At 40.1% G+C, this 144179-nt stretch overlaps 1 protein-coding gene and 1 long non-coding RNA gene across 4 annotated transcripts in view; one reads left to right on the top strand and one right to left on the bottom strand.

The window, feature by feature from the left end:
- Positions 1-43797, top strand: part of LOC139755030 (zwei Ig domain protein zig-8-like) — a 756153-nt gene extending 712356 nt beyond the window's left edge. For all 3 annotated transcript variants that reach the window (XM_071672988.1, XM_071672987.1, XM_071672986.1), the window contains 6 exons: positions 6446-6523; positions 23338-23470; positions 27031-27090; positions 30268-30440; positions 35465-35594; positions 41310-43797. In XM_071672988.1, the coding sequence (XP_071529089.1) occupies positions 6446-6523; positions 23338-23470; positions 27031-27090; positions 30268-30440; positions 35465-35594; positions 41310-41431 (696 nt within the window). In that variant the 3' untranslated portion in view covers positions 41432-43797. The remainder of the gene's footprint in view (positions 1-6445; positions 6524-23337; positions 23471-27030; positions 27091-30267; positions 30441-35464; positions 35595-41309) is intronic.
- Positions 43798-80410: 36613 nt separating this feature from the next.
- Positions 80411-131109, bottom strand: LOC139755031 (uncharacterized). Its single transcript, XR_011714019.1, has 2 exons — positions 130453-131109; positions 80411-80685 (listed from the first exon to the last, which is right to left on the bottom strand). It is a non-coding gene; the product is annotated as an uncharacterized lncRNA (long non-coding RNA).
- Between the last annotated feature and the right edge of the window lie 13070 nt (positions 131110-144179).

Below are 144179 nucleotides of genomic sequence, written 5' to 3'. Positions count from 1 at the left end.
TATATTAAGCCTTTTCTTTATGCTTCATTTAAGGCTTGGACTCAATGAGAACTTTTGTCCTTGAGTGAGTCTCCGACATTAAAGAAAAAAGAATACAAAAAGCACCCGCGGCCATGAACAAGATCGTAAAAATGAAAAAAGGGAGGGACATAAAAGATTCGGAAGGGAGTTAATGGAGGAGGGTAAGACCAATAGCAGGAAAATTTCCGAGAGAGTAAAGGAAGCCAGTGGGAAAGATGATCCCAACAATGCCACCACCATTATCCGTGACGTTAACGGGCGACCACTTACGGAGGCAGCGAAACAGAAGAAAGGGATGAAGATTGCACATCGAGCGGCATCTCAACCCACTCGGTATAGACCAGAACATGGTACCTTAAGTGGACATCATGAAACAGAATTTTACGAGCTAGCTGTACCTGGAGAATGAAGAGAGCCTGGCATACAGGCTAATAAGCACCACAAGAGAAGTAGAATCGCCTCAGTGTGCCATTTTGACAAGAAGGAAAATAAGCAGGATTACACATCATGCAAGCACTGATACAAGAATTTCAGGAAGTCATTACAAAGATGTGTGCGGAACAAGAATGATTACTATATATAAAAACTTGGATTTGATGTAAGTCACGAAACACTGTATTCTTTAACATTTCACAACATGAGCCTCCTCAAAAAGAATGACAGGAAAATTCAAAAGCAAGCTCTGCGTATACACCAGAGGTCGTGCAGGTGCCAGTCAAGTACCACTGCCCCTTGATTGGCCTTCCGAACCATCCCTTCTCCCCATTGGCGTCTGCCACAATGCCTGCTGCCCTGGCGAACCTGAAGAATCCCTCCTGGTGATTTGTCGACTTCTGAGAAATTATAAAACAATGACAGTTAATTTTCTCTTCCGTTTTCTCAAATCATTGTTTATAATCTTGCCGGCTCGGGAGATGCCCCATATTAGTCTAAGTGAAACATGATCGAGATGGACGTTGTGTGAGCTCGTACATTCCTCATGTGCCCATTAATGTGTGTGTGCAAGTCACAACTTCGATTCCCCGAAATACCGACCATCACATCCGCCACACGGTCCTTGGCAGATAACTCCACTCATTTTTTTTCTCTTTGTTTTCTTCATTGCATGGCGATTTCTCCTATTCTTGTCAATAAACGCAGAGGACCAGAGAGGAAAGAGACTGGAATTATCCACCAAGTCTCGTGTAACGGATATGAGGGTCGGTATTTCGGAGAATAAGGCCGTCACCTGCACACGCATATTAATGAGCGCTGGAGGAATGATTGTAGGAGCTCACAGACCGTCCAACTCAATCGTAGTTCATATACGCGAACGAATATGGGCATCTCCCGAAATGGTAGGAAGCAAAGATTATTTCTATGTTACACAATGGTCTGGGGAAGAGGGAGGGAAAATCATCTATGGTAGCGTACATCTTTTCTTAAAAATCTACAATCTACCGGGGAGTATTCTTCAGGTTAACCAGGCCAGCAGAGACAAAGAATTTGACAGACGCCGAGGGGGAGGGAACTTACGACTATCAACCAATCAGGGAGATGTGATTCTTCGGACAGCCAGTCAGGAAGCGGATGTACTCGGTGGGGATCCCGACGACCTCTGAATTATATAGAAAGCTTTTTTTTCATTCTTTTTTTGTTATGAACTGAAAAGGATAAAGAATATAGAGTTCCGTGCTGGGCATTGTGTTTCATCACTCCAAACTTAATAAATACTAATTTTTTATTTTTTTTTATTATACTTTGTCGCTGTCTCCCGCGTTTGCGAGGTAGCGCAAGGAAACAGACGAAAGAAATGGCCCCAACCCCCCCCCATACACATGTATATACATACGTCCACACACGCAAATATACATACCTACACAGCTTTCCATGGTTTACCCCAGACGCTTCACATGCCTTGATTCAATCCACTGACAGCACGTCAACCCCGGTATACCACATCGCTCCAATTCACTCTATTCCTTGCCCTCCTTTCACCCTCCTGCATGCTCAGGCCCCGATCACACAAAATCTTTTTCACTCCATCTTTCCACCTCCAATTTGGTCTCCCTCTTCTCCTTGTTCCCTCCACCTCCGACACATATATCCTCTTGGTCAATCTTTCCTCACTCATCCTCTCCATGTGCCCAAACCACTTCAAAACACCCTCTTCTGCTCTCTCAACCACGCTCTTTTTATTTCCACACATCTCTCTTACCCTTACGTTACTTACTTGATCAAACCACCTCACACCACACATTGTCCTCAAACATCTCATTTCCAGCACATCCATCCTCCTGCGCACAACTCTATCCATAGCCCACGCCTCGCAACCATACAACATTATTGGAACCACTATTCCTTCAAACATACCCATTTTTGCTTTCCGAGATAATGTTCTCGACTTCCACACATTCTTCAAGGCCCCCAGGATTGTCGCCCCCTCCCCCACCCTATGATCCACTTCCGCTTCCATGGTTCCATCCGCTGCCAGATCCACTCCCAGATATCTAAAACACTTTACTTCCTCCAGTTTTGCTCTCTCTCTCTCTCTCTCTCTCTCTCTCTCTCTCTCTATATATATATATATATATATATATATATATATATATATATATATATATATATATAGAGGATGTGTGGATCAGGTGTTTGCTTTGAAGAATGTATGTGAGAAATACTTAGAAAAGCAAATGGATTTGTATGTAGCATTTATGGATCTGGAGAAGGCATATGATAGAGTTGATAGAGATGCTCTGTGGAAGGTATTAAGAATATATGGTGTGGGAGGCAAGTTGTTAGAAGCAGTGAAAAGTTTTTATCGAGGATGTAAGGCATGTGTACGTGTAGGAAGAGAGGAAAGTGATTGGTTCTCAGTGAATGTAGGTTTGCGGCAGGGGTGTGTGATGTCTCCATGGTTGTTTAATTTGTTTATGGATGGGGTTGTTAGGGAGGTAAATGCAAGAGTTTTGGAAAGAGGGGCAAGTATGAAGTCTGTTGGGGATGAGAGAGCTTGGGAAGTGAGTCAGTTGTTGTTCGCTGATGATACAGCGCTGGTGGCTGATTCATGTGAGAAACTGCAGAAGCTGGTGACTGAGTTTGGTAAAGTGTGTGGAAGAAGAAAGTTAAGAGTAAATGTGAATAAGAGCAAGGTTATTAGGTACAGTAGGGTTGAGGGTCAAGTCAATTGGGAGGCGAGTTTGAATGGAGAAAAACTGGAGGAAGTGAAGTGTTTTAGATATCTGGGAGTGGATCTGTCAGCGGATGGAACCATGGAAGCGGAAGTGGATCATAGGGTGGGGGAGGGGGCGAAAATTTTGGGAGCCTTGAAAAATGTGTGGAAGTCGAGAACATTATCTCGGAAAGCAAAAATGGGTATGTTTGAAGGAATAGTGGTTCCAACAATGTTGTATGGTTGCGAGGCGTGGGCTATGGATAGAGTTGTGCGCAGGAGGATGGATGTGCTGGAAATGAGATGTTTGAGGACAATGTGTGGTGTGAGGTGGTTTGATCGAGTAAGTAACGTAAGGGTAAGAGAGATGTGTGGAAATAAAAAGAGCGTGGTTGAGAGAGCAGAAGAGGGTGTTTTGAAATGGTTTGGGCACATGGAGAGAATGAGTGAGGAAAGATTGACCAAGAGGATATATGTGTCGGAGGTGGAGGGAACGAGGAGAAGAGGGAGACCAAATTGGAGGTGGAAAGATGGAGTGAAAAAGATTTTGTGTGATCGGGGCCTGAACATGCAGGAGGGTGAAAGGAGGGCAAGGAATAGAGTGAATTGGAGCGATGTGGTATACAGGGGTTGACGTGCTGTCAGTGGATTGAATCAAGGCATGTGAAGCGTCTGGGGTAAACCATGGAAAGCTGTGTAGGTATGTATATTTGCGTGTGTGGACGTGTGTATGTACATGTGTATGGGGGGGGGGGGGGGGTTGGGCCATTTCTTTCGTCTGTTTCCTTGCGCTACCTCGCAAACGCGGGAGACAGCGACAAAGTAAAAAAAAAAAAAAAATATATATATATATATATATATATATATATATATATATATATATATATATATATATATGGCGAATAGTTTGAAAGAAAGAAAGAAAAGATATATATATATATATATATATATATATATATATATATATATATATATATATATATATATATATATATATATATATATATATATATATATATATATGATACAGCGCTGGTGGCTGATTCATGTGAGAAACTGCAGAAGCTGGTGACTGAGTTTGGTAAAGTGTGTGAAAGAAGAAAGTTAAGAGTAAATGTGAATAAGAGCAAGGTTATTAGGTACAGTAGGGTTGAGGGTCAAGTCAATTGGGAGGTGAGTTTGAATGGAGAAAAACTGGAGGAAGTGAAGTGTTTTAGATATCTGGGAGTGGATCTGGCAGCGGATGGAACCATGGAAGCGGAAGTGGATCATAGGGTGGGGGAGGGGGCGAAAATTCTGGGAGCCTTGAAGAATGTGTGGAAGTCGAGAACATTATCTCGGAAAGCAAAAATGGGTATGTTTGAAGGAATAGTGGTTCCAACAATGTTGTATGGTTGCGAGGCGTGGGCTATGGATAGAGTTGTGCGCAGGAGGATGGATGTGCTGGAAATGAGATGTTTGAGGACAATGTGTGGTGTGAGGTGGTTTGATCGAGTAAGTAACGTAAGGGTGAGAGAGATGTGTGGAAATAAAAAGAGCGTGGTTGAGAGAGCAGAAGAGGGTGTTTTGAAATGGTTTGGGCACATGGAGAGAATGAGTGAGGAAAGATTGACCAAGAGGATATATGTGTCGGAGGTGGAGGGAACGAGGAGAAGAGGGAGACCAAATTGGAGGTGGAAAGATGGAGTGAAAAAGATTTTGTGTGATCGGGGCCTGAACATGCAGGAGGGTGAAAGGAGGGCAAGGAATAGAGTGAATTGGAGCGATGTGGTATACCGGGGTTGACGTGCTGTCAGTGGATTGAATCAAGGCATGTGAAGCGTCTGGGGTAAACCATGGAAAGCTGTGTAGGTATGTATATTTGCGTGTGTGGACGTATGTATATACATGTGTATGGGGGGGGGGGGTGGTTGGGCCATTTCTTTCGTCTGTTTCCTTGCGCTACCTCGCAAACGCGGGAGACAGCGACAAAGCAAAAAAAAAGATATATATATATATATATATATATATATATTCGGTCCAGACGAACGACAGTACATGTGTTTTATATGGCTCTATATTTTCCACGCCACATACCATGATGCAAATTTAGGCCCTGAGTAGCTAAAGCATCTCTCGCTCCAGTTTTCCATCTCGTCCTGTACTCGGCATGCCTCCTTTCCTTATTCCTTCTACCTTTGATATATATTCCCTCTTAGTCAACCTTTTCTCACTCATCTTCTCCCTATGTTCAGACTATTTCAGCTGTCTCGACCATACTATTCGTACTACCACACTATCTTTTCTTACTTGATCAGTCTGCCTTACGGGCACCACACACTATCATCGAGCTCTCCATTATCCGTCTGCTGTACCTTTTCATGTAGGACTCACGCCTTACACGTAGAGATAAAAGAAAAGGGCAAACTTCTCGGAAGATAAGAAAATGTTTGGAATGAGGTGAATAATGTCAGGAGGACAAGGGAGCAAATGGGAGTATCAGTGCAGGGCAGATAGGAAAGGTGTAACAGGCAAAGAGGTGTTGAAGAGGAGATGGAGTGAATAATTTACAGAAATGCTGAATATGTTAGATGGTAGGATGCCATGTGTGGGGTGTCTGGGACATGGAGATATGCGAAGCGCGGGAGTCGTAGCCAGTGGTTTGGAGAAAAGAGAAGAGGCGGTGAAAGCCTTACGCAAGATGAAATGTAGGAAAGCGGCTGAAGTGGATGGAGGTGCAGCTGACCTTCTTTATAAAGGGGATGACGGTAGTTAATTTGCATCGATTAGGCCTACCCATCTGTACTCTTATGCGATAAGAGAAACGCCTCAGTGTCCCTTTTAATGTATCTTTTTTTTATAGTTTTACCAAGAGGTGCGTTGCAGGTATTGTCAAGGGATGTTCATTATTATCATTCATACAGGTGTGACTTTACAGTATAGTTATACGTCTAGATAAGACTTGCTTGTGCGTTGACAGTTTTATTATATTTGCAGATGTTATCTCCAGGTGCATTTACAGTGCTATTACCTCTGCAGCTATCATCATCAACTGTGTTGACTATGTGATTGTATGTGCACGTTCTGACCATGTGGTTATGCAGGTTAATGGAACTGAAATTAGAAGAGTATTTGTACCCTGGGGGAAAAAAATAAAAGAAAGGAGTGAACGGAAGAATGTAAAAAATCAGGAACTGAATACTAGGGAGGGGAGAGTAGATGGACTGGCGACCCACCTGTCTGAAAGAGCAGTACAGAAGTGTCAGGCGGGATGACTGTATCTCTATATTGCAGGTGACGTGGATGAGGCAGCGAGACCTCCATATTCTGACGGCTGGCATCTTTACCTACTCCGCCGACGAACGTTTCAGGGTAAGTACAAGACGTGGGTTATTGACGACTGCTTGATGTCGTAATGTAATTGCATGGCTGCAGCTGGTCGACTGGCTGTTTGACAGATAGATTGCATAGTTAATTGCCGGTTTGGCAAACTTAATGGTTATCAAACTGACTTTCAGGAAGTTCCTCTGCATACACGCATCTTAAGAGAGCGTTAGGATTATTCATTTAGTATGAGACTGTTCAAGCTTGTCAAGTGGCTCTCCTTTTCGTAAGCTGTTTTCGCAGGAAATCTATGACATCTTTTATTAGTAAGTAATCCAAAAGAACATCTACACAGTCGTCATGATCCTGCGAAAGGCAGTGTTACTAGAAAGATATTCAAAGTCTTTCTTTCTAATATTTATAGATTTATTGCAGATGGTATTCATCATATGTATTCAGTGAATCATTGGATAATATTCCGATAAAAGATGTTAGATAGATCCAGCTTTCTCTGTGTGGGCGATGGCAATGGATGGTTCTGGTCTGATTGACAACCAGGAAATGCTACCAACCCACGCTGTCAGAATTTTTAATCCCTCATCTCCAACAGCTGTGTTGATTTTTTCAGTCTATGTATTTCATGTACATTTTTATTCTCCGTCTCTCTGTCTGCCTCTCTCTCGCTGTCTGTCTCTCTCTGGATCTCTGGTAATCCCCTTCGCCCGCCCTCTTCAAACGCCCAGACACACAATGCAAGTGTGGGCGTGTAATTACCTATTAGCACTGGACGGGGTAAGTCCTACGCTCATGAGGCTTCATCTCTTGAATTTCTCGAGTGTCGTGTAACTTTTCGAACCTCAGTATGCACTCCAATCACAACCCAGGTTATTCAATTCTTCCACTACTCTTACTCGACAAAACTGTTTCTTTACATCCTTTCTAACAGGCTCCTGCTTAATTTCATGTTATGGCCTATGTTGTTTTATCCTTGCATCTTCTGACGAATTCATCGCTGTCTTCGTCTTTGTCACTTTAATAGCTTGAAGGTCGTGTTCAAGTTTTCCTGAACCTTAACCCTCTTTATAACAGTACCAACTTTGTTGCCCTTCTCTTGAGCCTGTCTATTAGTTCATTGGGCTACTTTAAGCGCGTGTATGAAATTCGAGAAAAATACTATAGTTTTCGCTTCCCGAAAAGTACTTTATCTATATACCTAAGTGGTTTTCCGATCTTTGATATTTACTAGCAGACAGTTGGTCTCCCTTAACCTTATCCACTAATGGGACTCTGGCAATAAGTTTGAGGTGATGTCAACTCCCACGTCTCTCTCACAAATAGATTCCTGCAGCTCACTTTCTTCTAGATGGTATTCATGTTGAGGGCTTTTTTTCACTTCGTTCCGTCGTCATTACTTTCCTCAGGCTGAAAAGTCAATGCCCATGTATCAGACCAACTTTGGTGTCTGTTGAAGGCCCCTTGCAAGTTAATCCATATATTTTACCACTTTTCACTTCCTTCACGACCTTAGCATCATCTACAAACATATTCACTGGTGTTCCAATCCTTCTGGCTAGTTATTCACGTAGATCAAGAGGTGCAGTAATCCTATGAGAGGACCCTGAGACGCGCCACAGGTCACCACCTCGAGCCATTTCGAGTAGGCTCCCCTGATATACATCCTTTGTTCCCTTCCACTGATATGATCTATCCGTCGCAGTGGTTTTCTCCTCGATCTTGCCTGACTATCCGGCTAAGATTAGTCTACTTTGTGGCATTCTGTCAGTCGAGATAAAGACGATCTACCTAGCCTTCTGTCAAAACAGAGCTCACTTTCCCGTAGAATCCTATTTATTATGCATAACCTCCTTTCCCTTGAATCATGTTGTCTCTCAGTTCCCTGGTTTTTCCTCTGCTGTGAAACATCCATTTTCATTTTTATCATCTTTCCCAATACCTTGCAGACCACGCTCGTTACAGGGGCTGGTCCCTAGTTCGGCATCTTTTTGTCTCCTCTTATGATTAGGTGTGTGTGTGTGTGTGTGTGTGTGTGTGTGATTGCTATCTGTAATTACCATTTGTGTGTTATAGAAAAATTTTACACTTGTGTTGCCCTATCTTAACCCCGCATTCATTAATACGCCTTTACCCCATGTATTTAAGCACACACACACACACACACACACACACACACACACACACACACACACACAGCCTGAGGCAGGTACCCATTTATCGACCAGCCCCGTATGATGGATGAACCCCTGGGTTGGGTGTGAGCTGAGTGCCTCGACAAGGATTGGAGCCCATGTGGATTCGATCCCGGCCTGGCCCATGCTGACTCATGGCGGTAACGCAAACCACCTCGCCATGACACTGACAGCCTTATTGATATGGGCAGTTGATAAGCCTAAACCTTAATTACCCAGTCTAACGGGCTACCGAGGTGTTGCAGGTTAACATTGCTGACAACAGTTCAACGCAATCGGGGTCAAATCCTGGGAACGACAATCGGCCCACAGCCCTCGGGGTTGGTCGAATTTAATTACTTAACTTTCTCTTTCCACAAAGCATATCCAACCCTATCGTTTGCTTTCTCTGAATCCACAAAAGTCACATAACAATTCTTGTTTCTTAAGATGGTTTTCACACAAATTCTTCATAGCAAATTCTAATTTACACACAAACTCTTTCCCACCCTTTAAGCCACATTGTTCCTCCCCATTTGGATTCTCTGTGCAAGTCACCTTGCTCTCCCATATAACTTAACAGGTAACGCTCAAAAACTTCTCGCCGTAATTCGAGCATTCACCGTGAGCCATACGTACTTTGAAAATCCTAACTAAGCGATCAGCAAGACAATCGCATCCTTTGCTTAGGAATTTTAACTACAATACTATCCACTCCAGCCACCTTGCTCCATTTCATTTTCTACAAGTCTTTCATTAAACCACTTCCCATGACTCTCTCACTTCGCATACTCTCTTATCCAAATACCTAACGTCTGCCAACCTGTCATTAATGATGTTCAAGAAGCCTTCAAAATGCTTGTTCCATTTCTTCTTTCCGTCATTTCTATTACCACTTCCCTTGTCACCGATGTTCCCATTGAATCTCTTGTTTTTTCCTTACACCAACATCCTTCCAAAACATTTTGTTATGCTTCATGAAGTTTCCTGATTCTCGCTCATCCCAACTTTGATTTGCCTTATTTTTTAGTCCCTACACCTTCCTCTTGACCTTCTGCCGCTTACTCTTGCACATCTAATTGTTTGCATTCCTTCCCTGCAAATAATACCCATGCAAGTCTTTTTTCTCTTTCTCACCACCAACCTAGTATCGTTATTCCACCACTCACTACACTCTCTCGTATGCACACCACTCTGCTTGCCATACGCTTCTTTCGCATACGTAAGCAGTGCATCCATACATACCTCCTATTCCTCAGCCACTCCCCTAGCATAATCTTTTGCCCTTCTGTACCAAACTCTCCTGCTATCTCTTCTCATAAGTCTCTTTTCCAAGCTGACTCACCTTCACCTCCCTCTTTACACCCATATAATTTCCTCTTTTCCTAAAGCTTGTTAATCATCAGATATCCCGCTGGCTTCCCTTCTTAGTACTTTCGCATCCAAGATTCTCTCCTTTCCACGCTTATCAGTTTTTAGTACTACATGAATTAATGCCCGCTTCCCATCACCCTTTCTCACCTACGTATATTCATGCATGTCCCTTATATTTTTTAACCAGGTATTCCTTATCACCAATTCTTTTTCAGCACACAACTCCACATCCTGATAACCATAACCATTCACAGGAATGGGTACCCCATACCCCTCAGTAACCCCCTCTACTACCAGTTTCGTAGTTTTCATGCGAGAGTAAAGACATCTTTGACGAGGCGGAATCATTGGGAAAATGGATTCTTGAAAATACTTTTCACCTCAAAAGGAGTCCACATATCCCTGCTATTGGAAGTAGCGCAACCTTGGACTGCAGGAGTTCCTGGAAAGAGGTATTGGTAACACTAAAAATCTTTTTTAGAAATTGCTTCTGCAATAATTATAGATAAAATAAACGTTTATTTGCAATCAACTGCTCGCCAATTTTTTTGAGCAGTTCCTTTCTGAAGGATGTTGGGGCTGAAGGCTGCACCACTTCCAGTAGCAGGGAAATATAGACTCCTTCGGAGTGAGAAGTTCTTTGAAGAGACTGTACTCTCAAAGACATAGCCTCCCCAAACGTGACTTTTTATTCGCGGTTGACCCTCGACCAGGTGAAGTCCTGTAACACCAATATATATATATATATATAAATATATATATATATATATATATATATATATATATATATATATATATATATATATATATATATATATATGGGTATGTTTAAAGGAATAGTGGTTCCAAAAATGTTATATGGTTGCGAGGCGTGGGCTATAGATAGAGTTGTGCGGAGGAGGGTGGATGTGCTGGTGGAAATGAGATGTTTGAGGACAATATGTGGTGTGAGGTGGTTTGATCGAGTAAGTAATAATAGGGTAAGAGAGATGTGTGGTTGAGAGAACAGAAGAGGGTGTTTTGAAATGGTTTGGTCGCATGGAGAGAATGAGTGAGGAAAGATTGACCAAGAGGATATATGTGTCAGAGGTGGAGGGAACGAGAAGTGGGAGACCAAATTGGAGGTGGAAAGATGGAGTGAAAAAGATTCTTTTTGATCGGGACCTGAACATGCAGGAGAGTGAAAGGCGTGCAAGGAATAGAGTGAATTGGAACGATGTGGTATACCGGGGTCGACGTGCTGTCAATGGATTGAACCAGGGCGTGTGAAACGTATGGGGTAAACCATGGAAAGTTTTGTGGGGCCTGGATGTGGAAAGGGAGCTGTTGTTTCGGTGCATTATACATGACAGCTAGAGACTGAGTGTGAACGAATATGGCCATTGTTGTCTTTTCCTAGCGCTACCTCGCGCACATGTGGGGGGAGGGGTTGCTATTTCGTGTGTGGCGGGGTGGTGATGGGAATGAATGAAGGCAGACAGTATGAGTTATGTACATGTACATATATGTATATGTCTGTGTGTGTATATATGTGTATACGTTGAGATGTATAGGTATGTATATTTGCGTGTGTAGACGTGCATATACATGTGTATATGAGTGGGTTGGGCCATTCTTTCGTCCGTTTCCTTGCGCTACTTCGCTAACGCGAGAGACAGCGACAAAGTAAAATAAAGTAAATGAAATAAATAAATATATATATATATATATATATATATATATTATCCCTGGGGATAGGGGATTAAGAATACTTCCCACGTATTCCCTGCGTGTCGTAGAAGGCGACTAAAAGGGGAGGGAGTGGGGGGCTGGAAATCCTCCCCTCTCGTTTTTTTTTTTTTTTTTCTTTTTTTTAATTTTCCAAAAGAAGGAACAGAGGGGGCCAGGTGAGGATATTCCAAAAAAGGCCCAGTCCTCTGTTCTTAACGCTACCTCGCTATCGCGGGAAATAGCGAATAGTATGAAAAAAAAAAAAAAAAAAAAATATATATATATATATATATATATATATATATATATATATATATATATATATTTCATACTATTCGCCATTTCCCGCGATAGCGAGGTAGCGTTAAGAACAGAGGACTGGGCCTTTGTGGGAATATCCTCACCTGGCCCTCTTCTCTGTTTCTTCTTTTGGAGAATTAAAAAAAAAAACGAGAGGGGAGGATTTCCAGCCCCCCGCTCCCTTCCCTTTTAGTCGCCTTCTACGACACGCAGGGAATATATATATATATATATATATATATATATATATATATATATATATGTGTGTGTGTGTGTGTGTGTGTGTGTGTGTGTTTCCATGCTTAATAGCAGTTTCCTGTTTCAGCAAGGTAGCGCTAGGGAACAAACGAAGAAAGATACATCCACTCACATACACTTATATACATATACGCACATACAAGTACGTATACAAATGCATATATAAACATATACCTGCACATAAGTGTATACACATGTACATTTTCATACTGGCTCGCCTTCAACCATTCCCGGTACCACACTGCCCCACAGGAAACAGCATCGCCAACCCCTGCCACAGCTATAGACGAAGAAAGACCATACCCGCTCACATCCATACACAAGCTGACATGTGTAATGCACCAAAACCACAGCTCCCTATCCACATCCAGGCTCCACAGACCTTTTCATGGTTTACCCGGGACGTTTTTACATGCCCTAGTTCAATCCATTGACGGCACGTTGACCCCAGTATACCACATCCTTCCAATTCGCTCTATTCTTTGTACACCTTTCACCTTCGTGCATGTTCAGTCCCCAATCGCTCAAAATCTTTTTCACTCCGTTTCTCCTTGTTCCCTCCACTTCTGGCACATATGTCATCTATTTCAACATTTTCTCACTCATTCTTTCAATAAGTCCAGACCATCTGAAACACCCTTTTCTGCTGTCTCAACCACTTTATTACCACACATCACTCATTACTTACTCGATCAAACCATCTAGCACCAAATATTGTCCTCAAACATTTCATTTCCAACACATCCACCCTTCTCCGCACAACCTTCTTATAGTCCATGCCTCGCAACCATATAGCATTGTTGAAACTACTATTCCTTCAAACATACCAATCTTTTGTTTTCCGAGATAACCTTCTCTCTTTCCACACATTCTTCATCGCTCCCAGAACCTTCGCCCCTCCCCTACCCTATGACTCATTTCCACTTCCGTGATTCCGTTCGCTTCCAAGTCCACTCCCAGATATCTAAAACACTTCACTTCCTCCAAGTTTCTCCATTCAAACGTACATCCCAACTAATTTGTTCCTCAACCCTGTTGAACTTAACAACCTTGCTTTTATTCATATTTACCCTCGATTTTCTCCTTTCACACCAATAATATATATATGTATATGTCTGTGTGTGTTTGGATAGGGGAGAAAGAATACTTCCCACGTATTCCTTCCGTGTCATAGAAGGCGACTAAAAGGGGAGGGAGCGGGTGGCTGGAAATCCTGCCCTTTGTTTTTTTGTTTTTTTTTCAAAAAGAGGAACAGAGAAGGGGGTCAGGTGAGGATGTTCCCTCAAAAGCCCAGTCCTCTGCTATTAACGCTACCTCGCTAACGCGGGAAATGGCAGAAAATATGAATATACTGTTGGGGATGAGAGAGCTTGGGAAGTGAGTCAGTTGTTGTTCGCTGATGATACAGCGCTGGTGGCTGATTCATGTGAGAAACTGCAGAAGCTGGTGACTGAGTTTGGTAAAGTGTGTGGAAGAAGAAAGTTAAGAGTAAATGTGAATAAGAGCAAGGTTATTAGGTACAGTAGGGTTGAGGGTCAAGTCAATTGGGAGGTGAGTTTGAATGGAGAAAAACTGGAGGAAGTGAAGTGTTTTAGATATCTGGGAGTGGATCTGGCAGCGGATGGAACCATGGAAGCGGAAGTGGATCATAGGGTGGGGGAGGGGGCGAAAATTCTGGGAGCCTTGAAGAATGTGTGGAAGTCGAGAGCATTATCTCGGAAAGCAAAAATGGGTATGTTTGAAGGAATAGTGGTTCCAACAATGTTGTATGGTTGCGAGGCGTGGGCTATGGATAGAGTTGTGCGCAGGAGGATGAATGTGCTGGAAATGAGATGTTTGAGGACAATGTGTGGTGTGAGGTGGTTTGATCGAGTAAGTAACCTAAGGGTAAGAGAGATGTGTGGAAATAAAAAAGAGCGTGGTTGAGAGAGCAGAAGAGGGTGTTTTGAAATGGTTTGGGCACATGGAGAGAATGAGTGAGGAAAGATTGACCAAGAGGCTATATATGTCGGAGGTGGAGGGAACGAGGAGAAGAGGGAGACCAAATTGGAGGTGGAAAGATGGAGTGAAAAAGATTTTGTGTGATCGGGGCCTGAACATGCAGGAGGGTGAAAAGAGGGCAAGGAATAGAGTGGGTTGGAGCGGTGTGATATGCCGGCGTTGACGTGCTGTCAGTGGATTAAATCAGGGCATGTGAGGCGTCTGGGGTAAACCATGGAAAGCTGTGGAGGTATGTATATTTGCGTGTGTGGACGTATGTATATACATGTGTATGGGGGTGGGTTGAGCCATTTCTTTCGTCTGTTTCCTTGCGCTACCTCGCAAACGCGGGAGACAGCGACAAAGCAAAAAAAAAAAAAAATATATGTATATATATATATATATATATATATATAATATATATATATATATATATATATATATATATATATATATATATATATATATATATATATATATAATACTTCCCACGTATTCCCTGCGTGTCGTAGAGGGCGACTAAAAGGGGAGGGAGCGGGGCCCTGGAAATCCTCCCCTCTCGTTTTTTTTTTTTTTTTATTTCTAATTTTCCAAAAGAAGGAACAGAGGGGGCCAGGTGAGGATATTCCAAAAAAGGCCCAGTCTTCTGTTCTTAACGCTACCTCGCTAACGCGGGAAATGGCGAATAGTTTAAAAGAAAGAAAAAAAAAAAAAAATATATATATATATATATATATATATATATATGTATATATATATATATATATATATATATATATATATATATATATATATATATATATATATATATATATATCCTTTTATGTGTATATTCTGAACATTAGTGCGACAATTTTGTTCTTCTAAGAATTTCATGTGAATCATTTTATAATAGGATTTTACTTGTGCCTTACGTGAAATAGGAAGTTAAACCCTGAAAAATACTTCTCAGTCAGTGCTTAGGTACATATCGAAGAAAAATCTAATCTTCTTAAACTGTTTCTTACATATTTGGACACTGTAACGCATATGTACGATACTGTATTTCCTACACCCAGAAATTTATGCTGATCTTTATTAAACTCTTAAAACTAACGACAAGTTTTGCGCATAATATTTGTAAAGCGGGTGTTGGTGTATATCCTTTTACAGTAGTACAATGGACACTTCTCAAAAAGTTATGTTGTTTTCGAAGCAGCTTTGAAGGTATTTCCATTTCATACGGAACTGAAGGTCGAAGGTAGAGGGGTATTGGAGCGCATTTCTTAGGACATTTCAAATCTCGGTTTTAGAAACGATAAAGATAAATTTTCAAACATTCTCATTCTGGGATGTTTCTGCCAACATGTTGCATGAGGCGGCGGGTCAGGAAAGAGTGCCGCCCCTAAGGGAAATGAGAGGAAGTTGTTGGACTTGTTTCGTTAATCAACCCGCCAAGTTTGGTCGGCGAGCCCGACTGAGATGTCTTAAACATGACATGTTGGGCGGGAGTTTTGAAAGTTGTGTTCGTCGATAACATTCCAAGCATAGGCTTGGTATGATTTATGGAGTTCATGCTCAGTATTTAAGCGAAGTTTTTTGTTCATTGAATCGAACAAAAGTTTGATTCAGAATCACAATTTGTGTAGTACTTCAGAAGGAACGACAGGCATTATTATGTACAGTAATTTATCAGTGTTAGAGATTCGTGTATTTTGTAGGTTTCCATAAAAACCAGCAAAAGCCAATAGCTACACGGTTTATTATTTAGTAAACGTCTAATATTCCTACATTCTTTCCAGTATTAACATCTTTCATATAATCATTTACAAACTTAGGTCGGCTTTTTATGTCACATACTTAATATCTTGTTACAATTAGTGACAATAGCGTTATCCATGATAACAAAAAGTTCGAGTTAGAAGTGTCATCTAAAATGGCAATGGCATCACACATTTGAAATTAACGAACGTTTATAATACATCGCCCATTTAGATGTTTTGATATTATACCAATTTATCAAAACTAAATGTTAGAAAGAACAAATAAAGTCGTCATTCTGAAAACGGGTAGCTGCCATTGAGATTCTGGAAGACTTTGTAGCTGTAAGACTAACCGGGGTGTTTAAACCTCAAATTAGTGTTACTCTTGGAGGTTAAGTGAAGATAAAGGCCAACACAATAGCCGCATGAAAAAACATCTGCGATGGTAATTTTGTCAATATCCGTTCAAGCTCTTTTGATGATTCACCAGGAGAAGATAGAATAAAGTACAGCGATTTCTTATGAAGACATGAATTGTCATCTTTATTTCCGCTCTCGTAATGGAGCTCAGACATCTTTGAATGGTGGCAAGAAGCTGAAGACTCAAAGTTACGATTTCCGTAGACGTATTTTAATCCTGATGGAATTCCTTCTCGATGAAGGGAAGTGGGTCAGATCCGGTCTCATGAGATGGCGTGTTGCCTTGTCGTGCAGTTAAGTGAAGTGCCTCCCGTGTGTCGGGATCGCTGCAGCCGAATTCGTCATTATCTACACATTCTCATTATCCCAAGTGAGATTGACTGTATATATATGATGCTGCGGCAGCTGGTTGGCAATAATGTACGTTGAGTAGATTCATTTTTTGTATGTTCGAAGGCTCCAGTCACGGACATAAGTCCACTTCAAGGCCAGGATTTAATTGAAATATAAGAGAGAATTATGAAACTGAGAAACAAAAGACAAGGGAAAGTATTTACCAATCTTTGAGAAAGTGAAACACCTGTCTTTTGAAATGTACCAGGTCATAGTTATTGGTTAAGACATGATGAGGTAGAGAGTGCAAAAGCTTCGACGTGTAGGGAAAGAAGCAGGTATCAAAATGGCCCACCGTTAAACTACCGATGGCAACTATATCATTCTGCGGCTTGTTAACTATGTCTAGAGTTTCATTTCTTATATCTTTTTTTCTTTGTCCTTACCGATGAAATAGTCATTCTTGTTTAGTATTACCTTCGCTGGATTTGTACTTTTGATTTGTTTTCATTTCCGAGTGATCATTGGTATTCTTTGAACGTGTCGTCGAAACATTCTTAAGGTACCAAAAAAAATTGCTTGAATCGACGGAAAGAGAGGGAGAGAGAGAGAGAGAGAGAGAGAGAGAGAGAGAGAGAGAGAGAGAGAGAGAGAGAGAGAGAGAGAGAGAGTCATTCGTGTACACAACACTAACCAGACCAAAGACAGAAAATTTATGTCCCACAAGACGCTTATCGCCTGGAACTCTGCTTCCGGGTGTGTAGCCCAGTGTGGGCTAGGGTAGGAGGAAGGCTTTCCTCACTGTGCGTATTTGGGTAAAAGAAAGTTTTATGCTTTTCAGCGGTGTGGAGTTTCTAGTTGCTTTCCCCATTAGTCCATAAGAAGAGCGTGTATATCTCACGATATATGGGAAGTGTGGGGATGAATGGTGAAGTGTGGGGATGATTGCTTTATGGTTAGCTATCACACTATTTTTAATAGAATATGGATCTCTATTTTTTGTCCTCTCTTCTTTGCCCCTTTTCCTTATATATATATATATATATATATATATATATATATATATATATATATATATATTATATATATATATTCGTTCAGAGCCTGGCATCGATGAGGACTTATCTCCAAGACTGGAGCTTTTTGCATTAAAAAAAAAGATACCTTCGGGTTGTGGATTATGTAACATTACCAGTTCATTGACCTGTCATTTATTGATCACCATGACAACCGTCCACAGAAATAACTTTGATGGATTTATTAATCAATTCACAAACCCAAGGACACCTTCTGTGTTGGTTCCTGCAGCTTCAAGGCTGCGCGATAACGATGAGTCAGAAAATGATGAGCTCTTTTCGAGTGAAATGAATGTTCCTCAACGAGTCTACAATCCTGATGGATAATTTGACTATGACGGAAGGCTCGCCTAAGGCGACTCTTCGTTCATCGAATAAGCCACGCGCACGCAGGATACGGTTAGATTACTCTGAGGGAGAGAAACTACATACGAAAACCTTGAATAAGTGGGTTGGTCGAGCGCGGACAAGTCCTGGTGAAAATTTAATCTGCTTAGCGAATGCGGTGCACTAGAACCCAATCACCGTATTGGCCCAAACACTGAACGTGTTTCCTATTATCAGGGTCGGGTATTAAACTGCTTGCCTTTTTCCCTCCTCGCTGATGGAGTTTATTTGAATATCTTTAACGAGTGGAGTTGGACATAGTCAGTCGTCTGTCCGTTAATCTGGATTTGAAGTAGACAGGAGACTCGATTCTTATTGACAATAATCACCTTATGAAATATTACATGTCGGGTACATTTTATTTTAATGTTTCAAGAAAGTGACTACAACCTTATAGTTCTGACCCTGCAAGTTGTGTGTGTGTGTGTGTGTATGACTACTATTTATGTGTTACGGAGAAAGAGTTTTACTCGCGTGTTGTACCATCACTTAACCATGTATATATGTGACATGTCTCTACTCCTATGAGTGTGTGAATATCATATATATATATATATATATATATATATATATATATATATATATATATATATATATATATATATATATATATATTCACTTATTTATTTTATTATACTTTGTCCCTGTCTCCCGCGTTAGCAAAGTAGCGCAAGGATATAGACGAAAGAATGGCCCAACCCACCCACGTACACATGTATATACATGCACGTCCACACACGCATATATATATATATTTCATACTGCACATATTTCATACTGTCTGCCCTTATTCATTTCCGTCGTCACCCCGCCACACATGAAATGACAACCCCCTCCCCCCCGCATGTGCGCGAGGTGGCGCTAGGAAAAGATAACAAAGGCCACATTCCTTCACACTCAGTCTCTAGCTGTCATGTATAATGCACTGAAACCACAGCTCCCTTCCCACATCCAGGCCCCACACAACTTTCCATGGTTTACCCCAGAGGTTTCACATGCCTTAGTTCAATCCACTTACAGCACGTCGACCCCTGTATACCACATCGTTCCAGTTCACTCTATTTCTTGGACGACATTCACCCTCTTGCATGTTCAGGCCCCGATCGCTCAAAATCTTTTTCACTCCATCCTTCCACCTCCAATTTGGTCTTCCACTTCTCCTCGTTCCCTCACCTCTGACACATATATCCGCTTTGTCAATCTTTCCTCACTCATTCTCTCCATGTGACCAAACCATTTCAAAACACCATCTTCTGCTCTCTCAACCACACTCCTTTTATTACCACACATCTCTCTTACCCTTTCATTACTTACTCGATCAAACCACCTCACACCACATATTGTCCTCAAACATCTCATTTCCAGCAAATCCACCCTCCTCTGCACAACTCTATCTATAGCCCACGCCTCGCAACCATATAACATTGTTGGAACCACTATTCCTTCAAACATACCCATCTTTGCTTGCCGAGACAATGTTCTCGACTTCCACAAATTCTACAACGCTCCCAGAACTTTCGCCCCCTCCCTCATCCTATGATTCACCTCCGCTTCCATGGTTCCATCCGCTGCCAAATCCACTCCCAGATATCTAAAACACTTCACTTCCTCCAGTTTTTCTCCATTCAAACTTACCTCCCAATTGACTTGTACCTCAACCCTACTGTACCTAATAACCTTGCTCTTATTTACATTTACTCTCAGCTTTCTTCTTTCACACACCTCACCAAACTCGATCACCAGCTTCTGCAGTTTCTCACCCGAATCAGCCACCAGCGCTGTATCATCAGCGAACAAGAGACTCACTTCCCAAGCTCTCTCATCCACAACAGACTGCATACTTGGCCCTCTTTCCAAAACTCTTGCATTCTCCTCCCTAACAACCCTATCCATAAACAAATTAAACACCCATGGAGACATCACGCACCCCTGCCGCAAACCAGCATTCACTGAGAACCAATCACTTTCCTCTCTTCCTACACGTACACATGCCTTACATCCTCGATAAAAACTCTTCACTGCTAACAACTTGCCTCCCACACCATATTTTCTTAACACCTTCCACAGAGCATCTTTATCAACTCTGTCATATGCCTTCTCCAGATCCATAAATGCTAAATACAAATCCATTTGCTTTTCTAAGTATTTCTCACGTGCATTCTTCAAAGCAAACACTTGATCCACACATCCTCTACCGCTTCTGAAACCACACTGCTCTTCCTCAATCTGATGCTCTTCACCGTCTCAATTAATACCCTCCCATATAATTTCTCAGGAATACTCAACAAACTTATATCTCTGTAATTTGAGCACTCAACTTTATCCCCTTTGCCTTTGTACAATGGCACTATGCAACCATTCCACCAATCCTCAGGCACCTCACCATGAGTGGTACATACATTAGATAACCTTACCGTCAATAATACAGTCACCCCCTTTTTTAATAAATTCCACTGCAATACCATCCAAACCCGCTGCCTTGCCGGCTTTCATCTTCCGCAGAGCTTTTACTACCTCTTCTCTGTTTACCAAATCATTCTATCTAACCCTCTCACTTTGCATACCACCTCGATCAAAACACCCTATATCTGCCACTGTATCATCAAACACATTCAAAGGACGTAAGAGGAGTGGGGGAGGAATGAAATGTATTTAGGAAAGCAGTGATGGCTTGCGCAAAAGATGCTTGTGGCATGAGAAGCGTGGGAGATGGACAGATTAGAAAGGGTAGTGAGTGGTGGGATGAAGAAGTAAGGTTGTTAGTGAAAGAGAAGAGAGAGGCATTTGGACGATTTTTGCAGGGAAATGATGCAAATGACTGGATGTATAAAATAATGAGGCAGGAGGTCAAAAGAAAGGTGCAAGAGGTGAAAAAGAGGGTAAATGAGAGTCGGGGTGAGAGAGTATCATTAAATTTTAGGGAGGATAAAAAGATGTTCTGGAAGGAGGTAAATAAAGTGCGTAAGACAAGGGAACAAATGGGAACATCAGTGAAAGGGGCTAATGGGGAGGTGATAAGTAATGGTGATGTGAGGAGATGGAGTATATATATATATATATATATATATATATATATATATATATATATATATATATATATCCTACTAACGAGTACCAGCGACCAGATATTTCTATAAAGCAGGGCTTAAGAAAGAGAGAATACTATTCCGTCCACCTACCTACTCACGACTGTATAGCACCCCATGTTTTACTCATCAAATTTCATGCTTTCTCTTGGCCACCATTCCTCCTCATAATGTCAGTTCGAGGTTGATGGGAGACTTACTTCAGTCCGGAGTCTGATCTTCTTACTTGTCCTCGTAGTGCATTAGTTAATCTCTTAAGTTTTTTTTACCAGATGTTTGTCCATTTTTGTTCAATATTTCTTTCAGTATGTTTCCCAAGAATTACTTCCAATTCTGTAATCCTGAATCTTCCTAACTGATATTATCTCAGATTTCGTATGGTTTTCTTTTTCCTTTTCTTTAGGAATATTTTACCCCGTATATCTGTCTTTCTCATCTTCCTAACCAGCAAAATTCAAGGGTTTTTCAGCCTTTCGTCAATTGATTTAGATCAGTATTGCATATACAGTGTTTCTACTTTCATTCCAATTTGTTTATATCCATCTGCTTAACTGGTTGATCATCAAACACGGCAGTATTACTTTTTGCTTCCTATATTGAGCATCAATGAGCTTTCTTTCTCGTTTTGAAATTTCTCGTTGTCGTACCGCAATATAACACACTATCATATTAGTGTGTTCCTTGAATTCAAGTGTTTTATCTATGGTAACTCCTATGACTGACATTTTTTCGTTCCATGTATTTTTCTGTGGAGCTTTCGTTGGAAGGCATTCATACAACATAACCTACTTAAGAGATTTTTCCCCAGTGAAGTCCATTAGCTTGTCCTCCGCCCATTTTTTTGTAATATCAAGGTGTCTTTGTAGTTTTCTTGGTTTCCCTCCTAGCCCAATTTTTTTTATATACTTTAGTATCATCAATAAAACGTTTCGCTGTATTCTCCCTTACATCTTGTCTACTGCAAGTAATATTGTCTATATATATATATATATATATATATATATATATATATATATATATATATATATATATATATATATGGCAGTTTCCTACTATTCCTTGTGATACATCAGGAAGATCTTCGTAGATTTGGCTCTATTTGCAAACTCTTTCTAATTTCTCTTGGGCAAACACTTGTTTATCTACTTTCCTAGCTTTCTTTAATGATTTGTCTCGTCCTTTTCTTCAATATCATTCTATAATGAACTCTTTCAAACGATTTGCAAAATATAGGAAAAAACAATGGAGAGAGAGAGAGAGAGAGAGAGAGAGAGAGAGAGAGAGGCCACATAAAGGCCAGATAGAGAAAGTAATAGCAACATATGCCAGTGGGAGGCCAATCCTTCTGGATAGTCATTTACATGTACCAAGAGGAGCAGTGCTCCCAGAATAGACCCCTGCAACACGCCACTGGTGACCTCGACTCATTCTGGATGAGCTCTCTTGACATGCGTCCTTTGTTTGTAATAACCCACATAGTGAATTTGCTACCAGTGAGAGGAAGGGCGCTAATCTAAGGCATACTCCTATGACGTATAGTTTCCTGTGTGACTCTGCTGCCAGCGAGAGGGCTCAGGTGGTAGTGTACTGGCCCCAGCTAACTCGAGGAATATTTCCTCTCCTCCCCTTGCAGCAACCCTTTTGGTGTTTGGCTTTTGACAGCAGCCACCCAGGGTGGTACTACCATCCTGACTGAGGAGCGTTACAGTGGTGCTTGGAACCATATTACAACGTCCATGCTAGGACTGCTGGTCTTACTTATTATCTCATCAAATCGGGACCATTGATTAGTCCTGCCAACTTCTCCTTACAAGCAACTTACAGCAGAGAGAGAGAGAGAACCTGAGTTGGTCCTTAGGACCAACTTCCTTCCTAATTCTCATCTTGTACTTTTCCATCTTGATCACATTCGCAAAGGCCTCCACCAGACACCTTTCAAATTTCTTCACCTCCCACAACTCATCCCTCCAGAGTCTACTCTCAACTATGTCACGTGATCGTCCCCCACAGGTGGTGCATCCAGACAGCTCGAAAGACTGGACGCTGGAGATAAAGTTCGCCACTGCGCGGGACTCTGGCATGTACGAGTGTCACGTCAACTCCGACCCCAAGATCAGCCGGCAGGTGGCCTTGCTCGTCAGAGGTATGTTGTCTCTTTCTCCTGCCCAAACCCTCCTCACCTCTATTTCACCTTCTATCCCACTCTGTTACTCTGTCTCTCACTTCCTTTTCATTTTTCCTTTTACAGATTTCTTAGGGCCGTTTTTCAAGTTTATGTCTTGCCTCCTGATTATAATCTTTTGTCACGTCGGGTTTCATCTTTGACCAAACAGAATACATCAATGAAGTCGGTTGCTGAAAGCTGTAAGCTCAGACTTACAATCTTGGTAGTCTGATCAGAGTCAGGTTACCCGTGCACAACTGCAGACACTCACAATAAATAGTAAAAGTTTTCCTGTTATTGTCAACGATGGCTGAAGGGCGAGGGAGGATGTAAGTATTCATTGGTGAACCAGTCTGATGTAATGTCTCAGAGTTTTAGAGAGAATGTAATGTCATCCTGCATCATTACTAACTGAATTCATAGACGATAATGAAACTAAGTAGTTAGATTAAAATACATTTCTGATTGTAAGAAAAAAAGTTGCCGTTAGATAATTCTGGTTCTTGGAATGTTATTCTTTTCCTGCGGTTTACTTCAACTAACAATTTTTTTTACAAGCGCATTAGCGACTCCTCAGTTGGCATACAAAAGTGAAAAACGTCCATATGTTCCATGCATATTGTTACACATTACACTATCCTGGGAAGGTGTTTAATAGGGTCAAATATTGATAAACCCCTTGATCAAGTGATACGATGCTAAAGAATAGCCTAAAGACTTGGTTATATGCCTTTGAGCATAGCAGGCGATATGCAAGTGAGTTTAATGTTCCCAGACGAAGCATGGAAGTTTCTACATCAACCCGCAGGCAACACATACAACATAGATTTGCCATGGTGACCGTATGATACACTGTAATGGTCTTTGTTTCGTCAGTCTTGTGCTTGAAATTGAGAATCATAAGCAAACAAATGGGATGGAGAAAGTCCCAGTTCATTGTCACGATTCCAGTAGAGAGCTGATAATTTGACAATAATGGTAGTTCAGTTATAATAAAGGGAATATATCATCATATAGACATAATATTAAATAGAATATCATATACAGTTACTGTGTTAGAACACATACAACGCAACCAGTAACCATTTTGAAAATTTCATTAAATTTTATTCTCCAGCCCGAACAATAATCCTCTCCGAATTAATGGTTCGACCCTTTTATTGAATTTGTATATGTAGTTAACACATCAATTTCACTTCTGAATTAGCTTCCAGGCTTAAATTTTCCAGTGGCTGTTCTCATGTAATGGCCAGTTCATCGTCAAGTACATACTTTCATTCTACCTTTTTCTATACTGACCCTCGCATAGTGAGACTCTTGTTAAAGTTGTAGTGGCACAAGTGTACTTACAAACCACTGCTGGGCTGGGAACAATATCCTGGACCAAATGAAATTAAAAAAAAAAAGGTTGTATCACTTTATTCCTCATGATAGACTTTGGCCGGGAGTCAAACAACCTTCTGAAATGAAGGAACTTCATTTGATAACATATCGCAGTGATCCACCTGTCGCATACCCGGTGTGTAATGACTTCAGCTTCACATATTCGCACAATGAGATACGCTCGCATAACCCAGTCACAGAAGGGCCACATACCTACTGAGAGTCTTCGTTGTTTCAGAATTATTCTTAAAACCTGAAAGTCTTAAAAAGATCTTTTGGTTAGTGATAAGGATGTACTTCAACGGTGACGACTTCAACGACCTTGGCAGGTGATAATCATGCCCAACTAACCAACCAGTTACGCATATTTGACCCAGTTGTATACGCTCTTGCCTCCGAAGACTGGAGAAGAGCCAAAGTTCAGCGTTTAATGTAACAGATAGCCATATTGTGCCAAACTTTCTTGTAATACGACCAACCTACGAAGCATTCTCAGTAAAGGAGAACTTCCTGAACTTTGTCTATAACCACACAAACAAAATCAAAATAATGTTGCTTCCGAAATATAGATCTTTGATAATAATAATAATAATAATAATAATAATGTTGCTGCCGAAATATAGATCTTTAATAATAATAATAATGATAATGTTGCTGCCGAAATATAGATCTTTAATGATAACAATAATAATAATGATAGTGATAATAATGATAACTTCTAAACAGGTAAATGAATACTAGATATCTTAAGGGAAGCAGCCAGCTCAATGGTACTAGCGGCCACTGAAGAGTAGGTCAGCACTGGACCCAGAGTCTGTACTCAACGAAACCTTTGCCCACTTAACTCCTCTGTCTACATTGTGGAGTGGCAGGTAACAAAACGTAGATACACTTCTGTTGAGTACTCCAACTGACCATCGACTAAGATTAGAATGAATTAAGGAATAGTAATAAAACTATACATATTTGCCGCGATAAATGTGTGAATAATTCCTCTTTAAATACAGATACATTGTTACATACACATATACGTAAAATATATAAACTTCTCGGTAAAACGAATTATGCATTGTCACACACTTGTCGGCTCGGTTACGTGAAATCGTCGGTTGGAAATACAATTGCTTGTTCATCAAAGCTAATGTTGCTTTGTAAGTAAATGTTTCAGCATATCTCTCCTGAGGTTTACGCACTAACTGGCAAATAATTCCTCTATAATTGTTACTTGACGTTTGGAAAGTAAACCAAAATATTCGATGGGACCACGGGTTAAAGATGTCATACACGAATATTGCATTTGCAGTCATTTTGAGTACTGGCAAATATTCCTCTATAGTTGTTACTTGACGTTTGGAAAGAAAACGAAAATATTCGATGGGACCACGGGTTAAAGATGTCATACACGAATATTGCATCTGCAGTCATTTCGAGTACGCTATAATACTGCTTTATAGGGTAATGGACATGGGTGATAAACCGTGTGGGACATTCAGGGCCATGATAAAGAGACCATTATCTAAGATTAGAATTTTATCTCTAGATTCTTAACAACTTAATGCACAGGTGTTTCGTGACTGAAATTCTCCTTTTGGTTGGAACAAAGGCATGTCAGTTTTATATGACATGAAAGGTTAAAGAGGGTAGTGGTTGTATAGTGTTGATGGAAAATTTGTGTTCATCCATTCATTAATTAGTGCCTTCGGCGATACCTGGCACCATTTCATGATAACCAGGCGATGATAAATAAATCATTTGGCTCTGTAGCCCACACAGACTGCTCAGGTGACGAATTCCCGTTAAACACCAGCGCAAGGGATTTGCATAAAATTTTACCCAGCCACTGAATAATGATTAGCAATCGTACTATTTTTTTCCCATTGTGAATTACGTCTAAACAATCCTGACTCATAGGCAATATTCATTGTGTACCTTTAAAATGTTCAGACTTCATGCCATGGACTTGCTATACACCGGATTCATGGATGTGTGTTCACAGGTTCATGGCGTGTACTTTGAACATTTGTTGAACTCGGGGAAAGAAAAAAAAAATTGTAAATTCTGCCGTTAAAGTCCGATTTTTCAGACACTTTATACAATCTCGACCATCATATTCCTGTGGGCCACAATAATCCGTGTCTCTTTCTCTCTCCCAACAGAGCACAGCCAGCTGGATGACCCGGCCTTCATGGGTGCGCCCACCACGACCACAGACCCAAGTACGTATGACTATACAGAGCACGTGAATATAAGTAATTCCAAAGAGGTGCCTCAGATAGGAAAAGAAGCTTCCTGCTATATTATCACGATCTTGTCCATTCAGGATCTGTATAACTGGAGGAGAAATTATTCACGGATGAAAAAATATTGTGTACAGGTTGTATCCTCTGCGGGTCTGATGAATTGTCACATGTTTGGATTTCAGTAATGATGTGTGTGTGTGTGTGTGTGTGTGTGTGTGTGTGTGTGTGTGTGTGTGTGTGTGTGTGTGTATTCGTTATAAATAATCGCTATTTCCCGCGTCAGCGTGGTAGCGCCAGGAAACACGTATGTATACATAAACGCCCTCATACGCACATATATCAAAATATACATACATATACATATATACATACATACATATACATATATACATACATACATACACAGGTACATGATACTTGCAGTGCCGCCCTAAGAGAAAACAGCATCGCTACCCACTGCTTCAGCGAGGTAGCGCCAAGAATGCAGACAAAATGGCCACATTTGTTCACACTTAGTCTCTAGCTGCCATGTGTAATGCACCGAAACCACCGCTCCCTATCCACATCCAGGCCCCATAAACATTTCCATGGTTTACCCCAAACGCTTCACATGCCCTGGTTCAGTCCATTGACAGCACGTCGACCCCGGTATACCACATCGTTACAATTCACTCTATTCCTTGCACGCCTCTCACCCTCCTGTATGTTCAGGCCCCGATCGTTCAAAATCTTTTTCACTCCATCCTTCCACCTCCAGTTTGGTCTCGCGCTACTCCTTGCTCCCTCCACCTCTGACACACATCCTCTTTGTCAAACTTTCCTCACTCATTCTCTCCGTATGTCCAGACCGTTTCAACATACCCTCCTCTGATCTCTCAACCACACTCTTTTTATCAACACACATCTCTCATACCCTTTCATTACTTTCATTACAAACGCGGGAGACAGCGACAAAGTATAATAAATATAAAGAATATATATATATATATATATATATATATATATATATATATATATTTTTTTTTTTTTTTTTTTTTTTTTTTTTTTGCTTTGTCGCTGTCTCCCGCGTTTGCGAGGTAGCGCAAGGAAACAGACGAAAGAAATGGCCCAACCCACCCCCATACACATGTATATACATACGTCCACACACGCAAATATACATACCTACACAGCTTTCCATGGTTTACCCCAGACGCTTCACATGCCCTGATTCAATCCACTGACAGCACGTCAACCCCGGTATACCACATCGCTCCAATTCACTCTATTCCTTGCCCTCCTTTCACCCTCCTGCATGTTCAGGCCCCGATCACACAAAATCTTTTTCACTCCATCTTTCCACCTCCAATTTGGTCTCCCTCTTCTCCTTGTTCCCTCCACCTCCGACACATATATCCTCTTGGTCAATCTTTCCTCACTCATTCTCTCCATGTGCCCAAACCATTTCAAAACACCCTCTTCTGCTCTCTCAACCACGCTCTTTTTATTTCCACACATCTCTCTTACCCTTACGTTACTTACTCGATCAAACCACCTCACACCACACATTGTCCTCAAACATCTCATTTCCAGCACATCCATCCTCCTGCGCACCACTCTATCCATAGCCCACGCCTCGCAACCATACAACATTGTTGGAACCACTATTTCTTCAAACATACCCATTTTTGCTTTCCGAGATAATGTTCTCGACTTCCACACATTCTTCAAGGCTCCCAAAATTTTCGCCCCCTCCCCCACCGTATGATCCACTTCCGCTTCCATGGTTCCATCCGCTGCCAGATCCACTCCCAGATATCTAAAACACTTTACTTCCTCCAGTTTTTCTCCATTCAAACTCACCTCCCAATTGACTTTACCCTCAACCCTACTGTACCTAATAACCTTGCTCTTATTCACATTTACTCTTAACTTTCTTCTTTCACACACTTTACCAAACTCAGTCACCAGCTTCTGCAGTTTCTCACATGAATCAGCTACCAGCGCTGTATCATCAGCGAACAACAACTGACTCACTTCCCAAGCTCTCTCTCATCCCCAACAGACTTCATACTTGTCCCTCTTTCCAAAACTCTTGCATTCACCTACCTAACAACCCCATCCATAAACAAATTAAACAACCATGGAGACATCACACACCCCTGCCGCAAACCTACATTCACTGAGAACCAATCACTTTCCTCTCTTCCTACACGTACACATGCCTTACATCCTCGATAAAAACTTTTCACTGCTTCTAACAACTTGCCTCCCACACCATATATTCTTAATACCTTCCACAGAGCATCTCTATCAACTCTATCATATGCCTTCTCCAGATCCATAAATGCTACATACAAATCCATTTGCTTTTCTAAGTATTTCTCACATACATTCTTCAAAGCAAACACCTGATCCACACATCCTCTACCACTTCTGAAACCACACTGCTCTTCCCCAATCTGATGCTCTGTACATGCCTTCACCCTCTCAATCAATACCCTCCCATATAATTTACCAGGAATACTCAACAAACTTATACCTCTGTAATTTGAGCACTCACTCTTATCCCCTTTGCCTTTGAACAATGGCACTATGCACGCATTCCGCCAATCCCCAGGCACCTCACCATGAGTCATACATACATTAAATAACCTTACCAACCAGTCAACAATACAGTCACCCCCTTTTTTAATAAATTCCACTGCAATACCATCCAAACCTGCTGCCTTGCCGGCTTTCATCTTCCGCAAAGCTTTTACTACCTCTTCTCTGTTTACCAAATCATTTTCCCTAACCCTCTCACTTTGCACACCACCTCGACCAAAACACCCTATATCTGCCACTCTATCATCAAACACATTCAACAAACCTTCAAAATACTCACTCCATCTCCTTCTCACATCACCACTACTTGTTATCACCTCCCCATTTGCGCCCTTCACTGAAGTTCCCATTTGCTCCCTTGTCTTACGCACTTTGTTTACCTCCTTCCAGAACATCTTTTTATTCTCCCTAAAATTTAATGATACTCTCTCACCCCAACTCTCAGTGTATATATATATATATATATATATATATATATATATATATATATATATATATATATATATATATATATATATACACTGTAATGGAAGATAATGAACTGATGTAATGAGTGTATGTGTCCAGCACCAGTTGTGATGATAGAGGGCCCAGCGGAGAGGCACATCCAGGCGGGCAGCGTCCTCACCATCACCTGCATCATTCGCCACCCACTTCGGCAGGCTCCAGCCCACGTCCTCTGGTTTCACGGCGCCACAAACATCGATTATGACTCACCCCGCGGCGGCATTTCCATCCAGGTACGTACATATACCTCTCCATCCAGGCACCTCACACCTCTATCCATCCAGGAACCTCACATCTCTATCCATCCAGGAACCTCAAATCCCCATCCACATACTTGCATTTATAGGATTTACTACACCTTTGCATCTAGATACCTATAGATACCTTACCTTTATCCAAGTACTTACACCCTTACATACAAGTACTTACATCCCAGTATCAAGGTACCTAAACCACTTTATCCAGTTACAAACACACAGCTCCATCTCAGTGGCTCTGCTTAACCCATCCCACTCAAAACAGATTATTCATGTGTGTGTGTGTGTGTGTGTGTGTGTGTGTGTTACGGATTTCAACTGGAAATGAATCATATATGTGGTCAGTTATATAATTCTCCAAATGAGCCATTGGGATAGAAACATTGGCATTCTACATCTTAGTGTTAAAGGCAAAATTTAGCAAATATCGTTTTTAATACTGATGTCAGTTATTTTTTTTTTTTTTTCTTGCTGGATTTGATCATAACTTTATCCCTTCCACCCATTTTTTCATAGGTTATTGGACGTTTCACATCATACATTACCATAATTCTGACATGATCGGATATTATGATATACAGCTGTTTTACAGCACTGAAGATTTATCAGACTCTCCATGAGTCTACAAGATAATGTAAAGTTGTCTTTTAAAACTTCTCCTTTTCTATATCAGGACCGTCGTCATTCAACCATTGGGAACAAAGTCCCTCTGGATGAGCCTGAGGATAAGTAGCAACACACTTTACATGAGTACAGTGTTCAATAATCTTAGTGTATGCTTTCGAAATTCATTTTCTCGCAGAACGTCAGGTAGACAATATCTGTCCTTCGCCGGTCTCCCAATACATCCTTTTCCCTCGCTCCTGCCTCTGCACTCCCTGTGCTCCGACACTAACATAAGTTTCACACGTACGTTAACTCATCATTGGTCATACTTACATCCATCATATGCCTAGTATAACTATACCATCTGGACTCCTTTCAAGATCATCAAAATATAGGTAACTCTTGGATGGTAATAATAGTGCATCTTGAGTCTAAATTCTTTTATTTGAGGTTCGTCATAGTGTGAAGATCGCACTGATAATACACACACCATATATTTTTTTTTAGCAATTTGTGTGTCTGAAGATTCACGCCAGTCATGATGGTACCTTCGAATACATACCATATATCAAAGCATACCACACTGCTTTGAATGTATGTCAGGCATTCTTCTTTCTCGTATGTTAAACAAGAATGTAAATTTTCTTTTCTCTGAAGCAGCATCATCTGGCAAGAAGAAAAGTAATAATTCTATTTGCACTCGGTATTCGATTTTCAAGGTGTACGATTCTGGTCATCCAGCAATAGGCAACAAAATATTCACAACAGGAAAAATGATAGGACGACCAGACGGCACTAGGAATATATTTTCCAATATATAATCTGAAAGTAGGTTGAAAATAAACTGTAGAGATTGGATTCCTCCGTACCATTTAGGCAGTAGCCTTGAAATACACTGAAATTAATCAAAATTATCTTTGCAGGACATGATATTCTGGAAGTTTGTATTCCGCCCTTGCAAGACCTGCTTATCTAGTGTACTAAGAAAGTTCATTGGGATCTGACGATCAATAGGAACTGTACTTCCTCTTGTTACTATTGAACGTTTACTGATCACTTGAAGTTACTACATTCGCACTGAATTTGCTTTTCATCTTTATCTCCCACTTCCATGCGTTTGATGACTATGAAAGGTATGCTAAGTGGTCTTGATTTCGTGTGATACTCATTGGGAATGAGCTACGCCGTTTTATTATAAAAGATGTTATTTTTGATAGCCCAATTCTATTTTTTTCCCCAGCCTTTCAGGTCTTAGCCTGACGCTTCCTTATGTCCTTTGCTTACCCAGATCCTTACTATGGTATCTAATTGTGAGAGGCGAGATACTACTGATGAAGTTTGATTCCCTTCTCACTCCCACCCATATTGGAAACATCATCTACTCTTTACAAACAAGTAGTAAAGCAAAAATATTAATCCTTTCCTCACACCTCCAGTGCATATTTTCTGATGAACGATGTAGGTGTGAAAACAAAATAAATTTTCAAGTGTTCTAAATCTGTTTTTGTGGTTCATTAATTTACCCTAAAGCTCTATAATATACACACAACCGATTCTTTACCGCATACCTTATCATTTTCTTGTTCTGCTCTGTTTCAAGTTCTGTTACTTTTCTGCATTATGTATGTGACTGACTTTTGTTGTAGTGTTCGGTGAGGGGTTGGTAGTGGTTGTTTAGTGGTGATGTTGTGGAAGATCAAAAACAATTTTACTTTTAGTATTTGTTAAAACACGCAAGAGTCGGAGGTGGAAGGAAGAAGGAAGAGGTAACCAAAGAGGAGGTGGAAGGATGGAATGAATGTGTTTCGAAGTTCGGTGCTTGAACATGCTTGAAGATGTGAAGCATACAAGGGACAGAATGAACTGGAACGCTGTTGTATACGGAGGGCGACGTGGCGTCAGTGGACATATGCAGCGATTGGGTGAAACCACGGAACGTTCTGTTTGGCCTAGTTATGAATAGGGGGTCCTAGTACCGGTGCATTACACATGACAGCTAGTAAGTGGACATCAACAAATGATTAGACAGCAAATTGTTATGAAAGAACATGATAATGAATGTGTATTTCTCTGTCCTCACGAAAAAAAAAAAAAAAAATATATATATATATATATATATATATATATATATATATATATATATATATATATATATATATATATATATATAAATAAAGAATAAGAAACTGGACAGATTACCTTACGGAATTCTCTCACTGTACTTTCGTCTTCATTGTCATGCCTTTGTTCAGTTCTGTGTTTTATATATATAGTGTTCTCGATGGCCTGCTCTGATCATTCCAACTCTTCATTACTGAAGGCACTGAGCAGCGGTACTAAGAACCATCTAGGTCACTAGACTTCTTTCCGGACGTCAGGACTAGGGTCTCTAGCCCACAATTTAACACGAATGATGACCGCACGTGATTCACGCCTGTAAGCGCTTGACCTGCTACATGTGAACGGCAATTGAGTGGATATTATAGATTATGAGGCAGATGGATGAATAGACAGATATATAAGTAGGTAAGCAGATCATGTATAAATACACTTGAGTACTGTAACAGGCCTCTTAGTATACCACCTCACCAACGCTTATCTTCAAGCCCTCTAGCACATTGCGAGGATATATTTAACAGAGTTGGTGAACTTTGTGCTTTGTGGCTACCAGCATACGGTATGATAAGAGCTGTGATCTTAGTAATTACTTCAGCTTTAATCTGGTAATTTTGTCCTCGATTTGTCACAGGTAACTCGTGTGGTGCAAATGTAATGCTCTTCATGGTATACTATGACACCCAGTCTTCGAAGATGGGGGTACTTACACAGTATGTTTTTGTTATCTACCACTCTCAAGATGACATTGGTACTGGCTCTGTCATCTCACCACATAGAAATTTCGATCTTATTCGCTGGTTCTCATGGCATGTAGGTAACTTCTACAATGGAATCCTTATTAGGTCGCATATGTTCTATTATACTAATATAGGTTGCTGTTTATGCTTCGAAATTGCCGGAAGACTATTCACTCTCTCTCTCTCTCTCTCTCTCTATATATATATATATATATATATATATATATATATATATATATATATATATATATACACACGCACACACGGCTACATAAACATCGCGGACTTACTGTGATATGGAAATATCATGACCGTCGTCGTCAGCTGTGAACTATTGGTTTCGTGATCTAACTTTAGTTTCCGTCGGCTTGTCATTCCAATATTTTAGAAGGATGGTGCTACGTGTCACCACGCTCGTTATATCACCACCCTCACTCTCTCTCTCTCCATCTTCATTCTATTACCGCCTCCGTTATATCATCACCCTAACTTTATCACCACCCCTGCTGCATCACCACCTTTACCCTGTGACCACCCATGATCTGTCACCACCACCCTCATTCTATCATCACCATCGATCCATCTCCACATCTCACTCAACCCTCAACTTTGCTTCATAACCATCCACACCTCAACGTTACCCTGCGGCCGTATCATGATCCCGTAGCTTATTATTGACAGAAATACTTAAGCTCTTTTAAACCTCCATTGTCTTCATTCTATTAGATTTACTCCAAAATGGATATTCAGTCTCAACGTAAACATGGTCTCTGGCTCAGGACGAGTCCATAACTTGAAGCACTAAGGAACTCTTGCCTTGGTTTATAGTTAGGACAGCACATGTCCGAATCCTGATTACGGCAGTCGGTCCACAGTCAACCCAGCTGTTCATTCATTCTTAGGGGTTAGTCGATAAAATGGGTACCTGGCCCAGGCTAAGATATATATATATATATATATATATATATATATATATATATATATATATATATATATATATGAACACGTACCTTCATAGCGATCCCACCTGCTGCACAGGGGTCCCGGGTTTGATCCTGGCTGTTTGTGGTTTGTATGTTATATATATATATATATATATATATATATATATATATATATATATATATATATATATATATATATATATATATATATTGCATTAACAGGGTGGCCTTGATTAAGACAGATGTCCGTGCCGTCTCAGCAGTCAAAGAACAAAGTCTCAAATCTTCACATTAACCATTCGCTGTAGAGAACATGTATATGATGGAGAATGTTTATATTTTACCCTGACAGTCGCCTCCTTTCCTCCCTTTCGCCTGACTGGCGGAGGTGCTCCCCTCACCTTTAACTCACTCCCGGGTGGAGAAAATATCTTCATTTCTCACTCAGCCTCTTCTTACCAGGCATTAGAGACAGCCTCATTAATATGTTTTTTTACGAGAGACGGCGAAGTGGCGGAGAAGCTTTCCTCACTACCCCAAAATCCCTCCACCTGGACAGGTAAGATTACCTCAACTCACCTTCTTTCTTCCCCAGACGGAAAAGTTCCCCCGCAAGACCCGTAGCCAGGTGATGCTGTCCAACGTGAGGGACTCTGACAGCGGCGAGTACAGCTGCAGCCCCTCCGACTTGACCCCCACCGTCATCACCGTCCACGTGCAGCACGGTGAGTCATGGCCGGGCGTCCGTCCACAGAGGTCTGTTGGCAGAGATACGGGTGGGTGAGGAGCGGCCGGGAGTTTCATGGGGATTTTTGTTGTGTGATGCAGGGCAAGGGTCGGTTGGAGAGGTGGGGAAGATGTTTTGCATAGTTTTACTTGTTATTCTTACGTATATAATATCTATGAACTTAAAGGATTTCATTTGTTTCTTGTATGAGCAAAAAAGTTATATGAAGACTCTCTAAGGATGTTAGAGGGGAGAATATCATATAGTTTATTCTCCAGTATCTCAGGAGTTGAATGAAATTTGAATCAAATAAGGTAATTTCAAAAGTTTAAACCTTCCTGTAAGGTCATGAGGACATTTTGGAATATATTTCATAAGTGAAGACTAGGCAGGTGAGGTCGGGGTGACTGGAGAGACGATGAACATCATGGTCAATTACAGAGCAGTTTGTGAGGCATCAGGAATAGCTGGTCGTTGGCCATAAAATACATGGGCATGTAAAGAGGATGCGAAATGACCAACGGGCTTGCGAGATATTTTACAGGGTGATAAAACGAAAATACATTGACATATAGCTGCTTTATATGTACGCTTGATATGGACAAACTGGTGGACTGGGATCATAAAGGATGGCCAACGAATTCTAATATCGAAAAGTGCAAAGTTCTGCATATCGGTAGCAAAAATGAGAAGCTAAGCTACATCATCAATTCTCTTAAATTGCAAAAGAAAAATGAAGAAAAAGACTTGGGCGTAATAATTTCTGGTGACCTAAATCCAATTAAGCAGTACACAGAAGCGGCGAGAAGAACGATCAAAATTACTGATTCATGGGTAGGGCTTTCGACCTTATGTCCAGGGAAACCACCTCTACTCGTAACAATCATTGGTTCGTCCCCATCTTGAATATCATATTGTTTTGATCACTCTACGGTAAAAAAGACAGGTAGAATCGAGCTACTAGGAGGCTTGACTGGGCTGAGAAGCAAATCTTATGAGAGCAGATTGAACAAAGTGAATCTATTTCGCTTAGAGGAGATAATGTTACGATGTGATCTAAAACAAGTATTCAAAATTATCAGAGGCCTTGATAATCTTGATCTATCGCGTTACCTTAGACACACTTAATTTGTCTGATTTCGCTCGTATAGATACAAACTCGTGGGCAAATGTCTACCTCGGATGAGACAAAGTACTCTTTCTTCAATAGGATTGTTGACATGTGAAACGATCCGTCAATCAGACTGGTTGAAAGCAATACTATAGAGACGATTAAGAATAGTCTCTATAGATATTTCACTTGTAGTCCATGACTTACATTATTTGCGCCTCCATAGTCGCATCTACAATTATCTGTGTATCGTCTAACATTTACCACACTAATCTGAGAATAAGAAAGTAAACTCTAGATTGATATGGGTAAAACTGAAAGTTGATGGAGAGAGATGGGTGATTATTGGTGCCTATGCACCTGGGCATGAGAAGAAAGATCATGAGAGGTAAGTGTTTTGGAAGCAGCTGAGTGAGTGTGTTAGCAGTTTTGATGCACGAGACCGGGTTATAGTGATGGGTGATTTGAATGCAAAGGTGAGTAATGTAGCACTTGAGGGAATAATTGGTGTACATTGGGTGTTCAGTGTTGTAGATAGGGAAGAGTTTGTAGATTTGCGTGCTGAAAAAGGACTGGTGATTGGGAATACCTGGTTTAAAAAGAGAGATATTCATAAGTATTCGTATGTAAGTAGGAGAGATGTCCAGAGAGCGTTATTGGATTACGTGTTAATTGATAGGCGCGCGAAAGAGAGACTTTTGGATGTTAATGTGCTGAGAGGTGCAACTGGAGGGATGTCTGGTGATTATCTTGTAGAGGCGAAGGTGAAGATTTACAGAGGTTTTCAGGAAAAAAGAAAGAATGTTGGGGCGAAGAGAGTGGTGAGAGTAAGTGAGCTTGTGAAGGAGACCTGTGTGTGGAAGTACCAGGAGAGACTGAGTACAGAATCGAAACAGGTGGGAGCAAAGGACGTAAGGGGAGTGGGGGAGGAATGGGATGTATTTAGGGAAGCAGTGATGGCTTGCGCAAAAGATGCTTGTGGCATAAGAAGCGTGGGAGGTGGGCAGATTAGAAAGGGTAGTGAGTGGTGGGATGAAGAAGTAAGATTATTAGTGAAAGAGAGAGAGGCAATTGGACGGTTTTTGTAGGGGAATAGCGCAAATGACTGGGAGATGTATAAAAGAAAGAGGTAGGAGTTCAAGAGAAAGGTGCAAGAGGTGAAAAAGAGGGCCAAATGAGAGTTGGGGTGAGAGAGTATCAAATCTTTGGGAATAGAAAGATGTTTTGGAAGGAGGTAAATAAAGTGCGTAAGACAAGAGAACAAATGGGAACATCGATGAAGGGGGTTAATGGGGAGGTGATAACAAGTAATGGTGATGTGAGGAGATGGAGTGAGTATTTTGAAGGTTTGTTGTACGTGTTAGATGATAGAGTGGCAGATATGGGGTGTTTTGGTCGAGGTGGTGTGCGAAGTGAGAGGGTTAGGGAGAATGATCTGGTAAACAGAGAAGAGGTAGTGAAAGCTTTGCGGAAGATGAAAGCCGGCAAGGCGACGAGTTTGGATGGTATTGCAGTGGAATTTATTTAAAAAAGGGGGTGACTGTGTTGTTGACTGGTTGGTGAGGATATTCAGTGAATGTATGGCTCATGGTGAAGTGCCTGAGGAATGTCGGAATGCTTGCATAGTGCCATTGTACAAAGGCAAAGGGGATAAAGGCGAGTATTCAAATTACAGAGGTAAAAGTTTGTTGAGTATTCCTGGGAATTATATGGGAGAGTATTGATTGAGAGGGTGAAGGCATATAGAAAGCATCAGATTGGGGAGGAGCAGTGTGGTTTCAGAGTGGTAGATGATGTGTGGATCAGGTGTTTGCTTTGAAGAATGTATATGAGAAATACTTAGAAGAACAAATGGATTTGTATGTAGCATTTATGGATCTGAGAAGGCATACGATAGAGTTGCTAGAGATGCTCTGTGGAAGGTATTAAGAGTATATGGTGTGGGTGGCAAGCTGCTAGAAGCAGTGAAAAGTTTTTATCGAGGATGTAAGGCATGTGTACGAGTAGGAAGAGAGGAAAGTGATTGGGTTCTCAGTGAATGGTGGTTTGCGGCAGGGGTGAACGATGTCTCCATGGTGTTTAATTTGTTTATGGATAGGATTGTTAGGGAGGTGAATGCAAGAGTTTTGGAGAGAGGGGCAACTATGCTGTCTGTTGTGGATGAGAGGACTTGGGAAGTGAGTCAGTTGTCGTTCGCTGATGATATGGCGCTGGTGGCTAATTTGGGCGAGAAACTGCAGAAGCTGGTGACTGAGTTTGGTAAAGTGTGTGAAAGAAGAAAGTTGATAGTAAATGTGAATAAGAGCAAGGTTATTAGGTACAGTAGGGTTGAGGGACAAGTCAATTGGGAAATAAGTTTGAACGGAGAAAACATGGAGGAAGAAGTGTTTTAGATATCTGAGAGTGGATTAGGCAGCGAATGAAACCATGGAAGCGGAAGAGAGTCATTGGGTAGGGGAGGGGCGGAAAGTTCTGGGAGCGTTGAAAAATGTGTGGAAGACGAGAACATTATCTCGGAAAGCAAAAATGGGTGTATTTGAAGGAATAGTGGTTCTAACAATGTTATATGGTTGCGAGGTGTGGGCTATGGATAGGGTTGTGCGGAGGAGGGTGGAAGTGTTGGAAATGAGGTGTTTGAGGACGATATGAGGTGTGAGGTGGTTTGATCGAGTAAGTAATGAAAGGGTAAGAGAGATGTGTGGTAATAAAGATAGTGTGGTTGAGAGAGCAGGAGAGGGTGTATTGATATGGATTGGTCACATGGAGAGAATGAGTGAGGAAAGATTGACCAAGAGGATATATGTGTCAGAGGTGGAGGGAACGAGGAGAAGTGGGAGACCAAATTGGACGTGGAAGGATGTAGTTAAAAAGATTTTGAGCGATCGGGGCCTGAACATGCAGGAGGGTGAAAGGCGTGCAAGGAATAGAGTGAATTGGAACGATGTGGTATACCGGGGTCGACATGCTGTCGGTGGATTGAACCAGGGCATGTAAAGCGTCTGGGGGAAAAGCATGGAAAGTTTTGTGGGACCTCTATGTTAAAGGGGGCTGTGGTTTCGGTGCATTATACACGGCAGCTAGAGACTGAGTGTGAACGAATGAGGCCTTTGTTGTCTTTTGCTAGTGCTACCTCGCGCGTGTGCAGGGAGAGGGGGTTGTCATTTCATGTGTGGCGGGGTGGCGACGGGAATGAATCAAGATAGTAAGTATGAATTATGCACATGTGTATATATGTATATGTCTGTGTATATATACGTATATGTATACGTTGAAATGTATAGGTATGTATATGTGCGTGTGTGGACGTTTATATATATACATATGTATGTGGGTGGGTTGGGCCTTTCTTTCGTCTGTTTCCTTGCGCTACCTCGCTAACGCAGAAGACCAACAAAGTATAGCAAATAAATAATATATATATATATATATATATATATATATATATATATATATATATATATTCATTATACTCTGTCGCTGTCTCCCGCGTTAGCGAGGTAGCGCAAGGAAACAGAGGAAAGAATGGCCCAAGCCACCCACATACACATGTATATACATACACGTCCACACACACACATATACATACCTATACTCTCAACGTATACACATATATACACACAGACATATACATATATACACATGTACATAATTCATACTGTCTGCCCTTATTCATTCCCGTCGCCACCCCGCCACTCATGAAATAACAATCCCCTCCCCCCGCATGTGCGCGAGGTAGCACTAGGAAAAGACAACAAAGGCCACATTCGTTCACACTCAGTCTATAGCTGGCATGTATAATGCACCGAAACCACAGCTCCCTTTCCACATCCAGGCCTCACGAAAATTTCCGTGGTTTACCCCAGACGCTTCACATGCCCTGGTTCAATCCATTGATAGCACGTCGACCCCGGGTATACCACATCGTTCTAATTCACTCTATTCCTTGCATGCTTTCACCCTCCTGCATGTTCAGGCCCCGATCACTCAAAATCTTTTTCACTCCATCTTTCCACCTCCAATTTGGTCTCCCACTTCTCCTCGTTCCCTCCAACTCTGACACATATATCCTCTTTGTCAATCTTTCCTTAGTCATTCTCTCCATGTGACCAAACCATTTCAAAACACCCTCGTCTGCTAAAATGGAGAGAGATTGGGAATATATTTACTTATGAAAAATGGCTTTGAGTGCTCATATGTCAAGCGCTTATCTAAAGGGAAGGTCCTTGGCCAGATGTTCTCAGTTTTACAATGATATTTACCTTTCCGCTGTTTGTTGTGGTACTAGTCAATAATCTGAAAGATATACTAGATTTAAGCGTCTTTATGTAAACCTCTGCAACATGTCCGAAGGATACTCTGATTTTCAGAAGCTGAAATACTGTATCACCTTTTTCGGTACTTCATACTTGTGCAGTCATTCCTCCACAATTAGTTAATGGCGTCAATGTATCCATGGGTAATATCAATGTTTATCAGGTCACATTACTAATACTTGATTTCATATGCGACATATGAGATCAAGAGCATAGCTTTGTCAGCATTAGCCTATTTAACGTTATGAGCACCGCATGACCCGTAAACGGTCCATATTCTTCCCCACAGGGCAGCACCACGCAGCTGTGCAGCAGGGAGGTCTGAGTTGTGCTCCCATCGCCGACCCCGTGACCCACTGCCTTCTGCTCCTCCTCATGATGATGCTTCAACGCATGAAGACGTGGCCGTGAGGGCGAGATGACCATGGGGAAAAAAAAAATGTCCTCGCAACAACCAAGATGGTTAACGATCTTGTTGTGTGCGAGGAAATGTCAGGATCCCATCACCACCACCAACACCAGGATTGTTAACGACCTTGCTGTAAAGATGGGACTGTCGGAGTCCCATCACCAACACCAGGATGATTGACGACCTTTTGAGATAAGCGTGGGACTGCCAACATCACATCAACACTACTCCCCATCGGAATGCATATCGTCCTTCCTGCGAGCGTAGGACTGTCAGGTTTACTACATCATTCCTACCGCCACCGAGGAGTTGATGATCTCGTGTGCAGAGAGCTGTTAGGCAGAATCACACCACGACCACCAGGGTAATTCTGAAACAAACCACCATGCTCTAAGCCTGATAGTCCCATTCATCGCCACTATCACCACCACTCACTTTTGAAGACCTTTCTCAGGCGTGGGACTGTGAACATCTCGATACGTCCTCACTACTAGGGGGTTAACACCCACGCTGTGAGTGTGGCACTGTCTGACGCTTGTAAAGACCGCTAGAGTTGATGACAACCAAATATGTTAAGGGGAGAGTATCTCAGGCCGCCACCACCAGAACAGTTAACATGTTTGCTGCAGATGGGTGATATAGAACTTTATCCCGGTGCTTAATTGACGTATTACCGAGGTGCTTTTAAAGCTCAGTTTTTACTGGAAAAGAACTATTGATTTATTAGTGAACACCTGCCATTCTTCAGTGTATATAATCTCCAGAAAGAGAGCTACCTAACGACTTTAAGTAGTGATTGGTGGTATAGCAAACGTGAGGAGTATTGATGAACATCCTCCATTTGCAGTATCCCCGTATACTTGTCAGAGTGACCGAGACATCTGCAGTAACTGGTCGACCCGACTTCACGCGTCTGTGTACGTGTGTCTGTGACTCACTGGTTCAATACATGACAGACGAAAGTCACTGTACAAGAATATCATTGTGTTTTGACTTACGTTTATCAGTTTGTCTAATTTCGTTAGGCGCACACTCTCTTTGGGATGCTGTATCTTCTCTTGTGGCTGGTTCACTGTACCTTATAATCATTATGAACTCATCATGGATGTTCAAATTGTTCACTCACATTCATCATATTCTGTGTATATTTAGACAACTGTAGAAAACAGATTGGATAAGGAAGTTTCTGTAAATGAAGCGTAGTATTTTTTGAACCCTGAGAGTTGATGATAATCTGTTTTCTATTGAACCTATTGTGTTATTGTCACTGTAAATATGTTATTTGGAATCTATCTTTGATTCGGTACTGAATCAACCAGAGACAAATTCACAACGAGAGAGGATTTATCATTTGTGAATAAGGAACGCCTCGATCACCTGGTGCTGCGAAACATTTGTGCATGGGGGAAAATTATTGTCTGAATGTTCATTGTTTAGTTCTTAGCGACGAGTCAACCACTGCAAGGACGTTTGTCATTATGATGATAATTTTGCATATCATAAAGAACGACGAGTTAGTAAACAAAGTATTCAAGTGAACTGGAACAGAAAAAAGTAATTTTTATTGTCCATTTACATATACTGCTCATACTATAGGGTGAAGGAAGATTGGTATCTAAAAAGCTACTGTAAAGTGAATCAATTCTTTATGTTGAAATCATACAAAGAAAAATAAAAGAGAAGCATCAACAATTTTAGAAAAACTTTACAATTATGACGGGTGTCTTCCGTAAACAAGTGACACTTCAGACTATTTTTAAATTGAAACCTGAGGATACTATACAACCTCAGGGAGGAAAAGTGAACACGATATTTCTTCTTACTGGACGAACAAAATCTGTTGTGAAGAGCGAAAGCAAGTATTCCGCTGCAACTGAAGGTAAAGTATGCAGTGTACGTATATATCCCAGATAGTCAGCACATTTGTAACAAGTCAGTGAGCCATCTCCTGCATATATCCATAATCATGAGGCCATATGATTTCAACTAAACTTCAAAAGGAAGGAGTGAAGTGCTCTAAAATGCTGCACCCAAAGGCAAATCCGATACGACCTATCTAGGGCATCTGATTACGGTGCTTGATTGAAAACATGTTCAGCAAAAAGCAAATAATATAAACTCGATTTTCAGTAGATTCATAATGCAACCATCTCTCTCTCTCTCTCTCTCTCTCTCTCTCTCTCTCTCTCTCTCTCTCTCTCTCTCTCTCTCTCAATCTATGTCTATCTCTTAGCACCAACAGGGCGCACACTATTCAGCGTCGCGACTCCCACCACCAACAGTCGAGTTCACCGTCACCGGTGGCCAAAGTTGGCTCAAATCCTGTGGTTCTGTACATGATGATCACTTCACTAAATAAATATTTTTGTAAATATTACGTGTTTCATTGTCCGTTGTTCCCCTGCATGTGTAAGGTTGTTAGTGTATTTCTACTCCTGCCGCCAACTTGTATAATTTCTATTTCTCTGACTAGTTCCTCTACTGCTCGACCCCGCATACACACGGACAAGGGATGAACGCCGTTATGCTACTCATACACTAGGACTAATATCCAATAGCAACAAAAGTTGAGATGGACCTTTTTCTAGTATCATCAAATACAACTTATGTACACGACTGGAAAAATTCCCTCCCCGACCAATACAAAAAGATCATTTTAACACACACACACACACAAACACACACACGCACACACACACACACAGTAGAAGGTGGCAAAGGTCATATCCATCTTCAAGAAAGGAGATCGCAACGACGCGAACGTAGTATCTGAGATAGTGGAAAAATATACTGGGTGAGTAATTGTATGATTACATGTAATGAAGAAACTACATAGATAAGAGTCAGTACGGCCTTAGGGAAGGATCATGTATAAAAACCCTCATAAATTTCTATGAGAAAGCGGCCTCCATTCTACACAATAAAGAAGGCGGACTGGATTGTCTGTCTATGGACTGCCAGAAAGCATTTGCCATTGTACCACACAGGAGTTTGGAAAGAAGCAAGATCTTTTGTAGGAATAAAGGGAAAACTACTTCGGGGATAGAAAATTTCTCTTAACTGAATGAAACAAAAGACGAACGTCATTAATACCCTGCTGCAGGGCTCTGTCATGGGACCATTGCTATCCTTGATCTACGTGAAGCATTCCCCATGATGGTGACACTCTCGTATGAAAATGTTTACCGATGATGCCAAAGTTATTAGGGAGGTAAAAAGTAAGGAAGATTGTATGAATTTACAAGGGGACTTACACAAGATCCAAAGTAGGTTTGATATATGTATGATGATGCTCAAGCAGAATGAATGCAAAATACTAAAGACAGGACACTAACAGAAGGCCTGGATAGGAATATCATCTAGCAGGAAATAAGCTTCAAAGTTCTGGATGCGAGAAGGTACTTAGGAGTTGACACCGTCCCTAACTTGTCGCGAAAGCCACACCCGATGTAGGAGAAAAGTTAAGGAGACAAACTGCCTGCAGGCATTCAAACACTGTTCACATCCTACATTAGGTAAAAACCGGAATATACTTTTCAGGTTTGTTCACCACGCCTAAAGAAACACAAAAAAAGACAGAAGGTCCAAATGATGACAACAAAAATGGTACCAGAAGCGAGAGCCGAGATATAGGGAGAGTTAAAGTTCATGGAAAGAGAAACGTAATAGTGACCTGATCATAATATCTTAAGTTTCAAAAGTAGTCTAATGACATCAACTGTGGACAAATTCGAATTGAGAAGATGCAAGGAGAGAACAACCAGAGGCTTTAACATGGAATCAAGGAAGAACTGGCAAGAAACTTGTTGGGAAGGTTGTAAAAAAAAAAGTGTATATACAAGATCAGTGTATGAATGTCATACAATGATTATGTAATGCTACATTTTGATCACGTGGTCAATGAGGATGCGAAAAGACCGCAGATGAAACCAGGCTCAAACAGAAAATATTATCATCGAAACTACACAGTTCTCAACAATTTCTATTGTAATACAAGTTAGGAAATCGAGTCCAGTGGCCACAAACGAGGGCACCTTGGGAGAAGATTCTATAAAAATCACAGAGGAGTGAGAACATGGGCATCTTTTAAGTCTTAAATACAAATGGATGAATGTCGGCACAACGATCCCGTTCAAAATTAACAGTATTTTCCCGAAAAAATATCTCTCAAGTAGTCAACAATTTCTATCCTGAAATATTGGCAAGTAAATGTGGGAGTTAGAGTGTTTGGCAACTTCCTTCTCATACCCACAAAGGACAGACTAGATTCTTTTTTAGTATTTATCATACAGTATTTTCCCGAAAATGTATCATCCTAGCATTTGGTAATTTCTAACCTGCCAAGGGGAATGGATGAATTAATGGCAGCCACGCACGAGAATTAGTCGTCGAGCGTATTGCAATTTCCTCGGTGTGTCTTCAAAAATTAAGACAGGACCACCCATCTATAGCACACAAGAGAGCAAGAACCAAGTCCAGCAGAAAAGGAGGAGCAGCAAAACCTTGGATTGGGATATTTAGGACAAGGTAAGGGGACGATCCAAAACTTATAAAATATGTCGGAGGGGAAAAGTTATAGTGGCTGATGTAAATCTAAATGCCCTGATGAAATTTCTCCATAAGAGTTAAAGATGTGTGCAAGCACACTTGGCAAACGGCTCGAAATGTTCAAGACGTTGCTGTACAAAAAAGCCAAAGGAGTGGAAGAGGATAGACGAAATAGAGGCCGTGAAGAGGCGTTGAACTATACAAACCAGTCTCTCTAACGAGTGAGGTTTAAAAGGTACCGAAAAAGAGAGAGGAACGTATGGATTATTTCCTGCAGAAGAGAAGCTGATTGAAAAAAAATACGGTTTCAGAGAAAGGATACCTCTTGATTTCTACGGGAAAGTGAGCTCTGTTCTAGACAAAACATAAGGCTTGGAGAAAGTCTGAAAATGCTGTTTGAAGGTATTTGACATTGAACTACCTTAAAAGGGTGCGAGATATAACGGAAAAGAAATCATCAAAGAATCTTCCAAACCTTACCTAAACGTCATTTATGGACGTTCTAGTCAAGCAGCAGATATTGACACTGTCAGATGCCAGAGTTTACATCGAGCGATTAAGGATAAAGACTCGATCATTCCTGGGGATTTTAATCTTCCAGAAATCAACTGGCAAACTATTACAGGTTTAGAGAGTGAATCTGCTAGACTTATCAACTTTGTCAAAGAATCTTTCCTACCAAACAGTCACAGAGCCGATTAGGGAAGCCAATATATTCGATTCATTTCTTGCATCCCAGGAGTTCTTAGTATCTGATACCCGCGTTGGAAAATATCTCAGCACTTGTGACCATACAATGGATAGGTTCGACGGAAATGTCAAAGCTGATCCCCTTAAAACCAGTACTATTCCCCTTGACTTTAAAAGGGCGGATTTAAATGGGTTCACCCTTATTGGTTCATGCCCAGCCAGAGGAATCATAGGCCAATTTTCCGAATCAGTCTATTCATTCCAATACACAACAGAAATAGTAAAATCAACAACAAGCCTGAATGGTACTTCCAAGATATCACATGAATTATACAGCGACAGAAATTAACTCTACAGCTTAAGAAATCGAACGATAACCCAGATATTGCAGCGCAATATAGCGCTATCAGACGACAAGTGAAAGTTCTTATCAAAAATGCCAAGAAAGAAGGCGAAACGAGTATTGTAAGGGGATGGGATAGTAATAGCGATTTTAAATGACGGGGCAACAAGAGCGTAAAGATCTCCCTTTAACATGCTACTAGTTCTCACGCGCGCGCGCGTCCACAGATCCGAGTGAAGTCCGCGCTAGGAGTTACCTTCACCTATGAATGGGTCAGAAGAAAACATCTCGTAAGGTTCCTTGGTCAGGAAAAATGATCACGCAGTAGCCGTTTATATGGCTGATAAAAGAACAAAAATAGTCCAAGAAGAGACCTAACAAAGAGGAGCTACGAGGACAGTAACTCGTCAGAGATAAATGATTTATTTGAATATTCAAAATGGGAAATTAGATTTAAAAGTCATGATATGCGACCATATCACAGGATGATCGGTGAAACCCATAATGAACGATATATATATCAGAAAGGTGTTATTGGCAAGAAAGCAGAAGGATGGATAAGCGAAAGATACAGTTTATCAAATTTCAAAAAGATTAAGAGAAAACCTGTGTTATAGAGAAGATACAGATAACAGAAAATAAAACGAGACCCCAAAAATAGGTAAAATTAGATGAGAGGTTTGGATAAAAAAAAAATTAGAAATATTATGGGTAAGGCAACGGAGAATGTGGAACATTTCCATAAGTTCATCAAGAGAAAAGTAAAGGAAAAGTGCAATACATAAGTGTAAGTAATTTAGAGGGATAGTTGCTGAAATTGTATAGGAAATAAATACTGATCTGAATGTTAAGTATCATGGACTATAGACATGATGGACAATTGCCTTTATGTACGTGGAAAAAGAAGCGTTTGATCAAATCTACACCATATTAGACTAATACGAGACTTAAGGTAGAGTATGCCTCACTCCACCCGGGGAAGCAAACCCACTCGAGCAAACAAACTAATCTGATACAGGAGACTCACTGGATTGAAATAAAGGAACGGAACCACAAGGCAAATATCGAAGAAATGAAGCTACCAGCGCCGGAGCAGAGGAGAAAGATAAAAAAATAAAGGTAACATAACCAGTTGTCAGGCTTCTAAATCGGTCTTATCGAACGAGACCATTTCTAGGTAACTAATGAAAGAAATACCAACAAGAAGGTATTGAAAATGATACGAAGTAGTGCCTCTATAGTAATAGATTAACAGAGGGGTTCATGAACAGAATGAGATGCAACTGTGATTACAGACAATGTAAACGTATCTAAAAAGTTGCATGATCATACTGGTCATAACACACACACACACACACACACACACACACACACACTCATAATCACACATTCTCTCTCTCTCTCTCTCTCTCTCTCTCTCTCTCTCTCTCTCTCTCTCTCTCTCTCTCTCTCTCTCCAATAATCAATGAATCTTAAGTATGAGCAAGAGCGTCTTCAAACACAGCCGGGAGAAATGAGTGTTTGAACAGAAACAATTAAGCCAGACTAGCATTGTCTCCCCCTCGCTCGAAAGTAGCGGCAAGTGCCGTCGTATCTGTCATTAGTGAGCACTGTTGTCTGAGGGGGAGTGTCATCACTGCCCTAGTCACTGTTCCAATAATCATTAAGTCTATGGTATTAGTTATCCAGACAATTTGTGGAAGAAAGAAAAGTGAGAATCAGATGAAGGGGGATCATTTCTATGGTGTATGCATCCTGTCCCTTGGCTCGGAGTGAATCAAAGGCAAGTGGTTACGACCCTAACAAGCAGTTTAAACAAATCCCTCAAATGTATCACGTAGTTATTGTTATCCAGATTCATTAAAGAGGATGTCGTACCGGAATGAATGAACATAGAATCATGACATAATAACAGGAAGTAAATTTTTAACAGTACATTGACCAAATTGCCTGCAATGCAACTTTAAAACACGGAACAAACTATATGCATTATATAGATAAAAGAATGTAAAACAAAAAACATGTGTGTGGAAATGGTGGAGTATAAGACATTACACACTATTATATATATATATATATATATATATATATATATATATATATATATATATATATATATATATACAGAACAAAACAAAATTACTAAGAGTGACAAGTTAACGCCTCGACAGCTGGCCCGCTATCTACTGTGTGCACTACAGACCATCGTCACACTACTTACTATCCGACAGAGCCAAGTCGAACCATCGTCGGTTCGGAACTAATAAATCACTTCACGCCTCATATTAACATGAAACAATAACATAAAACTATAAGATATTTGGAGTTTGTATCTCGAAACTTGAAGCTTCGGGTCCAATAGGATTGACAGAGGCCGGGAAAATGTAGCAGCAGCACGAATTCGTGATAAAGTAAACCATGGATGAAAAGGAAATACAATCTAAGGAAGAGTATAAAAGATTTGCCTTCAAACCTTAGGCAATGACTTTCTTAATGCTTACACAGAATTACATCCAAACGAGATTTATTGATAGTCACACCAAGGAAAGTTAATCTTAGAAGTTAATTATTGAGCCTCAGTAAAGTGTTTCTTTGTACATATTTGTACGGAATGACAAAATACTAATCACCTATTTATTTAGATCCCTCGATGCAGCGTGTATCAAAAGCATCATCTCATTGTGGTAAAGCGAGTTGCATTACGATCCCTAATTGCAAAAGGATGAGAGATTTAAATCTATTAATTGATGAGACGTGCCAGTGAGATATCCTGAAATATTTTGGTAATCATTTCGTTAAAAAAATGTTACCAGATGACAATGTGGTTACTCGTGATGTCTGCGATTACTATAATATAAAAGACCATGAAACAGGAACTTGACAGAGAAATCTTCTAATGCACTAAAAAAAATACTAGTGATAGACAGTTGTGCCAATTTTCATATCTACTTGACTACCTTAGACGTTTCTCCAGTTGTGTTCTTTACTTTTTTTTATGAACCTGGGTATGAAGATCTAGAAATCTGAGAAAGTAGATTATGTTATCTAAAATTCTGGATAAGGGCATTTACCACACTTATGCTCAGGTGAAACACTGATAGCTCTGCTGTTGAAGCCCGGAACCAACCTAGTAATAGATTTCTAAATCAGAAATGGAATCAGGCTATTTGCTAGGAGAAGGCTGGATAAAGTGAAGTGTTAGGGCCTAACAATGAGGAGAGAAAATATCAACATATAACTTGAGACAAATCATTTGGAACTAAAAGGCAAGAGAAATTACTAACAGTTATAGAAAAAATACGGGACCAGACGTTACACAAGATAAGGGAGGAAACTAAGAAACTGGGGAATCAAACCAAAGACCACGAGAAAAGTCATCAGATGGAAGAGGAAATTAAGAACATGAGAAATAAAATCATTGGACATATTAACGAAATCAAATAAACTGAGTAGATCCAGGGGGAATGTAGGCAGAACAAAGAAGGCATATAAAAACAAAAGCGTCAGATGATAAAAGGAAGAAACTGTCTTCTCCGAAAAGAAAAGCGTCAGATGATAAAAGGAAGGAACTCACTTCTCCGGATGTCCTGGAGACACGGTAGCACAAGAAAATACCTATAACACAAAAAATGTTGCGTCCATAACGAAGGACGAGGAACACGAGAAATTTCAGTGCCTGATAAGCATAAACAGCGGGTGTTGACCAATACAGTGGAACAGAGACCTGGGAATATGAAACTGAGGTACACAACAACTTGTCAAGTGAAGAAATAGAGAACTTGGGTACGTTTGTATATTACAAGATCTAAGGACGTGCAAATTATTCAGATTCATTGTCTAGTGATAGATAGGGAGTTTCCAATGAAACCAGACATATGGAGGTTGACGAAACGAAATTACAGGAATCGGCAGACAATTAGAGTTCAAGGATCGAATTAAGGAAAACAAGTATGATTTTTCTGGAATGACATAGAGCTTACCAAAAACGTAAGATCTAATCTTATCTTTCCAGATGGTTTTATGGTGGTAAAGAAGGGGTTTAGGAGACAAAGTAAGGGTACACCTCGATTTTCTGGAAATCTTGAGATGGTCCATCAAATAGTCCATATTGGAAATATTTACGGCAGGGAAGAACTGGATAATCTGAGATCCAAGAAATTCTGATAAACCAAAACAAAGATGATAATGCATGAACTGGACGAACAGTACATGAAGTGGAAAATGCACGTGTCAGTGATGCTAAAGTTCAAATAAAGTATATTTCAAATGTACAGAAAAAGACTACAAATTCATAGGCAACATTATTTAGAATAGCACCGTCTTTTGGTAAGTTAAATAGTACAGAAAAACGAGAAATCTGGTTGAACTAAAATAAAAAGGCGACGCAAAAGGTAATGAAAGAAGCTGAGAGCGAAATACAATGTCAAATGACAAAATTAGCAGAGATGAGGGCCACGAAGCATGCCACATGCGTCTTCATATGTGTTTGTGTGTGCGAAATAGACAAATATAGAGCAATATTGAATTCTAGCAGTCATGCAGTTGTGTGTGTGGAGGGAGATTAACAAAAGGCACATACTTCAGTGTTCAAGCATCCATAGTAAAAAAAAAAAAAATGTAAACGTGTTTTGGTTAGAATTTCCATACGCAGTTTGATCTCTGAAAAATACGGGAAAGAAGTGACAGCCATTTCTTTAAAGGAAAAGTTTGTTCCGCGGCCTTTGACGTGCATGGAATCAATGCTGCTATGGTCTGCGACCACCACCTTCCGCCAGTAAAGTCTGGCCAAAGCCCGGAGACACTTACCAACCAGGGGTTCTAAGTACAGGGGGCCACTCATATGAACATTCCATGGTATTTAATCAGTGACGTAAACACGAGACCAAACACCATAAGTGAATGCATGGAACAAATTGTTGCGCTACGTAGATAACGTCCCTCAGGGTCAGAAACACACACGTGAGGCTTATCCAGTACATCTGAATACTTCTGGCTTGAACAACGTCCTGTGCGAGAGAGCCAGATTGTACAAGTCCAAAGCACTGACGTCACTAGTTATACTTTAGATGTTCTCTTAGTAGTATCTGAACAAATAACTAGTATCCGTCGGCCTTAAATAGTTGCTTCATTATCCGATAAAATAATGATAGTGCAAATATATCACGAAATCATCACAGTTCATCTTTGAAGTATCTCCTTTTGTTGACAGTCAGAAGTTCTCATCATATGGCAACCACCAAGTGTGTGAGCATGGGGCAGAATCAGGCGTGTGACCATAGGGCAGCACTAAGAGTGCGAGCATGGGGGCAGCACCAAGTGTGTGACCATAGGGCAGCACAAGTCAGCAACATAGTTGAGGGACAGCACCCCTCCCGCTGCTGTTGAGGCAGAGATGGCCACCGTTGTCATAAAAGGTGGAACTTGATGAAAAATCTTACCATCACCAGAGCTGTCGCGGATCTCACCATCGCCGCCACCGTCGTAGTTAACGACTTTCCTCTTATAGCAGGACTACGGAGAGCGTTATCAGAGTGGGGAAACCAACTTAATGTCAGCGTGGAGGTACTGCGGTCACGCCAATACCACGACAATGATTAATGAGGTGGTAGTGAGAGATGGACGAATAGAATCCCATCACCACCACATAGATGATTGCAATGTTTTTGATGTGGACAGAGGACTGTTTACCTCCCATTACCAACAGCGCCACGGCCAAGATAGTAGTCGAATCACATCACCAACCCGCAGTCAAGACAGCTGATACCAATACCATGAGACCATCAGAATCCCATTACCAACTCCATCACAGGCAAGATGGTTGACGACCTTGCTGTGGACATGAGATTGTCAGAATCCCATTACCATCCCCATCACAGTCAAGATGGTTGATGACCTCGCCATAAACAAGCAACTGTCAGTCTTGATACCAGAACCACCAAGATGAATGACGATCAGTTAGGGACGCGAGGCTATCAAGCCTGCACCACCCGAGTCCTCAACACCTTGGTATCGTACACAGCTGGGATATAGATGGGTGATGGATGATCATATTATGGTACTACTGGTGACTTAGGGAAAGCTTGGAACACGACGCTAATACGCTCGTTCTTTATTGGATAAGACTGATATTATCATCAAACAAATTCGACTATAAACAGTTTATATTTTCCAGAAAATAGATCGGTTCAAGATTGTATGCAATGACATATAGGTTGGTCTACATCAAAAGGCAACAGCGGATATTGCTAACATTCTATAAGTAACTTAGGTGGGATTAGATATCTAATTTCTTTACATTTATTTGTAATTCTAATTTTCTCTACGAAAAAATAGCGAAATAACATTGAACAGCACATCTTTCTTTTATGACAAAGTCACAAAGGAGAATGCAAAGAGCACCTGAAGCAGATCCCACACTTTCCGTGTACAGACTTACGAACCATCAAAAGCTCTGGTTTGAAAGATGTAAGACATCGGCGCTTTGCACATTGCAGAGAACGAGGACAGCGTCTTCAGTACAGTCGTCCAGATACCACTGAGGCTGTACGTCATCGTCCAGAGACGACTGCACGCTGATCAATAAGACGACCCTTGGTTGAAACAAGAATAAAACGCACATCAGTACGACGAAGACTGAAGGACTGCGTTTGGCTCTTCCCGCTACAAAGGTTTCTAGACACTTAAATAAAAAATGATTACAGACGACGCTATGAACTACCTGAGCATATATCAAAATACTGGAAAATGAAGCCTTCAAGTATACTCAGAGATATGGTGATTGAAAAAACCACAGAACAAGTACTTATTTACTATACAAAAATTACCGTCTGGTGTGGTGTCAGCTCGTCACGAATCTTAGATCCCTACTTTTCTTTTTACTGAAGACGTTACTCCGAAATGAATAGTAACCACAACAGTAGGTAGTTACCTTACATGCTATGGAACTACATGCCACATCATTCGAATGCTACACTCGACTGAACTTTCCTTATCACCTGGACAAGAACAGACGTAAATTCCCATGACCCTCCCTTAAGATTCCCTGATGCGTTATCTCTGGAATTATTTATGCGGTATGAGGACTAGTGAAAATGTACCAACTAAAACCAACCACAGTTGCCGATTTGTTAAATGCAGTAACTCAGACTGTCTCGTGAGTTGTGGAAGATAACCTTAAGATTGATTTCATGTTACGCATCAGATGTATAAGACAGATAGTAAGTCATGACTAAGCAAGTAGTTCTAGGACTGTAACTTGTGGATGACAGAAGTACCTCACACGACAGAATTCTTTCGTATGCGTCACCGATGTACAGTAACGATATTATTTGTTTATATACATTTCTATGATCTATCGTGTACTTTTACATGCAATCATGCATAATCCATCTGCCTGATACGTCTGCAGCAAGTGGCCCAGACTTAATAATGCATTTGTGTTCGTGTAGCTATGACTGAGTTCATGCATGACATGCACAAAAGTGACTGTGTTACACTTACTCCTGGAAAAAGGAAAAAGCCTTCTCCTTTCTGTAGACTAGGAAAGGAGAGTTTTTTTTGCTCCAAGGTTCTGTCTGGGATGACTGATGCTACGTGGCTGCAACCACTGTTAGAGTAAGGGGAAGATGGGCCCTGTGTTGGAGGAGAGGACTTTCGATGTTCTGGTTCTTCGCGAAACACAGCTGAGGGATAAGGGTAGCGGTAGAGTGGATAAGAAACGTTCGTGGATAAAGTCTGTGACTGGTAAGACAACAAGAGCAAGTGCTGTGGTGGTATGTCTGATGAAGGAGGATCCGTACTACTAGAAAAGTTCAAGGAATTGTGTTCAGGGTTGTTTGGGGATAAGACAGATGTAAGTAGAGTATGAAAGACGGGTGGTTTTCAACACATAGGCGCTAAGAAGCGAGAGGAATTATTGGATGACTAGAAGTGGGGAAAATAGCCTTTGGAACTAAGCCCTGCATGAGAAATGTTGATCGAGCATACGGCGCTCAAGAAAAGGAACATATGTGGGCGAGCGGAGTGGATGACCTGCGGCCCATGATGGATGATGTCATAGCTGACAGATGTGTAAAGGAAATGATGCTGGAGGTGATGAGAGGGGGCGGTAGACGGAATGTCAGGCAATCATCTTGAGGGAGGAGAGTGTAAAAGTTGGTGATGGATTTCGGGAAAGAAGAACCGAAGTAACAGTGAGAGAATTGATGTGTGGGTGTGGGTGTTGTGTGTGTGTGTGTGTGTGTGTGTGAGTAAACTCGAACAATTTGTCTCTGTACGAAAGGAGACTGAGCGAAGAGTGACACACGATGGGAGTAAATGAGATAAGGGGAATGAAAGAGTAAGAGCTGAAAGGGAAACAAGTACATAGGTGTGCAGGCAAGGTGTATGGCATGCGAGAGAAGGGATGTGATCATACGAGAAAGGGTAGTTTAACGATAGAATGAAGAAGTTGAATTCATATTCTTGCATAAAAGGAAGGTATGTGGAGGGTATCTATGGAAGTATTGATTGACTAGTGTAAGGTCAAGAGAAGAGGGCAAAACCTGAAAAAAGGGCAAAAAGGTGTGTGAGATCGTCGGTGACCTTAGGAAAAAAGATTTTCTTTCTTGAAGGAGATGCATAGTGAATGGGGTATATATATATATATATATATATATATATATATATATATATATATATATATATATATATCCTGGGGATAGGGGAGAAAAAATATTGCCCAAGTATTCCTTGCCTGTCGTAGAAGGAGACTAAAAGTGTTGGGAACGGGGAACTAGAAATCCTCTCCTATTTCTACTTTCATAGAGATGGAACCGAAAATGGTGCCTAGTCATCTGTTCTCGAAGCTACCTCACTAACGCGGGAAATGGCGTGTATATATATATATATATATATATATATATATATATATATATATATATATATATATATATTATATATACACACATTATATTGGTAAGGATCACAATTGAGCGCGTGACAAAGTATATGCCTTGGAGTCCACGGGAAGTGAAACAAGATAAATCCCCAAGTGCAATTTCGTGTTATAATCACATTATTGTGTTTCATTTCCCCTTAGACTCATAGGAATATATATATATATATATATATATATATATATATATATATATATATATATATATATATATATATATTCTAGCCTAAGCCAGGTATCCAATTCATCTTCCAGATTTCAGAGGATGATGAACACCTGGGTGAACTGTGGACTGCCGCGACCAAGATTCGAACCTGTGCGGGCTTGACCCCGGACGGTCCATCAACGCTTCACGGTCACTAGCGATTACTGCTACACCACAGAGGTTCTTACGTATATACGATAGCGTTTCCATCAGCCTCCACAATGTTCCGCGCTTCTTGCTACTATTCCCCCAAAAGTCTTCCAGTTGTAGGAATGTTTCATGGAGTCATTTATCCAGTCAGATCATGAAACAGTAAAGTTGGCTCAGGAGTTTACTAACGAGGGTATCGCAGTGAACGTGGACGTCAACAGTAGAAGAAACAGAACATACTGTTAAAAAATGACTATCAATGATTGGAAGGAAGTGCGTCATTATTTTAGAGAGTTGACGTTAAAGTTGCTTTCTGGAGAGTTTCGCTTTGTATACAGTCAGTAAGCGGACAAGTATTGATACTCACAGCAACTAACCGAACGTGGCCACACATCATACTCAGCTGGCGTCCCCCGTGCACTGGAGTTCCCAGCGGTATTCTGGCACTGTGTGGCACCAACAAATACGAATAACCCTAACTTATCGTCCATAACTCTAACCGTGGTGTTGGAGTAAGGGCGGCAGGCCTAGCTTACACCGCTGTTCGTCAGGATAAATTGCCTACTCGCGACCATAATGTCTCTGATACTGGTTATGAAGCCTCTTTTTTTTTGCAGGACATATCTTCATAATGATGTATCGCCAATCAGTTGTAGTTATAGTAGCAATATTATGTGAATAGCCCCCCCGAGGTAAAAATCTGGACCAGTGAGAGAGCGGGCAGCTGGTTCTTAGTGGGGACTAGAGCAACAAGTCGGCGTGGAACTGTGTGAGAGGAAGCAAAGGTGACTTCCATTCTAGTTTATTGTGGCTCTGAAAACATCATGCAGAATTCACAAGACGAAACGATACAAATTCGAACTCATTGTTTTTGTTCCCTTTCCATTTCCAACGTACACTACAAGGTCATAGTTTGCCAGCAACGAACAATTTATGATTGGAAAAATATCATAATTGTTTTCGTTGGTGTATTGACCATCCTTACTTTCCGTAGACGCCATCACATGTCTTCATACATCATCACAAGTTCTGGTCGTATCTCCATACAAGACGCACTTAAAGGGACGAGTTCCTCAGTTCGTCTTTACAGTCGCAGACTGATTTTTTAGTCTAAAGCTGACCCCCTACAAAGAGAGCCATATTCTCTTCCCCAATCCCCTACATTGCTCAGCTGCGTAGTCTTAGTCGCCTCTCGTTTACCTCTTACTCTGTTTCTAATCTTCAATCCATCGTCCAAATCTTTTCTAATCTCTGTATTGTGGCGGTACTCACCTGTCCTCATATCTATGTAGCTCAAATTCCTGTTTGTCTCAAAATCGCGATAACGCATCTCTGATATTCCCAGCCTAACCGAGACTGCCACGATCCTGAACTGTAAAATAGAAACACTTGACCCATCCATCCGAACGCAAAATTCAGTTAGCTAGTTGGTTGGACGATCCTGCTATATTATATCATACCTGTACTTAAAGTAAGTAGATCTGCATACCATGAAAATCTAGTCTGTCAAAGACTGCCGAATCGATCATTACCATTATATCTATGTTCATGAATAAGGAGAATATTATGTGTCTTTGTTCATTATTCATCTTCCAGTGCTCGCTACATCTTAATGCTGTGATAAAAGGATGTGGCTAAAGCAATTTGAACTCTTCCTAATTTTCACTGGCTGTACCATTTCTGTATGTAGCATCAGCCGGGTCACAAATGAAACATGTGGGTCTGCTCTGCTATATCTAGGAATCAGTCAGACCTTGGCTCTGTACTACAGATACTGCGAAGTGATGTGCATGACTGCTTCTTGCAAACCCGGGTAGATCACACGAGACAGAAACGGAATACGAACCCACTAACCAATGATATTTTTCTTAAGATATGTTTGGTATTCATATATTATCAAAAACAGATCACTGCAATTAAGGAAGCCGAGAGCAAGTGCTTCCGTGTTATGATTTCAGTCACAGACTAAAAGGACAATCGAATACATAATAAGGACCGATTCCACGATAAGCAGCTCAAAGGCGCAGTTCTTATAGCTTGGAGGGACGAAAGATTCTTTAACGTTTAATAAATAAAGGAATGAAGGGGAGACTGGCACAACACAGGAGCTACTGAACTAACTCCAGTAGTCAGGTCGATATGATTCTCTGCCTCTTCTTAAAGTGTTGTATCTTAGCTTTGTGTTGAATATATATGACTTAAGACCACAAATGGTGTCATTATACCTACTTTTTTAAACATCTTTCAGCATGGATTATGGCCATTTAAAAAGCCAATCACACAATGCGTCTGCGATGATTTAAATAATAATAATATGATAATAGTAATAAGTGATAATGATAAGTTCTTTTTAAGAATTTCAACGCGCAGGATCACCACAGTACAAACGCAGTAATTGCGGAGTAAACGGGGTTGGAACCCTTTTTGTTATCTCGATAAAATTATCCCCCCTTGTTTGAACAAGAAGATGAAATCCCTCCTCAAAATCAAATGCCATAATCTTTTTCGGTTAATAGAAAACTATCATAATCCTGATGAATACTAAGCTTTTGAATTTGCTTCATATCTTTCCCACAAAGGTCACCAGAACGTAGCATCATACACTCATAAAATGATTTTTCTCGTAATCTTAACGGGAGGGGAAATACTCTTTGACCTTCTACCAAGCCCCCACTCACCGTCAGTTCCCTCGGTGAAAATTTACAGTTTGAGAAATCACCGTATTTCCACTGCTTAGTGTCGTCAATGAGGCTATCCCTTTCGTTACTCAAACTTTATCTCAGAAAACGAGTCATAATTAATACGATGACAATAACAATCAAATGGCTAGTGTGAAAATGATTAGCAAGATAATGCCACAAGTTACCATCAAATGTCCCTAGGTAAATAATGACCGTATATATGAACGTGCGTGTACATATATATATTTTGCTATCGTACTTTAACGCTGTCTCCCGCGTTAGCGAGGTAGCGCAAGGAAACAGACGAAAGAATGGACCAACCCACCCACATACACAAGTGTATTCATAAACGCCCTCACGCGTACATATACATACCTATTCATCTCAACGCATACATACATATACATACAAACACATATACATATATATATATATATATACACATGTACATATTCATACATGCTGCCTTCATCCATTCCTGCCGCCCACGCCACACATGAAATGACCCTTCCGCTGAGTGCGCGTGAGGTAGCGCCAGGAAAAGACAACAAAGGCCACATTCGTTCACACTCAGTCTCTAGCTGTCATGTGTAATGCACCGAAACCACAACTCCCTTTCCATATCCAGACCCCTCAGAACTCTCCATGGTTTACCCCAGACGCTTCACATGCCCTGGTTCAATCCATTGACAGTACGTCGACCCCGGTATACCACAGTTCCAATCCATTCTATTCCTTGCACGCCTTTTACCCTCCTGTATCTTCAAGCCCCGATTGCTCAAAATTTTTTTCATTCCATCCTTCCACCTCCGATTTGGTCTCCCACCTCTCCTCGTTCCCTCCACCTCTGGCACATATATCCTCTTGGTCAATCTTTCCTCACTCATTCTCTCCATGTGACCAAACCATTTCAATACAACCTCTTCTGCTCTCTCAAACACACTCTTTTTATTACCACACATCTCTTACCCTTTCATTACTTACTTGATCAAACCACCTCACACCACATATTGTCCTGAAACATCTCATTTCCAACACATCTACCCTCCTCCGCACAACCCTATCTATCGTCCATGCCTCACAACCATAGAACATTGTTGGACCCACTGTTCCTTCAAACATACCTATTTTTGCTCTCCGAGATAACGTTCACGCCTTCACACATTCTTTAACGCTCCCAGAACCTTCGCTCCCTCCCCCACCCTGGGACTCACTTTTGCTTCCATGGTTCTATCCATGCAAAATCCACTCCCAGGTATGTAAAACACTTCACTTCTAGTTTTTCTGCATTCTAACTTACCTCTCATTCTACTTATCCCTCAACCCTACTGAACCTAATAACCTTGCGCTTATTCACATTTACTCTCAGCTTTCTTCTTTCACACATTTTTCGAAATTCAGTCACCATCTTCTGCAGTTTCTCACCCGAATCAGCCTCCAGCGCTGAATCATCAGCCAACAACTGACTCACCTCCCAAGCCCTCTCATCCACAACAGACTGCATACTTGCCCCTCCCTCCAAAACTCTTGCATTCATCTCCCAAACAATCCATCCATAAACAAATTAAACAATCATGGAGACATCACACACCCCTGCCGCAAACCGACATTCACTGGGAACCTCTCATTTTCCTCTCTTCCTACTCGTACACGTCTTACATCCTCGATAAAAACTTGTCACTGCTTCTAGCAACTTACCTCCCACACTATATACTCTTAATACCTTCCACAGAGCATCTCTATCAACTTTTATCATATGCCTTCTCCAGATCCATAAATGCTACATACAAATCCATTTGCTTTTCTAAGTATTTCTCACATACATTCTTCAAAGCAAACACCTGATCCACACATCCTCTACCACTTCTGAAACCATACTGCTCCTCCCAAATCTGGTGCTCTGTACTTGCCTTGACCCTCTCGATCAATACCCTCCCATATAATTTACCAGGAATACCCAACAAACTTATACCTCTGTAATTTGAGCACTCACCTTTATCCCCTTTGCCTTTGTACAATGGCACTATACAAGCATTCCGCCAATCCTCAGGTACTTCACCATGAACCATACATGCAATGAATATCCTCACCAACCACTCAACAACACAGTCACCCCTTTTTTTGATAAAGTCCACTGCAATACCATCCAAACCCGCTGCCTTGCCGGCTTTCATCTTCCGCAAAGCTTTCACTACCTCTTCTCTGTTTACCAAATCATTCTCCCTGACCCTCTCACTTCGCACACCACCTTGACCGAAACACCCTATATCTGCCACTCTATCATCAAAGACATTCAACAAACCTTCAAAATACTCACACCATCTCCCTATCATTTCACTACTACTTGTTATTACCTCCCCATTTACCTCCTTCACCGATGTTCCCATTTGTTCTCTTGTCTTACGCACTTTACCTCCTTCTAAAAAATCTTTTTATTTTCCCTAAAATTTAATGATACTCTCTCACCCCAACTCTAATTTGCCATCTTTTTCATCTCCTGCATCTTTCACTTGACCTCTTGCCTTTTTCCTTTATACATCTCCCAGTCAACTGCACTATTTCCATGTAAAAAGCGTCCTAATGCCTCTCTCTTCTCTTTCACTAACAAACTTACTTCTTCATCTCACCACTCACTACCCATTCGAATCTGCCCACCTCCCACCTTTCTCATGCCACAGGCATCTTTTGCGCAATCCATCACTGACTCTCTAAATACATCCCATTTCTCCCCACTCCCCTTACGTCATTCGCTCTCACCTTTTTCCATTCTGCACTCAATCTCTCCTGGTACTAGAGGGGACTGGAGCGGGGTTTAGAAACCCTCCCTTCCTTGTATTGTAACTTTCTGAAAAGGGGAAACAGAAGGAGTCACGCGGGGAGTGCTCATCCTCCTCGAAGGCTCAGATTGAGGTATCTAAATGTGTGTGGATGTAACCCAGATGAGAAAAAAGGAGAGATAGGTAGTATATTTGAGGAAAGGAACCTGGATGTTTTGGCTCTGAGTGAAACGAAGCTCAAGGGTAAACAGGAAGAGTGGTTTGGGAATGTCTTGCGAGTAAAGTCAGGGGTTGGTGAGAGAAAAAGAGCAAAGGAAGGAGTAGCACTAGTCCTGAAGCAGAAGTTATGGAAGTATGTGATAGAGTATAAGAAAGTAAACTCTAGATTGAATTGGGTAAAATTGAAAGTGGATGAAGAGAGATGGGTGATTATTGGTGCCTATGCATCTGGTCATGAGAAGAAAGATCACGAGAGGCAAGTGTTTTAGGAGGAGCTGAGTGAGTATGTAAGCAGCTTTGATGCACGATACCGGGTTATAGTGATGGGTGATTTGAATGCAAAGGTGAGTAATGTGGCAGATAAGGGTACAACTGGTGCACATAGGGTGTTCAGTGATGTAAATGGAAATAGTGAAGAGCTTGTAGACTTGTGTGCTGAAAAAGGACTAGCGATTGGGAATACCTCGTTTAAAAAGAGAGATATACATAAGTATACATATGTAAGTAGGACAGATGGCCAGAGAGCGTTATTCGATTATCTTTTAATTGATAGGCGCGTGAAAGAGAGACTTTTGGATGTTAATGTGCTGAGAGGTGAAACTGGAGGGATGTTTAACCATTATCTTGTGGAGGCGAAGGTGAAGATATATATATATATATATTTTTTTTTTTTTTTTTTTTTTTTTTTTTTTTTTTTTATACTTTGTCGCTGTCTCCCGCGTTTGCGAGGTAGCGCAAGGAAACAGACGAAAGAAATGGCCCAACCCCCCCCCCCCATACACATGTACATACACACGTCCACACACGCAAATATTCATACCTACACAGCTTTCCATGGTTTACCCCAGACGCTTCACATGCCTTGATTCAATCCACTGACAGCACGTCAACCCCTGTATACCACATCGCTCCAATTCACTCTATTCCTTGCCCTCCTTTCACCCTCCTGCATGTTCAGGCCCCGATCACACAAAATCCTTTTCACTCCATCTTTCCACCTCCAATTTGGTCTCCCTCTTCTCCTCGTTCCCTCCACCTCCGACACATATATCCTCTTGGTCAATCTTTCCTCACTCATTCTCTCCATGTGCCCAAACCACTTCAAAACACCCTCTTCTGCTCTCTCAACCACGCTCTTTTTATTTCCACACATCTCTCTTACCCTTACGTTACTTACTCGATCAAACCACCTCACACCACACATTGTCCTCAAACATCTCATTTCCAGCACATCCATCCTCCTACGCACAACTCTATCCATAGCCCACGCCTCGCAACCATACAACATTGTTGGAACTACTATTCCTTCAAACATACCCATTTTTGCTTTCCGGGATAATGTTCTCGACTTCCACACATTTTTCAAGGCTCCCAAAATTTTCGCCCCCTCCCCCACCCTATGATCCACTTCCGCTTCCATGGTTCCATCCGCTGACAGATCCACTCCCAGATATCTAAAACACTTCACTTCCTCCAGCCTCTCACCATTCAAACTCACCTCCCAATTGACTTGACCCTCAACCCTACTGTACCTAATAACCTTGCTCTTATTGACATTTACTCTTAACTTTCTTCTTCCACACACTTTACCAAACTCCGTCACCAGCTTCTGCAGTTTCTCACATGAATCCGCCACCAGCGCTGTATCATCAGCGAACAACAACTGACTCACTTCCCAAGCTCTCTCATCCCCAACAGACTTCATACTTGCCCCTCTTTCCAAAACTCTTGCATTTACCTCCCTAACAACCCCATCCATAAACAAATTAAACAACCATGGAGACATCACACACCCCTGCCGCAAACCTACATTCACTGAGAACCAATCACTTTCCTCTCTTCCTACACGTACACATGCCTTACATCCTCGATAAAAACTTTTCACTGCTTCTAACAACTTTCCTCCCACACCATATATTCTTAATACCTTCCACAGAGCATCTCTATCAACTCTATCATATGCCTTCTCCAGATCCATAAATGCTACATACAAATCCATTTGCTTTTCTAAGTATTTCTCACATACATTCTTCAAAGCAAACACCTGATCCACACATCCTCTACCACTTCTGAAACCACACTGCTCTTCCCCAATCTGATGCTCTGTACATGCCTTCACCCTCTCAATCAATACCCTCCCATATAATTTACCAGGAATACTCAACAAACTTATACCTCTGTAATTTGAGCACTCACTCTTATCCCCTTTGCCTTTGTACAATGGCACTATGCAAGCATTCCGCCAATCCTCAGGCACCTCACCATGAGTCATACATACATTAAATAACCTTACCAACCAGTCAACAATACAGTCACCCCCTTTTTTAAAAAATTCCACTGCAATACCATCCAAACCTGCTGCCTTGCCGGCTTTCATCTTCCGCAAAGCTTTTACTACCTCTTCTCTGTTTACCAAATCATTTTCCCTAACCCTCTCACTTTGCACACCACCTCGACCCAAACACCCTATATCTGCCACTCTGTCATCAGACACATTCAACAAACCTTCAAAATACTCATTCCATCTCCTTCTCACATCACCACTACTTGTTATCACCTCCCCATTTACGCCCTTCACTGAAGTTCCCATTTGCTCCCTTGTCTTACGCACCCTATTTACCTCCTTCCAGAACATCTTTTTATTCTCCCTAAAATTTACTGATAGTCTCTCACCCCAACTCTCATTTGCCCTTTTTTTCACCTCTTGCACCTTTCTCTTGACCTCCTGTCTCTTTCTTTTATACTTCTCCCACTCAATTGCATTTTTTCCCTGCAAAAATCGTCCAAATGCCTCTCTCTTCTCTTTCACTAATACTCTTACTTCTTCATCCCACCACTCACTACCCTTTCTAAACAGCCCACCTCCCACTCTTCTCATGCCACAAGCATCTTTTGCGCAATCCATCACTGATTCCCTAAATACATCCCATTCCTCCCCCACTCCCCTTACTTCCATTGTTCTCACCTTTTTCCATTCTGTACACAGTCTCTCTTGATACTTCTTCACACAGGTCTCCTTCCCAAGCTCACTTACTCTCACCACCTTCTTCACCCCAACATTCACTCTTCTTTTCTGAAAACCCATACTAATCTTCACCTTAGCCTCCACAAGATAATGATCAGACATCCCTCCAGTTGCACCTCTCAGCACATTGACATCCAGAAGTCTCTCTTTCGCACGCCTGTCCATTAACACGTAATCCAATAACGCTCTCTGGCCATCTCTCCTACTTACATAAGTATACTTATGTATATCTCGCTTTTTAAACCAGGTATTCCCGATCATCAGTCCTTTTTCAGCACATAAATCTACAAGCTCTTCACCATTTCCATTTACAACACTGAACACCCCATGCATACCAATTATTCCCTCAACTGCCACATTACTCACCTTTGCATTCAAATCACCCATCACTATAACCCGGTCTCGTGCATCAAAACCGCTAACACACTCATTTAGCTGTTCCCAAAACACTTGCCTCTCATGATCTTTCTTCTCATGCCCAGGTGCATATGCACCAATAATCACCCACCTCTCTCCATCAACTTTCAGTTTTACCCATATTAATCGAGAATTTACTTTCTTACATTCTATGACATACTCCCACAACTCCTGTTTCAGGAGTATTGCTACTCCTTCCCTTGCTCTTGTCCTCTCACTAACCCCTGACTTCACTCCCCAGACATTTCCAAACCACTCTTCCCCTTTACCCTTGAGCTTCGTTTCACTCAGAGCCAAAACATCCAGGTTCCTTTCCTCAAACATACTACCTATCTCTCCTTTTTTCACATCTTGGTTACATCCACACACATTTAGGCACCCCACTCTGAGCCTTCGAGGAGGATGAGCACTCCCCGCGTGACTCCTTCTTCTGTTTCCCATTTTAGAAAGTTAATACAAGGAGGGGAGGATTTCCGGCCCCCCGCTCCCGTCCCCTCTAGTCGCTTTCTACGACACGCGAGGAATACGTGGGAAGTATTCTTTCACCCCTATCCCCAGGGATAATATACATATATAAACACACACGCACACACACACACACACACACACACACATACATATATATACATATGAAAAATGTAAGAAACAATTTAGAAAACAAACTTTTAGCTTGAAATGAATGAAAAAATGAACGTCACATAATGGTTCAACCTCTGGCTATGGAAAAGGAAATGTACAATTTATTCACACAAACGTCAATAGCAGTTCTCATCAATTTCACCACTGAATCATATATATATATATATATATATATATATATATATATATATATATATATATATATATATATATATATATAACAGAACAGACACCCATGTAATAAAGATGCAGGGTAGCAAGTTAGATCGATGAAGAGATTCAGACAATGTCATTCCATTTGTCTTTGCCAGAGGTTGAGGTGACATATAAAGTACCCGGGGAACATAAGTTCTGATCTACCAGACTTACAGCCAACCCTCACTGGTTGTTGCTGGTCTGGAACTTAGGAAGCTGTAAATTCTTTGGGAAGTCTCGTAAATCTGAGAGATGAATGTTCTTCTGAAACTCTCTTAAACAGTCTCAGTTTATCAAAAAAGATGATGCTTCAGACTGCCTGGAACTGAAATTTATGCAAATGTGTGTTGTAACAGGATAAATAGCGAGGTTTGTGGAGACTTATTGATATCTACCCGGTCGACCAAGAGCCGACTTACCCTCCATCCCTCAGCTCTCTATAGTTTTAGGCAAGTTTTTCCAATTCAGGGGAGATGACAAAATCGTTTGATTATAGTAACGAGATTTTAGGCTGAAAATGAATTTCTAGAATGAGTGTTGAGACATCTTTCCATGATGTGGTGTTTAATTCACGCCCTTGACTGAAAATCTGCTCCACTTTATACGATAAAGAACACCTTACCGTAAACCAGAACCAGACTTAGTTTTGAAATCCACTAACGTTACTTAGTTTTGAAATCCACTAGCGTTACGAGACATAGGGTTTTCAACATTCGAGCAACAAGACTCACAATCAGGAAATACACGTTAAAATTCACATTGCATCATGCTAATGAAACTCTGAGGTGCATTCGAAGGGTCATTTATATCTGCTTGGAAGCTACTCATATGCATGTCGATAGGCTTGACATCACAAGTGTAAGAAATCGTTTTTTTAATGAAGCATGCAATGTTTTGAGATACTGACTGGAAAGCCTATATGAAGGTCTACAACTGACATTATGACACTATGAAAACAGTACCTTGAGAGTCATGCATGTGTGTGTGTGTGTGTGTGTGTGTGTGTGTGTTGTGAAAATATTCTGCCCAGAAGTAAAAGTTATGCCACCATAAGCTCGAGATATCTTCCCACACATATGTTATATAAGAAAACCAACAGAGTGTCATCACTATGATTATTCGTGGAGTCTGGAGATTCCATTCTGATGATTCAAAGGAGACAGAGGCGGTGCGTAAACACCTAACGCCGTTAACAACAATGAGATGAGTTATACCTCACGTTTGGTGTCAGAGCGGATCTTGTAGCTGTATGGACGAACACTGTTTGTCCATTAGTGCTGTCTCTTGATACCGAAATGAAGTTGTCATACAGATTATATATATATATATATATATATATATATATATATATATATATATATATATATTTTTTTTTTTTTTTTTTCCAAAAGAAGGAACAGAGAAGGGGGCCAGGTGAGGATATTCCCTCAAAGGCCCAGTCCTCTGTTCTTAACGCTACCTCGCTAATGCGGGAAATGGCGAAGAGTTTGAAAGAAAGAAAATATATATACATATATGATAAACGTTCTAATCGCGGTTAGATAACTTTATCGAGAACGTGATACGAGGAGTAGAGATCATGCTGGATGATAAGTTAGACGTGTCGAACATGTTAGGAAATGAACAAGAAAGTAAAGAGAGTTCCAAAGTTTAGCGGTGTTGGGGAAACACACCAGACGGTACAGCCAACCTCCCACCTACCAAAGGGTACACAGTCGCCATATGAGCATCGCTTCGTATACATTGTGTGCTTTCAGCACTAGCGGAGGCACGGAATCAGCTGTGGGTAGAATTTGACGTAGGAAAAGCGAGTCAAGTTGTGGAATAAGACGGGGAGAGTTGGTGAGTCATGTTGCTTTTAGACTCGACGCCATCAAAATGTAATTAAAGTTGGAGCAGCTTCAAATATAAGTTTAGTAAGTCAAACGCCATCGAAAACTAGATTATTTTCCAATACTCAACATATGATGAAATACTATTTACCTCATTTCCTCTCTCAAATTCATCCTATGTATCTGTTTAGTGGATCAGAATTAAAGATACTTGCATAAAAAAAAAACTTTCAAACCAGAGCGTTTATCTTATGGATATATTTACATCCATAATTACTACCTCACACTAAGCGTTTCAAGCAATTACGAACAGGCAAGCGCTCTGCAGTTTTACAGAATGGGGAGAGTCCTGACTGATGATGATGATGGTGATGATGTTCATGTAATGCACACACGTTCATCAGCCACTCAGGTGTTGGTCATTAGGGAGTCTCTCCTCCGCATCCACCTTTTACCCACGAGACAGAGACACGATGTCGTAATTATAACCCCTATTGCGCGCTGACGAGATTTTCTCTTAAAAACTCTCAAAAAAATTTAAACGATTTACATTAACACTATTCCTGGAAACCATGTGTCGCATAAAACACAAATTATCTTATATTTCACCATGTCTCAATATTCACCATGTCTGAATATGTTCATAACATAAAGGCGATCTTGTGAAGGTATTTTCAATTGTACTTGTAAAATCAGCTGATACGAGTATACAGGTTGATATATCATCCGCAGTCTTTCAGCACCACAGTGAAATTTCAAAGTTTATATCGAAAGTGTAAAGATCAGTCATTATGGCTCTAACTTCGAGAATCATGGTCCACGTTAAGGCCCGGAACAGAAACAGACGAAGACAAACGGTAATTTGTACACTCAAGTAAAACCCTTTATGTGTAGCGACAAATAATCTTTAAAAAAAATCAAAAAGAAACTTTAGTAGCAGATGAAAAGGTAAAGTGGTCGAACAGAATCTATAACAAGTGGAGATGTTCTGGAACCACACACACACACACACACACACACACTGTAGGAAAGTGCAACAGTAACTGTAGGAAAGAAGTGTACAGTGATGATAATATATCTTTCTCCAAATATAGTGACGATCCAGAGGAAACATACAATGACAGCACGGGACATGAAGCAGCATACTATGCACTTTTCAGACCTAACTAAAGTACTGATAACTGAGGATTACAGATAATTGAAGATGATGTAAGGATATGCGAGTTACTAAATAGCAAGTTCAAAAGTAGAAGATATCATAACCCCATCACTGATGAGATGGGATGGGAAGAAGACTTTATACAACAGTGAAATATCCGGAAAAGACATTGACTGCTGTTGAATATTATCTTCACCTATAAAAGGCTCGTGACCTTAATGAATATTCGCCATAATTGCTGCATATGTGCGCAGATACACTAAACAGATCTTTTCAAATACCATTCAAGATTTCTCTAGTGGTAGGCGAAGTGCCAAGGGAATGGAAAATGGCAAATTTCATGCCCTTCTTTTAAGAAAGGAGATAAGGAAGAGGCACTGAGCTACAGACTAGTCTCCCTGACGAGCATGGTCTGTAGGGGACTAGAAAAATCAATCAGGAGCAAATGGATGACTTTTTACAAAGAAGAAATTATCTACGAAAAAGTAGATTGGTTGTAGGGGAAGGTCATGTGTAACGAACCTCTTAGAATTCTATAAGAAATGAGCTCTGTCATGGACAAAGCTAAGACGAGGTAGATTGCTTGTGTTTAGTCTGACAGAAAGAATTTGACCGCATAGGAGGCATATTAAGAAGTGGATCATCCAGTCAGGAGGAGACTTCTCCAATGGACAGGAAGATTATCTTACCAAAAGGGAACAAAGAACACATGTTAAAGGAGCTTTCTCCAAACAGGTGGAGGTCTACAGTGGAGTGGCCCAGGGTTCTGTTTTGGGGCCGTTAGTCTTCTTGATCTGTATGAACAAGTTCCCAGAAGGTATAGATGTCTACCTTAATATGTTTGCTTGCAGATAATCCAATGGTCATGACAGAAGTAAGAATTAACGAGCAGGATTGGATCTATGTACAAGAGTACCTAGACAGACTCCTAAGTTGGTCTGATTCATGGTAGATGAAATTCATCCCAAGCAAATGTAACGTAATGATGTTAGGCCAAAGTGGAAGTATGCCTAGAAATTATTATTTTCCAGCAGTATATAAGCTTCAGGATTTTGTGTTATAGTCATTATCGTCTCTACCCTATTGCTGGAGTCCCATATTAGGAGTATAGTGAAGGAGACAAATTGTTTGATGGAAAATATTCACATAGCTTTCAAGTATATGCATTAGGAAATTTCTACTCAGCTAATCATATCCTACAAAAGACAAACTAGATAATGCTCAACGCAACTAACAAGGCATAGAGTTAATAGAGAATGTCCAGAGGTGGACAGCAAAGGTGATTGTAGTCGTAAGACAGCCGTGTTACAGAGGAAGGAAGACTAAAGTCTTTAGATTTGCCAACCTTGGAAGAGGACATATGGAGGGCATAACATGAAAAGAAGAAAGAAGCTTGAGAAAAAATTACAAGTCCCTTTATAGGAAAAAGTGGTGGATGAATGAAATAAGATGGCCAAGGACATGGTTACTACAGATAACTTAGATTTAGGAAATTGTATTAGATTGTTCAAGATATAGGGCCAAACGAGTGTAATGCCTCTAAAGTCTCGTAGGACACCCTCACCACATGGCGTGAACATAAACTATTACATATTTACAGAAGCCACACAAGTCAATAATAAACCCGCTAGACTAGATGATTATGTAGGCAAGTTCTCCGACGCATACATAAGATGTCTGATGTACGAACTACGCATAAGATTCAGACATAAGCTGTCAGTGATGCATTCTGACCACATAACTTATAAACAAACCATCAGACGCGACCAAAAACTATTACACTCGATCAGGATCACAACGCAAGCTACCAGGTGTGAATATATGTCGGGAACGTGAGAGATAAACCGCTAAATGTTCTGCACATCATCTACTCACTTCCACTCCTTCCCTGCAAATAACGCTCAGACACCTCTACTCACTTCCACTCCTTCCCTGCAAATAACGCTCAGACACCTCTATCTCATCTTTCACTAGCAGCTTAACTTCTTCCATTAATCATATCAGGCAACGGTAAATCTATCATTAACAAAATGTTGAACGAAACTCATTACGGTGCCGTATACTGGGGTATGTTGGCTTAGTGTCTTTTCTGGATATATCATAATGATATCACACATCTTGTGCTGTCAAGAGTCAGTGTTATCCACCCTAAGACCGAAAGCGTTGTTGCCCGGCAGCGAAAATTTACAAGAAAAATCAATATATTGATTACCAATAAATTTTTGCAGAGGTCGAATGTTTCCCCTGATGAAGAACTGCGATATTGTTATAGCATTTTAACAAAGCGATAGTTCACACGTATCAGGTACTGTATCCTCAGTGACTGCTTTTATCTTCACATTTATCTAACATTCTGCAATGTAGCTGTTAGTTCATGATGCTACAGGTGTGTATGGTCATGATATTTGATAGATAATTTATGGGGTTAGGTATTCTTCACCACTTGTCACCTTTTGATCACTTCATTTCTTTCCTTTAGTTCTTGAATTCTGACAATTCTATGGTTTCAATGTGTTTCGGTACCATTAAAAACTTGGCAAACTCCTTTCAGTTTATGTTTCTCACATCCACTGGATTCAGGGCTTCACACTAGAGAGATCGGCTCTCATCTGTATCATTTACTTGAATTTGTACACAAAATCATAAACCAAGTAAATACATGAAATGTGATAAAACGGGCATAAAACATATAATAACTTCAATCTATTTACATCTCTTGCCTCATTATGTCTGGCTCTCTAAAAGGGGTTAACATTAGACATACCAAATGCAAAAGTTAGTAGACAGTGGATGTTACCTAACACCTCTGAGTTCTTCCTGGCTGATTCTTATGTTCGATCTCCTTCGCCGTGTCCTGGTTCCTCATCTTTGGTCTCCCTGTATACTCGCCCAGTTCCCTACATGATGTTCTTGTCTCCTTCGTCCGTCTCTTACTTCCATTCTCTATACGAATGTGATATTGACATTTATTAAACAAAATGATATCTATCAAAGTCAATTATGTAGATTACATAAAACGTTCAACCTCTAATTAAGAGAAAAATTACTCCTAATCATTTAGCCGAAATTATAAAATCACCAAAAGTTACAAACGTTCCGCAAACCCATTAACTATTCTAATCAAATTAGTATTGAAACCGACATCTTTATTTCGCATTCCATCGAATAAAGTCCCGATACAAAAACCAGCACCTGATCTAAATCAACAGTTTGATACCGATAAAACTTAATGAGGCAGAAAATCGTTTGCACATCAGGTCTCAAACATTTATTCACGAAATCCAGACAACTGATAAAGGGTCCAGGGGAAGGCATTTGGCTCGAAGCCAGTACGGATCTACACCTTTCCCTTTTGGGTTATTGGACAACTGTACCTGACGAAAACTACAATATATATATATATATATATATATATATATATATATATATATATATATATATATATTCGCCATTTCCAGAGTTAGCGAGGTAGCGTTAACAGAGGACTGAGCCTCAGAGGGAATATCCTCATTTGACCCCCTTCTCCGTTCCTTCTTTTGGAAAATTAAAAACGGGAGGGGAGGATTTCCAGCTCCCGAACCCTTCCCTTTTAGTCGCCTTCTACGACACACAGGGAATACGTGGGAAGTATTCTTTCTCCCCTATCCCTAGTGATACATATATATGTGTGTGCGTGTGTGTGTCAAGCCAAACACAGTCAGGTCAACAATATCATCTCCTGAAGTCTTCCCTCAGTCAAAAGCCCTGCGGAGATACAATCCAGGCTCCTATACCCTACTGAAGGTGCAGGCGTCTTAACGACGTGACATCATTTTGCCTAGAAACAAAGAGGCAGTCGGCTGGTATGGGACCACACCTGAACCATCATCTTTGCAGTGAATTTCAAAATCAACATGGCGCTGTAGGCTTCAGGGAACAGGAGAAGACTAGATACAAGGGCCTGGATTACAATAGCTCTTCCTTCCTATTGGTTCGGAGAGGCTTATTCTTTGGGTAAGAAGGTCCTTTACTTCCTCAGTGACCTCGGATTCCAAGCAACTAACTGCGAAAAAGCAGACGATTCTCTACTCCACTACCTCAACATTGTTATTCAACGAGAGAGGGCAAGTTCTATCATCAGCTCACGTCCTTCTTCAGATAAATCAAGCAGCTCAAACATATGAGAGTCATAAGTAAAACTAAATTTTTTTACAGTTATGTACTCATGCTTTGCGAAAGCGTATTTAATTACTACCCGTTCTACATCTCTTAGAATTAGATAGATTAGATAAAAGAGAATTTTGGGCGAATAGACTATTTCGAAGTCAGTCATCGAAAAAGTGTTTCTTTACCCTATGACTAATTTTCATTCTCCGCCACGAAGCTATAGGCCATTTACTTTGACCTAGAGGTGGTGCATGACCCGGCTTGCGTGAGGCAACAGGGCGGGAGAGAAGTCACTTTGGGCAACGCTGTAGCGTTGTCAGTTGACGAAACAAAATACAGTTTTTCCAAAGAACTTCCCACTTTAAAGGAGTTCATACTCTCACTCTGGTAATGCCTGCAGCATAACCTTAGGCTACAGGAGTCCCTAAAAAAATAGGGGGTCCAGGTAAAACCAAGACCCTTTGAGAAAGGGGTTCTGGAGTAATTATTAATTGATCAGGTGGTCAGGTGAAGGTGGGTAAATGTGAAAGTGGATGGCGAGAGACTGTGTACCTGGCCACGAGAAGAAAAATCATGCTAGGCAAGTGCCTTGGTAGCAACAGAGTGATTGTCAGAAATTTTGATGCAAGAGACCGGGTATTAGTGACGAGTGATTTGGATGAGAAGCTGAATAATGTGTTAGTAGAGGATACAACATAGCGTGTTCAGTATTATGAATGGAAATGCTGAACAGTTTATGGGGTTGCGTGTTGAAAAAGGACTGGTGACTGGAAATGTCTAAAATGAGGGACATTCACAAGTACACGTACGTGAGTAGGAAAGATTGTCTGAGGGCATCATTGGTTTACATATCGCTTGACAAGTGATTAAAAGAGAGACTTTTGGATGTAAGTATACAGAGACGGGCAGCTGGTGGAATTGTGTGATCACTATCTTAAGACATGAAAGTGTAGATTTGTCGAGGTTCTCGGAAAAAAGGAATCGATATCGGTGTGAAGAAAGTGTCGAGAGTAAGTGAGCTTGGAAAAGAGACACTTGTGCAAAGAAATGCCAGGAGAGATTGTGTGAAGAAATTCAAAAGGCGGGAGAGAATTAAACAAGAGGAGTGGGTGAGGAAAAGGAGGTATTTAGGGAGCAGTGCGAGAGATGTATGCAGTATGCGAAATGTCCGAGATGGGAAGAGTAGAAAGTACAGTTCCTATTGAAAGGAAAAACAGAGGCGTTTGGATAGTACCGAGTAACAGGGAAGAAGCGCGAATAATTGGGGGATGTATGAGAGCGAGAGAGAGAGATTAACAAAGAGCATACGTGTATCAGATGTGGAGAGAACAAGGAGAATGGAGAAACCAAGAGAGGAGATGGGATGGAGTGGAAAGATATATGTTGCATCAGTAAAAGCTGTACCAGTTTTGTGGAGAGCTTGATGCCATAGCGAGACTATATCTGATAAAAGAATCCAAAAAGGAGGAGCCTCACTGCACCAACACACCAGTTTTTTTTTTTTTTTTTTATGTGGGTGTTATGTCTTACACGAGCACAAGTTATCATAATGATTATAATGAAATTGACATCGCCGAAAAATTGCTGAACGAGCCCTCTGAACTAGGAATAAAAGCATTATTGTCATCGCTTTCTACAGCATCACAACCTCTACGTTTTACCAGCATTATGTGTCGTTTCTACTGCTCTAACTGTGGAGACGGCTCGGAACCAACGCTCTTAATTTCGTAAACTAGTTGACAAGCTTACCACACCATTGAGGCATTTGAATAATGCTTAGTTACAGAGCCACAACATCGGTGCGTCTGAATACGACACTAGATAGATTTCCCCAGAATATCTCGGATATATCGCCGAGATGGTTGAAGAATACTCCATGCGAGCTCCTCAAAGATATTATGCCAGTACATTCAATAACTGCCTGACCACATTGGTGACTTTTTTGTACAAAATGTCTCATTTCCATTTATTGTACCATGTGTGTGTGTGTATATATATATATATATATATATATATATATATATATATATATATATATATATATATATATATATATTCGCCATTTCCCGCGTTAGCGGGGTAGCGTTATGAACAGAAGACCGAGCCTTAGAGGGAATATCCTCACTTAACCCCCTTCTCTGTTCTTTTTTTTTGGAAAAGTAAAAATGAGGGGAAGAAAAAGGGGAGGGGAGGATTTCCGGCCCTCTACTCCCTCCCATTTTAGTCGCCTTTATGTACTAATATATAATTATACTCGTTCACCTTTATTCCCGGCGCCACCCCGCCCCACAGGAACGGCATTGCCATTCCATCCGTCAGCGAGGTAGCGCTAAGAAACAGACGAAGAAAGGCCACATTCGTTCACACTCATTTTCTAGTAGTTATGTGACATGCACCGTAACCATAGCTCCCTATCCATATCCAGGCCCCACAAACCTTTCCATAATCTACCCCATTAGTTTGACATGCCCTAGTTCAGTCCATTTACAGCAAGATGACCCCCGTATACCACATCGCTCCAATTCACTTTTCTATTCACGCCTTTCACCTTCCTGCATGTTCAGGCCCCGATTGCTCAAAATCTTTTCACTCCATCCTTCCACCTCCAACTTGGTCTCCCACTTCTTGTTCCCACAACCCCTGAAGCATACATCCTCTTTGTCAAATATTCCTCACTTCATTGTCTCCATATGTCCCAATCATTTCAACACACCTTCTGCTATCTCAACCACACTATTTCCACGCTTCTGTCTTACTCTTTCATTACTTACTCGATCAAACCACCTCACACCACATATTGTCCTCAAACATTTCATTTCTAACACATCCACCCTCCTCAGTATAACGCTATCTATATATAGCCCATGCCTCGCAACCATATAACAACACTGTTGGAACCACTATTCCTTCAAACATACCCATTTTCGCACTCCCGGATACCGGTCTCTTTCCACATTCTTCATTGCTATATATATGTATCTATGTGTAATGACCATAGCTTGATGTATATGATGCGATATAGAATGTTCGAGTTAAGAGCTACAGCAATTTGTAGATAAATTTTATACAACTGTATTGACCTTAGGAAATGCAGCAGCTCCTTCCTGGTAAAGAAATCATAGTGGTACTGATGGGGCACAAGTAAATCAGTGAATACAACCATTGTGTTAAGAAGAGTCGGTGTTTGGTGTCTGTTTGCAATAAATGAAATCAAAATGCACCTGTGTAGTTATGGAAGTATATAGGCCATTGTCATATAGCTTGATACTCCAGCCGAGAATTTCTCCACTTTTTCAAGCTATATTGATTACCCTAAGTGTCCTGGCCACTTACAGAAAGAGTCAAAAAAGTACATTTTTATACGCGAGTTTTATAAACAAGAATGATTATAGTACTGTTAGGCAAGGAAACCCATTAAAATACCCTGCTGTAATGGTGACGAGGCCAGCTTATCAGATATAGAAGACGTTTCTAAAGTCAAAGACTGGGCCAAGCAAACGATGGCCAATTCAGTCTCTCATCAGTCACATCAATGCTAGAGTCACCCCGTCTTTAACACCACGACCGGGTTAACCTCACGTTACTACTCACGGTGGCTGAGCCATCCTTCTACGGATGGAAACGTTGCCTGGGATACCCTGTACGAGAGGAAGATGATCTCTGGACCAGCCTGTAATTGTTTAAGCTGCCTGAGCCTAGCCTGCCACTGTTAGCGACGAAACCTCGACCTGCATGTCGCTATTGACGTAGCTGCCAGAGCCAACTTGAAATCACTGGTGACATCACGAGGGACAAAACAATAGTATTACAGATGTTTGACTGTCAGCTTTCCATTTCTGAGGACACTGCCTCTGCCAAGCTGTTTTTAAATGGTGATGATTCAAGTTTAGCTTGCCATTGTTCACGACTCCTGTTAGTCCAACTTTCCTCATTATCAAATCAGTAACTTGCTTAGACTAACATAATTCGCTTGTAATTTTCACATCTGCAATATCCGAGGAACTGGATGTAAGCAGACCAATATATTATGATTCGATCATGACGCTGCACCTACTCAGACTAGTCAGATTTCATGGGGTAAAAACCATATCATGGAAATCCTTTTTGGAAGACAAGCACCACCTGTCCCTACAGATGTTCTAATCTGCAAAATATATGAACCTTAGAAGTAAAAGACGTCTGGTGGTCACTCCTGCCTCAGGTCATTATGCATCAGTACCCACCTGACTCTGGCCAGCTCCTCCAACAGTGTCATAGTTTTACGAGTGTCTTTTGTCTCTCCTTTTTTTGCTGCGCTTCTACTGCTTTATTTCTCCATTTGCAGTAAATTACAAACTTCAGAGAGAAAGAACTGCCGACGCAGGATATGGAGGACTGTCGTCATCATCATCAACAACAACACTCCCAACTTGCTCTTACAATTTCCACAGTATATATAAAGGCAGAACTTCCTCGTTACCAGAATTGCATGCTCAGCTCCTCCAAAAGAAATTAGAAAAACTGGTCTCAACAAGTCCAGGTTCTAAACATAAATAACTAGATATGTACTGAAGTGGTTGCTGGCGTGACCTATGAATTACATGGGACCATTTCCACTCCCGGGCACGAGGCAAACATGCTCACAGTCAAGTCAGCTTTACAATTTTCTCCTTATGAATAGTATATATATATATATATATATATATATATATATATATATATATAGTACGCACAAGGAACATAAAACACTAAGACTCGAGCGCTTTCGTGAACGATTCACAACTTCACGAGTAAAAAACAAAGTTATGAACAAAATCAGCTTTTACAAACGTGTAAATATGATATGCAAGGAGCTTGGCCTCTTCGGGCGAGGGTCCCGCGGTAGGGGTCTAAGTAAGATATGTGACCATGCGAAACATGGGTCGGGTCACCACAGCCATGTGTCAAGTGATGAGCAATGGTGATCAAATGTCGGGTTGTGGAAATGCTCACAAACTTGTACGTGTCGACAATCTTATCGATTATGAAAGGTTCCGATTTGTACATGCCTAATGTTGGGATTACTATCGAAACTGTGGTTAATTATTCTAGATTTCATGATATTTATACCTGCAAATGAACAACATACAATTTTCTGGCCAAAGTCTCGCATATGCTGAAATAAAGCACTAGACTCTTGCCCAACACGGATATGTATTGATGCTGGTTCATTCATAAATCCACCTCTTTTTCCACTTTGTCCCGAATAAACTTTATAGCATTCTTTGCATGGCATCTGGTAAACACAACCATTTGAATTTGCAGGAGTTTTTTATAGTCAAATTTCTCACCTTGTTGCTGTTATCGAAGGCAGTCTTGACTTCACATTTCTTAGGTAGTTGTGACAGTCCTATTAACTTGTAATATGATAGTACTAGAAGGTTTCCAATGCTGTCATGATCACTGGCTCTCGAATTAAAGATACCTTTGTAGAACTGTACAAAGATTTCTTCAATGAACGTCTTGAGGTACTTTAAGGACTAAGTAAATTCACAAATTTTGCCGACTTCACAGTCAAGGCATTTTGCACTGCAATAGAGATATGCACGAAGACGCATCGATGGGAATAGGTATTGTCTTGCTTTATCCTAGCGAGCAGAGCAGATGTGTATATGTAAGCACACACTTGTAGGTTTTCTAAAAATGCCGAACTCAAGGCGATTCATATATATGTACAGTCTTCAAAAAAAGTATCTACCACAGTGGCACTTTTAAGACATTGAACGAAATCGTTGGATACATACGAGGGGGGGTTATCACGTGTGTTGGTACATACGAGGGGGGGTTATCACGTGTGGTGGTACATACGAGGGGGTTATCACGTGTGTTGGTACATACGAGGGGGTTATCACGTGTGGTGGTACATACGAGGGGGTTATCACGTGTGTTGGTACATACGAGGGGGTTATCACGTGTGTTGGTACATACGAGGGGGTTATCACGTGTGTTGGTACGCCTGCGGCCGTGATGCCACAAGCCCGTCTCCTAAAACTGCTATAACTACTGGTACTGCTGCTGTGTTTAATGCTCGCATGAAACGCGGTCTTATATTTGTGTAGATTATATTTTGTGTAAGGATACGTGTGATTACATCATATATATATATATATATATATATATATATATATATATATATATATATATATATATATATACACCTTGACGCATGTGAATTGTATTGCATTTCAAAATTTAGCCTTATAAGCCAAGCACTGGAACATCTAAGGCTATTCAGTGCTTTTGATAGTTCAGTATATTCTTAGAAATTCATCTTAAACAACTGAACCATTTCAGTTTTGATAGACAAGAAGGGAAGAGAAAATAGCCAACATGTGATGGTATGGGAGCTCAAGCTTAGGTTTTGGTTAAACCGCTGCCATTGCTCAAGCCATCACTGCTCCACACAATCCCCAACACCTCGTTATGGTCCACGTGTGTGCATGTGGGTGGGTGGGGACTTGCCACATGCGTTTCGCCAGCACACATGTTGTTTGTTGTAATAATCACTTGCTTATTGTCTCCTCCTCGACACTGTAGAACCTGCTCGTCATTACATCCGTAAGGCAGTACCTTCATGTTGGCACGTAATGAAAGACCATTTTCGATCGAGTTGTGACCATCATATTCAGTAGTAATGTATTGTCATCGGTGTTTTATTATTAACATATCCAGGTATCTTATCTACTATGGTAATCCACATAGTTACACAGGGTTGGGCTATGAATACAACATGCAATGTTTAGCAGCACTTTATTAAGCAATGCAGTTGGTACTTCGTGAAACCATCACCACCAAGAACACAGTTCAGTCTAGTTGACAATGTCACCAGACTGTCAGTCAACTGTCGTCTGTGTGGGGTCCATAGCGTTTTTCCTAGGTTTGCTGTGCTCTCTGCACCAAGGCGAGGGCTTGGCTGTCAGGCTGGGTATTACGACCACTCATCTCCCTCACCATTACGACCACTCGTCTCCCTCACCATTACAAACTATATTTTCGATGGGATTAAGATCAGGGGATCTTGGAGGATATGGCAGTGATGTTATTTCTCGATGCTCGGCAAAACCACATTTTTTTTTTTTTTTTTCCCCCGCCCTAGACTTTCGTACGGGGCTGTTGTCCTGTGTAAGGTATACATGTGTTGTGGAATAACGTTGCCGTCACCGTTGAACTGGCCTTCCCTGACGAGTTCTCCAACGCCTGTCGAATGCATCCACCCCAGCGTTGCTGCTGCTCGCCTGCCGCTTCTCGTGGTGGGCTGCACGTGCTTCGTATCGTATCTGTAGCACCAATGATGATGGTCATGTTACACGTGTGATAATACACAATGACACCTAGATGGAATATGGGACTTTTGTAATGGACGATGGTAATGATGAAAACAAACATTTAACCTGGCTGTTCACAGAAGCAAAGTGTATTATTATTCACTAGTTTGGAAACCAGATGTTACACACGCAGATTAGACAAACCAATTTCTCCACCCTCCCACCCACCCCACCAACCATCTCTGCTCAGCAATATGGGGAGTGATAAGGGCATTTCCAGGTTTCATGTGTATAGCATAGGCCAGTTATCTCAATATAATGAATGAAAAATGATATTCATAATACCCTTACCTTCGATCAAGCGCCCGTCACACCTTTGTCGTCATTGTCACGGTGTGCAGAAGGTTTACTTCATCACAAAATGTTACATACTCCCAGAAGCTCAACGGCCTATCTGCATACTCTCCGCCCGGAATATTCCACTCTCATCTCCTTATGGTGTTCAGGGAGCAGATGGTTTCTTATTGTAATACGGGCGTGCAGAGATGTGCATGGTGGCTGTTCCCGATGGCTTTGGAGACGAGCACGGTAGTTGTCTTGATGGCACGTCCACCAAGAAAAGAGTTGGTGGCGACAGCAGCGGCTACGACGGCGTCCTCCTCCTCTTGTTCAGTCGGTCATACGACGACGCCCCACCCGGGCTAGGTCCTCGGTGGCACTTGTTACGTTGTTCGTGGCGCCGTATCCACCTCGCTCCTGTGGATCTTCGGTCACGAGTCCGGCGAGCCACCTCTGCGTTAATACTTAAACCTAGTTGGTGGAGGGCGACAATACTTCCTAGTAACTAGTTCATTTGGCGTTTCAGTGATGATATTCTTGCATTCCAATCTGCGTGCGAACGTGTGTGGTATGGATGCATTTAGCAGCAGAGATATCGTCTTCGAATACATTTGTGAAGCCTGCACAATGTTCGAACCTTTCACCCACAGTCAGTCTATACTGGGTAATGACCGACGTTATAGTGACTTGTTTTACACCACTTGTGCCATTTCCTTCCCTCTTTAGTTATACATGGAGATGACTGCCTTCATAATGACTCGTGTTTCGAACCACATCGATGATATTAGCGACGTTATGCCACATTAACACAAAGAATCACCAACAACTGCGGTCGCTTAACATGCAGGATATTCCTAGCAGAATATTACCATAGTTGTCTTATCAGTTTGGTATATTCACGTATCTATTACAACGTATATAGGAAGACATGGTAAAGAGTGCTAATAAGAGCTATTTAACATACCTGAACATGACTGGCATGCTATCTGTACCCGATAATGTGGCGGTGTCTGGCATGAAGTTTTCTTGTATACACTAGCTTCTGACATGGATACTTGTCCACTTCGTAGTTTTCAGCTACCATATTGCACTACCACACTGTCGTCAGTGATGCCAGTAGTTCTTTATAATGTCAGTTACCGTGTCATGGATCTATGATACGTGTTAAGCAGTTTGAATCCCGTATAACGCTTCAGGACATTCTCTCTAGCCATTGGTACCAACAGATACATCATGTCTACAGCTTTTGCTCATATTCTATGCAGTCAATACTTTTTTTGACGACTGTACACAATGACATCACAGTCACTAACAATAATAACTTCCATAATGCTGACGATAGATTATTTCTTCGTGCATCTCGTCTTAATCATCTATTTATCTACATCGTAACGTCATCTTTATTCTTGTTGGGAAATATCAATGAATTTTAAACATGTATATAAGCGTCTACAGTGAAGGCTTGATTGCACAAAAAGGATGTTATCAGCAAAGAATAAAACACCATCTTCATCCTTTTGCAATCGCTCTGTGGTGAACAGTCAGTATCTAAGATTGTTTTTTCTGCGAGAATATTGTTATCAAGAGGCAACGTTTCTGAAACTGCAATAATGTTCGTTTTCTTTGCGACACTTGATATAATGCACCTAGCAATTGTGTACATTAAGCAAATTTGCTCAACAATTTATAGCAACAACTCTTGGAAGTCAATTTTCTGGACCCAGTTTACAAAATGATCGATATCAATACAAGTGCTTAAAACTTTGTTAGAGTGTGTGTGCGCGCGCTTAGCAGCAGCAGCGGAACTGGCACACCTATATGTCTGTGCTCTACTTTACCTGTCATACCCTTCTTACTTGGAGGGAGGGAGAGAGAGAGAGAGAGAAAGTAAGAAGATACTTGGATAACGTCATCCCGTTTTGCCTTAACCGCAAATGTCAGCATCTCTCCAGATGTCATCGTCCTTATCTCCATGGAACACCTGGCAAGTATTTGTTTACATATCGTTCTATGCAGATGTCAGAATATTTCGGCCAATCAGTTACCACCTGTTCTGTCGTGTACGGTACATTGATCCATCACTCAGCAGATGGCCAGATATCGTGTCAGGCAGACCAGACATCGGTCGTCCTCTGTGGCTACTGGTATCTATATCAATTTTTTTTTTTCAGTGTCATCAAAGCCTTAAGTAGCATTTAACATCGTTCTCCAATGTCTTGCTTCACCTGCTCATTCAGTCAGTCGCTGTCCGGATCAAGTAGTCGATTTTAGCAGTCGAGGCGCTTGAAGCCAGCCATTCTGGAGGTGTGCAGATATCGTTGTGCCTGGCTGCCTCAGCTTGTTAACAAGTACCAGGCTAGCTGTATACCTCAGCACCGCGTTTTTTTTGTTTCGTTTATGCGACTACGTTGCTCTTGGATTCAGTACATCAAAGGACATCCTTGCACCAGCTGCATTGAATATTATGAGAAATGTACACACTGTTCTTATATGATTATGATATTCCTTGGAATCTTCTGATCATTTCATGTTGTGCAAAATTACACAAAGTCACCTTTTAGCTAATATTGACCCAATTCATATCCATTCTTTTTCGCAAAATATATTTTCTCAAAGGAAAATAACATTAGAACAGCAAGCGGAAATATGAAACAGAAGCTCATGAATATAGATAAGGTTTTCGGGCGAGGTCGCAGTCTTAAATATTGTCAACTACGCAATTCAGGGGCAGAGTTTCCAAATGGAGTACGTTACGATGATAACCGACTCTATTACAAGAGAACGTAAGAATGTAATGCCTGCGGCTCATTCCTAACAGCGACGCACTGCTCTCGGTTCACTGCAGGCAGGTCACCGTCTGCGACTCTGGTCCAGCAGTTATGTGCCAGTGTTCCTCTACCAGTGATGTGGTGTTCTAGACAGCTAATCGGTTGCCTTGAACTGTACCAGGAAGTGCTACATGTCACTGCGTCAATAGAGTAATTAATCAACAACAGAGTCTGGCCGCATACCAATTTGTCTCCGCTTTGGAGCTTTCTACATTACCAATTTATGGCAACCCTTCAATACCAAACATGTGTAAAGCATAATGTATTTTGTATCATTTGAATTGCTGAATTATCATAGTCTCTGCTGGTTTTGTATACTACAAACCCACATCCGTTTCCCTCTTCTCACTGTTAGATCTTTTATACACAAATTTTTCAGAAAGGTCTTCCTATACATAGACCGTCACGTTTATAAGAAAAGAGTAAAGCAAAATGAATTACATCTATCCTTCAAGCCTAGTCGAGTCCCTTCTTCCAACAGTAGAAATATCTGGATTTATTTCAGAGGAATTTTAATCCAAAGTATAAAACTCATTTTTGCTCGATATTCTTCTCGTACCAATTTCCGTCGTTAGGTCTATTTTTACGTGCACTGGTTCTCACCATATACCTCACCCTCACCAGTCCACCTGTGACTAAGGTTTGCACGATTCAGTAGTTAAGACAGAGTTCATGCTTCATAGGAACTACAAATCACTAAGGCACTCAATAGTCTTTGTTATTTTCCAAGTTGCACATACGAAAGCTTTAAGTCCTTGTGTCTACCAATTTCAAGAGCTAAACTGCTGTTTCTACCACTATATCTTGGTGTTTCTATATTGCTTTGACAGCCAATCGCTATAAATCGACAGTGATACTGAATGACTCGTAGAATCTACAAGCTGAAAACTAAAGTCTAGTGATATGAAACAATTATTTTATTATTCACGGAACTTGATACTGAAAGTGTCATGACCAAATCATAAAAAGAATCACCATTTCAATTACTCTAGATTCGTATGTGTAACATTCTAAATTTGATACTTGTCCAATCGAAGTCTCTTTATATGTTTCCATGTCATATGTAGTCAAATTAATTTTCTAAAAACGAATATTAAGAATTATATAAAGACCATAGTAGTTTAAGACTGTCATTGTAAAAAATAGGATATCTCAGTCTTGCTCTACCAGCGAATCAATAGCTTCTTGTTTTGACGAAATCATGTGTATGATGTTGGTACATTAAATACCTATCGACGGTCGAATTGCCAATAACCAGGAGGTCATAACACATACATCAAGCATGCCGTAATGACAAAGTTTATGATGCAATAACAGTTCACGAAGCTCTTTGTTGCACGAAACAAGAAATTGAGAAAACGATCGTAGGTGTTACGTCGTTAAGCATAACTCTCTCTCTCTCTCTAACTTAGCCACACGCCAGATCGCCGGGGTTGTGGACCCACCTGTGCCGCATGTCGTAAGTGAACCAGCAAAAAAGACATTTCCTTCCTCCAACGTTGTCGTTCTCCAAGCGAGCTCGACTTTGGATATGCTGGTTTTTTATAATTTCAAGGACTCGCGTTTTTCACTATTCATATTTCATTTTCCGATTCCTTTCCCAGAGTACTGTTCCGTTCTTATTCTCATGATATAAAAAAAAAAACAAGAATTTCTTTGGGCAATACAAACTTTTCTTTCCATTTTGGAATATTACATAATGAAAGGTTTTGATATTTGAAAATGTAAAATATCTCGGGACTTATCTGGCCGACACATGCAGAAAACTATGAAACTTTTAATGGTTTCAATGTTTGATTACCCGAGTAAAAAAAAAAAAAAAAAAAAAAGCCAGTAAAGATTATATAACCTCAGATTCAATATGAAAATCAAGCCCTAAACCAATTTCAAGCAAATCTATTTCCCGAAGAAAAACATGAAAATAGAAAAATGCTCTGCAATTTTAGGCCAAATTAATGTTTCAAATTCGGAATATCAAACAATTGAGGCTTTTGTACTTTAGATAATGTAAAATATATAAAGCTGCTTCAGAGTATTTCTCAGCAATAAAACATTCTCAAAATTGGATTATAGAATAATGAAATGTTTTTTCTATTTAATGTTGGATCTCATAACACTACTTCTGGCCAAAAATACCGAAAGATAAGGAATCAAACTCATAATGCATTTTAAATATGTAATCGCCGAAATGCTCAATTTAGTATACTTAATAGCACCGAAGAAGATATCAATCCCAAATTCGAATTCAGTATGAAAGGTAGCCCTATACTAGGGTTTTTAAGCAAATCCGTTTTCGAAGAGAAATAAAAAAAAAAAAAAATGGAATGCTGTTTTCAGAAAAAAAAATATTGAAATATAATAGAAGGATAACATACTTGAAAATATGTAAAATATACCATGATTTTATCCTCCAAGCGACAGAAAGCAAATAAACAGAAGGCAAAGATTCATGAATTATTCGAATAGTTTAACATTTAAATTTGTTCATGATGAAGGCTCCAGTCTCGGAAAAGAGTCCACACCAAGGCCGGGCATTAATTGAAATCTAAATTGAATTATGGGAGACAAGGGAAAATTTACGAATTTTTGAGAAAAACTTGTCTTTAGAATTCTATGTGCCACGTCTTACAGTTATCGGGAAAGACATGAGAAGGTAGAGACTTCCAAAACTTCGACGTGCAAGGAAAGAAGCAGGTTTCAAAATGGCCCACCCTCGAGTTGCTGATGGCTACACAATGCTTTCTTATAGGACTAAATGACCCCCAAACAATAATTCAACCCCATAATCTCATGTTCCATAACAAAGAACCCATATCATAATGTACTGAAGAAAATCTGTTTTCACACAAAAGATTGGTTAGCATTTTAGATTATCATTAAAAAAAACTTTCAAATTCAGGATGCAACTTAATGGAAAGGCTTCTATATTTTAATTGATAATGTAAATCTTCGTCTGTCTGATGGATACCCAATGAATACGAAGCAAATAATTACAAAATCCTTTAAATATGTTATTTAACTTCCTAATCATACAATGTTATGGCACCGACATGGCACTTTAACCCTAGGCTCGTGTTCAGTATGAAAAGTAAGCCTTATACTGAGGGTTTATGCAAAAGTACATTGCATGTTACTTTTTTCCAAGTAACCCCCCCCCCAAAAAAAAAAAAAAAAATCCAGAATTGAATACGATTGAAAACTTCGATACTTGGAAATATGACAATATTTAATACTTTTATCTCTGATCTAAACACACCGAAGAAATACAAAGCAAATAATTGCAATTAAGCAAATACTGGCGTTTTAAAGTAAATCTATTTTAAAGTGACCAAAATTATAAGCAAATCTATTTCCTCGAGAAAAATACCAATAATTGCACATTCTATTTTGTCCACAAAAAAGTTTATGATGCATTGCATAAAAGAAAGCTCCTATACTCAAAATAATCTTGAAAAATGTCCCCTAATTCTTGCTCCAGTCGACCAATACCCAAAAACTTAGAAACAAAAAATAAAATCTAAATATGCAGTAATAACATTTTCTGATTAAAGACCCACTTGTATATTTCAACACTAGATTCGGGTTTTGGCATGAAGAGAGATGGCTTATGATGAGGTTTAAATGCATAAATATCTCGCGTTTCTCCTGGCCGAAATCTACACTTTGAATACGAAATAATCAAAAAATCTTTTATAAGTACGTAATCATCTAATAACTATAGCACTAGACTCCAGAACAATATTTCGACTTCAGATTCGTACTCGGCATAAAATTGTACCATATAAAGAGTTACTACAGTAAATATACTTCAGTAGTTTAAGTTTTTTGACAAGAAACTTTACTTCAACACAGAGATATGACAATGAAAGGCTTCTGTATTTGAAAAGATAAAAACAAAATGCTTCCTCTAGTAAAGAAATTTCATATAAATATGTAACAATCACTATTATAAATGTTTTGAATTATTTACTACAATTTAATGTTCCTAACTGATAATTCAACCCTAGATTCATATTCAGCATGACAAATAGGCTTCATACCGAGGTTCATAAGTCGGTCCATTTCCCAAAGAACACCAAAAATTGTATATATTCTTTACAGGGTGTTATTTAGGCCATACTGTTATTGGAAACTAAATATGACATAACGAGAGGTCTCTGTACTTCAAATTATCGTGTAAGATACCCCATATTACTTCTAGTGGACGGATTTCAAGTAAATACGAAGCAAATAATCATGAAGTTTTTTTTTTAAATGTAATCAATGCTTAATTATACGATTCAATTGCTCAAACAATATCTTAAACCTAGATTCGTACTCGGCATGACAATAGGAACATCACAGACGTTTTTGTAAGGAAAGCCATTTAAAAAAAAAAAAAAAAAAAAAAAAAATCTGCTTGGATATTGAAACACAGTTTCTACTGATCGACAGATATCCAATAAATTTGAAACAAATACGTACTAAGGAAAGCTTGTGGAAAGCTATTCAAATGCTTAACTGCACGATATAATGGTCCCCAAACGACATATGCATCCTGCCTTCATATACACCACAAAATATAAGCCTCGCTGATGTTTATGAACGAATCTATTCACCAAAGAAAAATACCAAAAAAATTGCAGGGTATCTTTAATCCTATAGAACTTTGATTTGGAATTGAAATACTATATAGTGAAAGTCTTCTGTACTTAAAATGATGTTGCCCCGGGCCGTACTAATTACCTGTCCGTACCAAGTACCTACCTACCCCTGGCTGTACTAATTACCTCTTCCATTAATAATTTTTTCGTAGTCGTTACCACTTGTTTTGTTGATTATCCCCAGTCGTATTATCATCCCTGGCCGTAATGATTACCCTCACGCCATTCTAATGCTTCTGGCCTCATCAGTTACAATAGGCTGTACTAATTACCCCGATCCTTATAAATTAATATCAACGTCCCCTTCTATTTGCAGTAGTTACCCTTTGTATTTTTTGATATTCCTTGACGTACTAATTAACTCTAGCCTTACTAATTACCCCGGTAGTAATTAGTAGCTGTACTAATTACCCTTGCCGGTACAAATTACCCTGTCATTCTAATCTTTCTTGCTATGTTAATTGAACACCTTCCTCTACTAATTACCCAGGAGGTACTACTTACCCTAAGTCGTGTTAATTTCCCTAGGCCACACTTACCAGTTTGAACTGCCTCATAGCCGTAGCAGTTATCCTTTGGTGTAATTAATGTTCCCCCACTGTACTAATCACTACTGGTGGCTGTACAATTCAACCCCATCCAGAACGAACTTTCCCTTTCTCCATTGTAATTACCTCTTGTTTACTTAATATCCCTAGCTGTAGTAGTTACCCAAGGCCGTACTAATTACACCTATTCGTACTAATTACCTCTTAGTAGTAACTTCCGCTTGGTTCAGTAATAACTACCTCTTAGTTTATTAATCCCTCGTAGCCGTGCTAATCATACCTGATCCGCCTAATTACCCGAGGCCGCAGCAGTTAATCCTAGCCGGGCAAATTATCCTTCGTCGTCCTAACTGATCCCTCGGCCTTATCAATTACTCTTGTACGTGTTAATTACCCTAAGGCGTAATAATCTCTCCCTGGGCGTACTAATTATCCCTACTAGCACTAACCTCCCCTTTTAATCGTAGTAATTACCCCTTAATTTATATGATATTGTCTTAGTAATTACCTTTGGTCTTAATTACTTCCCCAGGCCGTAGTAAACACTCTTGCTTGCAAATACGTACCTCTTCCATGGCTAACGACACTGTTTTTCCCGTAGTAATTACCCTTTGATTTCCTAAAGATCTTAAGTCGTACCAATTACCCATAGCTGTAATACATCCCCCTTTGGCTGTAGTAATTACCATCTGTCGAACTAATTCATCTTTTGAACGTACTAATTACTTTTGGTGGTACTCGTTACGCCAAGGCCGCACTAATTACTCTTAACCGTACTAATTTCTTCTAGCACAAGATTCTCTGATCTATAGTGGTTACTTCATGCTTTACTAAGTACTCTTTACTTTACTAAGTACTAGTCCTTACCCATGGCAGTGCTGATTTTCCCTGTTAACTTCCCCCGTTCTCTGGGTACTTACCCCTTCGGTCTACTCTTATTTCCAGCTATACTAATTATCCCTGGCGGTAATAATCATCCAAACCCATATTTAATATCTTAGGCTGTACTAATTACCTCAACTAGTATTAACTTATCATTTCTCCATACAAGTTACAATTTGGTTTATAAATATGACCATCAGAATTGTTTAATCCTGCCGTTACTAATTAATGCTAATTACACCTAGTGCCAACGTATCCTTTTATCCGTAGTTGTTACCACTGGTGTAATGAAGCGCCCGGGCGTCTTACTAATTACCCTTGGTTGTACGAATTACCCAGGCCCTACCGATTCCCTGGCTGGAATAATCAAGTCGTTCCAGAAGAAACTTCCTCTTTTATCTGTGGTAGTTATCCATTGCTTTACTAAACTTAGCAGTTCTAATTACCCATGGCTGTACTAATTGCTCCACTCCGTACTGAATATTTATGGTCGTATTAATTTCCCCAGGTTATACTAATTACCCCTGCCTGCAATGGTTATCCCCTTCTAGTAATAACTTCGTTTCGTAATAGTTATCTCTTGGTTTATCAAATATCCCCAGTCGAACTAGTTATGCCTAGCAGTTCTAATTACAATAGAACATTAATTACCCCTGGCTGTGACCCTATTGGCTGTGCTGATTACCCTCGGTCATCCCATTTTCCTTTTGACCGTACTTATTAATCTTGGTGGTACTCTTGTCCATGTGCTAATTACGCCTGACCATGCTAATTCTCCTTTCCATCACTCGCTTCCCCTTTTATCAGTTTGTAATTACTCCTTGCTTTACTTAATATCCACAGCTGTACTAATTACCCAAGACTGTGCAGATTCTCCTTCCTATACCACCTTCCGTCTTTTCCACAGCACCTGCCCCTTAGTTTACTTGCCGTTTCAAAGTAATAATTACCCCAGCCTCTCCTAATTATACGAGGCCGCATTGGTAGCAATTAACCGTACTAATTACCCTTTCCAGTCATAATTAACATTTTTCAGTAGAAGTTATTGCTTGGTTTATCAGTACCCCTAGTATTAATTAACCCTGGCATTATGAATTACTACAGGACGTTGTAAGTATCCCTTCCATTGCTAACTTGGCCATATATCGTAATGTTTATCCCTTGCTTTAATAAAACACCGTTGATCTTATTAATTACCCTGGCCCTACTAATTACCCTTGGCTGTATCGATTATTCCTTTCAGTAGAAACTTTCGTTATTCGTGGTAATTACTTATTCGTGATGCCCCAGTCAGTACTTCCACTTATATCGAAAGTAGTTACTTTTTGCTTAATATCCTTAACCGCGCGAATCACGCTAGTCCGTATCTTAACCGCACGAATCACGCTAGTCCGTATCTTAACCGCACTAATTACGTTAGTCCTTATTAAACTTCTTCCCTTCGTTTCAAAATTTCCAAAGACTTAATAATTACCTTTGGTCGTACTGATTATCCCTGACAGTGCTAATAATTACCTTTGGTCGTACTGATTATCCCTGACAGTGCTAATAATTACCTTTGGTCGTACTAATTATCCCTGACAGTGCTAATAATTACCTTTGGTCGTACTAATTATCCCTGACAGTGCTAATAATTACCTTTGGTCGTACTGATTATCCCTGGCCGTGCTAATGATTACCTTTGGTCGTACTGATTATCCCTGGCCGTGCTAACAAAACCTTCCAGTACTAACTTTACTTTTTCCCTAAGGTATTCAGTCATCTATTGGTTTACTAAATTGCCCTGGTGGTATTAATTACTCCTGGCCATACTAATTGACATGTCCTAATTACATCTAGACTTTCTAAATACCCCTAATCATAATGATTAACACATGTACCAATTACCCCAGACCCATACTAATTATCGGCTGCAATAATTCCCTCAGGCCGCACCAATTGGCTTTAACCGTACTAATTACCTATATCAAATCTATCATAGTAAGTACTCACTGGTTTACTAAATATCCCTACCCGTCCTAATCACTCAAAACCGAACTAATTACCCATGGTGGTACTAATCATCCCAAACCGTAGTAAATAACCCAGGCCGTTTTAAGTACCTCTTCCAGTGCTATCATCCCCATTCATCCGTAGCGGTTAACTCTAAGTATCCTTTCCAGTGTTATCATCCTCATTTATCCGTAGCAGTTAACTGCCATTTTGCTAAACATCCCTCACCGTACTGATTAACCCTGGCCAAACGGGTCTTCCTAAGCCGTACTGATTACAACTACTCGTACTAACGTAAATTATGATAATACTTACTCTGGCCAAGAGATACCAAAGTAGTACAGAGCGAATCATATCTTTTTTAATCCTCTAATCATCTAAATGATTAATCAAAAGACTTGCTTAATCAAAGAACTTACCGACCCCAAATGATATTTCATCTCCAGATTCGTATTCATAATGAAATATAAAGCTCGATAATGAAGCTTTGAAACAAACGAGCTTTTCGAAAATGAAAAAAAATGCAGATAGTAAATTGTTCTGTGTATTATTCAGACCAAAAATATTTTCTTTCAGAACTGGAATATAATGAAAGGCTTTTATTATTGAAATACTCAAAAATAAATATATAATGCTTCCTATGTCCAACATATACCAAGTAAATATGAAGCGAATTCTCACGATTGTTTAATCCAGTAATCATTAAAATGCTAAGTTACAAGAAGTCATTGCCCCTCAAAAAACACGAACGCCAAATTTATATTCAGCATGGAAAATAAACCCCTATCTATAAATTCTGAAAATATATTTTTCTACGAAAAAAAAAAAATCGCTTTTAAGCCAAATATTTCCTTAGTTTCAAAATAACGTAATGCGAGACTTTTATAATAAACTTGAAAATGATGATGTCAAATACGTGCATCTGGTCGACGGACACCGAGTCAGCTTGAAGCGAATATTTACTAAATACTTCTATGTGATCTTTTTTATATGCTAAATCACTGAATCTAATGTACTCTAAACAATATTTCAGCCCAGAGTCGTATTCAGCATGAAAAACAGGCTATTTACAAAGGTTCAGAAGGGAATTCTGGAGAGAGAGAGAGAGAGAGAGAGAGAGAGAGAGAGAGAGAGAGAGAGAGAGAGAGAGAGAGAGAGAGAGAGAGAGAAAAAAAAAAAAAAGTTGCATGAAATGGTTGCTGGTATTTTTCAGGTCAAAAACTCAATTGGAATTTTGAAATAATCAAAATCTCAAAATTCTTTCTTTGGCCGACACAATACACAAAACAGAATATTTCAAACATGTATTCAATGAAATAAAAAGACTTAACAGCCCTAAATAATATACTAATTCCAGATACGCATTAAACATTACAAATAGACTAAACAGAGGTACAGAAGAAAAGCCATTTTGGGAAAAGCATTGCCGAAATACACATCGTTCTAGGCCAAGAAATACCTTTCGTTTCGCGATCTGAATATACCACAATGGAAGGCTTATATACATGAAATAATAATGCAAAACATAACTGCTTCTTAAGGTCGACAAACACCAAAAAAATGAATAGCGAATAACTCTACAATTATCAAATATTTCTGACGTCTTAATTTTGTATTACATAACTTACCATTCTCAAACAATATATCAACCACTCAATCGTACTGAAAAAGAAAAATAGTTTAAGTTTTGAAGTAAATTTATTTTCCCCCAAAATCAAAGAATATTCAGGGTATTTTTCGAAAAAAAAAAGTCAATTGCGTACAAAGTTATAAAAGCTTTCTATATTCAAAATGTAAAATATGATGTTCCTTTGATAGACATATCAAGTAAGTAAAAGAATTAAGAATGAAATACTTTGTAATAATCTAGATTCTTGGTTATGGGACTTAATGCTCCCTAAACAATGATTCAGTCCACTAATCGTATTCACCATGACAAATAGACAATATACTCAGGTTGTGATGCAAATTTGCGGATTAAAATAGGAAATCTTATAGGCTAAAAACCATTTTGTTTCAGAAGTGGAATACAAGATACCAAGACGGCTCTACATCTGAAGTCATAATGTGAAATATACCATAGTACCTCCTCTTGCCTACGTAAGCGAAATATATGTTAATAAGGTAGTTACTTAAATGCTTAATATAGGACTTGATGGATTAATTAGGTGAAAATCACTGACGAGGAAACTTTTACTGCTCTCGAATTATATATGGTTTTGATGAATGTAATGCCTAACAATCGTTCTCGATTGTTAACGACAATCTGGAGATCCGATCTCCGTTTCCTCAGTACTGGGGAAGTGCAAGAATATGCACCGTCACAGTTTCTGTTGTCCATTTTTCATAGATTCTTTATCTATTACTGTGACATACATATATACGGAGGTTAAGATATTTCCTCTCTAAATCTGTTCCACGATGTGTGATGAACTAAAACATTTTCGTTTATTTACAATAAATTCAGCTATCTTTTGCATCGATTTGTCACTTTCGATTCGATACAAGATAACTAGTTTTTCTTCATTCAGACTATTCTAAACTGATTATATATATATATATATATATATATATATATATATATATATATATATATATATATATATATATATATAAGCACTCTCGTCAGCCAATCACCACCTACTGTAACAAAACATGCTGTGATTATTCATGAAAAAAAAAAAACTACTATACAATACATATTTACTACGTCTGAAGTCCCAGATATCGCTAGTGTCCTCCACAGACTCGACGATGTTATAATCGCAACTATACATATAAAAGGGTAAGGAATGGGGGAATAACTTTTTTTGTCCGTAACTCAATTACAATAACGTCACAGACCTATATAACACAACACCATTTATCTGGCTCCAAGACACTACGCCAACCACACACCATGATCACCTGTGTTACATGATGGTGACCTTACCAACCGCAAATGCTCATAATGGATACTACACGATTATTTAAGAAAACTTGCCTATCATGTCATACGAAAATACGCACACCTTACAGTCAAGTTATTTACTTTTTAATAGCTCAAATTGTATAACCGATGAATAAATGATGAACAGTTAACTTGTATATGTAATAATTCTACCGTAAAGAGATACTGAAGTAATGTGCAAAGGCTTTAATCCCCTTCATCAGCTCTGGTGAGGACAACTGTGTCACAGAAGGTAATTTCTAGAAGAGCCTGACTTGGCCTGAAGGACAGATTTTTTTCCTTGAAGATTTAATTAGATCTATAATGAAGAACACTCCAATTTGTATTCTCAGCTCTGTCACAGACTTAGTTCTTTGAATCAAATGATGAAGAAAAAATAGATAAGCATCGTTGGTAGTGTTTACAAACTATACTTATCTATGCCATTATTTCACCCTGAAACACATCGTTCTCAGCACTCGCTGGAATAGTCAGACGATTGCTAAAGAAAACGGTAGCCATGAACTTGAAAAGAAATAACCATTTTGAAATACAAATACACCGGGCTTGAAGAATTCAAAACGAGTTATGGAAGAAGTTGACAATATCATGACCGAGAATTCTTGATATGCTACGTATACGAAGGCCATCAACAAGTTCTCCAGGCTTTAGGTGGCAACTCATTGATCCCAAAGACAAGGAAAGCCGTTAAGTCAACATGTCTCACACTTTACAAGCGACAGACGAACCCGGCTCCTGAACTTTGCTTCGAAGCTTGACCTTGTCCCCAGGAAGACCGAACTGCAAATACCTCTACTAAGATGTCCTGAAGCTTCATCAAGTGAATATTAGTCTTGATATTAAGAGCTAGTCTTCTGGGAGGAAAGTAAACGTAGCACCAGAGCAGCTCCTTCCTAACCCAAAATCTTCCGTGCTACGGTCAAGTAAATTCGAAGCACTCCAATTATCGTAGCGATACAGTGGGAAAGTCTTCCGTTTCTGTCATTCGCAACAAATTGATATATCTTGGGTTACCCCACCTACGTTAAGTACATAAAGAAAGACATTAGTAAGGTTAACAAGCTTAATAAAGCTGACAACGCAAGAACAGCTGGACTCTTGTTTCTACATAATAACTGAGCGAGTATTCCCCACATCATGCAAACGGTAACGTCAAAAATCATGTAAAAAAAAAAAAAAAAAAAAAAAAATCGATACATCATGATGCAGGTTCCCACACCGATATACCAGCTAGCCAAGAGGATCGGTGGGCTGATGAACCCGTATACACACTCAAATACACACAGGAATTTGTGGAGGTACTCAGGACTGAATCTACAGCGATACTAACTTCCTTTGATGTCGATGGCCTCTTCGTCAATGTCCCATTAGAATGGTCAAAAATACTCCCAGTAACGATTACAATCAACTTGTACTTCAAGCCCCATAATTCCCCAGATCTCTCCTTAAGTAGATACTTTATATACAGCCAGTATCACCGAAGCTCAAACGGACCCCGATGCAAAATTTAGGGAGCGGCAATGGGACCATCGCCCTTAGAGGCTCTAGGGGATCTTTTCTACAAACTCTTACGTGTCTCATGTTGGGAACCCAGATTCTACGAGATGATTATATGCTGTACGTTCCAGCTATGACAGAGTCCTGGACCGATATTCAAAGAAGGCCATAGAGGAGCAAGAAAATGATAGACTCCTTTCTAGAGAGAAGTTTCACAACGAAACTGCACTTCCTTCCATCCGGTAATATGACACAGCCCTAACCGAAAGTCAATACCCAGTTACCACGCAAATGAAACGGGGTTCGGATCCTTGCTGCCGGAGGGAATTATGTGTAATATGAACGTTTGCGTTCATTGTAACTAATGCATATATATGTGCGAGTGTGTGTACGCTGTCAATGGACTGAACTAGGGCATTTGAAGCGACCGGAAGAAACCATGTAAAAATTTGTAGGTCCTGGTTGTGGGTAGGGGATCAGGGTTTCAGTGCATTGGAAAGGACATTCATGAGAGCGGATGAAGCCATTTCTCCCAGTGTTCCTATCGCTACCTCATTAACTAGAGTCCTCTCCTCTTACAGGAAGTGTATTTTTTATTTGCAAGGTATAAGCGAAGAGTTTACAAAATTTCCCTCCGAAGCTATGATACGACAAACAAAACCGAGTCACACACACAACTCCAGTCAGTGATCACTACATGTATGCAAGCCTATGTCATCAAGTCTGAATAGCTATTAAAATACTGTTGGAGTAGCGAATTCTATCAGGGAGTTTGGGCTTTTCAAGCACATGTACGTCTCATTGCGAATCAGGACAATCGGTGTATGTCTCGAAGGTTCCTCGGCAAATTTGCCAGGCGAGAGGCGGGCCATTATGAAACTCTTGCAGTGTCGCGGATATATTACATCTTCAACTTTTGCAAGAGGGTATAATGTAGAGGAAAGTTTTCAAAGAGGGAAGACGAGTGAAACCAGTCAATTTATGTTATACGACATCAAATTACCGATGGTTTGTAAAGTGAATTACGATACAGTACCTGGATACCGTTTTCTTTAGCTCTCTCTCTCTCTCTCTATATATATATATATATATTGTGCGTGTCCTTAACGCATTCTCTCTCTCAGGACTTTACAAGACCCAGCATTGTCTATTTACCAACAAGGGTTTTTGGTCCCTGCTAAATAAAGACTTAGTTCAGCACATACCATGCTCTCAACATATGAATATCGGCAAAAAAAATTACCTCCAAAACTTTAACCTTCAATACTTTTCCTTTCGAGTTTATAGATTTGCAAAGACAAAGAACTGCAATCACAACAGATTTCAGAGTCTTGTATCCTTCCTCTTCCCGCAGCTTCGGTGGTGTCGTGTTCAACATGAATATTCAAGGTTGGGTTCCCGATCATCTACTCTATCGTACCGGGACGCAGGCAATCCAAATGTCCATCCTCCCTCTTTGGGCTGGTTAATAAATGAACGTTCGTCTGGTGTACGGTTGAAAGGGTAGCAAGAACACCCGACTCACACTAGCCTTATAATCCGGATGAATGAACATGTCCACTGCGGGCTCGAGGGTACAAGCGTTGGAGACTTGCCTCGCATGTAAAGCGGAGAATTACGTGTACTCTGTCGTCCATCTAGACTCGTCTCCTCTCGTAACTCTCGCTTGCCACACGTGCTCAGCTCCCCCAGGAAATTACCTAACAAGAGACTAAACCGGACAATGTTAACCGAGGGAAGGGACTGGCATCCTGGGTTGGTGGAATTCAGTAAACCAGAAGCCATTATCTGTAGTTTTCATCAATTAGTACTTAGAGTCTCCAACGAGTGAATATGCTCATTTCTTGGGATGGTCCTGAGAATTAGGTTGTCTGACGTACTAGACATAAAAACCTTCTTCCCACCGACTTCCATGTTGCTTTCGTGAGTTTTTTTCTTAGGTAGTGCAACGTGATACATTCTATTCTCAGTAACCAAAAATGTTTGGTAACAAGAATTACATTCGTTTCCTGAAAATATAGAGAAATGTAGAGTGTCGAATTCACACAAGTGCTCAAAACCAACCTATTTAACCGATCTATTTTTCTTCTTTGAAAAATCTTAAAACTATTCTCTTTAGAAATTCATAAAAGCGTAGGAACCTCCCAACAAGAAAAATTATAAATTTACATATTTCAAATCAGTTTAACTAGCTGGGCTTCCCATGTTATCAAATCTCCCGTTTCCTAACTGCACCTGTACCATTTCAGCTGGGTATCCGATTCTGTTTCGATCTTATATCATTATATGTAATATCATACGTTCAGTAGGTCATCATACATTACCAGAAGTAACAATCATCTACTCGAAGCTCTAAACATTGCAAGTTATATCTTACTGGGAAAGCTAGATCCCTATCCTCTTATCTTTCATCTTTATTCCTTTTCATACTTCGGAAAATACTCCATCTTCAAGTATAGCTCTGTCTTGACTTTCTGTGACGTACAGTTTGCCTTGCCCTGTGTCTTTCCTAAATCCCCAGCATTTTGTAGTTTACTCCTCATTCATGTTTATTTCTGCATGCCTTATTTACTTTTCCATTTCTAATTACCTCGTTTGTTCTTATCTAGAGGGATTATAGTTAATTGCTTCCAGTCGCTACAAAACTCTTAACTTCTTCCTTGATCTTTATCTTTCCAGGTATCGAACCATATACAACTTAAATGTCATCACAACATGCAATAATAAATTCGATTATCAGGCACTAAGTTCTCCATCATCTGTGTGTGTTTCCTCGTAAGAACTGCTATTAACGATATTCATAACCGGAATCCCTTATTGTAATGAAAGTTCTCAAAGTCTTTGCTGGAATGTGCTCAATGTTGTTCAGCGTTGCTGCATGTGGCCCGTGTGGGAAATGAAGAGAAAATCATTCATTTACTCTCCTCCCTTTCTCTACTGGACTTTTTATCAATAATTTCACTTATTCTCTCTCAAGTCTCCAAGTGTATCTATATCCCTCTATGTATCATATCTATGAATCCCTTCTTCCACGAGCCACGTAGAAGACAGACATTCCATCATGAAAACTAGCATGAACAAGTTCCTACATTTCTCTCGTACTACCCACCTGTAGCATCGCGACCATCACTACTGCATGGGATCACTGTATCAGTGTTGTAACAGACTGTCAACTCTTCGTCACTGTATTTAGTCTTGAAATCTTTAATACCAGAATAAGTGGAGGAATCAGTGACGTGTTAGCCTGCCGGGGGCAGACCTTCTGTTACGACACTGTAAGAAGATGAGCTGATCGTAGCAGCTATAAGTGACCGGTCTACAACGACAGCAATACAATGATAACCACGCGATGACATTGATACGAGAATGATGCCCACTTCTACGTGCCGTCACGTAGGGAATGAAGACTCCAGCAAGAAGGAAAGTTCGGGTGTGATAAAAATCCGCTCTCGTTGGCTGTGGCAGAAGCAACACAGTGCTGAGGATTTGGCAGCATCATGTGTGTGAAGCAACATGTCCAAGGGAGAGATGTGGCCATATCGATTGGGAGAACTTGCAGAGATTGCCAGAAGTGAACATATCGAGCTAATCCAGAGGACATCATTTAGACCTTAGGCTATAACTATCCATGATACCCTAATGCAAGGCAGAGGTCACGTCCACACACAGGTGGTACCGAGGCGTCGAATCTAGGCGTACCCAGCAGTGGAAGTCTTAGTGAACTGGGCTGTCCAACTGAAGCTTGCAATATAAACTCTACAGAAAAGTTGTGGAGCGAGAGTTGGAATGTAAACGGAGCTACCAAGCTTTTGAAAATATGGCCCAAGAAATAAAGCAGAATATCTGACGATAACGAGACATCAATAGGAAACCTGTCTATTCTTTTTCCAATAGATTGAAGGTTGTGATACAAGAGCGGGACCACGAGTGGAAAACATACCTCTTACTAAATCAGTGCAGTAGAATGTCAATAATGTTGCATATACATTATCATATATGATTAAATTCTTCCATTCATCCATGGTACAGCAAGCAGAATTATAGGTAGAACATATGTTTACAAAAAGTGTGTCTGATCTGCATTATGACGAGATAAGTACCATTGGAAATTGCAGGACGCCTTAATAATTTGATTATCTTAAGTCACGATCATAATTGTGTTCCATTACACTCGCTACTGTATGATACACTACCAAAGCATATCACTTCAATAATGGTATATATTCAAACTAGCGCGGACTTCTCCTAACGTTCCACTCCCGCCGGCGAGTGCTTTCTACCTTGCGCCTCACTCACAGAATGCTCCGCCTCTCAACACGTTCTCCACGCCAGGCTGTGCTGCTACCCTGGCAACTTAGCCACTTTTAAAATAAAGATCACGATTCATGAACAATATTCCTGATGTAAAAATAATCGGAGTCTGACGAGTCATATTCCAATGTCAAAAAATGTCTAATATTGATATGCAAAGACAGTGAGGATTTTTATATGAAGAAGATCAATAACCGAGGCAGACTTCAAAATTTACTTTATACACGTTTAAGTTTCAAGTCTTCATCCAGGTTCACACAGAATGATTTATGATTAGTAATGAGAAGGCTAGGAATACAAGTATTTTGAGAAGGTTTTTGGTCTTCACACAAAGTCAAACATATTCATTACTTCGAGAAACCTAATCTTAACCAGACAAAACAAAAATTCAGCATTTTGTAAATTACCTAAAAGAATCACTTAAGAAAATTGCCATAATTTATAGATCAATATTGCCATAACTTATAGACCAATAATGACAAGAAAGTGTTAGCAAGAAGTTACACTATAAGCATATGGTTTTCTATCTCCCACTGAATATCATCTAATTACATTAATTTATGACCCGTCTCCAAATCTTTATCAAATAAAAGTTTTTGTGTACAACTAGTGTGATGTATCTGGTCCATATACATTATCCACGCAGATATTCTGCACAGATTCGCTTCTGTGCATTTTCAAGTACATCAAAATTCTAGTCAGACTTAGGACTTTGTTTTCAGTTTTTATTTTACCAATTTGACCAATATCAGGAGACAAAGTCACAATATGTCGGACATGCAGCAATTTCGAGACATTTTCGTTCACAAAAATTTCGGTCTTGTTGTCCGGCTTCCTAGCTCCTTTAACCTTGAAAACTTATTCGGGTTCAGAGTGTCCTATTTGTATGGAGAATAAATTTAGATTCATTTCCCAGTCGCCAGAGAACGTGAACACAAGCTTCCTATTGCACAAGACCTTGCTATCTTGACCTTTAACTAATCAACTTAAAAAACTTTAACAGCTTGTAACTTTGTCCGCCATATATTACGTACAAGTTTAGTCCATATCTATTCACTGTCATGATATACTATGAACATAAAACTGGAGTGAATGCACAGATACACAAGCAGATGTAAACCAATATGATCTTAAGCTTGGCACCAGGGGTGCATGGAAATGCTCCAAGTTAAACGACGAGGAGGAGGGAAAGGCTTTCTATACAGAGAGAGAGTATCAGCTTTGAGATCTTTTATCATTTCATCACGTCTCTAGTCTCTCCATTATCTAAATGCTACGAGTTCTCCAGCTACTTTGCAAATCCTAAACCTACCATCCTCAGGTAGACACAGGTCTGTTATCTCAAGGGTTGTAACATTGCAGAACCGTTACTCCAAAGGAAGTAGCGAGGTACTACGAAAGAACTCTCATTCACACACTGTGGTGAAGTAATGACATGAAAACATACACTGTTATAAGCTGCTGTGGTAACATTTCCCGACAGGGAAGTACACGAAATTAAAAAGATACAAAAGTATTTGGTGAAAAATCATACACTGTTGCTCATTATCCGTACACTTAGGTTACTGTGCTGAATTTCAGTTCCTGAAATACCTGGTTGATAACACTTAAGCAACGCCGCATAATATTGAGCTTAGGAGCTTCACGCAATAATCATATGGCACAAATGGAAGCGTAAACTTAGAAGTTTAAAACAAACGTTCCAGAAATATAGTTCCTCTAAACTGCAAACCCGGCTAATAGGGAAATCCGCTAAGTAACATCAAGCTCCACTAAATTGTACAGAGTTAAGCTAACAGCAGCGAAGTTCGGCAAATAGTAGCGTTGTACGCTAGATAGTTGCAATTTCCGCTACTTAGCAGCTCGTTCCACTAAACAGTGGCGAATCCCACTGAATAACAGACTAGACAAATACTTCACTACGAATGACGTTATTTTGGGTTTCTGTAGTAAACTATGCTTAGAGCATTTCTTCTAAACTGCCTATTTGCTTTTATTCTATATTATGTTCACTATTTCGGATCAGTTTTGCTATCACAGACTAAACAGGGACTAATGTCATATTACTTACATCTCCATCCATCACTCTTGATGCAGGAATTTTAAATGTTCCACAGACTCCATCTTCCTTTGTACAACTGCCAACTCATTTTTGAGATTAGAATCCAGTCTAAAGGGAATCGAGGACCTTACTCTCTCCCTTAGTCCCTCTTCACGTTTACCCGTGTGGTCAGGATTCTCCTTCTCTCATCGTCTCTCACACCACCGCCGCTTCGTCTTAACTTATTCATGTCAAGCCGTTTCAGCCACCTCCATGCTGTGCTGACCTTCATGAATATCCCGATTTTTATTCTTCAATTTTATTTCCCCGTGCTTTTGTTATTTCTGCTATATTTCCCTACTTTTGTTATCTTTTGCCATTTTCCCTGCTTTTGTTATTTTCGCTATTTTTCCCTACTTTTGTTATTTTGTCATTTCTTGAAAAGACACGCACCAAGTTTCCAGATACAGGACTCGAGCGCCTATTTAGAAATTTGAATACAATATCCCTGTGCTTTACCTTAAAGTGAAAGATCAGAGTTATTCTCAACTGCGATGATATTACGTGATCAATTTTCTTTTCTCTCCATGTGGCATCGGATGGCGTTTCTTGGCAGCGTATGTATGCCGAAAAGGAAGAAAGGGAGAGAGACAGGAATTCAAACAGCAGCAGACCATTTCGTCCCTTCGAGACGGTTTGCGACACGCTAACAGATAAGATCTGCAGTCTTATACAACTTTTTGACCAAAACGGATTGCCAGAATCACGTAGAGTAACCTCCTGTGACTTTTTTTCTTCATACATTCATCTGCAGGAAGTGGTTCAGCCACTCGGTCGTGTACAGGATTGCTGGTCAGACCCCAAGAGGTTCAGTTGCAATTCTCCTCCCTCAGTTTATATTATATTTAGGGAAATTTTCCCCTGGCGAAAGCCTCTGTCTTTTTTTAGCTTCAATTCGGAAAGTCAATTAAATGATTTTTTTTTTTCAGTTATATATACGATATGATATTTGAGAGAAACCGTGAAGAACTTGTATCCTATTTGGAAGAGATGAAGCGAGCCTAAGAAGTTTGAAAATTACTTTTAGATTGCTTAGGAAAAGTGTGAAACTATTAAAGGGTTTCTGAAAAGACCCTGGTTCAATGGAAGTGAGCCTAATTAGAGTCCTTGAGAGACTCTAGGGAGACACGAAGATTACCCGAGAAATCGACCTTCAAAAGTCGAGGGGTTTCAGCAATGATAGAAACCCAAAGAAAAACCAGAAAATACACAGGATTTCTCCTACATGCCAGACTGCAACTGCCCCGCAGTGCTGTATATTCTGTCAAATGCATCACAATGTTTAATCAATTGAGCAAAATCCTCTTCAGCCTTGTCCAATGAGCTTAATTTGATTTATTTACGTGACATGGATGATATTCTGATTTACATGTTAATATAATTTGATTAACAATATTCAAATGACCTAATCAAGACTCATTCCCAATACGTGGTCATATATATATATATATATATATATATATATATATAATGTGGTGTGAAAAAAAAAACTGTCCTTCAGACATTTGAAATCATTCAGCGTCGAGGTGGATCACGTAATCAAGAGTTATACTCCTTTTGTTAAGTGTGTAGCACTTCAAATAATGCTTTTGAAGAAAAGTTTGGTCTAATACTAAAGTCTCATGAATAATCGAAAAATCACCGAGACGTTGTTAACCCACTGAAGTTCTGCTGGGAGTTCAGGTGATGTTAAAATAATCTTCAAACTGATCCCGTTCACTATGATATACACAATGTTCAGCTAAGCTCGGCAACTGTTCCATATCATAGAAAGATCAGACTTCGTAGTTGATGAAAACAGACCGAGTAATTTAATCATTATTTCGAGATGGGTTGTGATGTATATTTACCTATAAGAATAAAAAGACCAAGATTGATAGATTGTATATTAAGGAATTTTGAAACCTTTTCAGTTTATCAACTTGGATCCTACTGGTGTTTGTGTGTAAATACGTATGTAACCACCTGTTATGTACTGTTCAGTCGGAGTTCTATCGTCAATTGGGCATCATCTCCAATTTTCTCTCCCTTTTCGAACTTCCGTACGCTGTTCATATGTGCCCTTTCATAACTCTCGTTCATCCAATACAACCTATACCATAAAAATACGCTATAACAAACTTCAATATAGTGGCGTTTCCTCTGGTTTTTTTCTTCTCATCTTTACAAGAACTACTTAATATCCAAGTTAACGAGCTGGCTTAAGAACTTAAAGGTTGTGATTAGATCACCACTCGATCTTTTCTCTTCACGGTGTGCAAATATATCTACTCCTCTAACATACAAATGCTCACGCGAGCTTCAATGATGTAATGGATAGCGTTGCTGCTTACGATTCACGTACGGGCTTAACCAAGTTCGAACCCTGGAAGCGGAGTTAGGCCGAAAACAAACGACTTTTATTCTTTCCCAAAAACTTGGGTCAACCATTAGGTACTTGGCTTAGGCTGGGGGTGTGATATTTGTGTGAAGGTTACATGGCACATATACAGCTTTTACAGACAAAACACGAGCGTAAACCTCTCTCCCAGTAACACACACACACAAATGTAGGAACTGAATACAGATTCAACAGTTTCTCACCTTTAACATCCTACCTTGAGTAGCAATCCACGTTTTTCCGTAGGGAAAGACACGGTAATTCCCTGTTTACAATGATTGTTAAATGAAGCATCACTTAAAAGTTATTAACTAGGATTTCTATTCTTTTCCTGTCCAGAAATGCTATGCACAATGCCCATTTAACAATGAACGGGAAGCTTTGTGGATCAAGTCATTTCCTCTCCGATATCTGTGTCTTCGCCAAGTTAGGGCCTCAAACTTTGGTACGCGTCATCTAGCCACAGACTCGACAAAGACTTTCATCACTCGGTGTCCGATGATCAAAGGAGGGGCAATATAGTTCTAAGCGTGATGAATCTAAACACCGAATATACTAGAATACAATAAGCATGAATGGAATTTCCAGTAACAGCTCATTAGGCGACATGCTGCATAAAAAATTCATACTTGCAGAAAGGCATGAAACAAACGAGGATCAAAACTACGTGGCAGAGATATGTTGACTTGATAGATGTAATACCAGAGAACACAAGATATACAGTTTACAGTGCAGGTGGAGACGGATAGTGGATTACCATTCCTAGACACAGAAGACTGGAAAGTTAAACATTTAAAGTACAGAAAACCCACCAAAATGTACGAATTTGTACACTTTCTCGTATCACAGCGAGAGATTAATGGGAGGAGTAATAGGTTTATTTCACTGAACGCTTCGTATATGTGGATAAAGATTTCAATTATACAACCGAAGCTTCTAAGAAACGAAACTGCCCTAGAAGATTAACATCTAGATCAAGAGAAGAAAACCAGGGAAATATACAGATCAGATAAAGGGAATAAAGAAGATTACGTCACAGTTCCTGATTAAAAAGGAAACTCGAGACATGGAAAAATTTCTCATAAAAGCAAGACAGAGTATAGCTCGGGCATCTAGCTTAAAGTTAGGGGTACTGATCGTGGACAGATGCAAGGAAGTGAATAATGAGCTCAGTGTGGTGCATTGTCTACCTTGTAATGACTGTCCATCTTCTTACTTTGGCAAGCAAGAGTCGTGGAAAAGTCTTTAACACAAACTATATACGAATTTCTATAACATCAATCTCAAATGTACAATATGAGATATATATTGCTTCATACTGGGACATCGACGACTTCAGTGTGTCAATTAGACTCTGGGAATCATTAAACAAGCTGTCGTCATAAAAATGAACTGGATAAGAATTATTGACCAAAGATGAGGATAAGAATTACTAACCAAAGCTGAAAGGAACTTTGTTCAATTAGTGAGCCCTGAAGCCAGATCTAATTTGTAGGATCATGAAAGACTGTTCCATTTGATGCCTTTGTGTTTGCTGAAACATCAAAGGACAACTAAATGCCATGATCAAGGCCATTTCGTTAGTATATGTATATATATATATATATATACTCTAGCCTATGCCAGGTCCCTAACATAACGACCAAATCTGATTAGGATGAACAGCTGGTTGAACTGCAAGACTGACAGCCGCTCCCAGAATTCGAACCTGTGCAGGTCTGATCCCGTCAGGACCGAGCGTACAGCATGGTCTGTGACGTTAGCGACTACACCACGGAGGTCAAACTTCATCAAGTACCAGATTTCTCGAGTTTATTCTAAGCGATTTGTGCTCCATCATTATGTACTCCCATAGCTCTCAGTTGATTTAAGGCTCTCTCTTCATACCTATATTGATTCTCGTCCATTATGACGAGACCTTTATAGTCTTTAGACTCTCCCGAAGTATTCCACTAAGCTTATCTAAAATAATTTTCGAATATTCCTCGTTCAAAGATAGTCATATAAACTACAACAGTCTCTCAGTTTCTCTTACAGCACTTTATATATCACGTATTTAACCTTTCTCTTGGCAGTGGATCAGAGCTAATACTCAAAGGCTCTCGTCAGGGTAAAATTTCCAAAATATGATAAGCGAGTGAGAGTAAAGGATTGTTCCCGAACATCCAGGGATCTGAAACGCAATCTTTACAATGACCAAACCGGTCAACCACTCGCCACAGATGAATGTTCCAAGAAAAAGTCGCAGAAGGTTAAAGTGTTTGCAGTCTTGGCAACCTCGTTTAGTCTTTTGAGTTTAACAAGTCTTATTTTTCTTCTATTTTATTTTCTCTCTCTCTCTCTGCTGATGTGGGCTACCTTTCCCTTTTGCTTCAATTTCATACAGATAAATCCGGTAATAGACTACATTCACCGTGACCTACTACGAGAGAGATGACTGAGCACAAGATGCACCATCATATCAATGCAACGGAGGACGAGTAGCGATAGGCGATGGTTGCTTAGCACACGGAACAACGAAGAATCATATTCATAAGTACACCTATAGACGAGTATCATGATAACACTATAAAGAGCAACATCAAATTCCCTCTATCAACTTATTGATCTCTTTCAGACAATGAAGATGCAACGAAAAACGATGCGACTCAACTGGGGGCGTTCAGCGATCTTAAATTTCATGATCCAACATACATCTTTTAAGTTCTGAACACCCCATAGGTGCCATCCTGCATAGCCTATGTTATGTGAGCAAAGAAATGCCTACCGAGGGAGAGCTTTACTTACGGGAACACAAGGAATAATGGAAGTACGTAAACATGAGGGGGGGGAAGAGGAAGTTTAAAATTAACGATGCTTGCAAGTTTGAGAAAGAACGAAGATCTTTTAGTGTTCAACCCATTTCATACGGTGGTACAACAGCAGCAACACTGCAGAGGAAATCTAAGGACCTGCAGAAAAAGCTAAAGACCAGAAAGACCTATCGGTAGATGACGAGGAGAGGTTATCGCACTTCCTTCCTTTGAATAATGGAACTCTTCGCCTAACGTGTTTGTGGTGATCAAGGGCAGAGATAAAAGCCGAATTTGAGCCAGAAAAAGGATAATGAATCTCAAGCTAATACTGAAAGAGGTATTTCTAGAACAACTTAAAGGCACTGCGGGCGTTCAAAAGCTTATCTGTGCCCAGACTAAAGAAAGAATGATCATTTCCGTCTTCCGGAACTTCACTCCAGATACATCAAGAGGAAATCCATCACAACGGATTAAATGACACGACTCATGATACAGTCAAATCCTATCGTGCAGTATATGTGAATAAACAGAAGATGTAGCACAATGGCATCCATGCTAAAAACGTGTCAGAGAAAATGTAGGATCGTTGGAGGCAACTTGGCCTGCAACCTCTGTGTAAATATATATTCATCTCCTGTAGGGAAGGAAATGGCGCCTGGAATTTTGGGTGGTGAAAACGGAACCAACGCTTCAGATCTATGTAGCTTATCGAAACTGTTCATCAGCATCGTATGGAATCATGATTTTTAAGCGTCCTCATCAGGTACAAAACTGCTTGTGGAAAGCCTCTTGGAAGAACACCTTAAAAAGGTCACATTGAAATGGTAGTAGATCTACCGGAAAATCTAAACAGAAATGAATCTGAGTAAAAAGTGTGAACGACACAGGAAAAAAAAAAAAAAAAAACCCAAGTCAAAGACTGTAGAGCCAAAGTCAACAAACGCAACAGCTGACAGCTCTGAAGCGGATAAAGGCTTGTGTTGTTGTCGTTCTAAATTCAAATACAGCACGGCTCTGCTCCACCAGACTATATAGGAATCAAGGAGATACACCTGGGGGAGGGGGGGGATTAGAGTAAAAGAAAAAGGAAAGAACGTAAAAAGAAAAAGCCAGAATGTCAGGGAAAAGATGTGCAATCACCTTCACATGCAAGTCTGGATCTTACCTGCCAAAAGATTGCAATAGATGTAATTGATCAGAACGTGATAAAGGAGACAATGCTTATAAAAAAAAAAAAAGAAAACCGCTATGGCATGGACGCTGTGTGGGAGAGGGCGCCATTTCGTGCCGACAGTTTAGTTGTTAAACATTTTCGTGGCGATGTTGTGGGTATCAATTTAGCGAGAGTGACTTGCCCTTTAAAATATTGACGGGATCCCCGTCGTACAGGAACTTCCTGTTTATCATTTGCCATCGCGGTCTATTGTATTGAAGTACGCCGGCACGGCACTGGGTAAACAGCCAAACAGAACGAAATAACACGCGATGCATCGTGTGACAATGCTGAAGCTAGCGCGCACTCTTATTACATAAGAACGAAGAATGAACCACAATGATATCAGGGAAGATAACGTTTGCATCCAAGTCACAGAAGATGGAAAAGTGTTGGTAACACGTGTGGCTTGTCCTTGGTGTTTAATGGAAAATCAAAGTCGAACTGAAGCTCAGAGGAGATCTTAGGCTAAATGGATGGCAGCAGAGGTTTTGGAGGAACAGATGTGTTCATTAACAGAGGAAGGTTTCGGCGATGCCACGACTTTTCAGGAAGTTCATTAACGAGCACAAACTGAACTTTTCACCTGATATAGAACCTCAGACAAGGGGCCCTGGTTCCGCGCTGGCATGAACCTTTATGGTTGATCTGCTTCAGAGGGAAACGAACTAAATTTGAAATAAGCCACCAGTCTAAAAGACAATTGCCATTGGAGAGCGAAAGCCACTGTAAAAATAGAAAGGTCGGCGAATGCAAACTTGAGACAGGACGAAGGAAAAGGAAAATCTAGGTGGTGATGGAAATTCCAAGTAAAATGAGAAAATGTGATTAATGTCTTACAGGATCCAAAAAAAATAACAGGAGAGGGCAAGAAAAATTCTATCGAAAGAGGCAAATGAGAACACAGTTAAAAATCTTCGACCGATTTCTCTACACCAAGCAGGTTCACAGCCCAACACGAAGAAAGTCTACTTTAAAAAAAAAAGAAAGGCCGATGAAGCTTTCCCGAAATCCTTAGAACAAAAGAAATCTAGGGTCTCCTAGTTGAAATTCGAATGCCTCTCCCTCAAGTTCATCATTCTCCTCGTCACCTCAAGTAGTGACATAGCAAATGTCAAAAATAAAGATGAAAGCTGAGGAAGCTTAGCTTGAATTTCAAGAAATAGCTAAACAAAAGAAAATGAACAAAAGTAGGGACCACAAAGATTTTTTTTTTAGAGACTCGCCCTTCCTCCTGTTCTTCCCCTGAACTTCCAGTAATGACAGAGGAGGAAGCTCGTAAAAATCGAAAGGGCGACGAATTCATTCTTGATCCTTCAGAACCAAGACCGATCTAACCCCAAGCGAGGAGAAGTTTGACAGATCACAGAGTCGATAAAATTGGTTACGGAAAATAAAACAGAAGCCTTTTCTCTCGAACTGGTTTGTAATATATTGATCTTAGTATTAATTATTTTTTTAACATGTGTAATTATCCCCTCGAAATGTTATCTAGTCCGAAGTGAAACTATTGTATACGAGTTAAAAAGTCAGTATGATCCAGTCGCAGCTATTCAGACAAGACAGTAACAGTCTTTGATGATTATGAATCTGTTCTGAATCATGTACAGACAATTCTAGAAGCTTTCAATTCTTTTCTTTAATCTTTAGTAAAATTATGAGTTTAGATCACACTAGTACCAGACACAAATATGGAATGCATTGGAAATCAAATAAAGGAATCGTTCTTGAAATTACCCTTTTAACTCTGACTGGTACTGCTGGAGCCAGAGAACACGACTTTTTCTTACCATAAAAGACTGTATATATCGTGATCTCATTTACTTGTTGGCATAGTCTTTAAGAGGCGGCAGCAGATGATGCTATTTTTTTTTCCTCAGAAACCCTGGGAATATTGCTACTTTGTTACTTATTATTAGCGGCATAACATAAATGAACGTCTTCCCTTGAAAAAAGTTTTATAAATGAAGTTTCACAGACATTCCGGCTAATGTTAAGCAATATCCTTCACTAGTAACAGTAAGCCCTGCGTTTGTCGCCGTTGGTGTTGATATGACGATATATTTAGGTTAGTGTCGGCTGCCTGGACCCGACTATGACAATACTATTGGTATCTCCAGTGTGGTTCCAGCGAGCGAGTATTTTGTGGAGACTTTGTGCAATTGGTTCTTACGCTACTAACGACATTTTCTCAAAGCATAACCCAAAATGGTTTTCAATTCAAGTGTATTCTCACTTGTATATTTAAAGTAAACAGTTCCGAAAAGTGGCACTAACTATGGTTGTTAATAACCCAGAACGAGTCTATTTCTCTTGCTCATGAGGCTCTAGCATCGCTACACTGTGGGTTAAAGTCAGGTCATGTCGTCACCTTACTTAGATTTTCGTGGCTTTCTGTAGACGAGATATTCGTCCATGAAAATAATAGAGAGCAAATTGTTTCAGCTAGTCGTCTCCAAAATAACCCTTACATCAACAAAAACATATATTGATGTTAGGAGACAACATACAATAATTAATGAAAAATTAAATGATTATCACAATATCACAGAAGAGAAAAATAGAAGGCATCTGATGGCGTATAACTGTCACCAGGAAGTGGAGGAGACATAGTACTGGTGTTCTCTTGCGAAAGAAATTGATGACGTATAACTAAAAAGTTTAACAATAAAGAAGAGGGAAGTCTTTCTTCTGCCAGTTTTCAACTTCTTGCAGTGCCATTTCCCCCAGCCTGCCAGTCCGCTAATAGCTATTCTCCGGAGATGCCCGCTATACGATCCTTTTCTACAGTACAGAAACTCGGTTATTTTTTTTTCTACTCTTATTGTGTAATTACTGCAGTGCTGTTGATTATGACTGCTCGCTCATTACTGTAGTACAGCAGTTTATGACAGTGCCACAGGCTGTAGTGTTATTGCTGCAGTACAGCAGCTTACACCAGCTTACGTGGCTGTCGAGTCATTACTGTGGTGCTGAAGCTCATTCGTGTACGTAGCTACTGTGTCATCACTATGGTGCAAAAGCTTTTATGCGTGGCTGTTTCTTCATCACTGTGGTACAACATTATGGCAATGTACGCGTCATTATTGTGGTGTGGCAGCTTATGACAGCGTACGTCGTGGTGTCATTATGGTGCAGAAGCTTATGACAGTATACCAAATTGTGGTGCAGCAGGTTATAACAGTGTACCATCCTGCTGCGTGTCATCGGAGTGAAGTCGAAGTAAACAGTGCCAGACTGTTCGTCTATCACTTGTGAAGCAGCTTAGCTTACCTCGCTGCTCTTTGACGACTATCATGGAAAAACTAAGAGGGCTGTACTCTGTTGTTTTGCCAGCAGCTCCAAGCGGCTGCTAATCTACTGTAGTGGACAATTTAGTATTTTAGGCAATGTGTCATTGTTAATGGTTATAGAGTCTCTCACGCTAAACATTAACTTACGGGACTCTGGATGAACTGAAATACCTCACTAGGTCTGGCACATCACTCCACATGGTAAGTATCTGGAATGTTCGGATCGGGATGAAGAAAACCGAAAGACAAAACGTGTCAAAGTTAGTTATTATGACGGGAAGTCGAAGGATGTCGATATCATGCTATTCTTAGTATATCCAACAGACAACACTGACAAGGCCACATCCGTCTTCGCCTGGCAGCACCGCTACATAAAATAGGTTACAAAGAGCTGGTTTGCCACATACGCTGCGCCTAATTTACTTCTGCGGTGGTTTTTCTCATCTCTAACGGGGTGCTTGTAGCCTCTTACAACACTGGAATAGGTTTTTCGCTAGAGATACAAGTGACGATATGAATGAATCCCGAGAGAAACAAATCTTACAAGATTAGATTAAACGACTTATCTAGCTTAGAGAAGGCCAAAAGGTAATAAGAGTATTGAAAATAATCAAGGACTATGACAATCTTGATCTATCAATAGTTACTAGAGACTATTTGTCACTTGTGGTAACTGACAAACTCTTAGGCAAATCTTAATTCTCGAATGAGGCGAAATACTTTTTCCTCAACAGAAATGTTAACATATGGAACGATTTGCGAATTAAGAGTGGTTGAAAGCAGAACTGCAGATACGCTAAAGAATAGACTCTAATGATATTGCGCTTCAAGTTCACGACTGACATTATTTGAGTCTACTGAAGTCATACTGACAACTTGCAATTCTTTCAGTTATCTGCGTCCCTTTTAAATCTTCCCACACTAATCTGGGAGTTGCTGATGCCTTCCACTATCACACACATCGTCGAAGGGACCCAGTGGCCTGTTGTTGTTGTGGTTCGAAATTCTTTGTATAATAGAACTCTTGGTTGATTGCTTCCCATTTTGTATCGAACTTTCTCTCCATAAACTTTGGTTCTATTTCTCACTAATCTGCATCTGCTTTGTCAATTCATTAAGCTCTTTAATGCTAATTTTTTCCTCTATTTCCATGCTCTTCTACTGATACTGTGTTTTCCGTCTCTTAGTTATCCTCTAGCTCTATCTTCCTCTTAAGTATTGGCACTTTTTTCTTATAATCGCTGTGAAGTTAAAGGACGTTGATCCTTTAATTCATGTATTGTATATTTATCAACATCTATCGATGGATGGGGAGATAGGGAGAGAATGCTAGGCGGTAAGGGAATCTCCAAAGTATCCTAAAATATTGGGACATTAATTATAAACGAATTGATGATGAGCACATGACAATATTAATGATTACATGGAAAACAGTGTTTAAAATCACGTCCGAAGAAAAAAAATCCTAGGAACTTCCTCTCAATGGGCAATTTTGACTTGTGGAACTTTGTACAGCCATCCGGAAAACCTACAACTTAGCCCCAGGAAGAAGTGAAATAGATCAGAAGAAAGTCATTATGCTAACCCCAAAAGGAGTTCAGTCCCTTCTGAACATTTAAAGTGTTATGCTAAGCACTGGATACTTTGTACGAGGACTAAAAGAGGCCAGAGTAACAGTGATGCCAAGACTAGAAATGCCAAAAAACAAACGCAAAGAACTACCGCCCCACATCCTTCGTAGAAGTATCAGGAAACGTTTTGAAGCAATCATCTACCTGAAGGTAAGAGGACGGTTTGAAAACAACCACCTCTATAACACTAATCAATATGGCTTCCGGAGAAGGAAAAGTATCACCTCAGCAACTGCAACAGAAAAAAAACCCTATTACCAAAGGACTAGGAAGGAATAAAGTTATACAAGTGCGTAAATAAAGCCTTTGAGAAAGTGGACAAATGGCCTAAAGCTAGGGATACCAGAGATCACAAGAAGACTATAGTGAAACTTTCTATTCCGACATACCGTAGAAATCAACTCGACAATGTCACCCAGATTACCTATATCAAGAGGGGTTCCCACCAAGGGGAGCGTCTTAGTACCAATATTATTCATGACTTACACAGATGAACCCCACCACATGATGTCGTGAGCATGGACATTTATGCTAAAGTAGCTATTCAGGCTAACAACTTGCACTAAGGACATTCTAGTTTAGCAAAGTCAAATCATACCAAACAAGTTTGAAGACATGCCTAAACGAACATACCACAGTGGTAGTAGAAGGCATAAAACCCAACGATATAATCATAGAAGGTAAAAAGATAAGAGCACAAGAAGATCTCCAGAATCCTGGGCCACACACTAACATCAAGGGCTTTGATAGTATATCAAAACGAGATCCGCGCAAGGAAAAGAGTATCCCTTACCAGTCTTTAGACTACTTTCTTCCAGGGAACCAAAAATTTAACCTAGTTATGGCTATGATGATACCTGCCTCACCTACAACAATGTTCCTCGCCGCCAAATCACGCACGCTGAAGTTAGAAGTTACAAAACTAGTCTCCAAGATTCCACACAAATGAAAAATACCAGCACACTGAAAATACCGTGAAACACCAAGAACATTTAGAATCTAAACCGGTAGGTGCATACCAAAGAAAAGCAGCCCAAAAAACCATGGCAGAGATTAGAACTTTGCTACGATACAATCTACAGAATAATCCTTGATATCGAAAGCAGTACAAACATGGTACACCTTTGGGTTCCCAGCGAACGATGTTCAGCTCAAGTTAATGAATCTCATTCATGAAACCAAAAAGATACAACACAAATACAACCCCCCCTCCCCATCCAATCCCAGTCTACTGGGTATATGTGAATAAGGCATCCAAAAAGTTTCTAGAAAATTCGTCATACATCAGAAATCTTTAGCATTATACACCTGCGTACACACTAGAATCTCCCTATTTCAAACTATCCCTTTAATTGTCCCACCTCTTCTTACTCTCCTCTAGCCACCTTAGAAAACAAAATACTCAAACAATTAAATAGAATAAGCTGTATCGAAAAGTAAGCTCCTCATCTCGACACTTTAATTCCGCAGTATTCTACCGATTCTGTATCTTAAACTTCAGCACACAAGTTCATTTAGTACTTCCAGGAATCACTTTTACAACATTCATGTTTTTAGTCTGATAACACATACTATGTGTCACACTGATGCGTTGATGTAATTAAATGCCTTATTTCTGCACGATTTTCCTCTTCCTAGGATAAAAGTGACGAATGCGAGCACATAATCATAAGACATTTTCCCCGAAAATTTTCGTTGCGACGTACAATAAACTGGACGTCAGAAATTAGTCAACACGGCATGTTAATGTTCCAGAGAAACATTCTTCATATTCACCATTATCATATTACTTCTCGTCGCATAGTTACTTTACGTCATAAAGTTCGAGTGACAGCACCGACCACATCCACACCGGACGCTATGGTTCCAACATCTGATAATGATGTGAAGCAACACATACGAGGCACTTGTGTAATCATATTAATCAATGTGGCAAGACGTTCTTACAATGGTAATTTGGAATAATCGATTTATCGACAAATCTGATAAATACATTTATACAGCAAAGGAAAGGGAACTAGGAGAGAAATGCATCCATAAAAGTTATACAAGAGAGTTTACACAAAAACGATTAAATAAATGGAGAAATCAGATTCAAGTGATAAAACCATTGGCAGTGATATAACGTAAACTAAGGTAAACATGATCTACAGGCATAGAAAAAACCCATCTAGTTGACGAAGTCTCCGTAGTTTATTATGACCAAAGCCAGAAGCTCTTGAGCACTGTAAACGACTTTCCTGGAGAAGCTTGTCATTCCTCATATGTTTTAATGGTTCCCCCAAGTTCTTATCCAGAAATTCCTTATCAACATATTGTAATTCCTCAGTTCACGTAACTGGTAAACACTTCGTCTACATAAAGCCAAACTTTCTGGCAATGTAATCATGACCACAGTATGAGGCTTAGTAAAATTGGCATTTAGGTTTTTATTGGATAAATCTAGTAAATGTTTCTTTGCGATCAAATGCTTGAATATCAAATATAACAGAGGCAGAGATCATGCCGAGTTAAATATAGCAAAGAAAACTACAAGAAAGATCCAGGAATATACTATTAACCAGCTTCGACAGTATCCTTCTGAAGTTGTTAAAACTAAAATGACTTCCCAGAACTTTCTTTTAGTTTCCTTTTCCTCATTTGTTAGTCTGAATAACACCGTGAAAAAAAAACATAGGATTTATACGAGAAAAAAAAAAATCAATGAACAAACTTTGTCAATGATATCTTGCCGATTGGTCAGCGTTCCTGACCGTGACGCATTCACGAGCCGCCCAGGGTCTAGCGCTCAGGTTCAAATCAAGCTTGGTAGCAGCAGTCGGTCCACAGTAAACCCAGCTGTTCATCCACCCTTAAGGGTTGGGTGATAAAATGATTACCTGGCTCAGGCCAGTATAGCGTAAATGGGATGGCCTTAATTAGGACCTTAGCTGCCCGTGCCGTCTCGGCTAGCAACAAAAAAAAAAAAAGGCCAGAGATTAGCATTATCAGTAACGACTGGTCACTCCTGACACCAGATATCATTATGATTTTAACCCATCATGTACTGAAATAATTATTCCCACCATATTTTTAGGCGATTTAACACAAAGGTTGAGCGATTATGCTGTTGTGAACAAGAAATGGTAATCATGGAAAAGTATATGCACGTTAATTAGCGCTTTAACTCTTGCATTACCCTTACATAATCATGGACTTTTATGGGTCAAACTGACCGATATGTTGTAAAACTGGCAAAATATCGGTATCCTAATTCTAGTGCACTATTCTATATGATTGAAACATAGGAAAAATCAAATTTCAGTGCAGTAAAAAGGGTTCAAAAGTGTTACATTAACGTCTGAAGGGTCAATTTACCTACGTGCACCGAGAGTCACCAGCTCCATTGATTAATGTCTGCCTCTACTTCCTTCATGCGGGCACTCTACTGCCGATATACCTGTATGAATCAACCTTCAGACTGCTTGATGTTTCTGGTCTCTGGTTTAGCCTTACGAGTGTTCTACTTTGATACATCGCTTATGTATTCACAATTATCCCACTTTGCAGCTTTCTCCCTGTCGTTCAGCCAGTGATACATCGGTTGATCGTGTATGTGTACGTCTGTCTGTCGTGTATATATTTGAGGAGAGTGATATAGATGGATGTATCAAGACTAGGCTGTACAAATTCTGACACCTTCTAGAGAACTAGAATTTCTGGTCAAATGTGATAATACCTATCCTAACCTACTCACGTTCCTCGCCTCCAAGTAACATACGGTGAATTTACAGAGCATACAAAGTCAGTCTAATAAGGCTCCAAGATTAGTCACAAAGGAAAAATACCCTTTACATGAACAACCCCGACGGACAGAACGAGCTGCAAAGAATTAAACCAGACTGTTCATACTAAAGAAAGGCAACACCAGATGGTATGGTAGAGACTTAAAAACAACCATGATGCAGGTAAGGAACAAATCAAGAGATCTTGACAACAGTACAGACATGGGACACCCTTGGCTCCCTCGAGGACTCAAAAGTATGCTAGGAGGCTCCAGTCATCCATCGATGTACAAAGTGGTCAATGGTTAAACTAGTGGATCAAAAAGATACAAATAAATACTCATCCCCAGTTTACCAGGAGCCTGTAAATAATGCACTAATAACACGCTCCAAGAAGATCACCCACAGATAAAAAGAATTATACCATACAGCTGTACACACCTCATTCTTGTTTTCCATGTCAAATTATCCCCTCCGCTGTAACATCTGGTCTCCTTTCCTCTAATCACCCTACAAAAAAAAAGTGGATGCAAGTGTTTTGAACACATTACTATGTATAGACTAACATTTCGATTATCGTCAGGCAACACACTCACAATGCCCCTGCTCAATCTAAAGTATAAATAAAACGAATAAAAGATAACAGGTTTAAACAACATTCGCCACCACTGGCCTCTTAGCTCTACACATCCAGCGGAACTATGTGCAGTTTCCACACAAGGGAGAACTTCATGCGTATGTAAAGAGCTGGAATAATAGTTTCACTTCAGCCGAGCCGAAGTTTGTATATTCCGCAGGGTCAGGAAATGTGGGTCGAACTGCTCCATCATACAACTCTTGAACTTGAAAATTAATTAGACCTCGCCATTTTCCAAGGGTATTTAAGAGAGAGAGTGAAGTTCCCGATTGGTTGTTTCAGAAGTTTAGTAAATGAGGCTAATCACATGTCACCTTACTGTGACTCGGGGAAATTATGTCAATTTCAAAATAATCTTGTGTGGGTGGAGGCCGTGATTAGAGAAAGATTACAGTCTCTTTAAACAATCATTATTGTTCCGATTTCCTTTAGTTTCTCCAACAGCAAAGTGGAAGACCGTAAAGTATAGCTGTGCTTACCTACATCCAGATTCATGGTCAATGATAGTCAAAAATTGACCCAACTCATCCGAGACCATTTTCTTCCACACGAGCTCTCATCCTAAACGTATACCAATTCAGAGACTATTTCTCGTCTACCACTAATCTCACTATTCACAGTGTCTAAGTGCAGATGAAGTTTCTACGTTACTAAGGTGAAGTAAAGCTCTATGATATCTCCATCTGTATTCCTCTCTCTACTTTGCCTCAATACCTCTGCTCCCTTCCCCTCTCAATTGCATATTCCATCAAGAGAGATAAAACCAATTAATCATGACACACAAAGGTGCATATCTCTCTCGATGTAATGACATGCTGTACCTATAGGAAAGTCTTTTGAAGTCTTCAGTAACGGGTATCTATGTATATTGATCAGCACATTAACAAAATCATGCGATGATCATGTGCTTATCTCACGGGGACATGCATTCAAATGTGAAAGGTTGATAGGGTAACGAGCTTAGCCCAGGTCACTGCGTAACCCTGCTCTTGGCGAACTTGTGGGGTTCCAGCGAGGGAATCCGATCATGAAAAATCGACGAGCATAAAAGACGCATTTGTATGTGAACTTTAACCATCTCATAACTGGGAACGGAGATGGTGCAAAGGTTAGCATTGCTGACCATGACGCAATTAGATGACTATCGATAGTCGAGCCCGCTAAGTTCCAATCATGGACGCAGCAGTTGGTCCACAGTCAAGCCAGCTGCTCAGCTTCCCTTAGGGATTGGTCGATAAAATGGGTACCTGGTGTAGGTGCGTGTGTGTATATCATAAAATCCCTTATCTATTCGCGACGTGCGCAGGTGACGAGTAAAGGGAGAGTTGTGGGTTCTGAAAGAAATTTTTCCGTCGCCTTCATGTATTCTAATTTCTGGAAGATGGAACAGAAGGGCCCATACAGGGAGTGCTTTTCCTCCTTGAACGCTCAAGATGCATCCAAGACTAGAAACAAGGAGAGATAGGTAATATGTTTGAGGACAGTTTCCTCTGATGTTCCGATTCTACGCGAAACAAATCTTAAGGGTAAGGGGGAAGAAAGCTTTGGAAATGTCTCGGAATAAAGTCATGAGTTTGCGAGAGGACAAGAGCTAAGGAAGGATTAGCACTACTCCTGAAGCAGAAGTTGTGGGAGTGTGTGGAAGAGTGTAAGGAGGCAAGTGTTAAACTGATGTGGGTAAAAATTAAAGTGGATGGGGAGCGACTGATGATCATTATACATCTGGTTAAAAGAAAGATAAAGTCTTATGAAATCAGCTGAGCGAGCGTGTCAGCAGTGTTGATAGAAGAGACCGGGTATTAGTGATGGGCGATATGAACGCTGAGTAATGTGGCAGTTGAGAGTATAACTGCGGGACATTGCTATTTTGTATTACGAGCGAGAAATGGTGAATAGCTAGAAGAGTTTTATGCCGATAAAGGACTAGTGGTTAGAAATACCTGGTTTAAAATGAGGTACGTACGCAAGTAGGAGATATGGTTAACGGGCATTACCGAATTACATTTTAATCGGTAGGCGTTTAAAGATAAACTTTTGGACGTAAATTTGCCCAGAGGGACAGTTGGTGGGATGTATCATCACTATCTTGCAGAGGTAAGGGTTTACGGAAGAGGAAACAGTTTCGGGGAAAAGAGTGGCGAGAGTAAGAGAGTTTGGAAACAAGATTTGCTTGAAGAATTACCAGGAGAAATAAAGTGTAGGATAGCAAAATGTGGGAATGAATGAAGCAAGGAGAGTTGGCAAGGAATGGGAGGCATTTAGGGAAGCAGTGCTTGCATGCTAGAGAAATGCATTTAGCATGGGAAAGGAGAGAGGTTGGCAGATCAGAAAGGGTAGAGTGTTGTAGGGTGAAGAAATAAATGTGTTGATAAAGGTAAAAAGAAGCACTTGGGTGGTACTTGCAAGGAAGGGGTACAAATGACTGGGGGATGTACAAGACCAAGTGATAAGGTCAAGAGGAAGGTGCAGGGGTTGAAAAAAGCAGGACAAATGAGAGAGAACCAGTAAACTTTAGGGAGGATAAGATAAATTTTAGAATAAGGTTTATAACAAATATAGAAAAAAATGAAAACATCGGTGAAGCGGACAAAGGGGGAAGTGATAACAGAGGTGAAGATAAGATGGAGCGTGTATTTTGAAGATCTTCTGAATGTGTTCGATGTTGAATGTGGCAGATGTAGGTTGTATAGGTCAGGGTGGTATGTACAGCGAGAGTCACGGAAAGTGGCTTGGTGAAGATAAAAAAGAAAGTTGGCGAAAGCCTTGTGCAAAATGAAATATGGCAAGGTGGCTCGAATGGAGGGTTTTGCAATTGAATATATCAAGAAAGAGGAAGATTGTGTTGTCGATTCAATGGTACGAATTTTCAGTGCATGTAGGGATCATGTCGAGATGCTAGAGGATTGGCGGAATGTTTGTACAGCACCAATGATGTATGCAAGAGGGGTGAAGTTGAGTGTTCTAACTACAGAGGCGTTTTTTGAGCGAATCTTAGTTCTATGGAAGGGCTTCAACTGAAAGAATGTACAGAGCATTAGACCGGGGAAAAGCAGCGTGGTTTCAGAAGTGGATTAGAGAACGTCTGAATTTCTTATAGAAACAGATGGATTTGTATGTGGTATTCATTGATCCAGAGAAAACATACAAGGTTGAGAGATGTCTTGTGGTAGGTCTTAAAAATACATGGTGTGGGATGAAAGCTGCTATAAGCAGCGAGAAGTTCTTATTAATGGTGCAAGGCTCTGTAATCGTAGGTAGAGATGAGAGAGGATGTTCCAGGTTTAGCTTGGTCTGCGGCTGGGGTGCTTGACGTCACTATGGTTGTTCAATTAGTTCATGGATGGGGTGGCGAGATAGGTAAATGCCAGTGTTTGAGGGGCAAAGTATGCAGCAGGAGGATGACGAGAGAGCCTAGTAAGCGAATCGGGTGGAAAATTTGAGAGAGAAACTGCAGAAGTTGGTGGCAGAGTCTGGAGGAGCGTGAGAAAGGAGGAAGTGGAGTTAAATGTGAATAACGGCAAAGTTATTACGTTTAGCATGGTTAAGGGACAGGTTAGTTGGGGCGAGAGTGAATGGAGGAAGTCTGGAGGAAGGGAAGTGTTTTTGATATCTGGGAGTGGATATGGTAGCGAATGGAAACTTGGATGTGATAGCTAGTCATGAAATGGCTGACGGGTTAAAGTTCTGGGAGGGCTGAAGAACATGTAGAGAGAACATTATCAGGGAGGGCAAAAATGATTTTCTTTGAAGGCATAGTAGTCTTAATAACAGTAAATGGATGAAGGGAGCGAGCTATAGATAATGTGTGGGGGAGGGTGGATGAGTTAGAAATCAAATGTTTGAAGACAATATGTGGTGCGAGGTGGTTCGATCGAGCAAGTAATGAAGGCAAGAGTGGAAATGAAAAGAGTGTGGTCAAGAGAGCAAAAGAGGGTTTGTAGAAAAGGTTTAGGTAGAATTAGCGAGGAAAAGTTGATAAAGAGGATACACGAGTAAAAAGTGGAGAGAACAAGAAGTGGGAGACCAAATTGAAGATATAAGGTCAAGTGAAAAATAGTGAACGATCGGTACCTGAACATGCTGGAAGGTGAAAGATGTGCATGGAATAGGGCGAATTTGAAACGATGCGGTATACTGGGGTCAACTGGATAGTGGAGTGGATGCAGCCTTTCGTCTGTTCCTAGCGGTACTCGCTAACCCAGGAAACGGCGATGAATAACACACACACACAATATATATCAGATAGAGAAAAAAATATATCACTACAACTGTTGGTTTTACAGATACCGAATATAAAGGAGAGCTTACGATCAACCATCCCCCAACTAACAATCAAAAGGCTCTTTGTCCGGGCAGAAAGGAATAACTCAAACTGGAAATGAATAATGAGAGATCTGCTATATTTACATTCGTCCCACGAGACCAGGATCAGTAAATGAGGATGATGTTGGGGGGGGGGGGGGAAGAGACGACCATCTGGTGGTGCTGTAATGGCGCTCCTCCGAAACATTCTCTCCCGCAGGAGGTCTTCAAGAGGACTGACACAACGTCATTATTTTCTAATTATTTCATTATCGGTGAAGTTCAGCAATGCCAGCGACCCACAGTTGCCGCAAACTAATGATGGGACTCTTAATAATATAGACACAGGTCTCGAGACTTCCAGCAGTGCGGAGGTCGTGGCGGTGAAACTTAAATGGCAAGAGTCAAACTTGTGGCTGAAGTTGTTACAAACCCAGCCAGTGATGACGCCTCCTGACCTATATTAGCAGAGGAAAGCCAAAATATCCTTAGCCGGAGTAGAGATAATATCCAATTAGTAACATACGATTTGTAGCTAGAAAGAAGCACTAACACAATTCTAATATTTCAACTTTATAGAAACAAGATAATTCTCAAGCAGGAAAAGAATAATAATTTCAACAAAAGGAAAATGCTTTTCAAGTCAGGTAGGAGCATATGAATGCATGCAGTCTTTTTTTCTTTCTTCCTCACTGGAATCTAAAAGAACAGTGGGAATCAAGGTAGGACAATATTTTGAATAAAGAAACAAGAAATACATCAGAAATACATCACAGTGCACGTCGTCTGAAGAATATATATATATATATATATATATATATATATATATATATATATATGGAAATGAAAGTAAAGATGAAGACCGACGGCGATAAAGAAAAAAATATATATGTAAAGAACAAAGGTTACACACCCGAGGTAAAAGCCAGACACCCACCTGAAGATTATCATAAAGTGCAGACATCACCCAACAATATCAACAGTAATAGAGGGATCAATGACTGCAAGAAGCATACGAGAGATGAAGGAGAGTGAAGCATGATATATATGAACCAGACTGAGGCATAATGTATGTTGATTACTGCCGGCAGCCTGGTAAAATGACGAGACCTGGCGAGATAGATATTCACGAGAGGCAGACGAGACACACTTGGAACAGATGCTATAAAGAGACATTATGTAGATACACCGAGAAATGTCACAATAGGCTGGAAACTAAAGAAAACCGGAGGAACATTACGATAAATGAGGATGTATTAAACCAGACGAGGAGGAGGAACAAAAGACGAGAGAAGAATCGGAGAGAGATAATGGCCGAGAATTTGCCGGCTTGTTATGGTCTGGTGATGCGTTTATGGTAAGAAATTTAGCGAATATAGGTTAATCAGCAACATGGAGTAACACAATAAGTACATGACGGTGGAACTCTTCATAACACAAAATGCAGACGAGAAAATAGATAAAAGGGACGTTCATTAAAGCACTGCAAAGATTGCCACTATTTGTATAATGCTTAAAAATGAACTAATATCATAAAATATTAGGAATAAAAGTCTGGTAAAATGTAGTGAAATTTACGTAAAGGTTTACCAAAAAAATGTTACAAAATGAAAGTCATCACTGTCGTAGGACAAAACAATACACGTCACAGCAATCCATGTGAAATGAATACTCTGCAGCGTGACGTAGCGTCTGATTCATATTGCTATCAGTCCGTCTGTCTGTCCACCTGACAGTCTGTCCAGCTCTTTCTTCGCAATGGCAATTATGCAATTTATCGTCATGCTGAGCCGTATCGCTCAATACCTTTTCACTTTTTTTTTTTTCCAGAGCGAAATAGCAGGAAAGAAGACTTGTAGTTATCGTTTACTAACGTCCTATTCAACACCAGCTGCTGATCTACCATTTAAAAAAAAAAAAATTTAATTAGCCGCCTAATACACGATACAGAACGGGATTTTTAACGAAAGATCTTGATCATACGCGATACCGATCGACAGTTTTAACTGGGCTTCACCTACATCTGTTAGCGTAAGTGATACCTCCTGCATGCAAACAGTTAGGCTATACCGAAATTCATTATCGTAAATAACCAAAAATATAACGATAATCTACCGTGTGTTGAACACTGATACACTATGTGCATGCTACAGTATAGTTGTCAAATGGCAAGTCGATCATGATCACACACATTTAGGACATGAGAAGAGATACACGATCAGGGAGGTAACGAGGCAAAGTTAGGATGAACACTTTATATTCTTTCGAGAGCCAACTAGAGATTAAGAGAGTAGGTGATGGCCAGCGACTTAACGGGTCTGCTCCTATTGCAAGAGAGAGTTACACAGGGATTAACCTAGTGATACATATGCTTTGCCGAGGGTCAGATGCCCAAGAGTGTTGCACATTGAAATGCATAATGATATATATGTTATCTAAATACACCACAGTAATGTCTATGCATGTCCAGAATTATAGGGATATAAATAGATTTGAAAATTTTACTGGTAGTAGATTAGTTAACCGAAAAATTCATTAGGAATCTTAGACAAGATTCCATATGCCCAATGAATATATTAAAACTTCCAAGATATCAAGGTTCATCGATACTTAATCTTAGGCCCAGGAAGAGTGGTGTACAACTTTTCATATCTAGAGACATGTTTGCGAGAGGAATTTTGCAAGTGATGGAATAGGGAGGCGATGGTACAAGGCCAGATGACATTGGACGATGTTGCAGATGATGTCAATGTAACGTAGTAAATTACACTGGAGAAAATAGTAGGCGGATGCACATAATGGCAATAAATGTAAAGAAGTGAATAGCATGACGTCCTTAACGACTGAACGAATCAAGAGAAAAGAACAAGATGACGCACTCGACGAAACAAATATAGAGAAGACGGCAGCATAACGAATCAACAACTAGAGTGATTTAGAATGGAGTAGCAACACATACTCGACATATGGTTGATACTAGAACAGCAGGACGCACTCGACAAGTTGTTGCATATTGAGAAGCATAACGCACTCAACACCTGGACATGACTATCTCAAACAAGTCAGGAGGGACACAAATGTTATAGTCCTTCCAAGTCGAACATTGTCAGGTTCTCGCTGTGGTCAAAACGTTGCCTGACATGTATGTAATCTTTAGACTTTGAGAACAGTGTTAGTAATACCGTAATTTCTACTTTTTTTTTAATGTACGCTCAAGAAAATTGATTTAATTTCCCCCATCATATCCTCGATTCTTAAAATATTTTCACGATGAAAATGACCAAGGAATTTTATTTTTCACTCGGTGGATTGGATATAAGAGCAACTACGCTGTCATTATATAATATAATTATGCAAATTATTCATTACGGCAAATGTGTAGAGGCGATGGAGTTTGTGGGAGTAATCATAGGGGAAAAAAAACAAAAAACTTCAGAGTTTCCAACGCGGATGCTCGCCCTTGTCTTCACTGACCCAATCCAATTTACACAATTATCTATCCCAATTTTAGTACACGGCAAATAACGTTCTCATGGGAACCTGTATCTAAACGAATAGACCGGAAGGAGGTTCTAAACTATTTAGAATTCATATTTCAATGAAGGTACAACCGTGGCACGTGGTAGAAACTAGTTTCCATCATCGAGCTAACCGAAATTTTATTATCTACAGATCTGAAATTTATAGGATGACTATCCTTAGGTTTTGTACATCTTTAATGATTTAAAGAAAAGATATAAAAAAAAACCTACGAGATCCTGATTAAACCTTCTTAAACTTTTTTTTTTTTTAGTTTTACGCAGAATAAAAACGTAAACCAATATTTTTTTCATTTTTCCAGTTCTCAAAAAGAAAATCAACACTAGGTTCACCTGCTTTCTGTCAAGTGTCACATCCAAGAACGAAATCCCAAGCTAATGGCATCGAATATCGCTTTGATCCTGACGAAGAACTCGTTAAACTGTGACGCAGAGTGTCAGCACAATGATGACTTTCCCCGCTTCCAGTAGGGCTAAAGCTTCAGGCCACCTGTAGATTTCTCGTCTAAAAGGCCTGGTACCACTTCAAGAATGTGGGACGACATATTTGGCGTGACAAATATTATTCACTCAGGGTATTTTTGAAGCCTGAAGACTGCATAGTCTTTATGATTTTTCAAGTAACTGACTGGAGAGGAATATTTTACTGTCGTATAATATTCGCTCTATCAAGAAACTGAAAGATTATGGAGGTCAAGTAATTACCAGAGCCAAATTATGCCTACCTGAATTAGTCTCCAGTTACATCTTCATTTATGAAGAAATATAATTACTCCTCTAGGATTATACTGCCAATTGTAACTTCGTTTTAATAAAACTGACGAAGGCAAAGATGGAAATGTTAGATCAGTCCTTGTTCAAATTTGCCGAACATGATAAATCCAGACTTAATAAAGCAACTACGATTGGAGAGCATCAAATGTCGTAGTTATACCAGAAATTCTCTACATCCTCTAGAACTACGGCAAGCTGCACAGGAAGTGATCAGTACAGACGACTTGGCGATACGAAGATCAGGAAATTTCAGCATCATGTCTGACCCACAGTATGTGACAGAATTAAACTTAAGCACGAGCTGAAACTGACTACTGTTGATGGGAAGATGCGCCAGGACTTTATACAAGCTGTTTTAGTTGCATTCTGATACACACGTCAACCAAGAGCAAATCCCCTACCAACGCACAATGTAAAGGATATCAAAGAAAAATGTAAAAGAAGCATAGGATTACGGATTATCTTCCCTCTATGTACTTATTTATAAACTCAGCGAGGGCGTCCTTCACACAAGATAACGTACAAGGCTGTAACCATAAATAGTAAAATGTGCCAAAAAAGAAAAGCATTTTCAAAATAGAAAAAGAATAGACTGAACTTAGACTCGAAATGGAAATCATTTCTATAACTGCACAGAAGTGGCACAAACAACCATGTAAACATTGTCAACAGATTCTTCTGTGAGCCAGAAACAGGTTAGCGGTTATCATAGTTGGATTAGTGCATTATTTACAGGTCATTTATATTCCTTAGTGTCCCTAATTCAGGCCATGCAACAGACTGTGCTATGCAAGATACGCATGCCAAAGAAACAGCTAGGTTTTATGTTGACCTACATTAATGTCATATTTCCATTTCAGAATATGGAATGATACATGAAGCCAGGTTTTTGATAAATTCTGGTCATGCTTATAAAGAATGGAAGCCAGCATTATACATGTACGATATCTAACAACCAAGTCTAACAATGACACGATTTAGTGATTACTGTATAGCCTAGTTTGGGGAAGACGAAATCTATACAAGATACCACTACCCTTTCGCGTCGTACGTGCTGGCTGTACTTAAAGCGCCAAATGAAAGTATAATCCTCAGTAATGGGGGAGTAACATTACATTCAAAAAAAAAAATTAGATAAAAATTTAGGAAACATCGATTTAGTCAATAAGCAACGGCAAACACTTTCCTCCAACGCACATTACATTTTAGTTAAACTCCGTTTTTGTTACCGATTTTATGGATTTTTTATGTTCATGCAATTAAATTCACGTATATTACGACCTTGTTTATATTCATCAACAGGAAATCTTTTTTCATAGTCTATCGTTCATTCTTTCCGATATATCACTCCTATAATCAGTACAGCGATTATATACATATAGTCGACGCATTCCGAATTGATCACACAAATGATGTTCAAAGAAATGACGTTTTCCGCCCATTGTGGTACGCCTTCATTTAAACAAATATCATAATGTAGAAAAAACTACCAATGTTAAGACTTTCGAGAAAGCTAAAGAAAAAAGTTTTCAAAACGTGGTGGATCTTGACTGTTTGAGATATCACGAAAAGGTAAATAATTCCGAAGATTGGAGATGCAAAGCTAATAAATATCCTTACCGTGGTTTACCGAATATTGCGAAGTACAAGTACATAACACGATTCCCGTTAAAAATTATTACACAATTTTCATATTCTCGTTAGCTTGATACTTCCTGTACAGTTCAAATCAATAATCTAATCCCTAAACCGATGTCAGGCGAAACGATAAGGATTTTTATCGTAGATTCAAAGAGGATTTGTACTCCACAAAACAGAATTCACAGCCTTTACATGTGCGGTCTGTTGCATTAATAGTGCGATACATAGAATTCTATCATGGAGAGAATTATAAATTCTATTATGTAGAGAATTATATTAGTATTTGGTTAACACTCTAGGAAAGACAACGTATAAATGTTTTGTTCGTCCTGTGTGAGCTTGGAACACCATGCGCTTGTAAAAAAAAGTTTACCGGTCGAATCTATTATAAAATTTAGGCTTATAAGCCAAGCATAGTAGCATCAAAGGCTATTCAGCGGTATTAGTACGGTTTAGAATATTCCATCTTAGAAATACATTTCAATCCTGTTGTGATAGACCAAGAAGGGAAGAACGTTTTCCTGTTGATAAATAGTCTCACTGGTGTGGGATTGCAGTCTTTATACATGAACGCTCACCAGCTGCCATTTGATGTTGCCACAGCTCGTACGCTTCATGTTAAAAGCGCGGATCCTCGTCCCCTTTGAGTACTCTTTCCAGAGGCAAAAATGAGAATTACTCCTAGAGAAATATTCTAAACTCTTCATTTAGTCTCTCGTATAAATGGAAAAATAAAGTTCAGAATGTCATTACGTTCTAAAGATAAAAAAAATCCAAAACTGTTAAGTGACGAAGGAAATATACGGTGACAATGTATGGAAAGAAAATCTAAATCCATCATAGCTATCAACGACTATTTTCATATGGCATAGTTTGTGATGCATATGAAAAAGGAAGTGCGGGTTCGTTTGGGGTCGATTCCAGCAGTTATGAATCTGACTCAAGAGAATAACGATTCATGTAATTTTCTCTGGATGCATTCCCAGGAAAAATATAAATTTTCGGAGAAAATGGCAAGCAATACGTCAGAAACGAACGATTCTCACGAAAAGAGATTAGAAAATCAACTCAGTGACTACGGTGGTTACATATATCATGTGTACACTAATGTGGGATTTTTCCAAGAATGAAATCAGATCGGGGTTTCATTTATCTCATTTTCGTGCGAAAGTAGTTTCCTTTGCTAAAGAAAATAATCATTAAGATAGTATGGTAGATTTGTGTACGTCGAGGCATTCACAAACTAATATTTTTCAAATCTGTTGCCATGACCGACTGCCAGACGTACGATACTATCCCTTTAACAATACGTGCGTGGTTACTTCACTAGTTTTATAATTTCCTGCACTGATAAGTCTATGCAGTTTCTCAATACTATATTGGCATTTCACCTATTGCAAATGATCGTTCTTGGTTTAATGATTGAGCTAACATCGGATATTAGATGTTAAAGTGGACTACAGCAGCGGATGGAGTAGTAGTTAGGGGCGTTGGAAGGAGATGGGCCGTTTAGTCGTTATAGCTTGGTACGGGGATAGGCGTGTGGTAGGGTAGGAAATGGGCGTAATGTGTAGTGGGGTAGGAAGTGGGCGATTTGGAGTAGAGAAGGTTGATATGTGGGAGGGGAAAATGTAGGAAGAGGAAGGAAAGGGTGGTACGAAAAAGGGGAAATAATGAAGGAAGAGAACTAATTAAAAAAAAAAAAAAAAGCGGTCTTACCTGCACATAGCGTATCCGTTCTGGGTAGGGTAAATCCATGGCACGAACCAGGAGAGCCATCATCATCTCCAGTATTTCGATACACCTCGCACCGAATCTTCACACATTTACGGCCAAACTGGTTCACTTCCACACTTTGCAAGTGACGTGGCTGCTCCTGGCGTCTTCGTAAACGTCCTGCCCAAAATTACTCGTCCCTAAAGCTCCACGTCCTCGTTCACACACCGATGTACGAGCCTGAGTCTGCCCAATACGGTGTCTCTAGTTCGGAACTTTCTTGATGGCGAGTGTTCTATGGTGCACGCCCGTTTTATGAAGACAGTATCGCACCACAGCAAAACTAGACGTTGGGAGTTGAAGGCGATCACAGAAAGCTACAGCATTAGAGAAAGGATCCGCTACCAGAGAGCGTTTGTTGCGCTGCACGTTTGTTTTACTGGATGCACCCGATTCGAACGATCACGTACACTCCCCTTCTCGTCCCATCCTCTAAATAACTTGTGAACTGTAGCTTGCGACACGCCAGGTCCTCTTTCAACGGTAGCAATAAGAGATCCCACCCAGCTCGAGTCCTGTAATTCTCCCTACGAGGGCCAAGTTTACACGAGTGGTCGTCGATCCATTTGGGCTGATCGTCTAAACTTGATACGACTCCAGTACGTTCTGAAACAAGAGCTGGCAGCAGTCCCAGTCGATACCTCGGTTTGGGTCATCACAGCGGCAATTTGAACAACACTGTTTCGAGCAGCGTTCCGAGCAGCAGGTGAAAACGATCATGCTAGGTGGATCAGGGAGAGGAAGAGGTATGCAGATGGCAGGGGCAGTGGTGGATCGAGGCAATGATTATTACATTTCAGTATTGTTGTACATTTCATTTTGTAAATCGCAGTCATTAGAAAAAAAAGGAAACTAATATTGTTTCAGGTATGAAACGACCTCTCGGTAACCACCGTATGACAATTGCCAGGAATACGTGCGTCTTTCTTGTCATAACAGTAGTACACATATATCTAAATCGACGTCGTTTCTCAACGTGTCTCTTTATATGTCTGATTTCAAAGAATATTACTAAAAGTTATTCTTGCCATTGTTCTTGATTACAAAAATAAACGATAAGCATTTTGATATGTTATCGCCAGAGCCATTGCCATGCTCTGTGCTTAATGAGTCTTTGCGAATTCGTTCGATCGGTTAACATATATTTACATGCTTACACACTAAACTTCCATTTTCAGTAATTGCATTTCCTATGGGACACATCGCTGCCTGGATCCTGAGACACCTAATTCCTTATCACTACCGATTTCATTCTTTTCTCGTATATATAATATCATATATTTTGTCACTTTGTACACCACTTTGAGGTGGTGTGGGCAGGTGGAGAAAATACAAGACGGGGAGTTTACAAGGAAAGTGTACGATTAAAGGGGTTGTGAGAGGAAGACCACATGTAATATTGGGAAATAGAGTGGAAGAGGACTGGAAGAATGCGTAGCATGGTGCTTGTAAGAGAGGCATTGTAAGGACAGGGATAAGCTGGAAGTCTTTGGCCGTGGTCATCGCTTTAGTGGGAGTTCCAGAGGTAACAGGAACCAGAGATATAAGACAGGTAGACGGACGCATAGATATAAATAAAATGAAAAATCTCTTGCAGATTCAGTGAACTTGGACATTCTTGAAAATAAAGATGCTGGTTGTGTTTTCTTCACAAAACCATAATACCGATTCGTTTCAGTCACAATCAAAATACTGAGGAATGCCCCAACTCCTCAGAGTTCTCGGTGACAGAACAGACGCCTGCTGACTGCTGTCAAAAGCAAATTGTGTTGGAGTGAAGTTGGCAATATCCACTCATGCCCACGAGAAAAATGGCGGACGTGACAAAGCGCCTTCCCTCTTAACACTGGAGCTGGGACCATCCTCACCCTCACTGCTAGCAATATCATGCTCTTCTTTCTCCTGCCATCGTTCTATCACATCATAGTGAAAACTCCGTCCACCTAATTCACTATCATTCTCTTCTAAATTATCCGAGTCAAGCGTATTTGATAAGTTCGTCATAATTTGGATTTTCTTATACGACTCGCCAGTAAGAGAATTTTGAATATTTGACATCCCTAATGTAGAGCAGAAATTTTTTGAAAATGAGATCCCACATATGGCCTAGAGACTGAGTGTGAACGAATATGGCCTTTGTTGTCATCCCTAGCGCTACCTCGCGCGCATGCGGGAGAAGGGGTTTGTCATGTGTGGCGGGGTGACGACGGGAATGAATAAAGGCAGCAAGTATGAATTATGTACATATATATATATATATATATATATATATATATATATATATATATATATATATATATATATATATATATATATGTATACGTTAAAATGTATAGGTATGTATATGTGCGTGTGTGGACGTGTATGTGGATGTGTATGTGGGTGGATTGGGACATTCCTTAGTCTGTTTCCTTGCGCTACCTCGCTAATGCGGGAGACAGCGACAAAGTATAATATATATATATATATATATATATATATATATATATATATATATATATATATATATATATATATATATATTTTTTTTTTTTTTTTTTTTTTTTTTATACTTTGTCGCTGTCTCCCGCGTTTGCGAGGTAGCGCAAGGAAACAGACGAAAGAAATGGCCCAACCCCCCCCCATACACATGTACATACGTCCACACACGCAAATATACATACCTACACAGCTTTCCATGGTTTACCCCAGACGCTTCACATGCCTTGATTCAATCCACTGACAGCACGTCAACCCCTGTATACCACATCGCTCCAATTCACTCTATTCCTTGCCCTCCTTTCACCCTCCTGCATGTTCAGGCCCCGATCACACAAAATCTTTTTCACTCCATCTTTCCACCTCCAATTTGGTCTCCCTCTTCTCCTCGTTCCCTCCACCTCCGACACATATATCCTCTTGGTCAATCTTTCCTCACTCATTCTCTCCATGTGCCCAAACCATTTCAAAACACCCTCTTCTGCTCTCTCAACCACGCTCTTTTTATTTCCACACATCTCTCTTACCCTTACGTTACTCACTCGATCAAACCACCTCACACCACACATTGTCCTCAAACATCTCATTTCCAGCACATCCATCCTCCTGCGCACATCTCTATCCATAGCCCACGCCTCGCAACCATACAACATTGTTGGAACCACTATTCCTTCAAACATACCCATTTTTGCTTTCCGAGATAATGTTCTCGACTTCCACACATTTTTCAAGGCTCCCAAAATTTTCGCCCCCTCCCCCACCCTATGATCCACTTCCGCTTCCATGGTTCCATCCGCTGACAGATCCACTCCCAGATATCTAAAACACTTCACTTCCTCCAGTTTTTCTCCATTCAAACTCACCTCCCAATTGACTTGACCCTCACCCCTACTGTACCTAATAACCTTGCTCTTATTCACATTTACTCTTAACTTTCTTCTTCCACACACTTTACCAAACTCAGTCACCAGCTTCTGCAGTTTCTCACATGAATCAGCCACCAGCGCTGTATCATCAGCGAACAACAACTGACTCACTTCCCAAGCTCTCTCATCCCCAACAGACTTCATACTTGCCCCTCTTTCCAGGACTCTTGCATTTACCTCCCTAACAACCCCATCCATAAACAAATTAAACAACCATGGAGACATCACACACCCCTGCCGCAAACCTACATTCACTGAGAACCAATCACTTTCCTCTCTTCCTACACGTACACATGCCTTACATCCTCGATAAAAACTTTTCACATATATATATATATATATATAAATATATATATATATATATATATATATATATATATATATATCAGCAGTCAGTTAGTTAATGCGTAAAAATTTCCTTTAATTATGAAGACCTGATTCATTGCATAACTTCTTTTTTACAGTTAGCAATACCTTCATGAAGGATCACCCTTAATGTTATCGGTCTGACGACCAAGTGTGTTGTGAGTCTCCTGTAATGGTAACCCTAGCCTACCTTCTAGCCCCTATAGTTACTGAGTCACTCCAAGTCACTCCAAGTTACTGAGTCACTATGAAGTCTCCTGAAGGTCACAAATCCTAAAAAGTAAAGCGCTCTGATGACAAACAAATGACAAACGAAACGAAATATGAATTTTGTACCTTGTGCTGGTTACATCATAAGCGCCACAGTCAGCGCTTCATTTCGTCATCTAAAATGTCGCACTGATTAAAAGACTCAATATAGATATCTCCCCAGAACCAAAGTCAGGATAGCACAGTGTCTCTAGAGTGACTTACGACCCACTGCCGTCACTCTGATCTCCAGCTTACGATGTAAGATCTTTATGTAATATGACATATGAAGACGTTCTACAATCTTAACAGTTTGGTAAGATGTAGATCTCCATCACTCGCATTATTATATGAGCTCCCTAGAATTCATTCATCGTAGCCTTATGAAACAAAATCTCTGTGACTCTCGCCTTAACCGGCTTCACCAAAGCTATTCAAAGATTTAATCATAACACAGTCATCAAGAAAGCTATCAACATCGGCTGCGAAAAAAAAGTCTCAGTCCTTGGTATGCAAACTTCCTCAGAGTAAGCCACCATGCTGTACGCATCTGAAGGTACATCTACATCTCTCCCCTCTAGACCCTTATCCAAGGGAGTCTCATAGACCACATTCATTTGCCAATCCCTCAATTGTGGCGTCCCACAGGCACAAAGCCAGGACATGTCTGGTTCTTCCTCATAAACGATGCCCGAGTGGACGAAAAAGCTCTCCACAATTACGCTGACGGCTCTACTGATGACTTCTGAGTCTACGGCAGCAAGACACAATCTTCAAAATATCTTTTAACACTTTTCAAAGCTGGACCATCTCCAAACTCGCTGCCGTCTACCTAAAAAGACCGTAATTGTGCACATCAGTCTCGCCCCTACAATCTCTATCTTTCTCTCTCTCTCTCTCTCTCTCTCTCTCTCTCTCTCTCTCTCTCTCTCTCTCTCTCTCTCTCTCTCTCTCTCTCTCTCTCTCTCTCGTGTACCTTGATAAGACCGTGGAGCAAGAAGACGACGGCTCAACATTCCAGAGTTCCTCGTTCATCTCACTTCAAATTAAGCCAAGAGCTATACCGGAGGATTTTCGCTCCGTTTATAGCCAGTTTGCTCGAACCGCCACTCTTGCCCTCCTGCAATGCTTTCCTCCTCCTCCTCCTCCTCTTCCTCCTCATCCTCAGCTTTCCTTGACAGCCCCTCACATCTCCCCATTCTCCTTTGCATCAGTCTTCCTCACCTCATGGTATGGATACTATGTAGCATAGGGAGAATATGCTATAACACACGTGATCAACGTATACTTTCCTTTCTAGTGATGACATAGGTGAGTATATATGGAATTTAAGAGAGCTGTAATGTTATACGTAGTAAAATATATCCAGTTAACACTATACAACATCTGCATATAACGTACTCTCGAGTAATTTGAATAATCGGTCGGATTATCCTCATCGTTTTGTTTACAACTAAATCCTGTAGGTGTTGGCAAATCAGATATGCATTACTTATGGCATTTCAGAAACCCCAGATTATATACCCAGACTTTCTCATCGTCGTAAAACCAAATATTTAACTGCAGTTTTATGTCTTACATCCCCTCATTTTTTTTTTCTTTGTCTTTGATATGTTGGATTAAAAGAAAATGTGTGTGTGTGTGTGTGTGTGTGTGTGCGTGTGTGTGTGTGTGTGGGGGGGGGGGGGCTATTGGAATTCGTGTCTAATATGTACGAAGAATAAACTCAAATGATCGTCAGGCAGGGGATAAGTTCTGGGGATTTATGTTGAAAATAGTCCAGTTCCAAGACGCTAGGGAGGCCAGTAGAATGGATGCCAGGAAGCAATTCTTCCTGCTGCTGGTATGTTATTAAGGTGGATATTATGTGATGGATTATGCTCCTGGCACCCGATGGGAGGATGAACACCTGGGTTGGGTAGAAGAAGACAGCTGCACCCAGGATTCCACATGTTGCCGGGTTAGATACTGAATAGCAAGAATGCTTCCTTATGAAACACCTTTGATACAAGTTGCGGTGCAAATTACGTTACTTACGTCGGGTGTGAGGTTGTAGATTTACATTATACAGACAGTTGTGCTGTTATCACATGATGTTGGACTGGATGCGATGAAGCAAGTTATTCTACTGCTACGTGCTGCAGTACTGGATATCATAATTAGGTTGATGCCACGTGCAAGAGGACTGGATGTTAAGAGGTAAGTTATGCAGCTGCCGTGTCATATTAGAACTGCATGTTATGTAGCAGGTTATGCTACTGCCATGAGAATGTTGAATGTTCTCTGGCAAATCATTTGGGCTTAAGGTCTATCAATTGCCATGATCATTAAGGCCGTCAATTTCAAGTTGTAACCACCAATGGAAAGATACTGAACACCTTCTTTAGGTGAAAAGATATTTCTAAGACCACCTACACTATCCCTGTGCCTATGACTCATATTGTATAACCCGGATGTTACGTAGTAAATCATGAAGAAAGAAGTCTGTTCCAGGACTGGGTATTATGAAGCATCAGGTTGGTATCACACGAAACATACTGGAAGCTTTTATGATTTTGAAGTACCCGGCATGACGCGGGGGAGGGCATGCCAAATTCCAAGCTATATTCGTTGCATGAGGAAACTGACACCAGCTATAAAAGGAGGGCGAGAGAACTACATCTGGCGAACACTGTAAGGCAGGAACGGTTATAGGAAGAGGGAAACTGACCACTAGAGGAGGATACCAAAACTATGCTGTGCATGAGAATGAAGGGAGAATCATAATGACCAGTCGTCATGTCGCTTGACTTTACACACAGACACTAGGGTTAGAAGATAGCCAGCTACGTTTCGTGAGTCCTGGTCTTTTGGGCTGGAATACACGCAGACAACTCACGAGACCAGCAAGTTAGGATGATGGCACGTCCTGCAGGACTGGTGGTGTTGGAGCAACCTGTGCTGCTGAAGTTAGAGTGGAGGATCGATTGATTATCACGTATCAAGTATAACTGATGGTACGTGATTTAGAATGGGATGACACCTACCAAATTATGCAGTGGTGCATGATGTAAGATTAGGTGCTATATAACATGTTGTGCTGTTGTCTCATGCTGTTGGAATTGATGTTCTGTTATAGATTATACTGCTGATACTACTGACACTTGTTATGATAAAGAACAATATGTAGCAAGTTATGTTACCGAAATATGTTGTAAGACTATGTGTTAGGTAGCAAGTTGTGTTGCTCGCAGGATCAAGCTGTGGGACTAGAAATCCTATAAGATTATAATGTTGACATTTGGAGGAATGGAAATTGTATTGTATGTTACGCTGGTGACAAAGGATGTAGAATAGGATGTTACGTAGCGAGCTATTATGATACTGTCACTAGAAGAAAAACTCGGAGATGTATCCACAGGAATGATCAAAAACAAGAATTACATGAGCTACAAATGAATTCAAGGTATTCAAACAACAACTGACCATTGGATCCTTTCAAGTATGTTTGTGATTATGACAGATATCAGAATCTCGCAGGTTAGTTAGGTAAGAGTTAAAAGGTATACAGATGATTCAAAGAGAATAAACTGCAAATTGTATATGTGACTAAGGAGGAGCAAGTGATGCAAGCCGTGGACCTGAAGCGAAATATTCATGAAACTCATTCTAAAACGTATCTATAGAACTGCTTTCAACCACTCTCATTGGTAAGTCTTTCTATATGCTAACAATCCTATTAAAGAAAAAGTCCCTTGCCTCATGAGAGAAAAACATTTGCCCATAAGTTCGTATCCATTACTGCAAGTGAGTTCACTCGAATCAAGTCTTAAAAAAGTAGCTTAATACGTAGATCAAGATCCTTTGATGATTTTGAATACCTGTATTAGATTACCTCTTAATCTTTCCTTTTCAAAGCTCAATAGCTTCATCTTGATTAATCTGCTCTCAAAGGATTTGTTTCTCAGCTTGGAAATGATCTTGATAATTCAACGCTGCGCTCTCTCCATTCTGGCTGTCTTTTTTTCAGATGGGGTGATCAAAACAGAACACAATAGTCAAGAAGGGGACGAACCAATGAACTGTAAAGAGTAAGAATGATTCCCCTAGACTATAATTCGATAGCCTTACCTATGAATCCAAGAATTTTGTTCGCTCTTTTCACTACTTCTTTGCACTGCTGACTTGGTTTCGGTCACTAGAGATCATTACGTTCATTTATGTTCTGCAGTTCAGCAAAATTCATACTGTAGCTTGCCTTCTTATTTTTGCTACCGATATGCAAAACTTGGCGCTCATCGATATTAAAATTCAGCTGCTATCTCTGAGCTCCTTCCATCAGTTTGTCTATGTCAATTTAAAGCTGTAAATGTTCAAGTTCATATGTAGATTCATTTCCCAGCGAATTTTGATATTTTGTAATGCATCTCATTATCAGTATCATTAATGTATATGAGGAAGAGAACCGGTCCCAAGACCGATCCTTGTGGCACTCCACTTGTTACGTCTTACTATTCTGAGGCTTGACCATTAATCACAACACTGTTACGGCCAGTCAACTAATTTCCTATCCACCATGAAGTGATGGTTCTCCAAATGGATCATAGTTTCTATCTCGAATGATGGTTTCCATAAGTTTTCCGACAACAGACGTTAAGCTAATAAGACGATAATTTCCAAGCAGTGACTTACTACCTTTTTTGGAATATCGTGTGTTACACTGGCAAACTTCCATTCATCTGGAACTTTTCCCGTAGCAAGTGTTATTTAAAATTGCAATTAAGATCTTCACCACTTAAATTTTTGCCTCTTCTGTTGTATGTCAATGTTGCTGAAAACCGTTGTTTTTAGTTATCAGTGAAACTGGCAATGGGACACGAGCTGTGCCATCGATCATATATGCCGGTGGAAAAAGATCATATAAGATTTTTGTCATGGGTTTTCTGTCTTGAACCAAATCACCGTTTGCCGTAGTTGATGGATCAATTAAGACGGTCATGACTCACTTGCTTCAAACATAACTACAGAACTCCTTAGGGTTTCTTTTGCTGTTTCCATTAATGTGAAGTTCGTACTGACGTTTACTTTGTTGTATAACTCTCTTAGTGTCTCTGTGTAAATTTACGTAACCTACTCTGTCATGTTGGTTAGTGATCTATCTTGAGTTTCTCGCGAGCTACTTTCTTGGACAATAGGCACAGTTTTATTTCACTATTCCACCACCTTTGGCTTAGTGTTAGAACCGTCTACTACGTACTGGCACCTATATTCCCTCTTCTGCTTTGAAAGTTTTACTGAATCTTCTCCAAGCTACGTTTATGTCATTCATTTACTATGTCATCCCAGATTTGCCTGTCAAGAGCAATGCGAAGCTCAATAAATATTTCAAGTTTAAAATTGGGTATTCTTTCGCGACTGTCATGTGACCAACATTGCATGCAGTGTTGACAGCGACCTAGGAAGTACTTTTCTCCAGCTTCAACATCATTGACGAGATCCTCATCTCTAGCTAGAACTAAATCTAATACATCGTCACGGAAGGTTTCTCAAGTAAATTTAGGTAGAGTCCACTTGGGCCCGGAGCTACTGAAGAGGGATTCTCCCCATTATTTAGATACCCGTATGTTGAAATCTTCTACTATGATAGAATCTTGCTCATTACGGGCTTCTGGTAACTGACCATGAAATATTTCGTCTAACTCTGGTGTCAGTGTGGGAGGCCTCTAGACTAGTCCTACTGCTTTACTCTTACGAAATGTCTCGCGAAAATCAACAAACATGAATTTCACATTCTCAACAGCTACAACATAGTTTACTACGGGATTCAAACGGGCTTTAACGAACTACAAAGACACCAAGCTATTTTGTTTTTCTATCCATGTTAAACAGTATATCCTGGAAGTGAGGAGTCAATACCCATGACCATATAACGAAAAAGAATATTTTTTTTTTGTATATACAGAAATGGTATTGTCATGGTATCGTGAGGGTAAAGTGAGATATTGACCTAGGCTGACAATGATCAAGACTGGTATATCAACAGCTTTCCTAACCTCTTGTGTATTGACCTTAAACACTCGGCTTATTTGAGCGAAGTGATACGATTTCGTTTTCCGTTCCATCATGCTGTATTACAGGCATTAATCCAGCTCTTTCCATCATCCATCAGAAAATTCTTATATAGTTTTAACAACAAAAGTCAGCTAAAAGGAACATATAAAAAATGAGAAATTTATATGAAAACAATTTCGAAGCGTTTTTTTTTTTTGGGGGGGGGGGGGGGGGGCTTCAGATGAAATTGCTATTATAATCGAAATCATAAGTTAGACACAATTTATCAACAGGAAACTGTTTTGTTCAATTATTACTGTCCCATATAATTAATTTTGTGAAACTGATATCCAAAATATTACAGAACAACACTTGACATCCAAATATATTTCTAAAAACCTAACCTTACGTTACTCGGATATGTGCTGGATTCGCAGGGTTGAAACTTGTATGAGTAAAAAAGTAGAACTGTAAAGGTTTCATGATCAGGAAATGTATGATGCACTTCAGTAAATGAATTGTGAATTATGGCGAGGAAGCTGTGCAGAACCACCACTCTGAAATTCATGTATATAATGAATACGATATTGAAGGTGAATTTGAGGTCACCTATTCTTTAACATATAACTTATACACATTAACGTCTGTCATCACTAAATATCAAACGTTAATAGTCCGTCAAAATTGTTCTATGCTCGAACGAGACTACAAACGCATGATTCGTACAGAGCATTGTTACCAGCTCGGCCCAATCATCACAGTGATACCACACAGTAACATGCTCTTCGAGGTACAACCTGATCCTATTGGTCTCTTCCACGTAGTCCATTTTAAGGTTGATGAATCTTTAGTCGTGATTCTCGACACCTTTGAACCATATGCTCGGGTGTGGCACAAGTCTCTATTGACAAGTTCCTTTGCTCTTTTTTTTTTTTTTTTTGCTTCTCTCAGTTCTAAAATCATTACCCTTTTTTTTTTCCGAGTGTTCCGTTTTTTGTAGTCTCTGATGGAACGAGATTTCCCCCCTCTTTTTTCCTTTTCAACAGTGGTGTCTTTCTTTCTCCTTTGTTCTTAACTGAGACGGGCAGGGTAAGCAAAGACCTAATCGAGGACATCTCATTAACACTATATAGATATACGTATATAAACTAGCCTTAGTCAGGTACCCATTTAATCCGATCCTGGTAAATGCGCCTTAATTGGGAACTGTAACCGTTACTCTACTGAGGTCCCTGGTATATGTATGTATGTGTATGTGTGTGTGTGTGTGTGTGTGTGTGTGTGTGTGTGTGTGTGTGTGTGTATACAGGGATAGGGGAGAAAGAATACTTCCCACGTATTCCCTGAGTGTCGTAGAAGGCGACTAAAAGGGGAGGGAGCGGGGGGCTGGAAATCCTCCCCTCGTGAGGATATTACCTCTAAGGCCCAGTCCTCTGTTCTTAACGCTACCTCGCTAACGCGAGAAATGGCGAATATGTATGAAAAAAAGAGAAAAAAATTATATGTATTATCATTATCATAATTATCATTATCATTATTATAATTAATCGTTGTCTTCCGCATCAATGAGGTAGCGCAAGGAAACACCCGAGCAATATATATATATATATATATATATATATATATATATATATATATATATATATATATATATATATATATATATATATACTTCCCTGGGGATATGGGAAAAAGAATACTTCCCACGTATTCCCTGCGTGTCGTAGAAGGCGACTAAAAGGGAAGGGAGCGGGGGGCTGGAAATCCTCCCCTCTCAGTTTTTTTTAATTTTCTAAAAGAAAGAACAGAGAAGGGGGCCAGGTGAGGATATTCCCTCAAAGGTCCAGTCCTCTGTCCTTAACGCTACCTTGTTAACGCGGGAAATGGCGAATATATATATATATATATATATATATATATATATATATATATATATATATATATATATATATATATATATATATATATATATATATATACATATATTTATTTATCTATTTATTTATTCATTTTGCTTTGTCGCTGTCTCCCGCGTTTGCGAGGTAGCGCAAGGAAACAGACGAAAGAAATGGCCCAACCCACCCCCATACACATGTATATACATACACGTCCACACACACAAATATACATACCTATACATCTCAATGTACACATATATATACACACACAGACACATACATATATACCCATGCACACAAATCACACAATCTGCCTTTATTCATTCCATCCGCTGCCTGATCCACTCCCAGATATCTAAAACACTTTACTTCTTCCAGTTTTTCTCCATTCAAACTTACCTCCCAATTGACTTGACCCTCACCCCTACTGTACCTGATAACCTTGCTCTTATTCACATTTACTCTTAACTTTCTTCTTTCACACACTTTACCAAACTCAGTCACCAGCTTCTGCAGTTTCTCACATGAATCAGCCACCAGCGCTGTATCATCAGCGAACAACAACTGACTCACTTCCCAAGCTCTCTCATCCACAACAGACTTCATACTTGCCCCTCTTTCCAAAACTCTTGCATTCACCTCTCTAACAACCCCATCCATAAACAAAATAAACAACCATGGAGACATCACACACCCCTGCCGCAAACCTTCATTCACTGAGAACCAATCACTTTCCTCTCTTCCTACACGTACACATGCCTTACATCCTCGATAAAAACTTTTCACTGCCTCTAACAACTTGCTTCCCACACCATATATTCTTAATACTTTCCACAAAGTATCTCTATCAACTCTATCATATGCCTTCTCCAGATCCATAAATGCTACATACAAATCCATTTGCTTTTCTAAGTATTTCTCACATACATTCTTCAAAGCAAACACTTGATCCACACATCCTCTACCACTTCTGAAACCACACTGATCTTCCCCAATCTGATGCGCTGTAAATGCCTTCACCCTCTCAATCAATACCCTCCCATATAATTTGCCAGGAATACTCAACAAACTTATACCTCTGTAATTTGAGCACTCACTCTTATCCCCTTTGCCTTTGTACAATGGCACTATGCACGCATTCCGCCAATCCTCAGGCACCTCACCATGAGTCATACATACATTAAATAACCTTACCAACCAGTCAACAATACAGTCACCCCCTTTTTTAATAGATTCCACTGCAATACCATCCAAACCTGCTGCCTTGCCGGCTTTCATCTTCCGGAAAGCTTTTACTACCTCTTCTCTGTTTACCAAATCATTTTCCCTAACCCTCTCACTTTGCACACCACCTCGACCAAAACACCCTATATCTGCCACTCTATCATCAAACACATTCAACAAACCTTCAAAATACTCACTCCATCTCCTTCTCACATCACCACTACTTGTTATCACCTCCCCATTAGCGCCCTTCATTGAAGTTCCTATTTGCTCCCTTGTCTTACGCATTTTATTTACCTCCTTCCAGAACATCTTTTTATTCTTCCTAAAATTTAATGATACTCTCTCACCCCAACTCTCATTTGCCCTCTTTTTCACCTCCTGCACCTTTCTCTTGACCTCCTGTCTCTTTCATTTATACATCTCCCACTCAATTGCATTTTCTCCCTGCAAAAATCGTCCAAATGCCTCTCTCTTCTCTTTCACTGATAATCTTACT

The sequence above is a fragment of the Panulirus ornatus genome, chromosome 18, assembly GCF_036320965.1.
Source record: "Panulirus ornatus isolate Po-2019 chromosome 18, ASM3632096v1, whole genome shotgun sequence".
NCBI classification, from domain to species: Eukaryota; Metazoa; Arthropoda; class Malacostraca; order Decapoda; family Palinuridae; genus Panulirus; species Panulirus ornatus.
Note: the sequence above shows the minus strand (reverse complement) of the source record. Positions and strands in the feature narration are given on the sequence as shown.